A 127,048-nucleotide genomic window follows, 5' to 3' on the forward strand; every position below is an offset into this window, starting at 1 on the left:
CACTTTTTGTTGGATCTGATAAAACGTTTTAATGATTCATCTACCACTAACCACTTAAAGGGATACACTTTTTGTTGGATCAGATAAAACGTTTTAATGATTCATCTGCCACTAACCACTTAAAGGGATACACTTTTTGTTGGATCGGATAAAACGTTTTAATGATCCATCTGCCACTAACCACTTAAAGAGATACACTTTTTGTTGGATCAGATAAAACGTTTTAATGATTCATCTACCACTAACCACTTAAAGGGATACACTTTTTGTTGGACCAGATGAAACGTTTTAATGATTTATTTACCACCAACTACTTAAAGGGATACACTTTTTGTTGGACCAGATAAAAGATTTTATGATTTATCTACAACTAACTACTTAAAGGGATACACTTTTTGTTGGACTAGATGAAACGTTTTAATGATTTATTTACCACTAACTACTTAAAGGGATACAGTTTTTGTTGGATCCGATAAAACGTTTTAATGATTCATCTACCACTAACCACTTAAAGGGATACACTTTTTGTTGGATCAGATAAAACGTTTTAATGATTCATCTACCACTAACTACTTAAAGGGATACACTTTTTGTTGGATCGGATAAAACGTTTTAATGATCCATCTGCCACTAACCACTTAAAGGGATACACTTTTTGTTGGATCGGATAAAACGTTTTAATGATCCATCTGCCACTAACCACTTAAAGGGATACACTTTTTGTTGGATCAAATAAAACGTTTTAATGATTCATCTGCCACTAACCACTTAAAGGGATACACTTTTTGTTGGATCTGATAAAACGTTTTAATGATTCATCTGCCACTAACCACTTAAAGGGATACACTTTTTGTTGGATCAGGTAAAACGTTTTAATGATTCATCTACCACTAACCACTTAAAGGGATACACTTTTTGTTGGATCAAATAAAACGTTTTAATGATTCATCTGCCACTAACCACTTAAAGGGATACACTTTTTGTTGGATCTGATAAAACGTTTTAATGATTCATCTGCCACTAACCACTTAAAGGGATACACTTTTTGTTGGATCAGGTAAAACGTTTTAATGATTCATCTACCACTAACCACTTAAAGGGATACACTTTTTGTTGGATCAGATAAAACGTTTTAATGATTCATCTGCCACTAACCACTTAAAGGGATACACTTTTTGTTGGATCTGATAAAACGTTTTAATGATTCATCTACCAGTAACTCCTTAATATAGTAACTTGTTGGACCAGATTATAAGGTTTTACTGATTTATGTACCACTAACTACTTAAATTGATACACTTTTTGTTGGACTGAAGTGAAACATTATGAAGATTCAACAACCAGTAACTACTTATAATGGCACAATTGGTTTATGGGAAGTATAGCGATTCACATCAAACAACCGACAAGTTAAAAGGCTGAAGTGTTGAGATAAATATTAAGTAATAGTTGAGGTAAATATTAAGTAATAGTTGAGGTAAATATTGAGTAATACTCTCGTATGTGAGTTTGGTTTTTAAAAATATGTACTTGCTGACTCATTTATTTCATTCCTTCTCCCAAATAAGATTTCAGACAGACAAACGTCAGTGAATCCAAAAGTAGTCCTATTACAAACAAAATCACTTTATATAGATATAAAATAAGTGAATTCCTTTTTACAAGGTTTACTAGATGCAACGCAAATGAGTTTTGTGAACGTGAATGAAAGATGTCTGTCAACACCGGAATTTTATTAGTATTTAAACAACAGTGGAAAAATATATCTGCAAATATTACACACATATATATTATATTACAAAAGAAACACATTTCTTCCCAACTTACGTTTCTAACTTGAAAATATCGTGTTAAACTTCTGTTCGTAACTGGAGAATAGTTTGCTAACTTCCGTAATTGTGAATTTAAGAGAATATATTAATCTTATGGTTTTAACGCTATTATAAGCTCCTGTGATTGAATTTGGGACATAATTTAAAACTTCTAGAATGTTTTGGTAAATAGAAATGATTATACTGAAGACGTTATTGCATTGATAAACTCTACGGTCAAGTGATAAATATTGTTAATACGTGATGTATAATACTGTGTCTAGTAAACTTTGTAACGTATCATAATTTTTTTCGGGCGAGTCTTCGACTTATTATATTATCTACGTTAACGTATTACTATTTAAAATAACTGGAAATTTTACTTTTACTTTTACTTTTAATTTATAAGTTAATTAAATGTTAACATGTATCAAATTTATGATATCAACCAACAAGATTTATACACAGAATTTTTATTTTTAACACAAATATATTTCAATATACAAACAAAATGCAATTTATAATAATGATTATTACTAATAATTGTTACAAATGATGATTTATATACAACAGTTTTACAAACTTACAGATAATACTGATTTTTATATTCGGTCTAGGACTGAATATTTTATTGACGATTCATGACCACGACGAGTAATTTAATTCTGAGTTGATTTGTTACGTCTCGTCTAAGTTAATGCTGTCTTTTCTTAGCTGGCTTCACATTGGTTACTAATTCACTTCTTACCAAAAAAGATATTTAATGCTCTCGTAAAAATAATAACGTCCGAAGTAATTAACTTGAGTGGTAATTAATTTTCGAAATCTCTAAGCGTTCCTGGTCCATATCTGTAGTTTGCCGATTAATAAGCGTTACCCTATTGCAACACACTAACTGTAGCTGACCCATAATGATCCTCTTTTGTCTCTTGGCTAGTCGCTTTTATACAAATCACGTGAGTTTTTCGTAGTCTCAACAGTATTTTAAAATGCTGGCGCGTTTTCGTAAAACAAATATTATTGATTCTTACTCTCAAGAATCTTCTACAAATTTCGAAAATAGGCGGAATTTGCGCAATACACAGTTGAGAATATATGCCGCATGCAGAAAAAGAAAACTATACTAAAACAAGGTAGGTATTAAAATAAACGTATAACGGTAAATTCAGTACAGCTTATTTTATTGTCAGCACAGAAACATAACATACAACGTATAATATGAGTCACTTTCTATTAAAACATTATAAGTGAATGTTAAACATTTTTTTAACTGGATAACTGCCATATGGCTTCAATCATTGATATCAGATAAACTCTATCAGTTGACAGCCATCATTATTAGCGGGGAAACACCACTTGCTGAGTACCATTAATATTTGACAGACGTTACTGCTAGAAAATAATTATTACCAGCTGACAGCTATTATTTTTAGCGACTAAGCATCAGCAGCAGAAAGCCGTATTTATAAACAGGTAAAAAGATTACCATGTGATAATCATCATTGTTGAAAGATAAACAGTATCAGCAGACAGGCATTATTATTAGCACATAAACATTATCAACTGAAGGCCACTGTTGTCAGAAGATAAACGTTACCTGATAATAATATTATTGTGAGTAGATCAACATTGTCGAGTGATTTACGTTATTATTAGCATATTCACATCACCAGTTAACAAGCATTAATAACACCAGGTAATAAAAATCATTATTAGCATATTAATATAGACGACTGGGGTAAAACCCATTATTGTTAACAGATAAGAGCTACTAGCTGATAGACATAACTGTCAGAAGTAGTATCTTAATGCTAGTACAGGCAGATTGCTATTATTATAAGCATATGCAATTCTAGAAAGCTGTTGGCGATAAAATAATCTAATTAACAATGTGCATTTGAAATTAAAATACTACCAGGTATTTTAGAATAATAACAAAATTACATTTCATTTAATATAGTGACGTTACATTTCAGACCTTTTGAATTTAAATAAGATTACATCCATAGCGTTTCTGTGTATATATAAATTTTCTATATATTTTTCAGCTAATTAAAAGATAATGTTAATACCTATAACAATTTCAGTGTGGACGAAAAATATCATGTTTGATTATTAGAACTAGGGGTAAGTACCTTATTTATAGCTTCCAATGAAAAGGAAACTAATTACATGAATAGAAATAGAAAGCAGGTTATAACGTAACGACGTCTTATAGGATATTGGAATGAAGTATATAATGTCAAAAACCAATAAACAAGAAAATGAAAAGATATTCTATGTACAAATTTTATAAAATTATTACGAGGTTCAACGCTTAAAAATGCACGATGATTTGTTATATAAAACTAAAAGCAAAATATATAATTAAAACTCTATGCATTTCATTGGAAAATATTCCACTATGTTTAAGAGACCAGAACAAATAGAAGACATTTCATTTTCATACAAGCACGTTTACGTGCATATCAGCTGTTTTTTCTAGGATCTACATAGCTTACTTATAAGAAAAATCTAAGTATACTTATAAACATCGGTGTATTTGCATTGAAAGTAGAAGAACGCGAGCCTTGGCCGATGCTACATCCCTCTGGCGTGTGAATAAATAAATAATTATAAATAGTATTTGAAGTAGCTCACGCCAGCAAAAAAAACAAAAAAAAACTGGTTATAGATGCATAAACAAATATCATAAATAAAAACAACACTCACCGCCTATACAGAGAAATGCATTGATGCTTTGATTTTGACTCCCTTGGCAACGTATATGCATAGAAAATTTATAGTTTCTATACGTGGGTTACTTTAGCACGGAGACTGAAACTTTGAAGTTATGACCGAAAATATTCACCAAAAACTCCAAGTCTACCAAGCAACAGCCGTGTTTACGGTTGTGTTGACAACAATAAAATCACAGACTAAGTTCTATTCTGCTGAAAATTGGCGTTCGATACTTGAGGTAGGCACAAAATGAATATCCCATTCAGTAGAGTTGCGCTCAAAAACAAACAAATATACATAAAGATTTTACACTGTCCACCGTTAGACACTTTCTTTAAATCTTCAGAAAAATGTACAATAAATATAGAGATACATGGATTCGCGAATAGCCTAATATTTTTAATGTTCTACTTATAATAAACGTTATAATTAATTAATTGGTATAACAGATATCTTTCTTGATATAATGTGTCGCTGATACATTATATACTTAATTTTTTTTTAGATTCATAGAAATGTGATGAAGCCAATTCTAGTGAAACTTAAACTGAGAAACTGCTATAAAACCATAAAGATTCAAACTTAGATTACAATAACTTTCAAAGGAAAAAATAGTTTATTATATAATTGATAAAATGCAGTGGGTTGTATTTCAATTTAACTATAAACCAATGTTTACAATGTCATTGAGAATACTGATTTATTTTCCGTCAATTTAAATAAAATAAGATGACCAAAGTTTATCCTGTATTTTTCTACGGTTTCAGAATGAAAGAGATCAAAATTATCTGTACAGTTGATCCTTTCAAATTGCATCCGAGCAATACAAAATAAGAATATCACCCTGACAACTCTGTCCCTTGAGGGCCTGGCATGGCCGAGTGCGTAAGGCGTGCGACTCGTAATCCGAGGGTCGCGGGTTCGCGCCCGCGTCGCGCTAAACATGCTCGCCCTCCCAGCCGTGGGGGCGTTATAATGTGACGGTCAATCCCACTATTCGTTGGTAAAAGAGTAGCCCAAGAGTTGGCGGTGGGTGGTGATGACTAGCTGCCTTTCCTCTAGACTTACACTGCTAAATTAGGGACGGCTAGCACAGATAGCCCTCGAGTAGCTTTGTGCGAAATTCCAAAAACAAACAAACAAACAAAACTGTCCCTTGAACAGGTGCTTGTCGCTTAGTGACCCGCAGAAAGTAAATCTACCAGGCATTGCTGACCAACGAACTGAAGATGAAAAAGTAATAGCCGTAGGTGGTTAGGAACCATAGGTGTGAAATTGAATATTCTGCTTTGACGAATATCCAAGAACATTTATGTGAACAGTATTAGACTGTAAGCGTTATATTTACGTAGATGTCTTAACCTGTATTTAAAATTGCTTTAGATATCTTGTACATGTGTATGTGAATATACAATACTTTAATTTAGTAAGGTCTTTCTCCCTGTGACGTTTAATTTAATATTTGTTTACTGTTAAAGCTATAATTTATTGTTCTTATCTCCAAGGCTTCTCATGTCTTACGATATTATAGTTAGCCTTTATAAACCTAACATAAAGTTAATTTGTAACTACGCAGTTTTGCTTACTATGCAACCAAAACATAAGTTATTACCTCAGAACTATTTGTTTATGGATAACCAAAACCATACACAATGGGCTATTTTTACTCACTGCCCAGCGTTGATATCGAAACCTATTCTTAGTTTTATAAATCTTTGGACTGAAAGTTGACACACAGTGGGAGGAATCTCAGAACTAAATGTTCAGTGTATTTTAAAACGTCATATATATAAAAGTTACAAAATAACTAAAAAGTGAAGCCTAGTTTCAAAGATCCCCATAGGACAATCGGTATGTTACGAAATTATACACTGCTGGCCAATATCTTAAGGCCAATGAACATAAAGAAAAAATATGCATTTTGCGTTGTTAGGCTCAACCACTTATTCAAGAAGAGCTTCGAAAGATGAAAAATCTTTAGCTTTTAATAGGGAAAATGTGAACACTATGAAATTAGCATAAATACTACCTAGTCAAAAGTTTAAGACCATGCCAAAAAGAAGTCCTAAACAGGGTACTAAATGTCCAACAAACGGTCTCAGTAGTGAATTGCACGGCTGTCATTGCGAATAACTGCAAAATTTCACTTTGGCATGGTCGATATAAACGTTTGCAGAAGGCTGACTGGAGTGTTATTCCAAGTGGTGAAGATGGCTTCACGAAGATCATGCACTGTTTGGTATTGACGTCCATTTCTACAGACTTCCCTTGCCATCCACCCCCAAACATTTTCTATGGGGTTCAGTTCGGGCGAACACGCTGGATAGTCCAAAAAAACCACGTTATTCGCCATGAAAAAGTCCTTTGTCCTACGAACATTGTGAATTGCAGCGTTGTCCTGCTGATAGATCCAGTCATTTACACACAAGCGAGGGCTTTCAGTCTATAAGAATGCTCTCTGCAACATGCCAATGTAGCCAGCTGCTGTTTGACGCCCCTGTATAATGTGAAGCTCCATTTTCCATGGAAGGATAAAGCACCCCAGATCATGATTGGACCTCCTCCACTGTGTCGTGTAGAAAATGTCTACGGTTGGATATCCCTATCGTGCCAGCAACGTTGGAAGCCATTTGGACCATCCAGGATATTTTTTTTTTCTCATCAGAGAACAAAATTTTCGTACACTTTTCTACGTCCCATGTTTGGTGTTTCTCAGCAAAGTTTAACCGATCTGTTTCGTGGTGTGGAAGGAGGCGTGGCCTTTGAAAGAGTTTACGGTTTCTAAAGCCTTTCTCTCGTATATGCCGTCTTATTGTTCTTGAGCTGCATTCTGTGTCCGTAAGGGCCTTAATCTGGTTCGACGATCGGCTGGTGTTTTGCCGGACAACCCGTCGAATCCTCTTGCTCAACACCAGCGAAATTTTCTTGGTCCGACCACTTGAAATTCTCGTTCCGTATCCTTCAGGGTCTTTTAAGAAATTTGCAACAGCAGTTTTACTACATCCAATCTCACCAGTGATGGCACGTTGAGAGAGACCTTACTTTTGCAGCTCGACAATTTTGCCACGTTCAAACTCTGTCACCTTTTTAGCTTTTGCAATCTTTTTTTCCAATGTAGCACAGATGTTAGTGGGAGATGTTGACAACGCTAATGCTTGAACACAGATGACTAAATTTCGTTACGTGTTTACTGATTAACGCTTTGTTTTAGTATGGTCTTAAACTTTTGACCAGCTAGTATTTAGGCTAATTTCATAGTGTTCACATTTTCCCTATTAAATGTTAAAAAAAGTTTTTTTCTTATTTTCTTATTTTCATTTTTCGAAGCTCTACTCAAATAAGTGGTTGAGTCTAACAACACAAAATGCATATTTTTTTCTTTATATTCATTGGCCTTAAGATTTTGGCCAGCAGTGTATATTAATATCTCATCTCTTAAAGCTCATCTGTATTTTAAGCCCATGTTACCCTCTCCTTCAATACCAGGGTCGTAGCCAGAAATGGTTAGTTTCAGTGCTTGATGCAAGCCATGCTAGGAAGGCCCGGGGTCATGCCCCCCCCGGGAAATTTTTTAATAAAAACATAAAAGAAAAGTCTGAATTATGCATGCTAAGACCATCTTTTTGGCAAATTTCAGAATGGCACACTGAGGTGTTTGTCTTATTTTTAATCATAAGTAAATATATAGGCTTATATATATAATATATAACTTAAAGTTATCAGGCCCAGCAAAGTAGGCCTACATTCCTGTCATCAACATATAAAATATAGAATCACTCAGGAGAATAATCTGTATTCAAATATCATGGAGAGTGTGTGTTCAGATTCCCTGGATTTCAAGAATTAACTTCACAAATAAACACTGGGTGGCACCGTGGCAGCCTGGCAGCACCATGGCACTAATCTAGTACCATTGGCGCCATCTATAGTGAATCATTCACTATAAATGGCGCCAATGATACTGTGAATGTGACGTTGACAAACAGAAGTTGCGATAAACAGTCATTCACTACGTCAAGCTTAAAAAACTAAAGGCCTCGCATGGGTTCTTTGAACCCATTCATGAAGCTGAACCTGATCAATCTGCTACAGCCAATCAGGTTGAATGAGAATTGTCAGAGTCATCATCGTGGACTTCTACCAGTGCTGCCACTACCACCTCAGGTCCAGTCTGAGACATTGGAAATTAAATTTCTGATGATGTCAGCATTGATAAACAGGTAAATCGACTCCTCGTTATATTAATTTTGTATTAAAAATCATGCAAACACTCTGATGAGTTTTAGACTGAATATTCATTGTTACTAGTGATTGTAGGCTTACAGCCACAGGTTGTTAGGCCTGCTCTGTAAAGTACAGCTCTAAGCCTTTCTCTTCGAGGTTATTGTACCCTCATAACAAACTTTCCTATGTGCAAAATAACTTAATTAGAACTATGTCTTTCTGTCTCTTTTCGATAAATGCTGAAACCAAAAAATACCTCCTTGAGAATGCCTGGAAGCCAGGGAGTGATTATGTTTTCTCCAAGTGTGGTCCAAGAAAGCTGCGTTTTCAGCATCGTTGGCTTTCACAGTGGAGTTGGCTACTCTACAGTCAACATGCAAAGGGTGCTTTCTGCAAGTACTGCTGTCTTTTTGCTCCTGATGGTGCTGGTGTTGGAAGCCAGAAATTGAGACAACTAGTGAAATTTCCTTATACAAACTGGAAGAAGACTGTTGAAGACTTCAAGGCACATAAATTGAAACAGTACCACCAAGACAGCAAAGAAAAATCTAACAATTTTCTACAGTTCATCTGTGCACTTGCAGCTTGATGCAACTTACAAGCAAGAAATTAAACAGAACCGGCAATATTTAATGCCTATTATTGATACTGTATTGCTGTGTGGGAGACAGGGTTTAGCTTTGAGGGGAAAATATGATTCTGGTCCAATGTTTGTTGGTGAAACTGATGAGGAGCCCATCAATAATGATGGGAATTTTCGAGCAATTTTGCGCTACAAGGCAAAGGGTGATGTCAAGCTTTCAGCAAGCCTTAAGAGTACAAAGAGGAATACTACGTATCTGAGTCCTCAAATTCAACATGAAATTATCAATGCCTGTAATACTCATGTTCTTGATGCTTTGGTCAACAGGGTTAATGCTGCAAAGTATTTCTCAATATTAGCTGATAAAACAACAGATATTTCAGGCATTGAACAGTTTTCTCTGTATGTTAGATATTTGCATGCCAATGACAACTCTGTTGCAATGAGAGAAGATTTTTTTGCAATTTATACCTGTTTATGATGTGTCAGACAGAAACTTGGCTGATGTTATTATAACCAATCTGACAAAATATGGTATTGACATAGCTTACCTGCGAGGACAAGGGTACGACGGTGCCACCTCTATGAGTGGGGAATGCAATGGTGTCCAGAGACACATAACTGATAAATTTCCACTTGCACCCTATGTACACTGCAGTGCCCATCCCCTAAACTTGGCAATTTTTGATGCTTGTAAAGAAGTTCCTGTGCGAAATTGCATGGAAGTAAGTTGTAGCATTGAAAACTTTCTCAATACACCCAAACGAAAGCACGTTTTGGCTCTTTCGGTGGAGAATAAAGCACCTTAATCGAAATTTAAAAAAAGTTTGAAAGGTCTCTGCCCCACCCTGTGGGTTGAGAGGCATGACTGAGTCATTGTCTTTCTAGAATTAATCCATGCAGTTGCAGATGCCCTTGAAACCATATCAGGTTGGCAAAACAGAGATTCTGCCACGCAAGCCAATCAATTGTTGTGTTCTATAACACAGCCAGAATTCATCATCACTCTACTTACCATTGCTAAATTGTTTTCCTTTAGTTTACATCTGTGCAACTTACTGCAACAACAGAACATTGATTTAGGTGTTGCGATGCATCACGCAGAAATAGTGGAAGATTTAATCCGTTCACTCAGAAATAATACTGTGAATGAATTTAACAACATTTTCTGTGAGGTTCAAACTCTGTCTAGTGAGCTTTAAATTGATATCATAATGCCAAGGCAGGCTAAAAGACAGATGTACCGTGCTAACCCACAAACCACTAGCCCTGAGGAGTACTTTCGTATTGTTGTATTTGTACTATTTGTTGATCACTTTCTTTCTCAAATATGTGACCGTCTGTCCAGTCACAAAACTCTCCTTACAAACTTTATGTGTCTACTACCATCAGGATCTACCACAAAAAGGTCAAAACCTACAGCACAACAATGTGACCAAATTAAAGAGTTGGTCAATATATACAAGGCTGACACTGACAGCACTTCACTAGCTGCAGTAGATAAACTTAGGGTTTGGTACAAATCACTTGCGAACAACATACCAAAAAATATCATGGAGAGATATGCAATGTGTAATGTAGAAATGTTCCCAGTCATTTCTAGACTGTTGAAAGTATTTGCCACACTGCCAGTGTCAACGAGCTTAGTGGAGCGTTCGTTTTCAACTCTCAGAAGACTCAAAACGTATTTGAGAAATACCACCACTGAAGATCGATTGAATGGTCTGGCTTCATTATACATTCACCGTGATATTAAATTTGAACCAAACTGTATTGTAGATGTCCTGGCAAAAACAAACAGGCGTTTGAGACTTTCATAGATATTCGATTGTATTTCTCTAGTTCTGACAAAACTTGCTGTATTAAAAGAGTGTTCAATCAGAAATTTGCATTTGACCATTTGTTGTGTGTGAAATTAGCTGTCATGCAATCACGGATCTTTATGAAACTTCACAGGTGGCAACTGAACTTGCCAAAAAAGTTTGGGTCCAGGGGGTTAACCCCAACCCCCCCCCCTTGGCTACGCTCATGTTCAATACATATTGTTTTAATAGGATTACTTTATACCTATGCATTACTACCGAGAGACACTCGCAGTAGACCACACTTATATATAACGTATAACAATGTCTATACTTCTCGGTCAGATAAAACTCTTACATCACAACAACGCCTGGAAACTAATACCATACCATTTCAAAATTAAAAAGTTTCAGTATATAAGGATATACATAATACAGTGGAAGCTGCAAATCGATGAATTGTTTGACTCACACCCTTTCATTGCCCCACTAACACTTTCGAAATTATCCGTTTTAAATATTATGTTAAAATGATACTATAATAGTAATGGTAAGACTATAGCGATCCTATCAGGGTAAGAGTAAAGCGATCCTATCAGGCTCAGACTAAAGTAATTCTTTCACAATAAGACTAAAGTGATCATGTCATGGCAAGACTAAAGTGAACCTGTCACGGTAAGATATTTTAAAAGTCTGAGCATTCGAATGTCTACTCACTCAGTTGTAAGTATATGAATATTGCATTGAAACTGTCATCGTTAACTCCAGGTTAAAAACAAGTTTACACTTAAAATATTTATTTATTAAAGTTGACAAAGGGATTTGAGAATAAAATATCAAATAACAACTTTTATTAGGAGAAAAACCAGCAGTTATCTTATGTAGAAAAAGAAAAGGAAATTCTTATTAAAATATAATAGTTGTAAGAGAACATTTGTATCAATGTCATTGGAATATATGAACATAATTGTTCTTTGAAGGAAGTTTTCCACAGTGAAATGAAAGATTGCCAAATGATCGATCAGAGCAAAGCATTATAAATAAATTAGTGAATAAACAGAGATAAATTAATGCCCTTTCTATCAGGGACCACGGAGAGTTTGATCCAATTAGCCGGATATTTATTGTGATTGCATTTTCAATAGTTTGTTACTATAGGTAGGAGTTTTCATTATAATTATTGTGTACTGCTTTGTCCAACAATCTTGTCAATGTAGATGTTACCTAATTATGTTTACAGAAAGTTTGACAAGCATGAGCAAAATTGGTAGCAGATATTTTACCGAAACAGAACACGTTTTTAAAATTCGTAACTTGTTAATATTTCAACTCGGAGGATCTAACAATGCTTTTATTAGAGCAATTTAAGAACATTTTCTTGAAAAATAAAACTCAATGGAGTTAGTATTAGATAAATACCGAATAATTGTAATGTTTCCAAAGCCTCGAAAGTTCAGCTGTAAATCTAATTTTCTTTGGATTTTACTCTTACATTTATTATCATACCAATCGACCAAAATACACCTTAGACTACAGACCACCTTCTCTTCTGATTTATCCAGTTCTCCTAGTTGGCTCAGTAAAAGGCTTGAGAGCAACAACATTACAATTCTACAAGTTGAGATCCAATCGCCGCAATGAACAAAGTACAATACAGGTAACTAATTATGAAGTTTTTGTTTTTAAGAACCAAAGCCCCCTAGCGGTATGTCTGCGGACTTACAATGCTAAAAACCGGGTTTCGATAGTCGTGGTGGGCAGAGCACAGATAACCCATTGTGTAGCTTTGTGCATATTTCAAAACAACAACAAGAACAAAAAACGTGGTTTTGAAATTATTATCAAATCGTGCGACTTACAGACTACTCCGGCAGTATTTACTTTTTTGTATGAAATACAAGTCATGTTAGAATGATATATTCTTTTACATAAGTAATTTTGTCATATTATGATTTCCATTGGTTTTTCTCGATAAGCAATGGACTAAAAACCTAAAATGGTGGAAAATAGTATAAAATATTGTGACTAAATTACTGTACTGTTTAAAGAAATATATGCAACAAGAGGTGAAGGAAACGTATGAACGCAATATTATTGTTAGTGACTTTTAACCAAAACCAAGCTAATTATGTAGATCAGAACTAAAAAGTTGATGAAGCCAATTCTATGTGACAAACTGAAAATAACTACATAATAACATAAACAATGCACAATGAAACTAAAACCTATAACGCCTAGAATGCACCGAACCATCAGCTGTGATACAGTAACTTAGGTGTTTGGTGTTTTTAACATGAACATTGTACAACATCTTGGCAAAATGGCCAGGTCAGACACCTCAAGTTTCAAGCAAAGCGATCCTTGATAAGGCCTGCTGCTCAAAGGGAGGAACAATCATTGTTTACCCAACAGTTGGCTTGATTTTAATGTTCTTACAGTTAGTAATGCGGAGCCTTTTCAGTGGTATAATGAGACTCGAACCTTGGCCTTCCAATACGTAACCTTTACGATAACCACTAGCCACTACATGTCCATCAGTTTGAAAGACTTAGGATCATCCCAAATCCATATATTAGGTTAGTACTGTAAAGTATTCCATGCAAGCGTAAAAGACAACAATATTTAAACTTGTCTTAAATAATTTACCCTGTAATATTAATGAAACTAACTTTTAAAGGAAACGCATACGATACCGAATATTGTTAACAAAACATCCAGTTGAATGAAAGTTTTGGTTTTATGCAAGCGCACTCAAGGGTCGGTATGATTTGAAATACTATATATAAACTAGTCACTGCTTGCTTCATCTATTTAAATGGTTTGATACGAGTCTCAAACGACGATCTTGGACTTGAGATTACTCAAACAGCAATGATGGAACTACGTGGCACACAACAATAAAGACATATTTCAATCCGTTAGATCCTACTGACATATTTCAGACTGTTGGTTTTAACTCCGGCAACTCGTTCCTCTTGCATAGCGAGTCCGGCGAAGCGTGATCATTCTTCGTAATCTCTTACTGTTTATGCATGCCAGCCGAAACTGGAGCATGGCGCCTTGTCGCCGCTGTAATCAAGCAGATTAGATTATCCATTTCCAGGACACGGTTCAGTTCCAAATGCAGATGAAGCACGCAGAACGTACTCATTTTTGCAACTATGAACACTTAACACTTCAATCAACTCCTTCCCTCTCACGTGGTGACACTAATAAACGAGGTACGATGATTTTCGAGACCCCCCCCCGCCATTCTTGTCGACCTAAAAAAGCGTAAAGATTAATCTACAATAAGCTGTTGACTTTCAATATGACAAACACTTCTCGCATTAAGAGCAGATTGACAAAACTAGGAAAACCCCCATCGGCTGAGTGCTCATCTTCTTCGATATTTTTGTTTAGTGCTTAAACGATTGCCACGGTGACTTGTATTTGCATACTTTCTTCTTGTCGGCCATTTATCACGAAACAACCACTCTAAAGACGCGTAAAAAACAAATTTTCCTATTTTACAAAATCAAACTAGTATATTAACAAAATGCAAATGTATTAAACCAAAGCATTGTCGATAACATATAGACTTGACGTACCAGACTTAGAAAAATAATATAGTACGCTACACATCTGTTCATCTGCAGTTCTTCGGATATTTTAAGTTGACCTGGAACACTTTACAAAATGTTTAATGTTGTGGTTTCTGTAAGTACGTAATCAAGTAATGGGAAAAATAAGTACGAAAGACACAAGTATTGTATTTGTTTGTTTTGAATTTCGCGCAAAGCTACATGAGGGCTATCTGCGCTAGTCGTCCCTAATTTAGCAGCATAAGACTAGAGGGCAAATAACTAATCATCACCACTCACCACTAACTCTTGGGCTACTCTTTTACTAACGAAAAGTGGGATTAACCGTAATATTATAACGCTTCTACGGCCCTATGTGTGTATGTGTTTTCTTATAGCAAAGCCACATCGGACTATCTGCTGAGTTCATCGAGGGGAATCGAACCCCTGATTTTAGCATGTAAATCCGTAGACTTTCCGCTGTACCAGGAGAGAAAGCTTGCTTTGTGAAGTGGCTCACACATTCGGTAATCAACTTAGGTGGCTTCTAAAGTCTGTCAGTTTTTATACTTCGTACGGAAATTTAAAAAGAGTACAAAAGATGCTCTTAAAAGAGTGAATAATAAAAGTTGGTTTGGTTGATGTTCAGCACAAAATACAAAAATTGATTATTTTTACTGTGGCAACCACTGGTATTGTACCAGGAGATAAAGCTTGTTTTGTGAAGTGGCTCACACATTCGGTAATCAACTTAGGTGGCTTCTAAAGTCTGTCAGTTTTTATACTTCGTACGGAAATTTAAAAAGAGTACAAAAGATGCTCTTAAAAGAGTGAATAATAAAAGTTGGTTTGGTTGATGTTCAGCACAAAATACAAATATTGATTATTTTTACTGTGGCAACCACTGGTATTGAAACCCAGCTTTTAGTGTTATAAGCTGAAACACTGGAGACACTAATGAGAGTTATGTCAGTTTTGTTGGAGTAAGTTAAGGTAAGTCATAGTGTTCGTTAAACAAAGTTACAGTAGTCGTGGGCCCAGCATGGCCAGGTAGCAAGAGAGCTCACCTCGTAATCTGAGGGGCGTAAGTTTGAATCCCCATCCCATCAAATATGCTCACCTTTTCAGCCGTGGGAACGCTATAATGTGATGGTCAATCCCACTTATCGTTGGTAAAAGAGTAGCCCAAGAGTTGGCGGTGGGTGGTGATGACTAGTTGCCTGCTCTCTACTCTTACACTGCTAAATTAGGGACGGGTAGCTCAGATAACCCTGGTGCAGCTTTGCGCGATATTAAAAAACAAACAAAACAAACTGTTAGCTCTTCTAATAATCAAGTGATTTTCAAAACTTGCTCGCAGGTAGTTACAAATAACGAACCATCCTAAAATTGTTAATTGTTTTAACTTTACAAAATACATTGCACATATTACCTTGAAATATCTGATTCCTCAAGTCAGTTAATATCTTATATTGAAAAAGATATAATCTAAGACCGTACGAAAACTTCTATCATATCATTAAATCCACTAAACTAATCAAAGTCGATCAAGGCGGGTCTTCAAAAATGAGGCATATACTTCGTCACATGACGAAGTAAAGTAGTACATTGGAAAATTATCTTCCTATCAGAACTTTTTCATTTGTATAAACTTATCTAGCGACTAACCCAGTAAGAACCCAGATGATTTATTTTAGTACGTTTATTGTATTCTTATCTTTTTTCCCCTTTATGAGCACAATCTTCTGTTTATCTGGTAACTAACGAGTTAAAATCCACTGAGAATCATGCTCCCTGTAGGATATTTACTTGGGTTAGTGTAACGTATTCCAACTAACTTATGAGCACAATCGTCTATTTATCTGGTAATTAACAAATAAAAATCTACTTAGGACCCTGCTCCTTGTAGGATTTTTATTTAGATTAGTGTAAAATATTTCAACTAACTTATGAGCACAACCGTCTGTGTATCTGGTAACTAAAAAATAAAAATTTATTTTTTATATTATATTCTAATAAGTCTTCGTGTTTAGTAAAATACAATGTTTAATTAAAATTCATAATTTTGGTGGGTTTATATATATCCATAATAATAATATTTTCAAGCATATTTTTAAGAAAATAAACAACCTCTACTTAAAAAACAAAAAAACTTGCTAGTTTGGTTCATATCCTTTCTACTCCGATAAATCAAGATTCTTCCAAAACTGCAGGTGTTAATGTGGTTGAAATGGTCTTGGTAGGACGTAGCGTATAAAGTTCGAATATAAACTAATAGCTGCTTAATTTTGCGCAAAGCTACACAAGGGCTATCTGCGCTAGCCATCTCTAATTTAGCAGTGTAGGAAAAAGAGAAGGCAGCTAGTCATCACCATCCACCACCAGCTCTTGGGCTACTATTTTACCAATGAATAGTGGGATTGATCGTCACATTGTAACGCCTCCACAGCTTAAAGGGCGAGCACGTTTGGTATGATGGGGATTCGAACCCGCGACCTCCGGAATACGAATTTAATGCCTTAACCAACTGGCGATGCCGGGCCGTTAAAAGAAATAAATGTTTGTGTAAGGTAATACGTCTGAGATTATAAAAAGTACGTTTTCTTCTCCAGATGTGTCCGTTTTAATTCTTTTCTCCTTCTATGACATCTACCAAAGCTACATGATTTAATCAGTTACTAATGCAAAACATTTGGATTAAATGACACACTTAGGATAATTTCTTTACTTACAAAAAAGCATACTTTGAAAAACCATTGTATTTAGATTATTTTATCCAGATTTTTCACATAATAGAAAACTTATATTACACGTCTCCCATTGAGTTAGGCCTGGCATGGCCTAGCGCATTAAGGCGTGCGCTTCGTAATCTGAGGATCGCGGGTTCGTGCCCGAATCGCGCCAAACATGCTCGCCCTCCCAGCCGTGGGGGTGTTATAATGTGACGGTCAATCCCACTTTTCGTTGGTAAAAGAGTAGCCCAAGAGTTGGCGGTGGGTGGTGATGACTAGCTGCCTTCCCTCTAGTCTTACACTGCTAAATTAGGGATGGCTAGCGCAGATAGCCCTCGTGTAGCTTTGCGCGAAATTAAAAAACAAACAAACAAACAAGCTAAGAAGGTCTTTTATACGATAACAAATCTCTTCAACTGATCTGTGTTTAAGCCATCCAAGCGTACATCTAACAAAAAAGCTATTTGTATGGTTACAATTTATTTAATGCTGTATTATGAATTGTATTTTTTGACTTATATTTATAGAATATTCTCGACTTTTGAATAACTGTTACATAAAATATTATTAATACACATCGTTTACGGTGTTGCATGTGCTCTAATGTTGTTTGTGATTAAGCACAAGAATATATAAAGGGTTGTTTGTTTTCTCTCCACCAGGGGTATCGAAACCCAGTTTCTAGTAGTATAAGTCCGTAGCCGTACCAGTATGCCACTGGGGGGCGTGCTTTAATGAAACATTTAAATCCAATTATGGACAGACTTCTGAGATTTAAACATCAGCATAAGTTACAATAAACATAGTAACAGCACCTAAATAATCTCTCTCTGTTTTTTGTTTTTTTTTGTTTTTTCTAAGGCCTGGCATGGCCGAGCGCGTTAGGCGTGCGACTCGTAATCCGAGGGTCGTGGGTTCGCGCCCGCGTCGCGCTAAACATGCTCGCCCTCCCAGCCGTGGGGGTGTATAATGTGACGGTCAATCCCACTATTCGTTGGTAAAAGAGTAGCCCAAGAGTTGGCGGTGGGTGGTGATAACTAGCTGCCTTCCCTCTAGTCTTACACTGCTAAATTAGGGACGGCTAGCACAGATAGCCCTCGAGTAGCTTTGTGCGAAATTCCAAAAAACAAACAAACAAACAGTTTTTTCTTTCAGATATCGTTGTCTACACGTAACGTGACTGCTACAAATATGGACTCACTTGAGTTGAAAGCTAAGATGTCATTATCGTGGGTGCAAATATTGTTATCCAGCGAACTAGAACGCCTTGGTGCAAAAACACACTGACATACGGCTATAAAAGGTACTTCAAAGACACGTTCATGTAAAAGTAAACACACGAAAAACTCCTTAAAGTTCCTAAAAGTACGTATAGTCAATATAACAAAAAATAATAACAGTGGTTCATAAATTGTAGGGAAGTAATTGAGGTCTTATGATGTATAGTCAACCAAGCTTAAAATTAGAAGGCTTCTGTTATCAAAATAGCATCACTCTCTTCTCAGGTATGAGTGGAAATCTCACAAAACCGCGAGTGTTTTTTTTTCAGATTATCGGGATCTTCAAAGGAAAGTATTTGCTCATTAAAAGTCGCCGAACTCGACAGAGTTTCATTAGAAGTATTCTGCTCAGACAAGATTACCATATTTACTCAGACTCAAATTCATTAACTTGCCACGGTAAACACGATTTGGGACAATTGGGACGTTCTTGCAAGACTCCGAGGATAATTATTACAGTGAAAACAAAACAAGGAAAAACAGACGCAAGCAGAAGTGCTATGGGTTTCGACCAACGAACGCAAGATTGTAACCACGTGACTTGCACTACTGACGCGTGTTTGATGATTTATTGTTGAGTTACTGATACATTTACAACTAACAATGAAGTTTTTCTTTATGACATACTTTAAAGAAGTGTATCATATAAACAATTCATATGCAACAAACGGGATTATCAAAGAAAAGAAATTTTACTGACTTCATATGAATCCTTTTTTACATCTTATTTTACAGTAAAAACTTTTTTCCTTTTCATGACTCAGAACAGAAACCTTTGCTTGGAATCATAACTCATAACTTTGCATTTAGCTACATTAAAACTTATAAGATATGCATGAAACGTCTTGGGAATCACACATGAAATTCGAAAATAAACAAGAAGGAGTCTTCAGTAGCCGCAGTATTTGAAATTACTTGGAGCAGGATTAAGGTTTATCAATTTATTATAATACCTTTTTTTCTTTCTATTAGTTAAATTTTTATGCGCCAGAAATTCCAAGCGGGAGGAGGTACTTATACCCGATTCAGTTTTATTATTCATCAGGATCTCCACCAGTCTACCTTCAAATTGAAATTATTTAAGGCAGGATTTGAGTAAATTAATCTGTTATGAGATAATTAACGTGGTTAAGTACGCCAGCCGAAAGCATTTGACCTCCTGAGTCCAAGGCTGTAATTAGTTCTCAAATCGATCAAAAGATGACGGAGCTAGGAGTTAAACGTTTGTACTTAAAGAAAAAAAAAGAAACGCAAAATAACTCAAAGTCGTTTTATGAGCCACTATGCCGCGGCTAAAATCGTGAACTTGTTATAATTATAATAATAAATCATACGCTCGCCTAAGCTTGATTTACACACTACATATTTTACAGTTTTATAATAGATTAAAAATATATTTAAATGTTACGTTTTTTTTTCTGTTCGGTTTTCACCTGATTCTAAGACGACGGTTCTCAATTTTTGGAATAATTGCATAATTACAGAAAGGAAGTGGCACCATAGCGTATAGATCCCGTTGTGGTCTAGGAACAAAATAGTTTGAGAGCTACTGATCCATGTAGTTCATATACCACACTTCCTTTCGAAATTACAGCAGTAACACTGTATTACTTACATAACGCAAGAAAATATTAAGGTTAAATAACGTACAATATTAAAAACTATTAAAAATTGATAATTCATTCAGTGTAAAACTACTATTATAAACCACTTTCATAATTGAATACTTTCTTCAGAATATTTTGATTATTTGTAAAATGTGTTTCCGAAACAAAAACTTGAGGCCCCTCCAACCTTACTAGAGACTTTTGGTGAGAATCAGTTTTAGCATTAGGATTTTATGATTAAACACTGAAGGTGGTTGTTTTAACCTCTACTTACTCGTGAGACTCCTGCTGTACAAATTAGATTTTCCGAATACAAAATACAATAACATAGTATACTAGCACGTTTAAATATAACTTGTGAGAGAAGACACACAAATAATTAATAAAAATGTAGGTATAAACTAAACCTTTAATTTTTTTTACTATTTTGTTAGTAAATTTCATTTAGCGTCATTTTATTTTTGTAACGTATAAAGCTGCTCTTTTTGCTGTTGTTTTTGATTTTATATCTCATGTCTTTCAAATGTTGATAACTGTATAGTGGGTTTGCGTATTTGTTTGTTTTGAGATTTTGAGCAAAGCTATATAAGAAGTTATTTGCAATAGTCGTCCCTAACTAAGAGCTGATAAACTGTTCGTTTGATTGTTGAATTTCGCGCAAAGATACGTGAGAGCTATCTGCGCTAGCTGGCCCTAAGTTTGATGTGACAGACTAGAAGGATGGTATTTAGTCGACATGAGCTACCGCCAATTCTTGGGCTGCTCTTTACCAACGAATAGAGAGAATATCTCATGTCACCATCATGGCTGAAAGGGTGAGCATGTTCGGTGACAGGATTGGATTTCGCGACCTGTAGGTTAGAAGTTGAATGGTCATATTTCCAGGCCGTGCTAGCCGGAATCATTAGGCTGCCATATTTTGCGAGACAACAGGTCAGATATAGAAATAATTACAAGATACACAACACATCTTGCAGTTACTTCACTTTATTCAGAAACGTTTTTCTATTATTGATATTTCCAACCACAGTAAAGGAAGGAAAACTTTACTTTTTGCTAATAAATGTCCTTTGGTGGGTCTGCGATAAACTTATGGAGCTGCAGTGCTGAAATCTGAGGGTTCGATTACCTCGTCTTGAGTAGATCAGATAACTCGATTTAGCTTTACTCTAAAGCACAGTAATTATATATTTATATATACAGACACATATTATTATTATTATTAGTTTAATAAAACTAGAAGAGTTATTTAGCAGTAACTTTCTATCTTTAGTTTTCCTTTCTTTTAAATAATTTATAAAAGTTTTTTTTAATCTCATTAGAAAAGTGGAAAGTCATTCTGATGTACCAACAACTAATACAGTAATCCCAATCCAACAACTAATACAGTAATCCCAATCCAACAACTAATACAGTGATCCCAATAAAACTGTTCCTTGAAAACTGCCTTTTCTAATTAATCCTATTACTAACCTGCAATTATTGATTATTCGTAACATTTCAAAATAGTTTATTTTCTGCAATATAACGGAGTGTAAAATTTACTCCATTTAAAAATTGCTTGAATTCTAGATTGTAATTAAATAAGTAATTCAGCTTTACTAGGTATCATACCTAAAGATAATTTTATAGATGTAGTTTTACTGTGTCCTCCTGTACTAAGGAATCATGTATACTTGTGTAACTTTACTATGGTCGTGTGTACACACTATTTTGGTGATTATATTGTCAAATCAGGAACGTTTTTATATAACAATAAAATTATTGGGTTGTCGACACTTCATAATGTCACACCAAACATTCTCGCCCTTTCAGCCGTGAGGGCATTGTAATGTACGATCAATCCCACTATTCGTTGGTAAAAGAATAGCCCAAGAGCTGGCGGTGGGTGGTGATGACTAGCTGCCTTCCATCTATTCTTACACTGATAACTTAGGGACGGCTAGTGCAGATAGCTCTTATGTAGCTTTGCGCGAAATTGAAAAACAAATAAACAATCGAGTCGATGAAATCAGATAAATCAAACGAATCTTTGAAAGTAAATATCATTCTTAGTAAATGGAAGTAAAAAGCTTACTTAAAAAACTAGTTAGTTCATAGCCGTGTATTTCTGTGTTAGTTACATGAGTGATATATTAGTGTCGTTTGTAGCAACTACTCGTGTTTTACTGACATTAATTAACAATTATTCATAAAAGATCGAATATAACTTAGTTCTTCAAACTTCGGTAACATATTATTACAATAAAACATAATTGAAAGTTGTTTGATACATGTGTGAAAAGATAGGTATTAAAGTCAAAATTAAATAGCTTAAATTTTATTTTATTTCTTTAATTTCGATAACTGAGCGTTATGAATGAACATTAACTTATTGTTTTTAAGTTCTATTGAGATATATGTGTCTGTGTGTTACTTTTAATTTCAGAATTTCTTCACTCCCCGAAAATATAATTATTTTGAGCAGGTCAAAACTATCATAAACCAAAATCAAATTTTACTTCTATGTTTGAGCGAACTGTTCTTGAAGGAGTTTCTGAACCGCAGTCTGTTTCACTTTTCCATGTTTCGTTCTTTTCTTATTTGGTATTCTAAGTTTCACAATATGAAAAAATAAAATTGCACAAACACTAAATTAAAATTTCATTGCACACTTTGATAATTCAGTTCAAACCGCGAAACGTTAATTTATTTCAGTCATTAACCGAAATACGAATTCAAGCGTGAAAGATAAATACATATATTTCAGAAGCCTCGCGAATTAGAAAAATTGTGTTTCTTTGGCTTAGCATTTTCTTGCAAAGCTATATACTGTGCTCTCATCGTCATAGGTATCGAACCCTATTATTAGCCACCAGATTTACTACTTAGCCACTTAGACTTAATACATATAGCCATTCATAATTTTGAAAAGATATCCGAAATAGAATACAGCTACTTAACAACACCCACCGCCAACTCTTTAAATACTCTTGTCTGTCCGAGTGACAGAATTTAACAGCCACTCTTATAGTTTTCGAAATGCGGAGCACGTTTTATTTTTTCAAAAAAAAAGTGGAATGGAATCATTAACATTCCAATTCACAGCCAAGAGCATTCTAACCATTAACCATGCCTGGAGCTAACGAAGTGACCTTCAGATATGAAATAGAGTTTACTGTATTATATTAGTGTACGTAAAAAGGTATGCGTGTTATTACAAGCCACTCAGGTTTTTCGAACTAGTACGGCATTGCTTATGTTCTTATATCGAGTTTATTTTGTTAACATAAGTGACTAAAGTGTCATTATATGTTATGTTTCCTTTGTGTTTTGTGGCATAACTTCAAGTCGTACAACGTTAAATATTTTTCACTTCTTATGGTATGTAAGAACACAGTCTACAAACAAACAAGAAGAAACTATTTCAGGATACCATAGACATTGGCTCGGATATAAAAACAGTTAGATAAACAGACATGCGTACGATCAGGTAAATATAATGTTAAACATATGTATATATATAGAGAAAAATAGACTTATTTGGGTTTGGCTGTTGCTAAGAGTAAAGTTACTCAATAGGTTATCTGTGTTCTTCCCACCATGGATATCGAAACCAGATTTTTAACATCTTAAGCCTGCAGATTGATCACTAAGACAATGAAAGAGACAGTTAACTTTTCAAATATCTGAAGGAACAACTTTTAGCAAAGTATGTTTAGAGATGCAAAAGTAATGTGGCTATTTTTCTCCATGTTTATTACCTCTACGAAATAGACCTTGTGATTGACTTCTGATTTTACAACTGGTTTTTTTTTCTGATCCGTATCTCCCCAGCGAGTCAGTAGTAAGTTAGAATTAACAACGCAAAACGTATGGTTCGATTCCTCACATTTCACAGATTGTACTTAGCCCATGGTGTAGCTTTGCGTTAAAAACAACCAAGCAGTGCTGACCTCCAGTGGGTAACTCTTCAGGTTTATAACGCTAAAATCAGCGGTTCGATTCCCTTCGGTGGACACAGCAGATAGTCCGATATGGCTTTGCTATAAGAAAGCAAACAAACTGACCTATAAACTTTCTTGCGTGCGTCTGCATCACTTGGTGCGTGAGAGCTTTTTGTGTATTCAATCTAATTTGTCACGCGGTCCTCACAGAGACACGAGAAAAGTTGCAAAAATTGAGTAGAGAATTAATTATTTAAACGATCTCGAACACAAAATGTTAACTCTATACTTTTAAATATATCGGTAAAGAAGAAAGATACTTTCCATTGTTTTAATATAGAGGAAAATATTTAATAACATTTAATATTGAAGTAAGCACAAAGCTACTACACAATGGGCTATCTGTGCTCTGCCCACCACGTGTATCGAGTGGTGTGGTCTAGTAGCTAGCATGTCAAAATGATGATCGAAGAATTTGGTGTTCGAGATAGATCGGATATCGATGAGTACACTTAAAGTAAATCTCATTATTCCTTCAAGAGATTGGACAGAAATCTTATTCCAGAGAGTACTGTTGACAAGCTGCTTTCCCATTGATCAGTAGTTTCAACGACGTTAAAGTCAGGGGTTCGATTCCTCTCGGTGGGCTCAGCAGGTAGACCGATGTGGCTTTGCTAAAATAAAACACACACACAGTAGTTTCAAATTAAAACCAATTAGTTCTAGTGGGTTTATGATCTGTCCATTTATTCCATGTGCATATAAAGTCCCTTTGACGTTGAAGATTTTAGTTCTTTTCAATGTTTATTCCCTCTTCGATGGACTCAGCAGATATCCCAATATGGCTTTGCTATAAGAAAACACACACATACTCAGTATTTATTCATGTCACACGATCGACTTTAAAAAAAACAACAACTCATCAACCATCTCATTCAAACATATTTAATTTTGTATCCATTCTGTTATATTTTGGAGAACAAAAAATAATAATTTTGAAAATGGGTTAATGGGTAAGAAGTTGTGATTAAAGAATATTATTTAGATAAAGTCTTTTCTTGTACATGGTTACATACATTATTATACTATTTGAAAACCTAGCAGAGCGGCAGTTTGATTTGTTGACGTAAATGTTCTGACTGCGAGAATTCATTTGTTGTGGATTCTTTGAAATACGCTTTACTCATGTCAACCTGGTCGACAGAAAAATATAGGTTTCTTTCTTCGAACGCGGTCGGAACCCCGATGTGGTTCAGTGGAAAGTTTAAGTACTTATAACGCAAAAAATCGAGTTTCCATATCCACGGTGGGCAGATCAGTGATAGGTCATTGTGTAACTTTGGACTTAGCAACAAACCTATATGGTTACTAAACTTGGTCGTGTGCAGCAGTACCGCCACCTAGTGAATGAAATATGATGAAGTTACTTTGAGAAATTCCTGCTCATACCTCGTGATATAGGAAAATTGGACAAACGTTTTGTGAATATCTTTGTTTGATAATCTACACAAATAATAAAGAATTAAGGCTTCCTTACTGTATGTTTTTATGCGTCCCTTTAATTGTCTTTTTGACCATTGTTTTATACTTGATTTAATGCATCTTTCTATATATGTGTGGATGAAAATCAGTCTACAGTTACTGCAGGTTTAAAAGTTACCAGGAATGTAGCATAATTATGATCAAGCCAAAGCATTTAAAAATATATCACTACCAAAAAAAAAGGCACATCACACTAGATGGTGTAATTGATTTGTTTCGCCCTGTTTACAAGGGAAGTTGACTGAAATGTAAAATTTTCTTTCTATTTCGTTTTTAATGGAATATTAGAAAAACGAAGAAGCTTAGTTACTTCTGTTCTTCTGGTCTTCAGTTGGTATGTAGGAAAGAGAACAAAATTTTATCTTTCTTCTCCAAGAAGCTAGTACATAGACTACATGAAAGCGCAGAAAGATTGATATTCCTTCTTCATGTCTTCAGGAAAAAATATATACAACTGAGTAACAGCAAAAAATCTTACCTTTCTTTAAATCTTCAGGAAAATACTGTATAGAACCGTGGACACTGACATGGAGTGGACGACAGATTGAACATCTTATTGAAATCCATGTTAAAAGAAGTAAATCGTAGATGTGTAGTTTCGTTTCTCAACAGGTTTTAATACCACATAGGCTGTGGAGTGGCTGATTTGAGTGACTGGAACATATTTCCATATTTGCGTATTATGTGGCCAGCCATTTCCTCTGTACATTATTCGTAGAGTTTTGGTTGGATGAAATGTCTCGAACACTAAACAAAACAATAGTGGATCTATAAATATTTTCTTTTAAGCATCTATAAGTTATATTTTTGTCGTAACTGAGTGTATTTGGCACTTTCTGACCTTTATAAGACCTTCATAGTATACACTGGGGTTCACATTTAAATTCATAAGAGATAGGCCAATTTTTAGCTGGTTTTTTTTCTCTCGGTATATTTATTCTTTTGTTTGTTTGTTTCACAATTTCTCCCAGAGCACTTACTTCCAACGGTTGCTTGAGCTACCATTGTGATCAAATAGTTGGATTTGACCACTACTTTTGTAGCGCATCCACTGTCCATAAACATAAAGGAATTTTGCAGAAACTGGGCATAAATTGTGAGTCCTCAAAGTTCAGGCACACCAACCACTAACCACACCCAATCCAGTACGTTTTGGTTAACAGTTCTAAAATCATTCACTAGACTGATTTTCGTAATTATATTTTGTGTAACATTCTCCAGAACTTCCGTTTCGTTCAGAACTGTTTACTTGTGAGTCTTACGCTTTATGAACTCATGAAATGTACAACATATTCATTAGCATTTTTCTCTAATTTTATGTTAGAGGCGTAGTGTGAACTTTACTACGATATCAGGTTGACAACGTAATTCCAGTCCTACCATATAATTAACACTCTTCTATGATCTTAACGAAGCCAAACGCAATGCTTACGATGTCTATTGATTTTATAAATACTCCACTTATGGATACATTGGAAAATTAGCACAGGTTTCTGGCACTATAAAGTTTCAATAGTATAATTAGTGTTGTTGTAGCTAGATTTAAAAACTAGACAGATTATGAAGCTCAGTAACTTCGTTATTGTTTAATTAAACAAAATCAATTTGTCCTCATACGACTCTGTATCTTAATTAACTACTTAAAAGGAATAAAAAATATATTTTTGGAAATCATATTTTGATTGTTATTTAAATTACTGAGGACTAGTAGAAAAATTGTGGAAGAAAACGGGAAATGAAAACTTAGTTAAATGTGTTTATTTCTAATTATGCACAAAGCTACACAATGAGATGTTTATGCTCTGCTCACCACGGGTACAAGAAAACCCGGTTTCTAACGCTATAAGTCTGAAGACATACCACTGTGCCACTGGCGGCGTTCGTTAAGTTATATCGTCGCGTTTAATCTGTAATATTTATTTTAAAGCAAAGCCACACTGGGCTTTCTGCTTTGTTCACTGCGTGGAATCGAATCTCGAAAATTAGTGTTGCAAATCTGTAAAATGGCCGCTGCCCACTGGGGGAATAAACCTTAATAAACTAAATGTATAGGAATCCAACATAAAGTGAACCACAATGTAGCAACGATCGTTTAACTATAATACACAGAAGGTTAATTGCACTGTATAAGAACGATCTGCAGTAGTGGCGTGACGCCATAAATGCAAGCTATGGGCGACTTATTTGGTTCAAGGTGAATTCTAGACCATCTCACAGCACACCGCCTCTCAGACCAAACTTATGAATATTGAACATGTTATGACTCTTTCAGAGGAACGATTCGTGTTTAGCGAGAAATTGTGAAATAATGTAGACTCACAAAACACAACATTTCAAAGAAATGTACTTTTAAAGATATCCAAATAAGTAGAAACACATGCACGCAATCACTTTATAAAGCTCATGTGAAACAAGGCCCTCATCAGTAAAGTTCAGGTTATGATTACGAAAAAACAATCTCCAACACCAAACACACTAAGATGGAGCTTGGCATATCTCCTATTACCTTTAAGATAATAATAAAAAATTATTTGAAGCTGACAAAGCCACAAAATTCCATATATACCTCGAAATTTAAAGCTGTTTTCTCTTACTGGTGATCGAACAAATTGAAATTACCTTAATTCTATTCAATTTGGTGCATGGTACTTTCTCTAAAGTAGCTCTAATAATCTAATTAGTTCCCTAAGTTTGCTAAAAAAAAAAAGGACTTGGGAGTCGAAGTTCACGTACGGTGAAGGGTCTATGAGAAGATTTCACAAACTGTGTGGTCTACGACTGATATTCTAAACTTTCTCCCAAAACTTATTAGGCTGGTTGTCTGACAAAAGTGGATAATTATGACCCCTGGATAATGCATAACTTATAATAAAGGAAATAGATAGTTCCCAGGACAGTAAGGGATCTGGAACACTTTTAACGTTCGGCATGGCTAGATGGTTTGGACGCTCGACTTGCAATGTGAGAGTCGCAAGCTCAAAATCTCCATCACGTTAAACATACTCGCTCTTTTAGCCGTGGGGACGTTATAATGTAGCGTTCAAGTCCACTACTCGTTGGTAATGGAGTAGCACAAGAGTTGACAGTGGGTGGTGATGGCTAATTGTTTTCACACTAGTCTTACAATGCTAAATTAGGGGTGGGTAGTGCACATAGCCCTCGTGCAGCTTTGCGCAAAGTGCAAACCAAACCAAACTGTTCTTAGCAAAGCGCGATTAACCCTCAATGTATACTGTAATGAAGAAACGTAAATATTATTTCAATGCATTGTAGCTGTGTAAATCAAACTGTAATTCTTGAACACGTTTAGTCAACGAAGGTTAGTTACCTTTCACAATGTACATTCAATTTATTCTCATTGTCTTATAGCCATAACAGTTTTAAAGTTTCCACAGTTAAATAAATATTACGTAACGAACGTAATTTTACCTTTACTTTTCAGTGTGTAGAAACGACCCACACGATTGGCTCTGTAGAGTGGTTGTTTTCTCTACGTCTATTTTAATTTTGAGATTATTTTATGCTAATTAGTTTGGTTTGGCAAGCATGTTTGGTGCGATGGGGATTCAAACCCGCCACTCTCAGATTACGAGTCGAACGCCTTAACCCACTTGGCCATGCCGAGCCATTTAGTAGTATAAGACTAGAGGGAAGGCAGCTAGTCATTACCACCCACCGCCAACTCTTGGGCTACTCTTTTACTAACGAATAGTGGGATTGACCATCACATAATAACGCCCCCATGGCTGAAAGGGAAAGCATGTTTGGTGTGACGGGGATTCGAACCCACAACCCTCGGATTACGAGTCGAACGCCTTAATACGCTTGGCCATGCCGGGCCATATTAATTAGTATACATACAAAGAGAATATAGATAATAGCATAGGACACGAAACACCTGCATGCTGAGTGAATCGATTTCCGTTGATAATGTGTTCGTTGTCATAAATCTGTCTCACCTCTCTACTAGCAATCTTTAAAATTGTTACTTACTATTTTTAATGTTTATTACGAGAAGTAGAATTGATTAACTCGTGGATAAAACACATAAATAAGATCTTTGACGTGTATATTTTAACTAACAAATGCACCCATCAACGCTGAGCTTAAAACGTAATGCTGTAACTTGGATCCTAGACCGCCGTTCTATCATCACACAATCCATCATAATCCATTGTCCGATGAAAATGTAACTGCGCTATGTGGAGAATTAAACGTCATTTTCACGAACCAGTAAGATGTCTCGTATTTTGCTATCGATCTTTCCGTTCAATCCAGCGAAGCGACATGTAGCTGATATAATTGAAATGGTTGTCAAACGCGGGTCATTTCGTTGGAAAGTCCAGCTGACCTCTTGTTCGAGGGTGGTACAACGGTACGTTTTTAGATTTCCAATGTTACAATTGGGGGTTCGGATCTCCGCAGGAATGCACAGAAAATAGCCCAATGTTGTTGTTTTGTGTAAAATAAATGAACCACCAAAATTCTAAATTTTCATCAACTGATTTAAACGGGTTCTTACAAGTTGTAACAAAACACAGGTTGATAACTCCGTTTCATATATATATAGAGTCGTGATTTTTAAAGGAAGGTTATTGTATTAGTTTTCATATTTTTTATCTGTTCAAGCATAATTCATCTATTTCTCTAAAGAAAATGTTGATATAGACATTCTTTATGACAGGTTTTTATGTTATCTGTATTCACAAATACAGTAATACAGTATGCTATATTTAGTATTTTATCTCTTATATCAAATATTCCTTTTTTTTTTAATGTAGCTGGTTAAGATAACGTGATTTGTACTACAACGTCATGGAGTTTTCTGTAGTTCCACAGCAGTTTTGGAGATGAAATACATACTGGTTTATGTGAACCTGCTTGTAAATTGTTCAAAGATTTTTGAAGAAATTTTGTCTTTTCAGAATGCTTCAACAAAGCTAGGTTATATGTGCATAGTTAACTCCAATTTTGAACTGATAGACTAGGGAGAAAAATAGGTAGTTAACAACACCCACCGACATTTTATGGACTGCTGTTGTCTGATCAAACAGTGGAACTCGACCATCTACCTCTATTATAGCGAATATATAATCTCCAATACGTGAAGAGCTTTTTTAGCAGCAAATCAGCCGCGAATTATGAATCCTTGAATATCCACAAACCAGGTGTATAGTGTATTTGTGCTTTGCCCATCATGGGTGTCGAAACTCGGTTTTTATTAGACTGTGCCACTGAGGGGATAAAGTGTTTCTCTAGAATAGGTTGACTTGTCATAGTTAAGCACAATTTTACATAATAGGATATTTGTACTCTGTCTACCACAGGTATTGAAAACCAATATTTAGCGACGTAAGGCTGAAGATTTACCTCTAAACCATAAGAGGGATTTTAAAACTGAGTTTAGGCTAACCCTTCCCTAGTGTTATATGATTTCACTTGCTCGCAATCAACCACTAGAAGACAGCTTGTGTGGAATGAAAGCACCGTGGAATGTTTAAACTTGCATCACCAATAGTGTTACTGATCACCATCTAAAGTACCGTTTGCGCTTCTTCCCGTTTCTTCCGCAGTTCCCTCAATTAATAAGGATAATTCCAACAAGGAATGCTAAAATCTCCTGCTCTTAACCAAAAAACGATGTATATATTTTCAGTTGTTAAAATGCAAAGAAAAAATCGAAGATGAAATTCTATCGTTTAATCTAAGATGGACTTTAGCGTTGATACGTCGAAGCTAGTTTTTATGCTTTGGTGTGGTTATAATGTTTGCTTTTATGTGAGTACATTTAACCTGTTAATAATGTTGTTATATCAACCACACTTCTAGCTAAGGGGTGGGTGATAAATTTAATTATGGGAAGGAGAGTATAGCCTTGCTTGTGAATTTTAGAAAGGCTATGGACGTGTAGGATGGTGCTAAGGTGTAGTGTTAATTATTCGACTGTTTCATTTCCAAGTCCTTTCAGATATTTCTTTAAGAAGGTGGTTAATTTATTTCTCCATATTAACGTTGGAGTTAGCCTTGATATATGTGTATAGTCACCTTCAATTAAAGTTGAGAGATTGGTGGAATATTCGCTTTTACTCTTGATTTGAGTGATGTTTCGTTTGTATGATGGCACAATTACCATGGTGTTGTGTTTCTTCATGTTTCTAAGGGCAGCTTCTTGACTTTAGTCTGATTATTAATTATGAATTGTTCTACTTGTTGAGGCAAAGTTTAGTCCTTCATTTATTCAATTCTTCACCTATTTCAATGATTGTTTAATTAAAAGTGTACTTAGGCGTATCTATTTACTTAATGTATTTCGCCTTTTTGAGAATTAATTAGTTTTGTTTCTTTATATGGAGTTCTTTCTTAAGTTTACGTGTTGGTTTGATACCTGAATAGTTGTGCGTATCTTGATAGAACTTAGTTTGCCCCTGAAGACAAAAGTTCCACATTTCGAAAGCGTTCGGGTTATAAAATCTCATATATTTGTGTTAAATTGATTTCTTGAACCTACGTGTTTTTCTAGCATCATGAACTGGCGTTGTGTCATCTTTTCTGACACAGATTTTTTTTAATGTTTGTTTATATGATAATATTTGATCCTATACTTGTTCGTGACTTGAATAAGTTTCTAATTAACTATTTCGTATCGAATTCTCTAGTGGTTCAGAGGCAAGAATGTAAGCTGGTAACTCTAAAAAACTGGGTTTCGATACTTGTGATGGGTACATCAAGATAACCTTTTGTGTTTAACAACAAACATACTCTGAAGCTCTGGGGTCTCGATAAATAATTGCATGTTGGTTCCGTTAGGAATTACGTTTTGTTGTTCATGGAAGAGTGTAGGTTGACTATTTCTTTTAACTAATTTACACTTAAGTGTCTTTCTAAATCCTCTTACAAAGACCGTAAATTGTACGTTCATGTTTACTGACACGCGCTAAGCAATGTTGAGCGAGGCGAAGAAAGACTCTTAAATAATATCGAGAGACTGGATTCAATTTAGCACCATGAAGGCGAAGTAAACGTGATTTAAGCCTGATTTTAATATGCACGCAAGTTTTTTTTTTTCAGGATATAAAGCCACAACGACATAAAGCGATTAAGATAATCTTATGTCACGAGCTGTACTGACACAATTCAGGGAACTAGTTATTATCCTGCTAAAAAAGTTAGATGGTAATCGACCGGAGTCGTCCACCTTCTGCCGGCAAATGATGTCTCTAAGCCAGAAGCTAACCATTTCCTCCAACGGAAGAAATTATATTCGAAAGGAAGTCTAACTTTTCAGTAAAAGTTAGAGGAAATACATGACAGATAAGAAAAGGTAAGCGTGCCGTCATTTAAATATTACGGACTTCCTTACTAGAAATAGTCCTTGGCTAGTAAATGATTGCTTCCTTTTTATGACTTTGTTTTAATATATCTTAAACTACACAGAGCGCTTGTACCATACAGCTATTGATCATGTCAACCAAGATAATTTGTCATAGTAAATTAAATCAGTTGAGACGATACCTGTTTCATTGAGGCTGTGCATTTAATAAACTTGAGACGATAACTGTTTTATTGAGGTTGTGCATTTAATAAATTTGAGATGATAACTGTTTTATAGAGGTTGTGCAGTTAATAAATTTGAGATACCTGCTTTATTGAGGTTGTGCAGTTAATAAATTTGAGATGATACTTGCTTTATTTAAGTAATGCAGTAAATAAGTTTGAATCTTTATATATAGTATTTCTTAGCAGGTAAAGACTATTAAAGTTGGTGGATCGGTGGTAAGTATCAAGGCTTATAACGTCAAAACCGAGTTTCGATACATGTGGTGTTCACAGCACTGATAGTCCCTTTTGTAGTTTGCGCTTAACAACAAACAAACAAGTTAAAGTTTGTGCGGTCGGGCGTCGCTACAAGATTAGTGTGCCCTATTGCTAATACGAAGGTTCGCGATTCACGATCCACTTGTCGCACAAATAGAAAAACGTGCTCTACACCTTGAAGCCTTGAAAGGTCCAATCCTATTGTATTCTATTTTAGAAGCGTATACCAAAAATTGATAATAGGTGCTCTTGACTAACGGCCTTACTCCCTAGTCTGTCAGTTCGAACTCAGATTGAAAGCCCTTTTTGATACTTCGCGCAGTATTTTATAACAATCAGTTAATGTTAGTCATAGTTTGTGATACAGTTAGTATGTTTAATACTTATAGCATTTCATCTTTCATATCAAAGATGTTAAGTAGTAAATGTATGTCCCGAAATATCTCATTGCTATCATTTCTAGAATAGTAGGTATATGTCTTGAACCATTTTATCACTATAATTTTACAATAATCGATGTATGTCCTGAACCATTTTATCACTATGATTTTACAATAATCGATGTATGTCCTGAACCATTTTATCACTATGATTTTACAATAATAGATGCATGTCCTGAACCATTTTATCACTATAATTTTACAATAATAGATGCATGTCCGGAACCATTTTATCACTATAATTTTACAATAACAGATGTATGTCCTGAACCATTTTATCACTATGATTTTACAATAATCGATGTATGTCCTGAACCATTTTATCACTATGAATTTACAATAATAGATGCATGTTCTGAACCATTTTATCACTATGATTTTACAATAATAGATGCATGTCCTGAACCATTTTATCACTATAATTTTACAATAATAGATGCATGTCCGGAACCATTTTATCACTATAATTTTAAAATAACAGATGTATGTCCTGAACCATTTTATCGCTGTCATTTTTATAATAGTAAATGTACGTCTCGAACTATCTTGTTACTGTTATTGTTCAAGAAATATATCTTATCAATGTAATTTTTACAGTAGTATGTGTATTTCATGAAAAGAGAAGACGTTAGAAAGCTTAGATCTTATAATATTATGGATTTTTCAATGTTATTTGGTTTTATTATTTTTATCCTTTGAAATTAAATATGAATAACAGAACACTAGATTTAGTATGACTGGGGACTAAAATAGTAGATATAAGCTTTTAATTTACATTTCAGTAGTGTAAGGTATAGTATAACGTGAGATTAGACTTATTACGTGTAACAGTACTGGCCCGGCATGGCCAAGCGCGTAAGGCGTGCGACTCGTAATCCGAGGGTCGCGGTTTCGCGCCCGCGTCGCGCTAAACATGCTCGCCCTCCCAGCCGTGAAGGCGTATAATGTGACGGTCAATCCCACTATTCGTTGGTAAAAGAGTAGCCCAAGAGTTGGCAGTGGGTGGTGATGACTAGCTGCCTTCCCTCTAGTCTTACACTCCAAAATTAGGGACGGCTAGCACAGATAGCCCTCGAGTAACTTTGTGCGAAATTCCAAAACAAACAAAGTAACAGTACTTCAGGCTTAGTTGTTATCCAACTTGCATTGCGATTGTAAGACAAATTAAATACGTTGTTTTATTTAATAAATACGGTATAAAAGACAAGCTTGACAATGTTAACAACAGGTTACTATTATTTATTCATAGTATCGAGTTTTAATTTTAATTCTACAAATTATGCAATGGTTAATACTAGTTCGGGCGTTAAGCATTCCTATTTTAAGTGCGATAGGACCAAACAATGGAATTTATTTGGAAACTCTGGACTTCTAAAGAAGTTACAATTTCGTTGCATACATTACTGGTTAGGCCACATTTGGAAAATTATCTTCAGTCTTGGACTCCTTACCTTAGGAAAGACACTGAAGTGTTGGTAAGTGTTCAGAGGAGGGTTACTAAAATGGTATGTGGAATGAATGGGACCACAAGAGGATAGGTTATAATCCTTAAAATTATTTTCTGTTGAAACTAAAAGAGTTAAAGTGAATCTGATTGAAGAGTTTAAGATTGTAAAAGGAACTGACAGTGTTGATGCATCTAATTGTTTTACATTTAGCAGCGAGAATCACAGAACTAGGGTACACAAATATAGATTTCAGCAAAGTATAAGCTGTCTTCAGTTAAAACATTACACATTTTGTAATAGAGTGGTTAGCTATGGAATAGGTTGCTTTCGGATGTTGTGAAGACAGTAAATTTGAGTGAGTTTGAAAGAGTGTGTTTGTGTGTGTGTGTTTTCTTATAGCAAAGCCACATCGGGCTATCTGCTGAGCCCACCGAGGGGAAGAGAATCCCTGGAGTTTGAAAGAAACCTTGATAAATATATAAAGACAAAGCTTGGATTATTTTTTATTTATTTATTAAGTAATTTTAGTTTGGCTAAGAGGATGGAACAGCCGAAATGGAATAACATGCTTCTTGTTGTCTCTGCATATTATGTAATGCAATGTTAAACATCTTATGACTGTAATTCTTAAAACAGCATTTATATGTCTTTAAACATCTCATCACTGTTCTTATTACAGTAGTAAATGTATGTCTTGAAACATCTTATCATTGTTCTTATTACAGTAGTAAATGTATGTCTTGAAACATCTTATCATTGTTCTTATTACAGTAGTAAATGTATGTCTTGAAACATGTTTTCACTGTTCTTATTACAGTAGTAAATGTATGTCTTGAAACATCTTATCATTGTTCTTATTACAGTAATAAATGTATGTCTTGAAACATCTTATCACTGTTCTTATTCCAGTGGTAAATGTATGTCTTGAAACATCTTATCACTGTTCTTATTACAGTAGTAAATGTATGTCTTGAAACATCTTATCACTGTTCTTATTACAGTAGTAAATGTATGTCTTGAAACATCTTATCACTGTTCTTATTACAGTAGTAAATGTATATCTTGAAACATCTTATCACTGTTCTTATTACAGTAGTAAATGTATGTCTTGAAACATCTTATCACTGTTCTTATTACAGTAGTAAATGTATGTCTTGAAACATCTTTTCACTGTTCTTATTACAGTAGTAAATGTATGTCTTGAAACATCTTATCACTGTTCTTATTACAGTAGTAAATGTATGTCTTGAAACATGTTTTCACTGTTCTTATTACAGTAGTAAATGTATGTCTTGAAACATCTTATCATTGTTCTTATTACAGTAATAAATGTATGTCTTGAAACATCTTATCACTGTTCTTATTCCAGTGGTAAATGTATGTCTTGAAACATCTTATCACTGTTCTTATTACAGTAGCAAACGTATGTCTTGAAACATCTTATCACTGTTCTTATTACAGTAGTAAATGTATGTCTTGAAACATCTTCTCATTGTCATTGTTACAGTAGTAAATGTATGTCTTGAAACATCTTATCACTGTTCTTATTATAGTAATAAATGTATGTCTTGAAACATCTTATTACAGTAGTAAATGTATGTCTTGAAACATCTTTTCACTGTTCTTATTACAGTAGTAAATGTATGTCTTGAAACATCTTATCATTGTTCTTATTACAGTAGTAAATGTATGTCTTGAAACATCTTATCACTGTTCTTATTACAGTAGTAAATGTATGTCTTGAAACATCTTTTCACTGTTCTTATTACAGTAGTAAATGTATGTCTTGAAACATCTTATCATTGTTCTTATTACAGTAGTAAATGTATGTATTGAAACATCTTTTCACTGTTCTTATTACAGTAGTAAATGTATGTCTTGAAACATGTTTTCACTGTTCTTATTCCAGTGGTAAATGTATGTCTTGAAACATCTTATCACTGTTCTTATTACAGTAGTAAATGTATGTCTTGAAACATCTTATCACTGTTCTTATTACAGTAGTAAATGTATATCTTGAAACATCTTATCACTGTTCTTATTACAGTAGTAAACGTATGTCTTGAAACATCTTCTCATTGTCATTGTTACAGTAGTAAATGTATGTCTTGAAACATCTTATCACTGTTCTTATTATAGTAATAAATGTATGTCTTGAAACATCTTATCACTGTTCTTATTACAGTAGTAAATGTATGTCTTGAAACATCTTTTCACTGTTCTTATTATAGTAGTAAATGTATGTCTTGAAACATCTTATCATTGTTCTTATTACAGTAGTAAATGTATGTCTTGAAACATCTTATCACTGTTCTTATTACAGTAGTAAATGTATGTCTTGAAACATCTTTTCACTGTTCTTATTACAGTAGTAAATGTATGTCTTGAAACATCTTATCACTGTTCTTATTATAGTAATAAATGTATGTCTTGAAACATCTTATCACTGTTCTTATTACAGTAGTAAATGTATGTCTTGAAACATCTTTTCACTGTTCTTATTACAGTAGTAAATGTATGTCTTGAAACATCTTATCACTGTTCTTATTATAGTAATAAATGTATGTCTTGAAACATCTTATCACTGTTCTTATTACAGTAGTAAATGTATGTCTTGAAACATCTTTTCACTGTTCTTATTATAGTAGTAAATGTATGTCTTGAAACATCTTTTCACTGTTCTTATTACAGTAGTAAATGTATGTCTTGAAACATCTTATCATTGTTCTTATTACAGTAGTAAATGTATGTCTTGAAACATCTTATCATTGTTCTTATTACAGTAGTAAATGTATGTCTTGAAACATCTTATCACTGTTCTTATTCCAGTGGTAAATGTATGTCTTGAAACATCTTATCACTGTTCTTATTACAGTAGTAAATGTATGTCTTGAAACATCTTATCACTGTTCTTATTACAGTAATAAATGTATGTCTTGAAACATCTTATCACTGTTCTTATTACAGTAGTAAATGTATGTCTTGAAACATCTTATCACTGCTCTTATTACAGTAATAAATGTATGTCTTGAAACATCTTATCACTGTTCTTATTACAGTAGTAAATGTATGTCTTGAAACATCTTATCACTGTTCTTATTACAGTAGTAAATGTATGTCTTGAAACATCTTATCACTGTTCTTATTACAGTAGTAAATGTATGTCTTGAAACATCTTATCACTGTTCTTATTACAGTAGTAAATGTATATCTTGAAACATCTTATCACTGTTCTTATTACAGTAGTAAACGTATGTCTTGAAACATCTTATCACTGTTCTTATTACAGTAGTAAATGTATGTCTTGAAACATCTTCTCATTGTCATTGTTACAGTAGTAAATGTGCGCTTGCAAACATCTTATCACTGTCATTGTTACAGTAGTAAATGTGCGCTTGCAAACATCTTATCACTGTTCTTATTACAGTAGTAAATGTATATCTTGAAACATCTTACCACTGTCATTGTTACAGTAGTAAATGTATGACTGGAAGCATTTTATCTTTGTCATAGTTACACATATTTGTTCTATCTTGTTCTCCTGAATTGAGAATGGAATTGTTGACACCGTAACCTTCAGAGTGACGATAATTATACGTTAGTCATCGTGTTTGTACCTGTGTCACCCAAAAAAGAAGTGTAAAAACAAAAATAAAAATGCGCGCTAATACCGCAGGGAAAGTTGGTGGTAAATTACTCGAGAACGACTAGTTGGCGGTGAATGTGCGGCGTCACTAAAGATATTGTAGGGCGTGAGAGAATTCCAAATTTTATTCACAACTATAAACTACTGTATAAAAACCATTACAAGGTACGAAGCCTATATTAAAGCAACTGACTAAAATAATGACTAGAGATTTACAAGGTTCGTATGGTTGTGTATGATGAGAAAATTGGGTAGGGGGGGGGGTTGGCACAGCAGTAGAAATAATAAAAATGTTATTTGGATTCCAGTCCAAATTGCTGTACCTAAGTCAAATTAAACCTTGTCCAGAAAGATATCACATACCTGTTTACAGCCGTAAACGTACTTTTTTCTCGAACTACTTTGGTGACGTTTTTTGTTTTTTATATATAAATTATTTCAATATTTTTAGAACTTCGTGGCAAGATACTGGGCATAAAGCACGTGCTTTCCAGACTGTGATTTTATTTGTGTTTTTATTATTTTTCGTCACTCGAATTTCATGTTAATCAGATTGTTATATATAACTGAAACTGATTAAAAACACTTATGGCATCTCTCATACGTTTACCCTCATATTATTTGTTTCAACGCAAGCAAACATTACAAACACGTTTCTTGCTATGTTTGTTTGTTTAGAATTTCGCGTAAAGCTACACAAGGACTATCTGCGCTAGCCGTCCCTAATTTAACAGTATACAATTAGAAAGAAGGTAGGCTAGTCATCACCACTTACCGCCATCTCTTGAGCTACTCTTTTACCAACGAATAGTGGGAATGGTCGTCACATTATAACGCCCCTAAAGGTGAAAGGGCGGTCACGTTTAGTGTGACGGTGATCCGAGCCCGCGACCCTCCAGATTACCAGTTGAGGGCCCTAACCACTTGGTCTATTCATGCTATGAAACTTCGAACCTTTCTTGAGGATCAGGAAATTAATGTAGATACATGAGATAGTTACGTACTTACTGTACATGTGATATGATTCTCAGTGTAGTGATAGTGTTTTGCAGCACACGTTCTTTCACTGACTTTTTATAAATTCTCTCTCACCTTCTTAACGAGATGATACAAACAACTATTGATTCTAGTGTCGGCTCATATATAGATTCAAAATATTACCCATGATAATTTATTGGAATTGGAATTTAAAACATGAAAGGCGTCTTAATCACTCATGGGTCGAACAGCCACGTGAAATTCAGACACAGTCACCTCTAATTTTGATCTACCTGACCAGAGAGAATACAAATAGCTGAAGCCAGTACTAGTACTTTTTACTGCTTCTTAGATCAAATAATAAAATTTAATGTCACTTTTATAATTCGCCATGTAAGTACGAACTCATGTCTATGCATCACGCCTCGAACTTGAGATCCCAACCCGCAGTCCGACGCAATAAACGTTAGGCAAAGATCCGGTCTTCATAATTTATTAATAATATTCTTTGATGATGTATCATGTTTTTTAACTAAATTTTGTATGCGTAATTTGTTGTGGCAAATAAGTCTCACATTTATTTCTAACGACGCAAAAATAGCAAATACAATTAAAATTTGATTTTGAGAAAAGACTAATATACCAACCACAATTCCAAAATATGTATTAAAAAGAGAATAGACAGCGTATACAAGCATGAAAAACAGATATTAAATAAAGGCTGGTGGGTAACTTTGAAACTAAGAATTAAAAGTGTTAAAAAAAGAGTATATAGATGACTATATGTTCGCCCTTTCAGCCGTGGGGGCGTTATAATGTAACGGTCTAATTCACTATTCGTTAGTAAAAAAGTAAGCCAAAAGTCGGCGGTGGGTGGTGATGACTAGCTGCGTTCCTTCTAGTCTAACATTTCTAAATTAGGGACGGTAGCGCAGGTAGCCCTCGTGTAGCTTTGCGCGAAATTCAAACCAAATGAAACCAATTATTATGAACGCCACCGCTAGTTTTAAGGTTGGGAACAACTAGTAAAGATTACACACATTAAGAAAACTTAAAATTTAATGAAACTTGAGAAATTCTGATAAAACTTTAAACCATCGAATTTTGTTTTTCAAATAATAAAATAATTTACAATACTATTGTGGAATACAATGTAAGAGAGAAGCACTATAAGACAGAGCACTTTAAGAATACTTGACTATTTCACATTCCATTTACTTTTTGGATTTAACGAATAAATAGTATTCATAATACTAGCTCTTCATACCAACGATATTCGAGTGTAGCAGCATATGCTTTTAAATAGAAATTGTTTTTGATAACGGTTTGCATTCAGTATTGTCTTCATGAATTTATATACTACTTTTTGTTCTGATCTGCCTCACCTAGTGGCACAGCTGTATGTATGCGGACTTTCAACGCTGGAAACCAGATTTTTGATACCCGTGGTGGGCAAAGCAGAGATAGCCCACTGAGTAGCTTTGCACAACATACAAACAAGCCTTTCCTTTTCATGTATATATCTTTTCCGTCTTTAATAATTTCATTGAACCAGTTTGTACTATTATTTTTAATTAACCGGTAAATACTTACTATTGTAATTTTTAACTTTAATATTACTAATAATGTTGGCGTATATTTTTATTTATAGTTGCTACAAGTTTAAGTAAAACATTTTCTCGCATTACATCTCTTACTTTAATAAGAAATATTACATTTTATCTAGAGTGAACCAGAAACTAATGTAAACGAATGAATATTAAAGTTGCGTGTGAGATATGGTAACAATTATTAACAAGCTTTTAAACTTGTGCCGGCTATTTTTACAATGTTACTTCCAACTCAAGTTGTAACGAACAATATTATTTTAATACTTCGACATTCGTTTTGGTAGACCTGTACGTCTATATTAACATTTGGTTTGGTCATTATTTTGCCAGCTTCCTATTTTACTGCTCATTAACGTGCTAATTGTATATAATTTTCTTTTTTATATACATAAACTAAATAAACTTAGAACAATTAAAAACATGCTATTTTATATACAGCATATGTAATGAGACTATACATCAGCATGAGTGATAGTCTGCAGACAATACCCTATTCTACATAAATTCAATGTATTCTACACGCAGATTAAAGGCGCAGTTGGTTTAAATATCAATAGCTATAACTCATTAATGAAATATCATGATGAATTTTATCTCGAAAATATTGATTAGTACATGTGACAACTATTAGCACGAAAGTTACTTTTGAGAGAATTGTTTGTTCACACCGATCAAACTGCACAAAACTCTGAAACCTAAACGAATCCATGACCGCTTCAAAATACAAACTTCTTACGTATTGGGAAACGACTTTTTAAAATATATTTCCTTCGGTACATGCCACCCTAGGCATAGTGATATGTCTGCGGAGTTTCAATGCTAGAAACAGGGTTTCGATACCCGTGATGGGCAGAGCACAGATAGATCATTATATAGCTTTAATTACAAACAAACAAATTTCGGTGCCGTGGACCTTGGATAGTAGCGAATAAAAGCTGTTAGTGAACCACATATTGATCACGTCTCTGTTCAATGTGCTCTTACTACCAGTACTTTTACCACCAGTACTCGTATTACCAGTACTTTTACTATCAGTTCTCTTCCTGCCAGTACTTTTACTACCAGTTCTCTTGCTGCCAGTACTTTTACTACCAGTTCTCTTGCTGCCAGTACTCGTACTACCAGCACTTTTACCACCAGTACTCGTATTACCAGTACTTTTACTACCAGTACTCTCACTGCCAGTACTTTTACTACCAGTTCTCTTGCTGCCAGTACTTTTACTACCAGTTCTCTTGCTGCCAGTACTCGTACTACCAGCACTTTTACCACCAGTACTCGTATTACCAGTACTTTTACTATCAGTTCTCTTCCTGCCAGTACTTTTACTACCAGTTCTCTTGCTGCCAGTACTTTTACTCACCAGTTCTCTTGCTGCCAGTGCTCTTGCTGCTACCAGCACTTTTACCACCAGTACTCGTATTACCAGTACTTTTACTACCAGTACTCTCTCACTGCCAGTAGCTTTTACTGCCAGTTCTCTTTGCTGCCAGTACTTTTGCTTTTACCAGTTCTCTTGTTGCCAGTGCTCGTGCCACCAGCACTTTTACCACCAGTACTCATATTACCAGTGCTTTTTTGCTATCAGTTCTCTTCCTGCCAGTACTTTTGCTACCAGTTCTCTTGCTGCCAGTACTTTACTACCAGTTCTCTTGCTGCCAGTAACTCGTACTACCAGCACTTTTACCACCAGTGCTCGTGTATTACCAGTACTTTTACTATCAGTTCTCTTCCTGCCAGTGCTTTTACTCACTAGTTCTCTTGTTGCCAGTAACTTGTACTCACCAGTTCTCTTTGCCACTCACCAGTTGCTACTTTTACCACCAGTACTCGTTTACCAGTTGCACTGCCGGTGCTCTCACTGCCAGTACTTTTTTACTGCCAGTAATCTTGCTGCCAGTACTTTACTCACCAGTTCTCTTGTTGCCAGTACTTTTACTACCAGTTCTCTTGCTGCCAGTAATTGTACTCACCAGCACTTTTACCACCAGTACTGTATTACCAGTACTTTACTCACCAGTGCTCTTGCCCACTGCCAGTACTTTTACTTTTACTCACCAGTTCTCTTGCTGCCAGTACTTTTTTTTCACCAGTTCTCTTGCGCCAGTGCTCGTACTACCAGCACTTTTACCACCAGTACTCGTATTACCAGTACTTTTTACTATCAGTTCTCTTCCCGCCCAGTACTTTTACTCACCAGTTCTCTTGCTGCCAGTGCTTTTACTACCAGTTCTCTTGCTGCCAGTGCTCGTACTACCAGCACTTTTTACCACCAGTACTCGTATTACCAGTACTTTTACTCATCAGTTCTCTTCCCTGCCAGTATTGCTTTACTCACCAGTTCTCTTTGCTGCCAGTACTTTTACTACCAGTTCTCTTGCTGCCAGTAACTCGTTGCTACCAGCACTTTTACCACCAGTACTCGTATTACCAGTGCTTTTACTTTGTACAGTAGTCTCTCACTGCCAGTGCTTTACTCTGCCAGTAATCTTGCTGCCAGTGCTTTTACTCACCAGTTCTCTTGCTGCCAGTGCTCGTACTACCTACCAGCACTTTTACCACCAGTGCTCATTATTACCAGTGCTTTTACTACCAGTTCTCTTGCCAGTGCCAGTGCTTTTTACTCACTTTGTTCTCTTGCTGCCAGTACTCATGTACTACCAGCACTTTTACCACCAGTACTCGTATTACCAGTGCTTTTACTACCAGTGCTCTCCACTGCCAGTGCTTTTACTCACCAGTTCTCTTGCTGCCAGTACTTTTGCTACCAGTTCTCTTGCTGCCAGTGCTCGTTGCTACCAGCGCTTTTACCACCAGTGCTCGTATTACCAGTGCTTTACTCACCAGTGCTCTCACTGCCAGTACTTTTACTCACCAGTTCTCTTGCTGCCAGTGCTTTTACTCAGGTTCTCTTGTTGCCAGTACTCGTACTACCAGCACTTTTACCACCAGTACTCTGTATTACCAGTGCTTTTGCTATCAGGTTCTCTTCCTGCCAGTACTTTACTGCCTAGTTCTCTTTGTTGCCAGTGCTTTTCTTATTGCCGGTACTCACTAGTTCTCTTGCCGCCAGTGCTCGTGCTACCAGCACTTTTACCACCAGTACTCGTGTACTCTTTACTTACCAGTACTTTTACTATCAGTTCTCTTCCTGCCAGTGCTTTTACTACCAGTTCTCTTGTTGCCAGTACTTTATTACTGCCTAGTTCTCTTTGCTGCCAGTAATCCTCTGCTTCCAGCCAGCATTTTACCACCAGTGCTCAGTATTACCAGTGCTTTTACTTTTACTACCAGTACTCTCCACCGCCAGTGCCGGTGCTTTTGCTGCCAGTGATCTTGCTTGCCAGTGCTTTTTTTACTACCAGTTCTCTTGTTGCCAGTGCTCGTGCTACCAGCGCTTTTACCACCGGTGCTCGTATTACCAGTACTTTTGCTATCAGTTCTCTTCCTGCCAGTGCTTTTACTGCCAGTTCTCTTGTTGCCAGTGCTTTTACTACCAGTTCTCTTGCTGCCAGTGCTCTGTGCTCGGTGCTACTCTGTATTACCAGTACTTTTACTATCAGTTCTCTTCCTGCCAGTGCTTTTACTCACCAGTTCTCTTGCTGCCAGTAATCTTTTACTTTTACACCAGTTCTCTTGTTGCCAGTACTCATTGCTACCACCAGCACTTTACCACCAGTACTCGTATTGCCAGTACTTTTGCTATCAGTTCTCTTCCTGCCAGTACTTTTTCCCGCCAGTACTTTACTCAGTTCTCTTGCTGCCAGTGCTTTTACTCACCAGTTCTCTTGCGCCAGTGCTCTGTGCTACCAGTACTTTTACTCACCAGTACTCGTATTACTAGTACTTTTACTACCAGTACTCTCACTCGCCAGTACTTTACTTTACTACCAGTACTCTCACTGCCAGTACTTTTACTACTTTTGCTCCAGTACTGTAACTGCTTTTACAGTACTTTTACTACCAGTAATCTTACTGCCAGTACTTTTATAACCAGTATTTTACTACCAGTACTTTTACTACCAGTACTCTCACTGCCAGTACTTTTACTACCAGTACTCTCACTGCCAGTACTTTTACTACCAGTACTCTTACTGCCAGTACTTTTATAACCAGTACTTTTACTACCAGTAATCTTACTGCCAGTACTTTTATAACCAGTACTTTTACTACCAGTACTCTCACTGCCAGTACTTTTACTACCAGTACTTTTACTACCAGTAATCTTACTGCCAGTACTTTTACTACCAGTACTCATACTACCAGTAATCTTACTGCCAGTACTTTTATAACCAGTACTTTTACTACCAGTACTTTTTTCACTCTTCTCAAAACTTTGATTTCAAGCAGTTTTAAAGCACAGTTGCTGACTTGAACCTGAAAGTAATGGACTTATATGGTGTTGTTGATTTATTAGCGACACATGCAACTCGATACAGATCAACCAGTAATGACTAATTATACTCTAATATCGACCCTCGAAGTCTGAATTTCAACACGAAGGTTGCAAAATGTTTGTAAAGTTTTCCTGGTTGGTTTGTTCTATCTCTCGGAAAATCCGCTTCACCTGTTCTCCTACCCAAGAAGTGTACAGACTCATTTCAAACCATAATTTCGGACTGCAACAAATATTTTGTTATTGATCAAAATGCTCTCGTAACCATAAATAATCAAGAATTTTCTATGGTGTGGATTATTTTATATATATTTTTACGTTGTACATATTTTAATATAGTTATTCACATTATGGTTAAAAAGAGAGAGAATAATATGCCACCCAGTGGAACAACGATAAAAATCTGGTTTCGACACATGAGATGGGAAATGCACAGATAACCACTTGTGCAACGTTTTGCTGAAATTAAAAAAAAACAAAGAAGAAAAATAGTTTATAACATTTTGTTATCACAATCTTAAGAAAAGAATTATATTTTTCCCCCAAAATTTTAAAAATAAGAACTTAATTAGTTAATATTCATGCGACAAAGAATAAATTGGAAATAACAATCGTTTATTTGCTTGTGTGAGTCAGTACTTTTCTTGCTGGAAGTTACGTATTTGTTTGTTGTTAAACACAAAGCTACACGAGAGGTTGTTATCTATTATCTGTGTCTTGCTGCCCGGTTTTATAAACCTTAAGGTTTGCTGATGAGTTACTTTGGAAGGGGAGAGGGAATGAAAACTAAGTGAATTGTGAAGAAACCGGAAATCACGTATTTGTGGAATGGAACGAGTGTGAAAATTATGATTGGAATATTGTGACATTCGTTTTCCTGTTACTGTTAGTGCTTCGCTTTAGAATTTTGTTCTTATAGTTTTATAATATGATAGTTTATAATAATTTAGGTATCTCACACAAGAAAACTCGTGCGTGTGGTTTGATACAGTGGCGCCACCTTCACACCTGCGAATAGTAGCATCCCGGGCGACATGTTTAGAATCTGTATTTTGGTTCGCAGCAAATCCTCCACCAGTGCAATGTCCGGAAGCAGAACCAAAGAACAGAACATTTTGGGAGAACAGAGAACTCTTCATATTTCTTTTGGAAGTGGAAATTTGTAAGCATAGCAGAAAGCTTAGAGTGGCAACGGAAGATGAATCGCCACCTCACTCTCTCTAGAAACCAATTCAAAGCAACGACCTAATTCGAAAAGCAAAAAGTTGTAGCTGTAATATGAGGGCTTTCCAACCCAAAACATTTTAACAAGATGACGGTACATTTTTATTTTATTTATTGATTTATTAAGTGCTGTGTGTGTTTGTGGTTTCTTATAGCAAAGCCACATCGGGCCATCTGCTGTGTCTATCGAGGGGTTTGGTTTGTTTTGAATTTCTCGCAAAGCTGCTCGAGGGCTATCTGCGCTAACCGTCCCTAATTTAGCAGTGTAAGACTAGAGAAAAGGCAGCTAGTAGTGACCACCCACCGCCACCCCTTGGGATATTCTTCTAACAACGAATTGATCGTTACATTATCACGCCCCCACGACTGAAATGGCGAGCATGTTTGATATGACGGAGATTCAAACCCGCAATCCTCGGCTTACGAGTCAAGTGCCTTAACCACTTGGCTATGCCGGGCCATACCGAGGGAAATAGAACCTCTGATTTTAGCGTTGTAAGTTCGTAGACTGACCACTGTCCCAGCGGGAGTTTTATATGGTGCCATTGGAAAGAGAACGAACAAGATTTAAAGTTAATAAGATTTCCTGATATTCTGCAAGGCAGATGACCAAAAACAAAACCGAATCATAAGAAACTCCAGTCGGTGTGGTTCTGACGTGAGATAAATTTCTGACGTAAGGTGAAATGTCTCTGGAAATGTGCCAAGATGTGTGATATAGGAGAGATTTCACCGTCTTTTTCACAAGTTTGTTACCATGAAAACAGCGATGTTGACTACTAGTGCTTAATCATGGTCATTATACTTAGCATACTAATTAATTTCAAGGTATTACATTTAGCTGTTAAAACAATACGTGAAGTTCTAATTATAAATATAAATAATTAGTCAAAAATACCAATATAAAATGTTATATTTAAAAAAAAAATATTAAACAGGGTATAACTTTAATTTTTTGAGTATTCTATAAACTTTAAAATAGTTTCTTTAATGTAAAGGCAAAAAATACAAAAGCTTCGAACAAAAATACAATAAAAATAAGAGGAAAATTTCCTAAAATCAACATTGTACACCTAAACGAAGTTATAAACACTTCGCATGCAGCATTGACTTTAAAACTGATTTAGTAGAATGGCTCGTTTTTGCTATTGGAAAGCACGTGTTTATTCCACGTGCATTATTGTGACCACGAAAAGAAGTAATAGTCGAATAACATATACGATTTAAGTATAAATATCGATTAGAGGATGAAAACTGGAACATAAAAGATTAATATAGGTTTATATTCTCTAATAGATCATAAAATAAGGGAAATAAAAAATTAAAAACAAGTATGAGTCGAGTATAAACTCAAAAGTTGTTTTATTGAGTTTCTAATGAACTATTTTGCTAGTCGAAGTAATACCACCGTGTGACTCCTCGTACGTGGCACGCGATATCATCATCACCATGATTGTATAGAACGCTGTCTGGTAAACAACTTGCTTTGTCAGTTAACAAACCATCTATAGATTGAATTCTGTTTAAACATGAAATATGGGATCGATTAAAAATACACGAATGAGCTGTGATTAATGTTCCTTATGTTTCAGATATTCATATCAAAATAAATATTCTAAGATATGAATATCTATTTGTTGTTTTCGATGGAATTGTTGACAAAGAAATTAAAATAAAAAAGGTGGTTATATACTTATCAACTAACTTTTAAAAGAACAATTTATTCAACATTTTGGCTGTCAATCAAATAAAGAACATTTGGCCAATGACCAGTTCAATCGCAAGTTTAAATATTTAGAAATTTTCTTCAATCATCTACTATATTTCCCCTATTTATTTAAATTCTGTAGATGTCTTAGTTTTTATATTCATTAGAATAATCTTTAGTGTTTTGTTTAATGAATTCCCAATTTCCTTTTTCTAATAAAGTTTTTAGAAAAAATTGGAATACAACAAATTTTAAACACGTTTAAAAAACAAATAATTATATACACATAATATTATAAAGGAATTTGAAATTTAAATTTCTTTTAAATTCTCAACGTTGATAATGGATGATACCAAAGAAATGCGTAAAACTTAGATATTAAGGAAGAAAAGAAAAACAGATATCAGAATCATGCTTTCAAGTTGCACTAATCCTCCTAAGTCAGTTTGCACTAATCCTCCTAAGTCAGTTCTGTATTCCTGAATGAATGAATATTGGGACGTGCAAACTTATACAGATAATTTTCTTGACCATTGACGCCAAAGCAGGTTGAAGAGAAAACAGGAACAGGCAGCAATCAAAAGGTGTCATATTAAAAGGTGCCATACTTCTGGATATATTTATTTAGAAATACAGTTGTGAAATGGTAAATTTGCCATTACGAATATTGTTTTCTCAATATAAAACTAATGAAACAAATATATGGGCAAATCTTTTTCTCTTGGTTTAAGAAAATATTTTTCTATAGTTCTATGGATATAATACAATATTTTAGGAAAGCGTTCAAGTCATGATTATTTCATATTATGATCCTTTTTAGATCTTTGGACAGAATAATACGCTATAGGCAATTACTTTTCATGGAGCCTATGCAGAGAATACATATGTTTATTGGAATAATACAAAACAGTACTGAGCCTATAATTTCAACTGGGAGTAAGTAATACAGTGATAAGTAGATCACATAACGCTATGATATTTAGAATGTAACATACGTCATTTTCACTTTATATCACGATGCGTTAAAAAACGACTTGCAACTTTCAATTCCACGTGCAGTGCACTCTACAACGTGCTGAGAAAGAAACTGTACAGTAAAATGCGATCATTGCATGAAAGCTATTTCTTATCGAACCAATAAAGCAATGCTACATCAGTAAAAAAAACAATAAAAAACATATCGCAGCCAGTCTTACTGTTCCTAGTGGTAAAGAAATGCAAAGTGTCACATGACGAATGTTCAAATGTTTTTACTGATGAAGGCTATTTCATGAGAAAGATTGAAACGAAATTTCGTATTTCAGTAGGAGCTGTATTGAAACTTTAGAAGGATACGTGAAACCAGTACTGTTGGTAACAGAAGTAGTCGAGGTAGAAAAAACTATTATAAGTGATGTTAAATAATTGGAGATACGCTTTTTGGGGGATACACGACAGCTCAGTAGAGAACTGGCCAATAACATAGCTGTAAGTATGATATGAATGTTATTTTCAGAACAGTAAGATACAAATCAGCAGGAAGCGGCCTTATTAGAGAGACAGTAAATCCACAAATCTGATACAGGCATATCAGACTTCAAACAATGAGATGAAAATAGTCTGCAAAATTTGTCTTTAAGGATGAATCCAAATTGACATTCATGGGCAACAATAACCTAAGAAATGTTTAAAACAAAGGCAATTCCCTCTCGGTTATACTTATATTTACCATTTATTAAACAATAAAAAGAGTTCTACACTGACAGTTACATCAAATTCTTTTTTGCCATTTCATTCCCTCGGTTTAGTTGGTTTTGAATTTCGTATGTAAAGTTACATGAGGACTATCTAGGCTAGCCGTCCCTACTTTAACAGTATAAGACTAGAGGGAAGGCAGCTAGTCATCACGACCCATCACCAACTCTTGGGCTACTATTTTACCAAGGAATAGTAGGACTGACCGCACATTATAACCCCTCCTTCACGGTCGAAAGGGCGAGCATATTTTTTGTGACGGAGATTCGAACCTGCGATCCTTAGATTGCGAGTTGAGCGTCTTAACCACCTAGCCATTCCGGGTCGTCATTCTCTCAGAATCAAAATCCGTTGGGAATGGATACATATGTATACAATATCCTAAGCATACAACGAAAGTGATGACACGCTCATTGGTGACAAGAGGCTAATAGAACGTACTTAAAGTTTCAGTGTGAATGAAGACTGTATGGATTTATATGGAACCACGAATTTCATGTATAAATTATTGTGAAAAATATTATAGATCATTGGAAAACGTACGCCACATTTATAAACTCACAGGCTGAGGTGTCCGTTCTTTGTCAACTTCACGAACTTAAAAAGGAAATGTGGAAGTGGATGCTATGATAAATAATACGAAAATCCGAACTTTCACACAATATGTTTATAATAGATAATAAAGATTGAGGATTTAAAAATATCCAAATAAGATTCGTTAAAATTGAGCAAACAGGATTGTAGGTATCGTAGATGTTATTAACGCAAACTACAAGCCCTTATTTTGGTCCTTGTTACCTAGAATTACAATTGATGGATTAAAAATGGTTTCTAGTTTGAGTACATAATGTCCACATTATCTCCAGCCCTGGTTCCTTATTTTCTTTTACCCTATCTAGAGGATTTTAAATTCACTATTTTTATTTAACTTGTTTGGGGGCTTTTCATGCTCATTTACAGTCAAAAGATTACTTGTTGTGATAACTAACTTTATACATTGTAATGATAATAAACATAACTAGTGGTTAGCTGATATGGTTCATGATGATTTACTTTAGCTATTGACTACTTGATCGCATTAGTTTAAGATGTAAAATGTGAAGCTGCAACTAGAGTTTGTTTGTATAATATGCATCGTAATGAGCAAATATATACTTGGACTAAGACACAACACACAATAAGCTAGTGTATAATTTTAGAAGTAGAAAGAAAAAGCCTTTCAAACGAAAACATATACGTAAAAAACATCACCTTAAATAAACTTTCGTGCCATTTAACATAGTTACAAGTGTGTGTAATAAAATTCAATATTATGTGTATTTATGTTTTCATTCCTCGCTTCATACATAACGTATTGATTAACTCCTTATAAGTATCGGTTGTATAGTGTAAAAAGCGTTGTGGCTTTTGCATATAACAGCCATCTAATTGTTCATCACTTATTGAATAGTAATTCCTGTCTCATCCTGTATTAAAGCTTTTTCTCGGAATAACAAATATGTGTTAGAAAACTGCTTTAAAGGGGTAATGACCATATCGTTTTCACCAAAATTATGATGTTTGACTTGTGTAAAATACAGAAGAAACAAATCGGCCTTTGAATACCCCTATGACCTTTTTAGATGCTTATTCGGTGTTCTACGAGAGACTTTAGTACAATATATTGAGTCGTTTTTGTGATAGGATAGCAAGAAAATAATAATTAATAGAAGAATTACGAATGAACCGTTATGAGTGGATTTTGCTTTCCTTGTAAGTTTAACATGCGTGTTGTTTGTGCAGTTTATGTGTGTACAGCCTTAGCAATCAATGTTAAAGTTTTAAAATGTTGTTTAAATTGAATCTTTACTGTTTAATGTGTTGTATTTTGCCGCCTGGACGTTCTGTTGAGATTTTGTGTAATTTCTTGCAATCCCTATTATGAACCGCTATTATGGTTCATGATAACATATTATTATAGTATGCATTATTATTTTGCCCAAAGTTTTCGAAAAGTTAAGAATTCACCGCGTATATACTTCAAAAAATGGTATACACTGAGCGATGATCAGAGTGACCTTAGAGGAAGAGATAGCGGGCAAACTAGTGGCGACATGTGTTACCTGCTTTCAACATCTACCTTATGTGTCTTTCAACATTCTTTCATTTTATTAATTGACTGACGGCCGAAGTTGTAACGTGACAGGTCAAAGAAGAAAGTGGACATAGTCCAAGAAATGGTTCTCATATCAGCGTTATGGTTGCTGTCGAAATAGAAAGTTCATCTGAATTTATGTATTGTTACAATAGTGGCGACTATTTCATCTCATCGAGTTCCTCCATAGAGAATTTTAGTGCGCTCTCTCAGATATTTCAGACGTCTGTGTGCCTTCCCCCACATTGAGTGCACGTTATCTCATAGAAAATTCAATAGTTTTCGTGTTTTGTTTTTGGTGTAAAGACGTGACGTCATCTATGAATGTGGTTAACTTATTTCAAAGATAATAAATGCTCAATAACAACAATAAACGGGGTTGGAATAGAGGTGAAGCCAATTAGCATGCCTCTTATTCCAAACTATCATCAAACACACTTTGGTTGAGATTGGTCCAGCGACCGAGAAGTAGCTAGATAATGGACAGACAAACACACAGATTTATGTGCATATCTTATAAGCATAAATTTTTAAGCTAAAACAAAATACATTAAAATTTAAACAAAATGCACTACATTAAAAAAAAAAGATCCTAAGGTACAAGCTACAACGTAGGCTTATAAAATGTTATCTAGATTTTGGAGGTGACTAAGTATAGGACCCACATTGTGGTGGGCATACACCGTCTATCAGTCTTAACCTCCAGTTCGCTAGTATCACGTAAGAAGATTAGAAATCAGGATAGCAAGATGTGAGCGCTCAAACCCACAACATCCCACATTTGTATCACCCTTCACTGCCTGCAGACAGTTGTGGGAAGGTGACTACTCTTCCAAGTTAAAATAATAATAAGAAAAAGATAACCATAAAGAGATGAAAAATAAAAAATAAGGAACATAAGGTACAACCATTTGGGGGTAAGTAAGATGAAACTTACCTCTTCAAGTTACCATTCCTGCCCCTAGTATGTTAGAGGCACTAATTAGCACGACATCTGTCGTGCTTTTGTAAGCGGCTCAAGGTGTACATCTGCATAAAGTAATGTCACGTTCTTAAATGATATAGATAATAACATAGAAGTAAGGTATCGCGATCAATATAAGGCAAACACACCATCTTACAACTTATTCGCTTTTCTTTTCTGTGCTCTGTAATAATGTGTTATAACTCTGTTGGAATTACCAATTATTTACAATTACTCTTTTTTGTGACTTCTTTATTCATATAATCTTACGATTCCCTAATCATTTCCACTACTCTAGCCTCAGAGCAATTACATTGCATGATATCAAAAGCTACAATGAAATTTGTAAGACACATCAACCTTCCCCCAATTATACTGCCCATTTATTAATCAATGAAATTTGTAAAACACACTTAATTTCTCCCAAGTTATACTCCCTATTTAATAAACAACGAAATTCGTAATACACATCAACCTTTCCCCAGTTATACTCCTCCTTTATTAAACAATGAAATTTGTAAAACACACCCAACCTTTCCCAACGTATACTCCCCATTTATTAAACAATAAAATTTCTAAGACACACTCAACCTGTCTCAAGTCATATACTCCCTATTTATTAAACAGTGAAATTTGTAAGACATATAAGCCTTTCCCAAGTAATACTCTCAATTTATTAATCACTGAAATTTGTAAGACACACTCAACCTCTCTCAAGTTATACTACCTATTTATTAAACAATGAAATTTGTAAGACACATAAGCCTCTCCCAAGTTATACTACCTATTTATTAAACAATGAAATTTGTAAGACACACCCAACCTCTCTCAAGTTATACTACCTATTTATTAAACAATGAAATTTGTAAGACACACCCAACCTCTCTCAAGTTATACTACCTATTTATTAAACAATGAAATTTGTAAGACACATAAGCCTCTCCCAAGTTATATTCCCCATTTATTAATCACTGAAATATTTCGTGTGTGTATATATATATATATGTATGTATGTATACAACTGGTGGGTAAGTTATAAATTATTCTTGACTTGAACACTCCAGTCTCTTGTACTTATACAGAAGTTGAGTACGAGACTCTCCATGCTATTACAGTTCGAATATCAAAATTTTTGGTTTGGGTATTCAAACCCTAGTGAACTAGTAACTATTTGAATATATTTTCTCATAAAGTATGACTATTATTAATCAACCGAAGCATAACTGAAGAGAGATGACTAATAAAGCCTAAAATAAGATGTTATCATCGTATACGGAGTACGTTACGTCAAAATGAAGTTGGAGTTTTATCAGAATGTTACAGTCCATGTCACCATCTCCAGTCATTTTCTATCTGACAACCATCAATCTCGACAATAGCTCTGAAACAAAGTTTCCGTTACATGAAAGCCCCGTCGTAAAGGTATAAAAAAAAACACACTACTTCATGATTGTTTTCAATAGTTCATTTATCGTAGAAGGAAAATGTTTCCCCTAACTCGTTTGAATAGTCCGGTCATAAAGATATCAATAGATGCTCCATCTGACAACTTCACTAGTAGGTCTTCATATCAAAAGCATGAATATTCATTTCAGTCTCTAAATGCTTTATATATGCAAAGGTCCAGTGGATGTATCATGGAAATAGCTTTTGTTCACGTCACATTGCATACCGTTGTCTGGGTCACGCGAACGACTCTTGCTATTGACCTTTATGTTAGTGAATTACGCCTGTTACAAGACACTATATTTTTCTTACTACGGTTGGGAAACGACTTATTGCAAGTCTTTTTCTGGATGTTCTGGGTTTCCCAAAATCATTCATACTCCTCTGTTTATCAATGCTGTTATGTACAAGGGATATCAATTCTAAATCTCCAATCTAAACAAATATATATGATCTATTTTATATTCGAAAGAAATAATGCATAACTTCCACAAATGAGTCAGTTTTAAGCAACATTAAGCTATCTATAAAATACCGACCAATTACAAAAGGTAGTTCTTATACATGCATTTCCACCGATACTTTATATCGACCGTGGTTATCGCATAACTTGCTGATTTACATATTCAAACTTGTTTTGATACAATGCATTGAACTCTCTGTAATCTATAAAATTGAAAACGCCGGTTATTCAGCAAAATACTAACTCTTAAAGTTGACTGGAAATCACTATGTTGTTTTATTTGGGCCTCGAACTTGAAGGAAACGCACCTATAAGCAGTTCACTCAAGTACAGAAATAAGAATTATTTAGGAGTTTAGTCTTACTGAAAGATCATCTAAACCCTAACCCGTCATGACCAGGTGGTCGAGGCATTCGACTTATAATCTTAGGGCTCGAATTCCCGTCGCATCAAACATGCTCGCCCTTTCAACCGTGAGGGTGTTATAATGTATCATCAATCCCACTATTCGTTGGTTAAAGAGTAGTCCAAGTGTTGGTGGTAGGTGGTGATGACTACCTGCCTTCCCTCTAATCTTGTCCCCAGCTGGTACAGTGGTAAGTCTACGCGTTTACAACGCTAAAAGTGGTTCTATTCCCCTCGGTGAACTCAACAGATAGCCTGATGTGGCCTTGCTATAAGAAAACATACACACACTCTCTAGTCTTACACTGTTAAATTAGGGACGGCTAGATCAGATAGCCCTCGTGTAACTTTCCGCGAAAAACAAACAAACCCTAAAGGTCTGAGTTTCAGTTTGTCGACGAAACTGAGCTGTATTCTTTGTTATTTCTATGTTTGTTTTTGTATTTTTTTCATTTCTCGTTAATGGGCTTATAATGTACGTGTATTCGTTTAACAAATGGCAACATCAATATGCTATATCACAAAGTTAATGTTGACCAACGTAATAACGTGGATCTCAGATGGAAATTTGCTGTCGTTAATGAAAAAATAAATAAATAGTTGCACGAAAATGACGTTTTGTGTTTGGTATTGCGTGTTAGAGAATGGTACCAAAGCTCTTGTTTATTCAATGGTTAAGTTGTATTTGTAAACTATATAAGTTACGGCGTGTCTTACGTATAGAACAATTAGGATTAAGCCATGCTACGAAAAAATGTGCAGACGAAACAAAATGTGCTGTTTCTTTCTCCCAGTTTTACTGGAACACGATAAAATACAGATATTGAGTATAGCCTACATTATCTATATATATTCATTGTATACGTGTCATTAAACTCCAGACAACACTGGTACCACTCAGGCGGCACATAAATATTTCATTCGCCAGTGTAACTTCATTATAATTTGGTCCTACCCACCTGTGTATAGCATGTCACGTGCTTGCCACGCGTGGTTTAATCTCTCGCGGTGTGGTCGAAACTAACATTAAAATTGAATGCGAATATAAAAATTCGCCATGGAGTACGATACGTTTGTTACAGAACCATGTAGGAACACAAACACTGGTATATATGTATGTGTGTGCGTACCTATAATTATGTTTCTCGTGCATGAAATGCTGTTCTTCATTACGTTTTAGCTTCTATGTGATGACGAACGTTTATTGGAAATCAAAGTTACACCAAGTTATTTTCATTATGTTATTAGTCATGCCAAGTTTACGGTACGTTATGTGATAAAAACAGCTGACAGAGAGAATAATATTAGTTACGGGAGAGGCGAGGGTATGCATTTGGGTCCGTGAGTCCGCTCGTGTATCTCAACAAACGATAAATCGATTAATATGAAATTGTTACACGATATAAAGTGTTCCCATATGGCAATCATCTCTACCTCTGGTCATTTTGGAGGATTCTTTTAACACTGAGAGATAAGGCATTTTCCAGTTTTGTTTTCATGAATAACCAAATCACAAATGATTATCTTCATAGCGAACATACGCTATTTATGTGCAACTGGGAAACTTGTTTTTCTAAACATACACACTAGGATAAATAGAATATCGATTTATTTCTGTAGTAGCTTTATACAAATGATACTGTGATACGAGTTCTGTTTTATTATTGCTTTCTTTTTTGAATTATTTGTTAAGGATTATAAAATAATAACACTAAATACCTTGTACAATCCATAGGAAATGCCTTTAGAAGAATGTAATAATTACCATATTCCAGGATTTCTGTGTTTTCTGGTTTAAAAATCTTTCCGTTTTCGCTCTAAATCCATCACTTTGATCAAAGAGCAGTCTATACCTATTGGATATGTCGCAACATAAGGTTTTTCCTTTTGATAGTAGTTATTGTTATGAACGTACGATAAAAAAATAGTTTAGTGTTCTCGTGCGACCACGATTAACCTTCCTCACCTGTTAGCCTTAGAACTTGTTTTCTGATTTCTTTCGATTATATACATGTGTTGTATTAATTCAAACACGACCTAACAGGCTTAGCGAATTAAAAAAAAAAAGTAAACAATTTGTATCAAACGTAAAATTATTCAGTATGAACCATTTTCCAAGCTATTTTACCATGTTTTGGCTCGCTACGTTTTAGTTGAACACGGGGATTCTGCAGTGACGGCGAACTGTGTTATAGAACTCGCTTCACAGTTACAGAATGATTTATGAGCCACAGATGTTTACAGTTAAACAGGGTGGAATTGTTCCTCGAGACAGTTGTTTGTTCTAGTTGGCTAACAGAGATATGTTGCAATAGAACAGTGGTGGTAGTTTTTAAAGTTAGCTCCGTTCAACATGTTATTCTAAAGATGTCCACAGTGTACGTTAGTTTTGTTTGTTTGTTTGGAAATTTCGCACAAAGCTACTCGAGGGCTATCTGTGCTAGCCGTCCCTAATTTAGCAGTGTAAGACTAGAGGAAAGGCAACTAGTCATCACCACCCACCGCCAACTCTGGGGCTACTCTTTACCAACGAATAGTGGGATTGACCGTCACATTATACACCCCCACGGCTGGGAGGGCGAGCATGTTTAGCGCGACGCGGGCGCGAAACCGCGACCCTCGGATTACGAGTCGCACGCCTTACGCGCTAGGCCATGCCGGGCCATGTACGTTAGATACAAAACAACGCTACAGTATAGTAAACCTATATGCCAGGTAATATATTTAATTCTGACAAATCACTTTGTATAGATTTTGTTTGAAGTAAAGCACAAAGCTACACAAAATGCTGTCAATGTTCCGCCCACCACAGGTATCTAAACCCAGTTTTTAGCGTTGTAAGGCCCTCTGACATACCGCTGTGTCAATGGAGTGCATGAACTAGTGTTTTGTCATCAATACGATAGTATTTACTGCAGTAAAAAGTTAATTCGACAGAGAAGAAAAACAATTACACACAGTTTATGCAGTTTTTTAAAAACATAAATATATAAATCAGTTGAACAATTTTCCTGGTCGGCATTTTTTACGAAATACCATTAAACATTATTGTGAAACCACTTTTATTATATTTTCAGAATGTGGCCGTATATTTATCATCTCAGATTTAATCTGTAAACGCAATTTTTCAGCAATCAACATCATTTTAACTGATCTTTGGTTTAGTACAGAGATCAATAGATATCCTATTCTGTATTTTACTAGGTATCCTGTTCTGTATTTTACTAAGTATCCTGTTCTGTATTTTATTATACATCTTGTTCTGTATTTTGATTGTATATATATTTCAATATGTATTTCACTAAGTTGATTGATCTGTAATTCACTGTTGATTGATTTGTATTTCACTATGTAATGTAACCTGGTCTGTGTTTCATTATATTGCGTGGTCTGTAATGTAATATTTGGTCTCATATGTATTTTGGTGAAGTAAAGAGTAAATCTCTACTCTCATAAGCAGTATGACTTGCCTTTAGCAGCTCGTTGATCTTGGTTTCGAAGTTGAATCTGATAAGTTATTTTATTTACTGAACCAAAAGTCTAAAACTTAGTTCAATATAAACAGAACTAAATGGGTTTTTACAGCATACTATAAACCATTACATTTTTGTTCGTTTGCTATTACTTACGATGGTCTTGGACACGTGCATTACAATATTCTGAGAATATATGCAAGTGGCTGAAAGCAAAACAAAAACCTTCTTAGAGATTGCGCTGAACAGCGTGCAACAAGAGAGAAATATGAAAAGACGGAAATGGCGGCGCGTGCGTAATACGGAAATAGAATTTAATGATAGAGTTGGCTTAAACCATATGTGTGAGTACATCTAGCCAGCTGCATATATTATGTAGGAGACATCAAGCAAGTCAAGCGTATCCATAAAAAAATGTATGACAACTCATTGTTCGAGACGTTAATAGCTATCTCTTTGTATTTATTTAATACTGTTATATGGTAACCAAGTGGTGCCGTGGTCAATTTTTACAAGCGGTTTATTTCTATTCATAAAAGTGTCACGAACTGGATTTTGTATCTTGAAAAACGCCATCTGTTCACGTGCTTTCCAAAATAACGGTACACCCACTAATTTTTGTATTTTCTTATAGTAAAGCCACATCGGGCTATCTGCTAAGCCCACCGAGGGGAATCGAACCGCTGATTTTAGCGTTGTAAATCCGAAGACATACCGCTGTACTAGCGGGTGGCACACCCACTAATACTCAACGAATTAATTACATGGACCACACTGAAACCATGATTTGCACTGGATTTACGCATACATTTCCGACGTTTAATTTTAACACTAAAAGCTGCAATTATTATACCTACAATAAATGAATTAACTTGAAAAATAATTCAAAACGCAGTTTTGAAGATCACAGTTATCGACAAACAATCACAAAAAGAATATTTTCTAGATTACTTCGTTACTACTTACAACCTGTAACACCACAATAATATATAGACGTTACTACTTACAGCCTGTAACACCACAATAATATATAGACGTTACTACTTACAACCAGTAACACCACAATAATATATAGACGTTACAACTTTCAAACAGTAACACCACAATAATATATAGACGTTACTACTTACAGCCTGTAACACCACAATAATATATAGACGTTACTACTTACAACCTGTAACACCACAATAATATATAGACGTTACTACTTTCAACCAGTAACACCACAATAATATATAGACGTTACTACTTACAGCCTGTAACACCACAATAATATATAGACGTTACTACTTACAGCCTGTAACACCACAATAATATATAGACGTTACTACTTACAACCAGTAACACCACAATAATATATAGACGTTACTACTTTCAACCAGTAACACCACAATAATATATAGACGTTACTACTTACAACCAGTAACACCACAATAATATATAGGAAGATATTAACCATTTCCTTTCCTTCCACCCCTTTTTTGTTCTTTCAGTCTGTCGATTTCAAGTAAACAATTTTCTATTTTATAATTGGTTGAGACGTTTCTTATTAAATCAGTTTTATAAACAAAACAATTTTCATCTTAGACACTGATATAACGAGTATAAATTCAGTTACTAAATTATAGTGTTGTAATAGTTTAGTAGACGGGTTACATTTAATGGGTCAGATTTATGAAAAATATGGTTATTTTCAGCAGCAATCGTAAGATTTAGTACGGAAAGATTTTAAGGTAAATATATTTCAAGCATTTAGGGAATCAAGTTGTTAAGACAAACGCTTCCACCAGGGGACTGGAGATTGTAAGGTTTATAGGTGTCATTTATATGTTAACTAATGTATTATTTCATTATCCTTCGAGATTTAAGACTAAAAAATGTAGTTTTTAACCATATATTATTGCATGTGCAACGAAAATAGTCTGATTTAGAGCAAGGGTCAGCAAACTTCAAAGAAAAAGTGTTTTTTGTTGTTCTTATATCTAGACCAAAAACATTTCGAGATCCACAGCAAAATCTAACGGTCTAACCTAGACTAAAGTAATGACAATCTGATACGAGAATAAGATTAAAAAGGAAGTTTAGTTACTCAACTAAGATGGTGAGAGCGCTCGACTCACATACAATCTGAAGGTCGCAGGTTCGAATCCTTCCATCCCACCAAAATGCTTTCCCTTTCAGCAGTGGGGACATTATATTGTGACGGTCAATCTCACTATTTGTTGGTAAAAGAGTAGTCCAAGAGTTGGCGGTGGGTGATGATAACTAACTGCCTTCCCTCTAGCCTTACACTGCTAAATTAGGGAAGGCTAGTGCAGATAACCCTCACGTAGCTTTGCACGAAATTCAAAACATAACAACCCAAACAAACTCCGGCCCGGCATGGCTAGGTGGTTAATGCACTCGACTCGTAAAATGAGGGTCGCGGCTCGAATCCCCGTCACACCAAACATGTTCGCCTTTTCGGTCGTATGTACGTTATAAGTAACAGCCAGTCCTACTATTCGTTGGTAACAGAGTAGCCCCAGAGTTGGCGGTAGGTGGTGATGACTAGCTGCCTTCCGTCTAGTCTTGTACTGATAAAATAGGGATTGCTAGCGCAGATAACCCTCGTGAAGCTTTGCACAAAATTCAAAATATAACAACCCAAATAAACTCAACTAAGAATACTTAGAGAAAATAAAAATCTTATAACCAATTAAAAAAATTGTATAACTAATTGAGCTAATTGTTTACTATTTTCTTTTCGCTGTTGTTCATGTTTTCGTATCTTTGAAGGGTGTATATAATTCAACTGAGGTTCAACTTTATGTAATAAATTATGTTTTCCTTTGCTAATGGTTAAATGAACCCTTTAAAACGGAAATTAACGATTTTTAAGTGGAATTTACACTTTCCTATTAGAATAAGAGAAAATCAGCTTATTAGACACACAGTGACACGATATAGGATTAAACACAGCTTATTAGCACGAATAACAATTAACAGTAGCTATTGTTTGAAGTAAATGTAACAGGCAGTGAGCACGTGATGAACGCGCAGATAAAACGACCCAAATGGAGTTTGTTTGGCTGAATAATTCCCAAATTTGTTGTCCGTTAAGACTGTTTTGACAACTGTATTTTTAAGTGACATTCTAACCCTAATGAACTTACGTTTCAAGTTTAACGTTTAAAAATAAATCTCTGTTTCAATTACTTTGTTTTTATCCTTAAAAATATTTCAGAGTAAGCGTGTCTGTATATATGCGTATATATGCATACGTGTCCCCTTTATGTGTTAGCAAACTCAATGACGTAATATTTAATACTCAATTAAAAACACATTTTCCGTATTAGCGATATATTAATTTTAAAGATAACTTATTTTCAAGACACCTAATATTTGTATCTCTAAAAATCATTTTTGTTGTTGTTTAAGTAGCAAGATTTGTTGTTTCTTAAATCATTCAACTTTGTTCTACATTAAATCTTTTATTTCTTGGGAATTTGTTACCCAATAACCGTTTCGGCATGCCACTATCCATTTATGTCTAGAACTGGCGAAATGTCTTATATTGTATTTTCCACCGAACTTTATTCAATGAACCACACGCGTTCACGTGAAATGTGACTATAGAAACACATACGAAACGTGCACATTCTCTACCTAAAACAAATCACAACCATCTGAAATTCATCCCTTAGTATTATACGACCACTTCAACTTTCGATTTTTTTAGACGTTTTAGTCACAACGTTAAAAGGTTTAGCAGAAACATCCTGTTTTCTAACATAACTTATATTACGTTTGTGGTGGTTGTTTTCAATTTCCCACTCTCCCTTCCTGATAGGTTTTGATGTCGCATCTCCATTTTTAGCAGTGCTACTTACTTAGTATAGCGTAATCCACTTGATTGATTTGGTTTGCTCTAGGGCTATCTCCACTAGTCGTCCCTAATTTAGCAGCGTAAGACTAGAGGGAAGGCAGCTAGTCATCACTACCCACCACCAACTCTTAGGCTACTATTTTACCAACGAATAGTGAGATTGACCGTCACATTACAACGCCCCCGCGGCTGAAAGAGCAAGCATGTTTGATATGACGGGAATTCGAACCCGCGACCCTCAGGTTACGAGTCGAGTGTCTTAACAACCTGGCCACGCCGGGCCTATGCCACGTGAAAAACTACAGATCATATTGAGCACAATATTTGCCCAAAAGTAATAGATAATGACGGGCACACAGATCATAAATTATGCCTAATCTTCTATTAATAATATCTGCGTTAATTAACAAAAAAAACTTCCACCCACCTGATGATGAGAACCTCTTGTTTCTGATGAAACATTCAAGTTAACTGGTGGACAAACAACATATATCCCTCTCACGTTCTTCTTATATGGTTAGAGATCCTAAAGTTCTGTCCCTTTAGCATCCAGTTAGACTTCCATTTGTATCTATTTGAGTTAGTGTGTGCATTTTGTATTTGCATTTAATCTCTTTTATGCTGTTTAAATTGTTAGTTGAAAACTAAAAAGAAATTTGATCAAAATAATACAATAATTAGCATTAAATGTGCCAAAGAAGAATCTTAATTTCACAAGGGAAAGGTTATAAAGAAATCCAAAAAAGCTTTAAAAATGTGTTATACACGCGAAAAGTGTCTGGAAAGAAAACGAATAATGGAAGCTATTTAGATAATTCTAATTTGTGTTCAATATTGAATCGTATTTTTATTAGAAAATATAAACATTTCAAAGAATTACAGATAAATTTCTAATTGGTCCCTTAATTTTGGCATTCTACGGTTAAATAAAATAAACATTTTTAGAAGAGTTATGCTAATGAAGATCAGAGCTGGATGCACTTAAAATGCACTTAAAAGTTTGGTATTACAATAAATAATACAATGCCACTAAAGCATTTAGACTTTACATTTAATGTTTTACAGACGTTAAAAAAGAAGACCAACACAAGTGCCATTTTTACCATTAATTACTTTGTTCATATGTAACGAGCAACTCGTATACTTTGAATGTTGATACACGAGCCATCCGCCACTGGACTTCAGAAAATACTAAAAAAAACTCTTTTTTTCTTTGTTTTCGTTTTTTTTCTCTAAGGCTGCAAAACTATCGATTCTTTCTCTCCCTTTTTAACACTTGTAAAGTATTAACTTTTACTAAACTACATATTGCAAAATGTATACATAAGTTCAAATACATCTCAAAACTGACGGTATTGGTTTAAATCTCTTCGAAGCAAGTTGAGTATTTGTTGTTTTTTTCAGAGTTTAATTTGTCAAAAATAACAATTATTTATAGACGTTACTTATTGAATATACTTTTGTTATATCTCTCAATGTATCACTCAGGAACCATTTCAAACGTTTCTTTTTTCAGCACCCCACTAGACTGTAGAAACAACCCATTATTGTCTTCTTCTCACATGGTCTTAAATTTTAAAAATTCTGTCCCATTAGCAGACGTTAAATTTCCCTACGTGTATGTGTGGAGTTTTAATCTACACTCAATCTTTTTTGTGCTGTTTAAATTTACAGTCAACAGTACCCACCATTTAATCTATGAGTTTGGCTATCATTCTTATAACACACCCAAATTTAACATTCGAATCGTATTTTCTGGTATCTCAACGAATCTAATCAGATCCACCAACAACGAAACGAAAAACTCTTCCATAGATCACCAGACAGATGTGATAAATAATAAATAATTTCTTAAGCACTTTAAACTTGAAAAGAATATAAGTAGAAAGGGGGAGAAGAGATACAGAACACGTCCTTCTAAATATATTTTTGTTTGAAGAGTGAAACATACAGGGTGTTCGCTGTGCAGTTTTGTAATCACATTTTATTCAGTCTATTTCAAGCCAGAAACTGATAGTGGTGTTTAGAAACAAAATAAGAAGGATCCAGACCTGTACTGATGCCAACGGGGGTCACTTTCAACATTGTTTATAATTGTCATTCATATTTACCTCCTGCATTCTATATTGAAACATGTCTGTTAATAAATATATAAGTGCACAGTGACTTTCGGAACACCCTGTACTATGAGGTGGAATACTGTGTTAAAAACTTATACAACCATGTTAGTCTTTGTATGTTTTGCGATCACGTGGAAACCGGAGAAGCCAGGTTACATTAGCATGCACACGAAGCACCTCTTTTGTTGAGAGGTATTTCTTCTTTAAAGAATTAATGAAAAAAACACTGTAAACATTTCTATGATCCATTAGGTTGATCTCATCTTGGTGGTCAGGTTTTGGTTTTGTTCAATATCGAGACTGAAATTATCTATGAACTGATAAATGTTGTGTTTTATCATATATTTTTGCTACAATAATAACATTAAAAATATGCCGACATCCACTATAAACTGTTTTTATCTGAAACAGAAAGGGCCCGGCATAGCCAGGTTGGTTAAGGCGTTCGACTCCCGGTTGCACCAAACATATTTGCCCTTTCAGCCGTGGGGTCGTTATAATGTGACGATCAATCCACTTATTCGTTAGTAAAATAGTAGTCCAAGAGTTGGTGACGTGTGCTGATGACTAGCTGCTTTTCCTCTAGTCTTAAACTGCAAAATTAGGGACGGCTAGCGCAGATAGCCCTCGAGTAGTTTTGCGCGAAATTCAAAAACGAAAGAGAAAGTCTTTATATATATAATTATAACCATTATAATTCATGTGTAAAAGACCTAAAGTTAGTGACACGAGGAGAAATGATACATTTAATGGTGACTTTTGTTGGCAAGTCTGAGGGTTAATAACGCTAAATATTTGTCTTTAAAACCTGCAATTGGAAAAGCACAGACAACCCACTATTTAACTTTGTGCTCAAATAAAAGGACCGTGAGGACCAGGTAGAAAATAATTTTGTTTTGTTTCTATGTTTGTGATTTAGAACTAATCCACACAATGGGCTATCTGTGTTCTGCCCACCACGCGTATCACATCCCAGTTTCTAACGTTGTAAGTCCGCAAACATACCGCTGCATAATGTAATATATAATTTGAACTCATAAATAGTGATAACGAAATAATTACAAGTAACCAAAGACAATATTTGTAAGAGACTAAATTTGGTGATCCAAAAATATTTTTGAAAGTATAAAAATATCAATACCCCCCAAAAATGAACAAGAATTATGATGCACTTGTTTGATGCTATAACGTCAAGTGTAAATATTGCCTGAAAGTGAAAAGAATGAAAGAAATATGCACTAAGCAGTCCTTGGCTTTCCTTCTTTTAAATACTTTCACTGTATTATTCTCAAAGGCACTGATAAAGTAATAACTTTTTTAGCAAAAGGTTTGGCAAAAAATATATTAAAGAGTTAAATTGGTCCTTTTTGTTCGGCTCAGCATGGTCAAGTGGTTGAGGCATTTGACTCGCAATCTGTGAGGATTGCGAGTTCGAATCTCCATCACACCAAACATGTTCGCCCTTTCAGTCATGTGGGCGTTATAATGTTACGGTCAATTCCAATATTCGTTGGTAAAAGAGTAGTCCAAGAGTTGGCGGTGGGTGGTGATGTCTAACTACCGTCCCTCTAGTCTTACACTACTAAATTAGAGACGATAGCGCAGATAGTCCTCGTGTAGCTTTGCGCGAAATTCGAAACAAACCAAACCAGTCTGAGCAATTACGTCTACTAAATAAGCATCTGAGGTACCGGAACTGCGTAATGTGAAACAAACACATTCATTTACATTCGTTCTGTCAAAGAAATTAGTTTCAACAGCTTTTAAAGAAGCAACAGAGTAAAACAAAAAAACTATATATAACTATTAGAAAAAAAAAAAACTTTACTAAACTGCAAAAGTGAAGAGTTAATGGTTAACAGGAAAATATGTGTAACATCTGGTAAAAACAAAACACTTGAACTTGTCAATATGATTCCATTAAACCCAGTTAACGTTAGCACCTTTTTTGTTCTTATATAATTTAATGAATGATTGGTAAGATATAATTTACTATTGATAAATCTGAGTTACTTAATAATGAATGCCACTTATATATACATAATAAGCTCAATAAAAACAGCACTGATAAAATGTGACAGCTTTTAAGAGTGAGAAATTGTCAATGTAAATCATGTTGATGAGGGCTTACCTTGTTTACAGCTGTGTACAAAACATGTTTTTCAGTGCAGAGTATGTCAGTTTAATATTGCTCTTAAAATGTCATACCCATGTAAAAGTTAGAATTTAAAGATCTAAATCTTGTTCGTAACATGAATATTTTTATTGAACGAAGAACAACACGGTTATTTAATAAGCATACATACATAAATGTGTATGGTTCACATAACCAACATATTATAATCAAATACCACTCAGTACTGTAACTGTTAATGGTGAGTTTGGCTTATAAAAAAAAGTATTCTAATAACAAATAACAAAAGCTGAACACTCAAATTTCTGATTATTGGTGTGTTGTTTTTTTATCAAACATTAAACAACGTTGTACGTCTTCTCTCGACCCAGAAGAATCAAACCTCCAATCATAGTGCTGTAACTCTGTAAAATTATCGTTCGTCTGTTCGTGTGTGTTGTTTAAAAAACCGAAATCTGAATCAAGTTACAAAATTCTGTTTAATAATCATTTATGCTATGTCTTGATGACGTAAAAACGTATTATAACATAGTACTGAAATATGCAAATAAAATCTATTACAACATAGTACTGAAAACTGATTCAGCAACAATTTCTGGTGTGTTTGGTTACATAAAAACATATTACAACATAGCACTGAAAACTGATTCAGTGACTATTTGTGGTGTGTATGGTTACATAAGAACATATTACAACATAGTATTGAAAACTGATTCAGTAGCTATTTCTGGTGTGTCCAGTTGCATAAAAAAATATTACAACATAGTACAGAAAACTGATTCAGCGAGTATTTCTGGTGTGTCTAGTTACATACAAAATATTACAACATAATACTGAAAACTGATTCAGTAGCTATTTCTGGTGTGTCCAGTTACATAAAAAATATTACAACATAGTACTGAAAACTGATTCAGTAGCTATTTCTGGTGTGTCCAGTTGCATAAAAAATATTACAACATGTACAGAAAACTGATTCAGCAAGTATTTCTGGTGTCTCTGGTTACATAAAAAACATATTACAACATAGTACTGAAAACTGATTCAGTAGCTATTTCTGGTGTCTCCAGTTACATAAAAAAATATTACAACATAGTACTGAAAACTGATTCAGTAGCTATTTCTGGTGTGTCCAGTTGCATAAAAAATATTACAACATAATACTGAAAACTGATTCAGTGAGTATTTCTGGTGTGTCTAGTTACATACAAAATATTACAACATAGTATTGAAAACTGATTCAGTAGCTATTTTTGGTGTGTCCAGTTGCATAAAAAATATTACAACATATTACTGAAAACTGATTCAGCGAGTATTTATGGTGTGTCTAGTTACATCAAAAACATATTACAACATAGTACTGAAAACTGATTCAGCGAGTATTTCTGGTGTGTCTAGTTACATAAAAAATATTACAACATAGAACAGAAAACTGATTCAGTGAGTATTTATGGTGTCTCTGGTTACATAAAAACATATTACAACATAGTATTAAAAACTGATTCAGTAGCTATTTCTGGTGTGTCTAGTTACATAAAAAATATCACAACATGATACTCAAAACTGATTCAGCAAAAATTTCTGGTGTCTCTGGTTACATAAAAAACATATTACAACATAGTACTGAAAACTGATTCAGCAAGTATTTCTGGTCTCTCTGGTTACATAAAAAACATATTACAACATAGTACAGAAAACTGATTCAGCGAGTATTTCTGGTGTGTCTAGTTACATAAAAAATATTACAACATAGAACAGAAAACTGATTCAGTGAGTATTTCTGGTGTGTCTAGTTACATAAAAAATATCACAACATGATACTCAAAACTGATTCAGCAAGAATTTCTGGTGTATCTGGTTACATAAAAAACATATTACAACATAGTACTGAAAACTGATTCAGCAAGTGTCTCTGGTGTCTCTGGTTACATAAAAACATATTACAACATAATACTGAAAACTGATTCAGCAAGTATTTCTGGTGTCTCTAGTTACATAAAAAATATTACAACATAATACTGAAAACTGATTCAGTGGCTATTTCTGATGTGTCTAGTTACATAAAAATATTACAACATAGTACCAAAAACTGATTCAGCGAGTGTTTCTGGTGTCTCTGGTTACATAAAAAACATATTACAACATAGTACTGAAAACTGATTCAGCAAGTATTTCTGGTGTCTCTGGTTACATAAAAACATATTACAACATAGTACAGAAAACTGATTCAGCGAGTATTTCTGGTGTGTCTAGTTACATAAAAAATATTACAACATAATACTGAAAACTGATTCAGTGGCTATTTCTGATGTGTCTAGTTACATAAAAAATATTACAACATAGTACTGAAAACTGATTCAGCGAGTGTTTCTGGTGTCTCTGGTTACATAAAAACATATTACAACATAATACTGAAAACTGATTCAGCGAGTATTTCTGGTGTGTCTGATCTGCAAGAAATCACCTTATTAGACAAGAATACTGAGAGCTGGTTCACTATCTATGACCACTATGTCTGGTTAAGTGAGTCTGGTTCACTATCTATGACCACCATGTCTGGTTAAGTGAGTCTGGTTCACTATCTATGACCACCATGTCTGGTTAAGTGAGTCTGGTTCACTATCTATGACCACCATGTCTGGTTAAGTGAGTCTGGTTCACTATCTATGACCGCCATGTCTGATTAAGTGAGTCTGGTTCACTATCTATGACCACCATGTCTGGTTAAGTGAGTCTAGTTCACTATCTATGACCACCATGTCTGGTTAAGTGAGTCTGGTTCACTATCTATGACCACTATGTCTGGTTAAGTGAGTCTGGTTCACTATCTATGACCACTATGTCTGGTTAAGTGAGTCTGGTTCACTATCTATGACCACTATGTCTGGTTAAGTGAGTAACAAATTTCCACGGACAGAAACAAACTTACTTTTTTGCCACATTCTTTCATCTTCTTCTTAACGATATTAAAAAAAAAAAAATAGTTTCTCTTTATCATAAATCTTGTCTCCAAGTTCGTACATTATTATTTATGTACAACATTTATAAACATATAATGATAGGTGCCTGTCAAGGATATAAAAATCTAAGAAACAAATATTATATATTTCGTATTGTGACAAAGCAAAAGTGTTTTATTTTTGCTTATATCTCGACATTATGATTGTAATAAGTGATTTATATCTACAACTATCATTCGTTTCGAGGAGAGGCTAAGTAATGCTGAATGTGTGTATTATAAATTATGGGATCTCATACTGATTTGGCGGGTTTTTCTACACGAAAACCTTAGAACAAAGAACAGTTTTTTTTTGTTAAACACAAAGGTACAGAATGGGCTATCCGTATTCTGGTTTGTATTTTGAATTTCGCGCAAAGCTACTCAAGGCCTATCTGCGCTAGTCGTCCCTAATTTAGCAGTGTAATACTAGATGGAAAGCAGCTATTCATCACCACCCACCGCCAACTCTTGAGCTACTCTTTTACCAACGTGTTCTGGCTACTACAGATATCTAAACTCGATTTTCTAACGTTATAAATATACTGACTTACATCTGAGTTACTGGGAGAGGAGCAACAAACAACAGAGTCGCATGAAAAATTAAACAGATATTCGTATATTTACAAATATATAAATAATTTTAGTGATATTTTTACCTGCCAATTTTACTGTAGTGGCGTGTTGTGCGAGCCAATTTTCGCGATTTTAATGCATTGTTTTCCGACTGTTACATATTTCATTGAGAAGTACCTGAAGAAACTCTTAGAAATCGTATTACTACAACCAACCCTTGTTAGTTATCACCATTAGATTTCATCAAGGAACATAGGGCCGCAATCGCTTGCGGATTCTGCAACAGGTATTTAAGTGAGTAGGTTGTTAGCCCACTGCACCGAGCCGTCCATAATTTAGTAGTGTAAGACTAAAGGGAAGGCAGCTAGTCATCACCACCCACCGCCAACTCTTGGGCTACTCTTTTACCAACGAATAGTGGGATTGACCGTCACATTATAACGCCCCCACGGCTGAAAGGGCGAGCATGTTTGGCGCGACCGGGATGCGAACCATCGACCCTCGGATTACGAGTCGCACGCCTTAACACACTTGGCCACGCCGGGCCGACCCTTGTTAAGCTCAAGCAAATTATCTTAAATTATTTCATTGAACCTATTATCGGTGCAAATCTACCAGTAAGAAAGATTTTAAATAAGAGTAAGTAATTTTAACAATTAAAAAGTCCATAACCTAGGGCAAGCCTTGAAAGTAAACTAAATACTTAATGGAGTTTCATCACAGTTGGATTATTAAACACAATCAACCGAATAATTATTTACTTAGACGAAATTTGAAATACAATAAGAATTCTTTGATTATTACAAAGATTAGTGCCTCGAAAATTCCAGTTAGATAAAACTGACATTCTTGGTTTTCCTTTGGGCTGTTCACTGCCGTAGGTGAAATAACTCGTCCAAGCCGATCGGTAACACAGTGCCACGGACGAGTTAATTCGTTCACAATAATACCTAATTTCAACGCTAGATGTCAGCGCTATACATGCATTTGACCAACTTACAAATTATTTCACTTTCGATCCAAAATGGCATCACGAAAAAAGTTACAAAATGAAGAAGCATTAGAGCTGTATTGTAACAGCTGAAATACTTGGCAGTCAACAGTTTAAATCGTGTAATATTTTCTTCACCTTTAATTATTTCTATTCGCTATTATAGAAACTTTAATTTGCATCTAACTAGCTTACTAATTATTTTTATTCTCATCTATTTAAATTTATTTCATTCACATCTGGTTATGTTGGTGGTTTGTATTGTTTTGCTGAATTTCGAGCAAAGCCACTTGAGGAATTTCTGTTCAACCTGCCCTTAATTTTACCAGCGTATAGGGATTTGCCTTTACGTTATGACTCCTCGCAGCTAATAAGGTGAACATGTTTAGTGACAGGATTTGAGACCGCAATCACAAATTATGTGGAAAACTTAAGTTGTGTCTTTTTCAGACGCAAGGCTACAAAAGAAAAACTACCTGCGTCAAAATTATCCTAGTTTTGAGCTAACAAGCTACAGGAAAAGCAACCAGTCAACAGCCCCACAGTCAACTCTTGTCTGGCTGAATTGTGAGATTTAACTGTGACTCGCTTATGGACCTTACAACTCCATAATGTGGAATGTGTTTTTTAAGGCAACAGGACGTGAACCATGCAATCTCAGATTCAAATTAAGAAACATTAGGACCTGCCCAGCCCAGTTACGCAAGAAACTGTTATAGGAGAACTTATCTATTACTTTTCCCAAGGTAATTAACTACGAGTTTTGATCAATATAATTTTAACTATGGTTAACTATAAGCTTTGATCAATATAATTTTAACTATGGTTAATTATGAGTTTTGATCAATATAATTTTAACTATGGTTAATTATGAGTTTTGATCAATATAATTTTAAGTATGGTACCTTAAGAATAAATAATAACAAAAAGTAGTTTGGTTTACTAATTATCATCTCACATTCACTATCATAGATATTTTTTTCATAGAATTAGATATTTCGATGAACCAGATTTGGAATTTTGGCTAATGCAAAAAAAAAGCTTGTTATATTTTAATATCATATAATTACTTATACATAATCATTATTTTTTTGCTTAGACCAAGCAAGGTCAGGTGGTTAGGACGCTCAACTCGTAACCTAAGGGTTCCAGGTTCGAATCCCTGTCACGCCGAACACGCTTGCCCTTTTAGCCATGTGTAGTTATAATGTGCGGTCAATCTCACTATTCATTGGTAAAGGAGTAGCCCAAGAGTTGAAGGTGAGTGGTGGTGACTAGCTGCCTTCCCTTTAGTTTGACACTGTTAAATTAGAGACGGTTAGCGCCGATAGTCCTCGTGTAGCTTTGCGCGAAATTTAAAGTAAACAACTTCTTTGCTTAACGTTAAGTACAATGTTACACAATGGGCTATTTGTGCTCTGCCCACCATGGGTACTGAAAGCCGGATGCTAGCTCTGCCAGTGGGGGACTTTGGTTTCTCCTTTTATTTGGGTGTGCCGTCTAACTGGACCTTCTCAAGAACACTTCTGTACGTTTGTTAAAAAATTATATTTACAAAACCTTGATAGTATTCTTAAACCTGTTTAACGACAGACTATCCGCTTCAATAATAACCTCATGTAACAACGTGTTGAACAATTTTTGTTCGTTCCTTGATGCGATAATAACCTGTATTCGGCATCACATAAGCCCAATAGATGTGTGTGAAGATGATATAACTTGGTTCTAACTCATTGATCAAAGAGTTTGATTTACAGATGGTTCGCATGTATTGACAAAGGATTGAAGAGCAAATGCGATGTTGAAATTTACTCCTAAGTTGTTCTGTCAGACTGAGATGGAAGATTACGCTGACCTAGAAAAACAAACTGAAGCAGCACTTTCAAATCAATTTTGAATAATATACATAATCATAGCTGATTATTATACTATGATATTACAAACGATCTTACCACAAACGTAAAACTGCAGCGTTTTTAGGTGGATATAACAGCCAAAAAGGTTCAAATATGCTCTCAATGTCACGTACCCTTTTAAAAGAATCGAAAGAACACCCACATTATTACACCCCCTCTAGCGGTTTGCAATCTCGGAACTACAAAAGTTAAATGAAGCATCTGTGTTGTTGTTTTCCTCCTATCTTTACATTACTGTCAGTACTAAACAGGTTGTAAGTTCATCTAATAATGTTTCCAGTTTTACCCCAAGCCCCTTTTACCTACTCATATCGACGATAAATAATTTTCGGTTTGTTTTTAATTCTGCGCAAAGCTACACGAGACCTACCTGCGCCAGCCGTCCCTAATTTAGCAGTGAAAGACTAGAAGGAAGGGAGCTAGTTATCACCACCCGCCACCGATTTTTCTTTTAAAAAATGGGTGAATTATGGTACATTCTTATTACACTTCCCTTTACATGATTGTCTACAAGTGTTTTATTAATTTTTCTGTTACCAGCACGTGACGGACACAACTTCTTATAGTGACAGACATATCCCGTTTCATTTGCCATTGTTTAAATAATTGATAACTTTGAATTGTCAGTCAAATAAATTAATTGACACATCGGTATATCAGCCTACTTTTTAAATACAAGTAAAGTGTTTTACAAGCCTTATGATGTCCTGATAAATAAGTAATTTAGTGCATTATTTTATTTGTAATAATTCTATCGTCAAATGTTTTAATTTAATATTAATATTTGATTGCAAATAAAAAAAAAACCATATTGTTACTTGAAAACATGTGATATTAAATGAAGATCTGGTTTCATTACAAGATAATTTATCAATTGTTTTCTATATTCCAGTTTTTCCTCTCACTATACATTAAAAAATTCGAAATCATTATAATTTTTTGAGAGTGTGTGTGTTTTTCTCACAGCAAAGCCACATCGGGCTCCCTCCTGAGCCCACCGATGGGAATCGAACCACTGATTTTAGCGTTGTAAGTCTGTAGACCTACCGCTGTACTAGCGGAGGGCTTTTTTTTAAGAAAAAGTCAAAACATTTTGTCTGAATCCTGATAAAAGTCATGGGCTTAAAAATTTCTAATTTTCAGCTGAAACTGAACTTGAAGATTATGCATTTATATACAAATTATAATATGTATATATATATATAGTTACATGTTTATTGGTGAATTCTTGCACGTTGTTTTTTTTAACCAATCGTATAAATTTCGAAATAAGGTCATGTCATTAAACCTATAAACTACTTTGCTAATGATTCAAGTACACTTTTGTGTGTGAAATATTAAAAGACCCGGCATGGCCAAGCGTGTTAAGGCGTTCGACTCGTAATCCGAGGGTCACGGATTCGAATACCGGTCGCACCAAACATGCTCGCCCTTTCAGTCGTGGGGGCGTTATAATGTGACGGTCATTCCCACTATTCGTTGGTAAAAGAGTAGCCCACTAGTTGACGGTGGGTGGTGATGACTAGCTGCCTTCCCTCTAGTCTTAGACTGCTAAATTAGGAACGGCTAGCGCAGATAGCCCACGAATAGCTTTGCGTGAAATTCAAAACAAACAAACAAAATATTAGACTAAGAAATGTTAAACAAGTGGATACAGTACGTATATAAAAATATCACAGTATGCTTATGAAATATCAGTCACTTATATAAAACAGCTACTGTATTTACAGAACCCAAAAAAACATTTTTTTCCATATCGAAGTGATGCTTGACAAAATAAAATCATGATATTTGGACGCTGAGATAAATAAGTTGGGGCTCAGCATGGCCAAGTCGTTAAATCACTCGAATCGTAATCTGAGGGTCGCGGGTTCGAATTCCCATCACGCCAAACATGCTCTCCTTTCAGCCTTAGGGGCGTTATAATGTAATAATCAACCCCACTATTTGTTTAAATATATTTTCCCTTAGTTTTTTGACATGTTGAGATTCAAACATAAACTGAAACTTTTTAAAGTATATGAATATATATTTCTCTTACAAAACGTAGATTTCATTTTTGAACATATAAAAGTCACACAAATCTCTTCGGATGTAAATATTACAAGTTATTGTGGTTTGGTATTTATGCTCTACCCTAACCCATCACAGCATTTATGTCGCCCTCTAGTGACTTCGTTTGTGCATGGACAGAAAGGATTTATTTTAGATCACAACAACAAAAGAAATGAAGGTTTTCAGCTGTCTGGACAAAATACCCAACATATAATATAAACCATAGTGTTTCATCGTCTTTTCGTGATTACTTTAGTAATTAACACCCTAATACATGTTTTTTTTTCCCCAATCTTCCAAAATCAAATTAGAATTCGGATAAAAACAATGCACATCTGAAGGTTCACATCGCTAAAACCCGAGTTTCGATACTCGTGATGGGCAAAGCACAAATTGCCCCTTCTGTAGCTTAGTGCTTTCAACCCAAATGTCATATCATTTAAAGTGCCTAAAGTAATTGCGTGGATAAATGTATAACATCAGGAACCAAGGTCAGTCCAGATGTTGCACATTGGTGAACTCATTACAACTTGTTCTCATGCGCCAGGTGGCATACCTAAACCCTGGTATGTTACGTTTAACAGCCATCTGCATAATACAAGAACAAGTATAATGATTGCGAAAAGAAAGACTAGAGAATGATTAACATGTAATTCATTTGTTTCTTACGCAGCCTTTGTTTATTATTTTATTGAACGCGACATGAAAAACATGGATTTTTTTACTGCTTTGCATTTAACTTTCAAAATACCTGCGGTAAATATTAGCATACAAACTTTGTCTCCTGATTAAGTTCCACACTCGTTTTGGTTTTTTACAACTACTTGAAAAATGCTAACATTTAAAACAAACAGTCACCACAAAGTCAATAGTTATCATTTTACACTCAAGGGTAAACGATATTAGTTTTAGTAAAAATGTCCTCATTAGGTTAAAATGATATAAATAAACTTTGAGAAAAGCCAACGAATGCACTTTATTTATAGCAACATAAATGTAGTGAAACAAGAATCTGTGAAAAGGAATTATTGTTCATTCCTATTGATGGAATAATTCCCAAATTGTACCATTGTATTGAAAGAAGTGGGAGTAAGAAGCTGCACTGTAAATATGCAACTGTTTCAACAGAGTAGAGTTAAGAAACCTTTGTTTTCTGAAACTCATGTTGTTAATAATCCATGGAACATCTTTGTGACACCAACACACACACGTACATAATAAAGAACTGACTAGCTGCGTTATAGAATATTTAGTTCTATACAAAACAAGGTTCTACACAGTACAGTTTGCTCAAATAAGTGACGAATTATCAAAGACAAGATTTCAATGACATTAGTGATTGTAATTTGATATAGGACCTAAAGTAAATTTAAATGGTTGACTGACTCCCTATAGAAAGTACTGGTATAACCCTATAGAGTCGAAAAGTTCAATCTGCGATTCTAACGATCTCTAAAAATGTTAACGTCTTGGAATATGAAGGGTAAAACAAAAACAAATTTGAAAATTCTTGCACACCGAAAGAACAGGCTTTCTTTCTATTATGTGTTCAAGCTGTCTGCTTGCGTGACAATGACTTGTAAAACACGTTTAATGGCTTTACAATGAGAAAGGCAACTTGGCGTCAAAGCTTGAAGCTCTCAAGTCTAAAGCAATGGTTTATATTGTGTCCTTTTCAACGCAGATAAAACATTAGAAAACAATATATATAAATGGAATTTTAGTTTGGACATTTACAACTTTCGTGATCAAACTCGCATCATCGAGCAGCAGAATATTTCATCTGATAGTTTTTATGTTTAGACTAAATCTATTCGAATAACCATAATGTAACGATGACGTCACATTTTAAAGTCCCTGATGGAAACGGTTATTAATATTCACGTAATGATCTTACTGGGCATTTTAGACTGATGTTGCATTGGAAATGTATGTAAAATATGGTGATACTAGTATTTCGTTTTTCAATAAATAGAGTTTTATCTGTTTTCACAACTATAACTTAAATCGATCTTTTAAGAATTTTATCAACAATAAAAAATATAAAACATGTTTTAAAGGAAAGTACTTGAACTTTAGAGATATTTCAGCCTGATGTTCTCTTACCGTATGAACTATAACGATGCATTTGACAGAAATCCTTTTTTTACTCAATCTTTAAAAGTTACCCATCAGGTGAAGTGCACTTCTAAAGGAGTAAAAATGATACCCACACTATTACGCCAGTTCCAGCAGTTTCTAATGTCGTAAAAACAGAATTATGAGATCTTTTAGATCTTATGATCTATATCTAAATTTGTTACAAGCTGTGACAGTTTCTGTCAAAGTTAGATCAACACATTTGTTACCAGCTGTAAAAGGTTCTGTCAAAGTAAAGTCAACACCACTTCTTGTCTCCAGAGAAGGAAGAAAAACTTGAGTTATGAGCACACTGCAAGACTATTTGAAAAAAAATAAAATAAACTTGACCAAGGGGATTACGTTTCATAGTCAGCGTATCGTCCAAGCAGATAATCAACTTTCACTTGATCTGAAACACCTGTTGGCCTCATACCACGCTTTCCTTAGCATGCATATCCGAAAGCTATGATTTTTCATGCTATGAATTTAATACATAAAGCCAATTAGCTTTTAAACAAAGATTAGATACCTTTCATGACTCTAACTAGCCATTATTTACCACAAAAAAGCAAATCTAGTGGACCTGGCCTGAGACATATGGAGAAGACAAATGTATTATAACAATGAATAAATTACATAAAATTACTTGAAAACTGACTGAACGGAAACAGATGGTCCGATGACTAGTACATCCTGATATTATCACTTCTGGTGGAAGTGATACTATTACGAAAACTTGCAACTCGCCAAAACAAAGTATACACGTCAAGTGGTACTTCATCTGCTCTAATTCATCCGATATATACGTAAACGTAAACAGGTATTGGTACTTGACGTGTATACTTTGTTTTGGCGAGTTGCAAGTTTTCGTAATAGTATCACTTCTTGAGATTAACTGACCAATGCATTGCCCACAGACATGGAAGAAAGAATATACAATATGCTCAATTATAAAATTATGAAGATTGGTCAGTTAATCTCAAGAGTGTTGTTATTTAAATCTCACAAATTATATCAGGTGGCTTTCTAGTCTCAAGAAAGATACAGTCCTGCTGATTGGTAGAAACCCTTCAACCCATGAATACTTTATTAAAGGTTAATACTTTTCCCAGAAAGTCTATGCTTTTAGTACCACGGCCTTGGATCAATTTCATGAAAAGATGAACGAGAAAACTAAACAGGAGGACAATTGGTCAATTTGACTGAAACCCCCACTGCACTCCCCTGGTGGATAATTGATTGTCCAGAAGCGGTTAGAAGCATTTAAGAGTTTGGAGTCAACTTCACAACTACGAATCAGAAAACAGATACCTTCATGAATCAATTTATAAAGATAAAAAAGACTGACATGAACGCAATTGTCTTCTGTGTACAATAAATCCATTTACTGAGAAACTGGAGATGTAATGAAATAATAAAAACTTTATTAAGTTTGAGCTTTCATCCTAATTACAGCCCTTCGTCAAAAGCATAAATCCATTTAAGCTTCTGAAGAAGTGATATAATTAGCCTGAATACTTAAATCTAATAAAGGTTCATTTATTTTGTCATCGCTATTTTATTTGGGTTATTTCATTCAAACGTTATTTACTTTGTTTAATTTTTAATTTGATAATGCTAACACAAAGTAGGCCATGAAAACAAACTTCGTCATAACTATCCACACTGTTAAAGAACGTATTGAGGAAAGACTGGTCGTGTGATAAAGTACCATTAGAGACATCTTTCACAAAAACGAAATGCTCGTCACAGAAGAAGCAGCCAAGAATATCATGCCCAATCATCTTCTGCTGGATAAATTTATTGTTGTTAGTAGGTAGACGAAATGAAACCTTCTGTCCGAACTTGAAACTTTGATCCTTTGATGTTATTATAGAAGCTTTTCTGAATGGCTTGGGGTTTGGCTTCATCTGTAAAACTGTTTTGATATGGTCGGTTTAATATTCCTTTCCGATTACCAGTTTTTCAATTTATTTCCATTTTGTATTGTGCTTGACTTTATCTCGGGCACTGCCCTGAAGTTTCTGGATTGAAGGGCCTTTCTTCTATACTTCCTTCAATTTCTGCAAACCTACATTCGGGATGTCGTCTTTTGACACTTGAAGAGGCTTAATGTCTTGCGTGCTCTTCTTTTATTTGAGCTCTAGTGGTGACAGTAGATGCTTCATCAATCTTCTTTCTGACTAGTTTTTCCAAATTTCTAATATTTGGTATGTTTTCTGTCACAAAGTCATGTATTGATTTCTTAATGCACGTGGTTTCAAGGTCTTCTACATAATTAAGTACTCACCTTTATTTTTATTATGGGAAATATTTTTCAGTGTTCCATAAATTAGTACACACAGGGATATCTTGCCTACCATCTGATCTTCAGAAACTAGATGGTTCTCACCACTGCATTAGTACACCCAGTGTCTCTTTACTTTCTTGTCTACAAAACATTATTCACATGTTAGCATATTATGGTTCCTTAGCACCTCTTGAGATTGGTCGCATGCTTCCATCACTAATGTTGATTCATTTGCTAACTTGATACAGCCATTAGTCGTGCACCGATCAATAATGCTCTATTGTATTGAATTTAATGAGCTGTCTTGATTCTCTATCTTCTGGCAGCTGAATCCATAGTGTCAGTCACTCTTTCTTGGTACGAGACCAAATACGCTGAAGATGGTTTTAAGACAATTATAAAATACCTGGCTCCATTTCGAACTACTTTCTCAGAAGAGGCTGCGTCTAGCAAATCATTGGTAAAATGTGGTTGCGAAACAATCTAAATACCACCATAAAAATGGCGTATTGCTTCACTTGCATGTACTGGTTTGATCTCTGGATACAAGTGGGATCATACTATAAAGGTTTCGAGATTGAAGATGGTGAGTAACATTGTGTCTCCCGCTGGTACAGCGGTAAGTCTACAGATTTACAACATTAAAATCAGGGATTCGATTCCCCTCGGTGGACTCCGCAGAGAGCTTAATGTGGCTTTGCTATAAGAAAATACACACAAATATTGTGTATTATAACATCTAATTTTGATTGTTTTGTCATATATAATCATAACATTTTTATGTTACGAATTATTCTGCCAATAGATGAATATTACCATAGACTTGCGTTAATGTCTGGTATTTCATCACGTTACTTTCCAACATTGATGTCAATGTCAAGTGTTCTTTCTTATTACCAAACATTGATCATAGTGTCCTCTACATAAACAATTTTCTCAACCCAAACAAGCCGTTTTTCCTTTTTATTTTTCTACAAGTGGGTTTTTTCGTCATCACTGATTAGTGTCTGGTATTCTATCACGTTTTATTCCAGTACAATGCTGGACATTTTTATGAAATTCTTTTTTCCATAGAGGTGACTGACGCCATGTTTTTTCCGTAGATATTTGAATAAAAGTCTCTTACTGCAGTTTCTGAATCCTTCCCAGAATAATTTTGTTTAAACTTTAGGCTTAGCCCTTGTCTTCATGGACTATCGTTTTTAGTTTAGAGATTGTCATATATGTTTGTAAAATGATACTTATGTATGGATTATTGAAAAACGAAAACTCGTTTTAACCGAATTATAATCATTATAACCAACAATATATGACTTAAACATTTCATGTTGATGCTCTCTACAGAGTTTTTCTATTGGAGTGTATCTGAACCAAAAAAGTAGAAAATCCGGGCAGAGGGTTATAGGATTGATTTAAACATTTAGGACCCCAAAACGATTATAAAAAACAAATTTTGATTTTATAATGCTAATTATTTAAAAATACCGAAAATAATCCTTTGTTCATGGAATAGAATACAAAAACTCACCGTCTCTTTAGATAAAGTGGCATCAAACTTCGCCTTTGCCAACCACCACCACTTCACCCTATTCAAAATTGGCATAAAATCAAATACAAGAAATGAGTTCCCTGCTGGTGCAGCTGTGAATTTACGGATTTACGACGCTAAAATAAGAGGTCCGATTCTCCTCGGTGGACACAACAGATAGCCAAATGTGGCTTTGCTATGCAAATCATACAAGATATGAAAAAAAGCTTACTGTCTTCTCGCTCAACCAGCTAAACTTTAACCTAATTTGGAATACTTAAAATACAAGATCAAAAGTAACTGATCTAAATTTACGTGAACATTTTGGAGCGTACCACAGCATTTTTACTATTCATATATAGAAAATAACTATATTACTACCATACTTTAAAATTAACAGTAATTTTAGCCCTTATTTGTATAAAATCACGTGAAGCTATGAATTATATAGGAAGGTTTCAACTATCTCTTTGAGCACCATCCGCATCCGTTAGTGGAGCTATCACAAACTATACGTACTTTCTGATCTTATATATACGTATGCGTAGTTACATAATATGTACTAGTTTAGCACAAGTTTAAAGATACAAGGTTTAGGAAAGATTGCGAGTTTTGGTTTATAGTGTTTTATCGATAGCTAAGACTCTAAACATTTCTCTTTCTAGATCTTATTTACAAGCACGACTTATTCAGAGGCTGACAATAATAAAACATTAATAGATCAGCAATATTTAAACATTCTAACATTTATCACAAATGTGACAGATATTTTTGTTCGTACATTCAGTAAATGTTTTGCATATGTATTAATATACTAAGTCAAAGTTTCCAGAAACAAAAACCTTTGCAAAATTGTAAAATTAGATGTTATCTACGTGACTGCAAGAAAGCCTATTGGTAAATGATCAACAACAACAAAAATATTCGGTTTCTTATAACTCACAGCATAAATTTAGAACTAAATTATATTGTGTGTGTGTGTATGTGTGTTGCCAGTACGTGCAGCTATAATAACGCTACGCAGGAGATACGGTAGCACGTCTCGTGCATTCACGAGCTAACACGCCTTCTTGCCCACACACCAAAAGCTTCATGGAGATATTATGTCTCTCTTTACAAATGTGGTTATTGCATGTTGCTTGGAGAAAAGTTGGGTTTAATAAATGACTCCGAGAGAGGGTTTTGCGTGACAAACGATATTTCAGGACTTGATAGAGCAGGAACAAACGAACTACAACTGACAGATATATTCAAGAAACATGGAAAAGTGGCGTCTTTCGCGCTAGATCCATACATTCGTTTTGTTATGAATCAGATTAAGGCAAGAGAGTTATTTATCTATAAAAAGTTAGTTTATCTTCATCGTATTAATAATCTTGTAATTCCGTACAACTGATTGTGTTACAAATTATTATATGATTCCGTACAACTGATTGTGTTACAAATTATTATATGATTCTGCACAACAAGCTGTGTTACAAATTATTATATGATTCCGCATAACTGACTGTGTTACAAATTATTATATGATTCTGTACAACAAGCTGTGTTACAAATTATTATATGATTCAGTATAACTGACTGTGTTACAAATTATTATATGATTCCGTACAACTGACTGTGTTACAAATTATTATATGATTCCATACAATTGAGTATGTTACAAATTATTTTGTGATTCTGTATTATTGAATGTGTTACATACTAGAAAAATAAACACCGTAAGTCTAATGACTCATAATACTAAAAATCAGGTTTCAATATCTACTGTAAACACAGCACAGATAACCAATTATCTAGCTTTATGTTTAACAACAAACAAAGCTTTCTGTTTGTGGGGAGTTTATTATAAATCTAAGTTTCATTTGAGTATGTGGGTGTTGATTCTAAATTTAAATTGAGTAGCTTTCTGGTTATAGTTATAAATCCACCCAACAACTTGTTGTTGAGGTAAACCACAGCCCCCTGCTAGTACAGCGGTAAGTCTACGGATTTAAAACGTTAAAATCAGGGGTTCGATTACTCTAGCTGGGATCATCACATAGCCAGTGTGGCTTTGCTATAAGAAAAGCACATATAGATAAACCCCAAAAATCAAATTCATTTCAAAACATGGTTTTATGTCTCATCCAGTTATATGACTGATCGCAAAAAAAGTGGGCGGTGTTTATTGAACTATACGCAAAGCTACGCGAGAGACATCTCGACTAACTGTCCTTAATTTTGATGCGATATGCTGATACTAGTCGATGACACCCACTGCCAGTTGCCCTCCAGTGGCAAGTTGATCAAAATTTAAGTTGACTGAAATTTGCCCTCTAGTGGAACAACAGTACGTCAGCGTACTCACCGCTAGAAACCGGGTTTCGATACCCGTGGTGGACAGAACACAGATTTTGTAGCTTTGTGCTTAATTCCAAACAATCAATAAACCATTGCCAGTTCTCGAGCTACTCTTACTACACTTGTCGGATCAAACAATAGTACTTGCTGTCACTCTTATAATGCACTCTTGGTCCCAAAGTCTAGAGTGTGATTTTACAGGATTGGTTTGATTTGTTTTGAATTTCACGCAAAGCTACTCGAGGACTATCTGCGCTAGTCGTCCCTAATTTAGCAGTGTAAGACTAGAGGGAAGGCAACTAGTCATCACCGCCCACCGCCAACTCTTGGGATACTGTTTTACCAACGAATAGTGTGATTTACCGTAACATTATAACGCCCCCACGGCTGAAAGGGCGAGCATGTTTGATGTGAGGGGAATTCGAACCCGACTTTACAGGAAGGGAACTGTCAGAACCTAAAATATGGTTGTTTGTTGTTAATTTGTTATTGAAATATGAATGTTTAAAAATAAATTTTAAAATCCTATTGAATAATACAACTGGCTTAAAACAATATTCCGTGATTTAAAACAATATTCCGTGATTTAGCTGACTGTAAAGAAAATTATTTCACGTCGAAAAATGTAAAATTATTTTAAGAAAAACTGAGTTTCAAATATTTATTCAAGAAACGGCATGATTTAATTTTCGTTTAAATTTCATTTTAAAAATATCTTGGCTTTGTATATATTTATATTATCAAAGTTGCACAAATTGTTGATAATCTGTAAATAATGGCCACGAATCTTCAATATAAAATGATTAAGTTATTTAATGTGATCACATAGCGGGTTTCGTAACAACTGGCAAATGTTCTTCTGTTTAGAAGGCCTGGCATGGCCAAGCGCGTAAGGCGTGCGACTCGTAATCTGAGGGTCGCGGGTTCGCGCCCGCGTCGCGCAAAACATGCCCGCCTTCCCAGCGGTGGGGGCGTATAATGTGACGGTCAATCCCACTATTCGTTGGTAAAAGAGTAGCCCAAGAGTTGGCGGTGGGTGGTGAAGACTAGCTGCCTTCCCTCTAGTCTTACACTGCTAAATTAGGGACGGCTAGCACAGATAGCCCTCGAGTAGCTTTGTGCGAAATTCCAAAACAAACAAACAAATCTTCTGTTTATAGTTCGTATCTTCTCTTAAAATTTGATTTCTTCAATAATCAACGGACTATATCACAAACAAGTTATTTTAGAGGCGATACTAACTTGTACCATTGTTTTGTGTTTCCTATTAAATTATAAATATTAAATATAATATTCTAGTACATGTTGTCACAGTTTTTCCTATACTAATAAATTATAAAACAACTTGAAGAACAACAGGTGTACTCTAAGTTCTCGCATGCAATTTAACAAATATTTTCCCCTGGTCATAAATCACATTATCTCTCTCACACGACATATAAATCTGGCCTACTAAGTTCTTAGGAATAATGGTAGTTCTTATTAGTGGCTTAGCATCGAGTTTAAAAACTTATTACTTTAAAATTCAGGTTTCGATACCCGTGGTGGGCAGAGCACATTTAATAGCTTGGCGCTTAACAACAACCAAACCGAAATATCTTGGGTTTGAGTAGTGATAAAAACTATATACTTAAAATCTATAGTTGAGTTTTTAGCAACTTTTTCTGTTAAGCCTAACATGGTCAACGATCGAAGTCACAATGCTAATTAATGAAATTTGTTATGATTTTAATACATGCTTAAGTTAGTCCTTTAACATATTAGTGAAATAACTCCGGTAGCAACTAAGTGAATCGATAATGCGAACAATGTGTTTTTTAAACTTCTACGTAATGTGAGGTTTACGTCGTAGGCACATTGTTTGGTAATTTATATTCATATTTGTTTGTTTGTTTGTTTGTTTGTTTGTTTGTTTTCGAATTTCGCACAAATCTACACGAGGGTTATCTGTGCTAGCCGTCCGTAATTGAGCAGTGTAAGACTAGAGGGAAGGCAACTAGTCATCACCACCCACCGCCCACTCTTGGGCTACTCTTTTACCAACAAATAGTGAGATTGACCGTCACATTATAACGCCCCCACGGCTGGAGGGCGAGCATATTTCGCGCGACGCGGGCGCGAACCCGCGACCCTCGGATTACGAGCTAGGCCATGCCAGGCCCTGAAATAAAAGTAAACGAAAACAGTTTAGTCGTGTATATAATAACCTCCACTAGTACAATGGTAAATCTACGGATTCACAACGTTAAAATCAGCGGTTCGATTCCCCTCGGTGGGCTCAGCAGATAGTCCGATGTGGCTTTTCTGTAGGAAAACACATGGGTGTATATGATTTTAAATAATAGTACTATTAGGTACTATAATCTTAACATTTACGTGTTATGGATGTAATTTTGTTTACATTAAGACAAAAATAAAAAATAAAAATTCCAGTACCTAAGTTTGTATTTCGTTATTTTTCCAACGTAAACGGGGTGCGTTAAGTTTATTGTTAAACTAATAACGCACGCCCTCCCTCATGGCATCCGTGTTAGTCAAACTATCGAAATGCTCTCGATTTGCTTGGCTTACAAATGGGATACATGGATAACACTTATTCTCCCTCTATCTTTAAATGGACTGATCTAATGACGTATATGAACTGGTATTCTGGAAAGTCCTCTCAGATATCATGCTCAGTACAATTACACTCAAAATTAGTTTGTGTTCAGAATAAGCCTAACTTTCATAATTTATTTGGTGAAAATATCCGTTTTAGATCGTCTGGTGAACTTTATCAAAACTGTGAGGTATTGCTGGGAATATAAAGAAGCTAGTTAATATTCTGAAATATATATATATTTTGTAATCTTTATTAACCATTGTTTCATTTGTGAATTCTCTGAGTTCCAAGAAAAACAGCTGTGTATGATCTCCGTTCTTTAAATGAATTTTTATTTATATACACATTCTGAAAAGCTACTATTATTAAGTGCTTATTAACTTGTTTATCAGTCAAGTCAGAGAGACATTATGGAGACAATAGCTCTCTCTAGGTTTATTAAAACCTATTGCATGGGCTTCAAGCAACTAAATAAGAACAACCATTACATTATTCTCCATGTTGAAAAAGTATTGTTATTTTAAATTAAACTCTAAAATAATTGTAGCGAATGTGTCACATCAGTTTATGAAAGAATGACTGGCGATTTCTGTGTACCTTATTTTTGGTTTAAAATTGTAACTGATAAAAAAGGAAAGAGGATAAGAAGCGTACGTCAGCTTCTAAACATCGTCAGCTTATATCAAGTTCTAAACATCGTCAGTTTACATCAAGTTCTAAACATCGTCAGTTTGTTTGTTTGTTTGTTTTTTAATTTCGCGCAAAGCTACTCGAGAGCTATCTGCGCTAGCCGTCCCTAATTTAGGTGTGTAAGACTAGAGGGAAGGCAGCTAGTCATCACCACCCACCGCCAACTCTTGGACTACTCTTTTACCAACGAATAGTGGGATTGACCGTCACATTATAACGCCCCCACGGCTGAAAGGGCGAGCATGTTTGGCGCAACGGGGACGCGAACCCGCGACCCTCGGATTACGAGTCGCACGCCTTACAAAGAAACTGTAACACGGCTTTCGGTCGATAAAGGAAAACATTATTATACACAGAGTGAAGTAATGTTAAAATGATTGCAAACCCTAATTTATTTATATTCGAAACTAAACATAATATCTTTTCGCAATAGCGATGATTTATTTAATATCCCTATTAATATGACTTCACAGTTTAATAGCTTTCATTAAAGCTTGTTTGTTTTTGAATTTTGCACAAAACTACTCGAGGGCTATCTGTGCTATAGCTGTCCCTAATTTAGTAGTGTAAGACTAGAGGAAAGGGAACTAGTCATCACTCAGGCTACTCTTTTATCAACGAATAGTGGGATTGGGCGTCACTTTATAATCCCCACGGCTGAAAGGGCAAGCATGTTTGGTGCGACAGGGATACGAATCCGCGACCCTCAGATTGCGAGTCGAACGTCTTAACCCACCGGGCCATGTCGGGCCGCTTTTATTAAAGACTTTTTAGACTGTTTTTTTTTATTATATAATAATTTAGAGGAATTAAGGAAATATTTAGAACGCCCCCTACTACACCTTTTTGTAGTAACTCCATATTGTCGCTTTTAGCGCACTTGTATTCCTCCTTGTTAATTTTAAAGAAATTCAAGTAATTAAGCCATCTTAGGCTCATCCAAGAGAGGACGGGTTATTGTTATGTATCTCAGAACGGCTGGTATGGGTATTAACACTTTTATTCACGAGCAGCCCTCGATGTTTCCAAGTAAAAAGAGAAGTTAACTAAATATTAAATTATACATATAATTCAAGAAGTGATCTAAGGCCAACTTACATAACATTTTCAACGTCAAAGTTTAAATTTCAAACAATATTTTGAGTCGTGAAATTCTGTTCTTATGACAGAACATTCATAGCCAATCAAAGCTTAAAGTTCTAACAAATATTGCATATGAAAAAGAGCATTCTTATGAGAGAACAAACATTACTTTTAAAATTTGACTTCATACCATAACTGATGTCTGGTAAAAGAAACGTATTACAGTTGGTTTGTGATTCTCTTGTCGACTTTTTACTATTTTTACTCGATTTACTTGCTAACAATAAAGCACCATATACTGAGACTTAACAAAAACAGTCTAATGTCAGGTTAATTAAGTTTAAGCACTAGTACACCAACAGAGAAACCATTATTTGCTGGTGATAAAGTCTTTAATATCAATCTGGATAGCCACTGAAAGGAAATCCGGTAAGAATGGTATGTCAAAGCAAGCTGCTCATCCATACATTAGTTATCTTATGCTACAGCCTATGAAACTTTATACCCACTACCAGACCAGCGATAATCGGGCCTGTTGGGTTATAATATTGAAAGACTTACAAGGAACGTTATGTATATTTGTCTTTTATGAGACATCAAGTGTCGTGGCAAAGCATGATAGGTGGGATATTACATTCTAATAACATCGATAATAGACAAGATAAATTATATTTATTATGATTGTGTTCTAGAAAGAACAATAAGATTCTTACTTCGCGATTGGTCTAGAGAAATCTATAACTAATGGTTGTAAACACTTTAAGCATAACAAAATATGACCTGCTTTCAATGAAAATGATTCATTTATGTAGAAGTAAATATACGTGTGTAAAAAAATTGTAGACAATACAGAAAATTGCATATTATTTTCAGATTCAACGTGTACGAATTACTGCAAAACACGTAAAATTGTAAAATTATAAAGACAATAAAACCGTCGTAGGCCTGTGTTTTTAGACGTTCCTCTGGCATTTGAAAGGCAAAAACAAATTAATATTCAAGTATTGACCAAGCTATTAACCCTCAGACTACTGACTTGTTTTTATATAATTCATTGCCAGTAGAATGCATGTATAGGATCACGTTGGCTAGTTTTGTATTTGTTCCTGTTTCAGCTTTGAATGTAAACAACTGATCTAACAATAACTTGTATTATTAATTGCAGTATTGTGGTGTCTTTATCTAATGTTCATATGTTTTGTTTGTTTGCTTTTTAGAGCAAAACTTTTAATAAGTTATGTGTTCTGTCGAACTCGTAGAATCGAACCACAAATTTTAGCGTTATAACAGTGTAATCTTACTTTTAACTTTCTGTGGCACTTTCTTGCGAGTGACTGCGTAAGGTCCTATAACCAACAAAGACATAGACGTACAAATAATGTAGTATATAAATAATTTACAGAATGTATTTTAAAAAACAGATAAAATATCAACCATCATCAGTAGGCCTAAGGTTAATAGTAATAATTTTATCGACAGGTTTATAGTAAGAAGAGGTAAATGTGGATATAGTGCTAACATACAAAGTCAAAAGCGTTTCTTTTTGAGACTACAGCCACACTAAAATACTTCCTGTATGGACCACGGGGAATCAAACCTTGAATTTTAGAGTTGTAAGTCCGTAGACTTGTGGCTGTTTCCCCAGGGAACACATTAAAAGTCCGGCCAGGCTGACAATAGAGTATTGTAATTAGATGTAATTCAGCAAATACACTATTTTAAAAGATATGCGTGGTATATCAAAGCTTTTGAATGTATTATTATGGTAGTCCTAACACAATAGTATTGGGCTTACTGAAATTTAACATTACATTTTCATTCGGTCCCTTATAGTAGCATTATAACAATGCTTCAACAAGGAGAAACTTTCACACCATAAAAAATTTTTATTTTTTTAACATCTCTGAAATGAATATACTTAACTACTTTCACTACTTGAAAAACAAAATGTATTATTTCATAGGATCGGTATATTTTATTTTTGTGAATATTAGTTAAACTTTAAGTACGAAATTTATATATAGTCTTGATTTAGAACTGCATTCAAGCTGAAGTAGAAAGAAATAGGCTCAGTGAAGTTAATTTCCTTTTATTAAAACGTCCAAGCTATTTTTTGTCAACTATTATGACAATGTGCTGAGAGGTTCCTGATTGAGATTTCCGTAGTATAGGTGACGTACAAGAAGGCAACCCGACAACATTGAACTTGTACGAGCACATCCTGTGCACGCCATCTACCGGATTTCCTATCGTATCGTGTCACTCACATTAAAAGTGTACAGAACCAAAAAAAGAAAAAGAAATTAAGCCACTGTCTTATGATCCATTATAAACGAATGGCCTCGTCGGCATTGGTTGACATATTATTATACACTTATCTCTGTGATTATTATGTGGAATAATTGATTTACACTACACAAAAGAAGGATTAAAATGGCAAATTATTACTTTTTTTTTATCAAATTAACAGCGCAACTGCAGTTAAACAACGTTTCTTCTTAAACAGTCTTAACAAACAAAATACCACATTAATAAAACTGATATAGAAGCCGGTAAAAAGTGTCTTGCACAAATTCATGTGTAAAGCCAAGGATATATAAGATGGCAACGAGGTAGTAAGTTGCGTTAAAAATGTCAAATTATTAAAAATATGTGTTTGTAGTTTGTGAATGAAGAAATACGGAAATTAAATGTTCTCACCAATAATAGTAATAATGATATATAGGTATTTGATATTTTCAAGTTTAACGACACCTTATGTGGCACAGTAGCTAGACGACCAGATCAGACCACAATGTTGAGACATAGCCATATTTAATTTAGAGCTGTTGACCAGAAAAAGAGAAAAAACACAGTAACACGCACAGCCAATAAGACTAATCTTAACTAAATGGAGAAATTAACCGTCACTTTTTAAAGTTTGAGGTATGTGTTTAGCGACACCTAGCTTCCAGTATTTTATTTGGAAGAGATGGGTAACTTTCCATTCATAAAAATTTTTGTATGTTGTATTACAGCGCTATCTAGCGTTAGTATTCTAAACATCAAGTCGATGTCATCAAGACTGCGAAATTATAAACAACTGTAAAAATGGTGATATGGTTCGTAAACAAGTTTGAGATTTATAATATGTGCTTCTTAAATTAAGTTGTAGTCAAATTTCAGTAATAATTAATTCAAAGTATTTTACTCGTAATTTCAAAATTATTAAACATAAATAAATTCAAAAGAGTATATAGGTGAGCCTAGTAAAATATTACGTTATCTTTACAAAGAAGCAAAAACAAATATTGATGCTGTACCAAAAATTGTTAACCCAACAGTAAAGAAGAGAAACTTAAATTCCTTAGAAGTTGTCATGTCTTTAGCTTTTAAATATATGTTTAATTGCTGCTCAGCTATTAAAGAATTATTATTTCTAAATAAGGTTAAACTGTTTATCCTAATAATTTTTGTATGTTGATCATATGACAACGAAATTGTTTACGTCGAATGACATGACTTCAGGTAACTGATTAAATTAGGGAGACGAATTTATGTTACAAAGACCGCCATCAAGCCAAAGGTAGTTCCATTTTTGCTCAAGCAAGTAATATCTTAGAATTATCTTTGAGTATGGAATTGATATTAGGAAGTGTAGAGGAGTCTCAAGAAAATTTGTTCTTCAAATTAAATTCGAGGAATGAATTGAATAATGTTTATACATATCACCATGAATAAGCTCTTTCCAACTTTAATGCTCATATCATACTCGGTGAAGGCAGCTTTTAGATTTTGTTCTATTTCTTAAATACACTAATAGATGGCGCTACAATATGACATTCTTACATAATTCTCTACTTTTTTTTTCACATGCGTTGAGATACCTATGTTCTGTTTCGTTAGGTTTATCTTTATTTTAGAGATTAGCGTACCGGAATGTGCATCTGGAGGTTTGTGTTTTGCGTCTCGTTGTTTGAAAATCGCACAACATAATTTGGAACTATGGGTGCGATATAAGAGCGTCAGACAAATTACATATGTAAAAACGGCTTGTATAGGTAGATAATTTTCTCTTTTAGTGGGTTTTCTCGTCATCACAGATTAGTATCAGGCAAATATCAATGTTCGCATATTTAATTTTCAGAGCTTTTTTTCATTGATAACCAGCATAATTAATTTAATTTGTTGTTTTAATTTACAAGATAAATATTTGTAATAAATATTGTGAATGAAAGCTGATTATGATAATTAAAAAAGTTTAACTTTAACAGATTTTATTTTGGAAGGAAGAAGAGTAAGTGTAGCCAGTAGTTGATGTTCTGTACTGAGGATCAGAAGGTCAAAGGTTATATACAGTTTTACTTGTTCTACATTTCCAGTTGTGAACATACTTTAGAAACAACAGTCAGTTCGGCTGTTTATTTAAAGGTAGATATGTAGGCGACAGATGAATCTGGTTAATCGTACTCTCTTTGTTGGTTGCTATAGGTTAGAGATAGTTGTGCTCGAAGCTTGAAGTCTCTAACATGGCTTGTTAAGCTTAATCCATACACCACAGAAAGTACCATTAAAGCAGAAAATATAGACTTTTGTAGATTACTTTATATAAGTTAACGGCCTCCTACAGGCACAGCGGCATGTCTGCGGACTTGTAAGGTTAGAAATTGTTTTATTTTACCAATGGTGAGCAGAGCACAGATAGTCCATTGTGCAGCTAATGCTTAACTTCAAACAAACTAGGTTACCGTAAGTAGAAAATCAAGAAATAGTACGATTTTTTATCTCTCTCTCTTTTCGTTCTTTCGGTGTCTTATTGATAGCAGCAGATTTAAGGGCGAGTAAGACAAAAGTCAACTTAAGAGTTCGTTTATTTGGAAGCCCCTACTGGCAAGTTTAAATTAAATTTTAATACTAAATTATAAGAATATGTTTTATCTCTCACAAAAGTGCACAAAAGCTGATGTCTAACCTTTAAAATAGGAGTTAAAAGATTAATTTGAGCTTTAATTTTACACAGTTTCTCTGTGGGTGGGGGCAAATCCCCCGACGTTTCGCCATTGCGCAACCTATGAATTGCTTGACCAGATTATCCTTCTGCTTGGAGCTTTGTCCTTGCTTCAAGCTGGCGCTGCTTATTGCTCGTTACCACAGTATATTTTCTGTACAGTTCAACGTGAATTTTATGTTGTGATTTTTATGTTACACGAGCGAAACGAATTATGAAAACTCATTCTAACAGGTAATGTTGCCAGTTCGTAAACCTGTAGAATGTTTGCCTATTTCACGATGATCTGTCTTATGAAACAATTTACTTGATAAACTGAACGGTGATTTTATTTCGTAATGTAAAAAAAATGCCCGAAAGTGAGCTTATGTCACGATTTTTCTTCAGTTGTTTTTATTTTGTTTTAAACTTCATAACGTTCAATGTACATTGAAGTTTAAAGTTCATGCTTTGTGAAGCATTTACGTGGAACTTAATTTTATGCTCGGAAAAATATCTCGAGTGTGTTGTTCTTTATTTATTTGTAACTTACGCAGTTCTTAAATTACAAACTACCGTTTTATTTGTTGTACGAAAAATAAATTTTAAATAAAATATCGTACTTCATGAATTTTATAACATCCGAAATGGCTTTCATATTTCTTTCTTTGTTCGATTCTAACCGGTGTATATGTATTTACTTTTAGTTGTAATAATCTATTTCCTGAATTTACCATATTCATTTCTTTGTTCGATTTTAGCCTGTTTATAGTATTTAATTTTAGTTGTGATTACCTTGTTTTTCTTAATATAGAGTACACAGCCCGGCATGGCAAGGTGAGTTAAAGCGTTCGATTCGTAATTCGCGGGTTCGAATCCCGGTCGCACCAAACATGCGAACCCTTTCAGCCGTGAAGGTGTTATAATGTGACGGTGAATCCCACTATTTTTTGATAAAAGAGTAACCTTAGAGTTGGCGGTGGGTGGTAATGACTAGCTGCCTTTCCTCTAGTTTTACACTGCTAAATTAGGAACGGCTAGCGCAAATAGCCCCCGAGTAGCTTTGCGCGAAATTCAAAACAAACAAAAATATATGGTATTTAATTTTAGTTGTGATTAACTTTTTCTTTAATTTACCATATATATTTCTTTATGCGATTCTAACTTGTGTATTATGTACTTACTTTTAGAAATGACTGCCTCCAGAAATGCACTTCATACTTTAAGGCGCAGGTGTCCTACAACAGAGGCAATAATTCTGATTATTCTGTAATATAAGAGTATTGGAGAATTGAAAATGGGTTTTCCTTAAAATATATCAGTTTAAAATTAGAGGCGGCTCCGTATATATCTCATGTGTAGAGCTTCGTACGAAAATCCCAAAATATGTGTTCGAAAGTGCATAACTATATAATAATAAAACAATAAAGTGCACACAAAAAGACATGCTCTAGTAAAAATATATTTATGTGAAACTGTCATATTTGTTAATGAATATTAATGAAATTATTGTGTTCAAGAGATCAACTTATATTTTCCATTACTGCAAGTACTTCTGTAATTATCAGATAAATTTAAACGAGATTGTTGGTAAGTGCAGAAAATTTCATCACAACTAAAAGCAAATACATACACAGACTAAAATCTAGCAAAGAAATAAATATGGTAAATTCACGAAAAAAGGTAATCATAACTAAAAGCAAATACTATAAACAAGATAGAATCGAACAAAGAAAGAAATCAATATGGTAAATTCAGAAACAAAGACAACTACCTCTTTAATGGATTTAATATAATCTTAATATTTATGTTTGTTTCAGTCGCTCTAGTGTCTCTCTACTATCCAATCAGAATTGAGTGATAAAGATAAATTAGTAATACAATTAAAACTGAAACAAATCGAGCTTGGACAAACCCGTATCGAAGCTAAAAAAGAAAATAAACTTCAGGAAACCAAACAAGCCCGCACCGAAGCTGAGAAAGAACAACCCCGTATCGAAGCGGAAAGAAAAAGTGAACGTTTCAAGGCCGAGAGAAGATTAGGCTGAAAGAAATTGAAATTAGACTCAACTCTGATAGACCGAAGCAAAACAACAATTTTGAATTCAATCGACATATTAAAGCACCAACATTTAATGAAATGAAGCTGATAAACGTTGAGAAGATTACCCACACTATAGGATGGTCCACCGAAAAATGGTCATTATTATTATTGAGTGTTTTAACTAGTAGAGCACAAGAAGTTTACGCTTCTCTGTCTCTAGAAGATTCCACCAATTATAGTAAGGTTAAAATAGTTATTCTCAGATCATACGAGTTAGTATCTGAGGCTTATCACCAAAAGTTTCGAGGTTATCTCTAAAAAAATAGTCAAACGTATATAAAATCGGGCCCCAAAAAAGAGGTTTATTTTGATCGATGGTGTAATTCTATGCATATTGGTAACAGTTTCGACAAATTAAGACAATTATGCCTAGTTGAGGAATTTAAACGCTGTACAAGTAACGACCTCAAGACTTACTTTGATGAAAAGAAAGTTGAAACACACAGGAAGCAGCTTCTCTTTATGTTGATTACACTTTAACTCTTAAAACAACTTTTCATTAAAATAAATTCTTACAACTCAGCAAAAGCAAGTATCTGTCCAATCCACTAAAGCGGAGAATTATTCTAAAAATCTAGCTTCTATGGCTCGAAATCTTCTGAAAGTCAGCATAAAACTTTATCAAAACTATCAAAACCTGTCTGCTATTTCTGTAATGAACCTGGCCATGTTATGTTTGATAATTTGAAAAGAAAATGAGGCAACGCTCAGTGCGTTCACGTCCACATTTGGACGTAGTTTCACCAGATCATCCGTTGTTGTTCTTCTGACCACTGATGAAAAGGCTGATGTAGTTAGGGAGGAATTTAGCCTTTTTATGTCTGCTGGTTCTGTGTCTTTGACAAATGATACTGCTAATACCATGCCTATACATATTTTATGTGACCCTGGGGCAACTCAATTATTGTTGTTAGAGGGTATACGGCGCTTAGATTCGAGTTCTGCCACTGTTAAGTCTGTTATTACTCGGGGTATTGAGGGTGGCTTTGTTAATTTTCCTCTTCATGACATTTATTTAATATCAGACCTAGTTTTGGGGCCAATTGTGGTTGGAGTAAGACCCTCTGTCACTTTAGGGTGTGTCATTATTACTGAGAAATGGTTTGGCTAAGGGAAAAGTTGCTGTCGAAACCAAGATGGTAAGCAAAGCGGTCACTGTTGTAACGGATTTACCACCACTTATTAAAATACCTACGCTTGTTTCTATATAGTTTTATTTTTTGCCTGTGATGTACACCCTTGTGCAAATTAATTGAAAAAAGACGGAAAATTACGATTTTTTTCAATTTTTTGCGTTTTATTTATCAGAATCCAAAAATTACTCACAAATTAATAATGATATGACCGCCTTTATTTTTCAGAAGATCATTAATCCGCTTTGGCATCGAGTCCACGAGTTGACTGCAATCTTTACTAATTTTTGGATCGCGGTACCACACCGCAATTATGGCCTCAGTTAGTTTATCTTTCGTAGTACAGTCTTTTCCCCGAAGTCTTTCTTTACAAATCGCCCAAAGATTTTTCAATAGGATTTAAGTCCGGGGAGTTTCCAGACCAGTCCAGCACCTTTATTCGCGTTGTAGTCATAAAATTCTTCAGAAGTTTCGATGTGTAGCACGGAGCCAGATCTTGCTGAAAAATGCCAGATCCATCTGGAAATCTCTTTTTCAAATCTGGAACGACTCTTCTCTTCTAAACTTCGATGTACTGCGGTCCTCGCATTATACCTTCTACAATATGTAAACCTCCGACGCCATAGTAGCTGAAAAAGCCCCAAAACATCTTCTTCAAGGGATGTTTTACGAACTGATTGATGTGAGATTCTCGAAGTTTCTCACCTGGAGATCTGCGAACATGCAGACTTCTTTGACCCTGTACGAAGAAATGAGTCTCGTCACTGAATAACATCTTCCTCCGTTGTTCTTGCGTCCAGTTCTTGTATTTCAAATCCCACTGATACCGTGTTTTCTTCATTGAATTGGTAAGAAGTTGTTTTTTGACTTCTAACGCAATTTTGAATGGCGTAATATTCCTCAAAATTTCGTCATGTATCCCAAAAATAGATCGACCATACTGCAAAACACAGCTAATGACGCCGTCTGTGTGAAAAAATGACTATTAAAGGAAATCAGTGGGTCCAGCGAGCCTACACCGGCCACCCTGCTGAAAATATTGTAAAAATGACCATTTGTTTCAATTAATTTGCACAAGGGTGTATGTTCTTAACTGTATACTGCGCAAGTCTCGCCTATTCTCAAAACTTGTAAAGAATTGTTGAAAGTGAAAAATCATCAATTCTTGTTTGTGCGATAATTTTGTCGAAATTATTACAAACTCGCGCGATTCTTATAAAAAGCAGTCAGAGACAGTGAAGGATAATATTATTGGACAGTTACAATCAGTATGATATAGGCCTAAGAAGATATAATTGTCATTAACGTCTATTAATTGGGAAACTACAGAACTGGACCAGGAACGTTTATAGATTTCTAGCATTACAAATCGTTCAACTTCAGTGATGACTTTGGATGTTATTATTTATACGAGGTTATTAAATATCTTCGCTTGAAGGAGTCATCTTGTTTTTGACGTGAGACCAATCAAGAAGAAGACATACATCGTTAGCTTAAGCGTGGTGTAACAATGTCAACTCAGAATTAATCTGCTCTTTGTGGACCTCAATCGTCGGTAAAATATACAGTTGTAGACTGGATATAAGAATCAGTATTGTCTGTAAGTTTGCAAAAAACTGTTGTATATAAAGCATAATTTATAGTAACTATTAGTAGTAACCGTTATTCTGAATTCTATTATGTTTATGTTTGTATATTAAAATATATTTGTGTTAAAAAGGGGACGTTTGTGTATGAATCTTGTTGGCAAATAACATATATCTGACATACATTAATTGTTAATTGACTACTAAATTCAAATTCAAATTTCCGGTTACTTGAAATAGAGCCCGGCATGGCTAGGTGAATAAGACACTCCACTCGTAATCTGAGGGTCGCGAACTCGAATCCCTGTCACACCAAACATGCTCGCCCTGTGAGCCGTGAGGACGTTATAATGTAACGGTCAATCCCACTTTTCGTTATTAAAAGAGTAGCCCAAGAGTTGGCGGTGGGTGGTAATGACTAGCTGCTTTCCCTCTAGCCTTAGGCTGCTAAATTAGGGACGGCTAGCGTAAATAGTCCTTATGTAGTTTTGCGCGAAATTCAAAACAAGCCAAGACTTGAAACAGCAAAACGTTAACGTACATAGTATAATAAATCGGATATTCGATTTTCAGACGGAAATAAATTATAATTATGATATTTTATCGACAATCCAAGTCCACAAAGAGCGAATTAATTTTATGTTAATTTACAGATACACTTTACTTGACAGAAATGCTAGCTAGCTCTATTCTCGTTTGGCCTAACACGCTTTACAAGCTTACTTTCCACAGAAGAAGATGTATATCTGATGTCCCTATAAAAATACTAAAGTCTGAAGTTAATTTTCTGAAATTCAACGATTCTTGATGTTTCGAGACTTATAAACGTTTCTGGTCAAATATCTGCTGTTTTCTGATTAATAAGTGTTTATCACAATCATAGTTTCCGAAGTTTATTTTATAGTATACTGACTGTAGCAGACTAACAATATTAAACTGTCACTTAGCGAGTCGTTTTATGATCTTTAGGCGAAATTCTAGAAAGTTCAGTAGGCAAGAAAGTAAAACATATATTCTTGGTTTTTACATTCAAGAATCTTCTACAAATTTATATATAGAGAATATTTGGGACTTGCACAATAAACATTTAACAATATAAGTTACGTACATTTCTAAATATATGTTAAATAGAAACAAACATATATATTAAAATAAATATTAAATCCGTTACACGTGCCTCTTTAGAAAATTAAAAATTGGAATTAGACAATTTTGAACAAAGATATTATATATATAAATATATATATATACACACACACATTGATAGCAATGCATTGCCAAAACATTATACAATATCAGAGATCATGACAGTATATAACACAGTCAATACAAATAACATTATGATCATGAAATTATACAGCAAGTGAAAGTGCTTAAATACAAATGTTATCTTTTCGGCTTAACACGATCAATAATCACATGACTGAGATGTTCTTCGAAAGGTGAGATAGATTTTAAAGGAGTAACATAAATTTTGGTTAGGTTTTCCAACCAATTGACATGTGTGACAAGTTTAACAAAATTGAGGCACAACCTGTCTAATTTTTTGGTTAACCGAAATGTATCTTTTTTTTTTTTTGTAAGGAAAGTTCGCGGATTGTTTTCAATATTTCAGAACGATAAACTTTTGGAACAACAATTTGATAATCCAGTCCTCTGAAGTTCGTACATTTGGTAGTCTTCATTTTATCATGGGTACACCATTTCTGATAAAGTAGTCATTTGGATATTTCTCCATTTAATTATTTGAGAACGCATATTTGGACAGTGAAGAGATCTGAGTATCATTTTCCTGCTCAGTGATCAATTTATCTAAAACAGAAAGAGCTCCATCAGATGATACACCAGATCACTCACGTTCATCACCCATCAATGAATTGTCAGTAGGACAATTATACACAAGGTCCAAAAATTGTATGCCACAAATCTATGACATCTTCCTTTGAACATGTTTCTATCACCTGTTTTTAGTTTAATTTCTTACCTTTACCTCGAGTCACAACACATGAAGGAAACATATCTGGACTGTCCTCAACAACAACGTAACACAATAAATCGGTGACTAGTCCGAGATACTTTGTAACACGTAACACCTCTAAAATTAAATACATATAAACAGGATAGAATCAAACAAAGAAATAAATACGGTTAATCCAAGTTCTTAGCTCGGATATGATAACCTCTAGGTCACGTACGCCCAATTATCGATGGTATATAAATGGATGTATAAAAACTTATTCATAACTTCATATATCAAGCGTGTTTAAAAAAAACTGACTAAATAAATATTTGAAGATGAAATAAATCTCTGTCTTTTCTCTAATGTATTATTTTATATTTCTTTGTTCCGGACTGTCAGATATTTTCATTCACGTTTTAGAAACAAAAGAAGAGATGATAAATAATATTAATTAGAAACATAAATCCTCGAATAATAAGATAGTTTTAATGGGCGAAGTTTATGATCATATGCTATATGTAGCTATACTTCGAAAACAGTCTTAGCTGTTATATAACTGTTTCAAGTTCAGTAGATCCTCTTGTACTTTAACTACATATTATATGTTGTCATTATATTAAAAAACAAACAGTAATAGTAGCGTAAGGCATAAGTTCGTGCTGCAGTTTATTCTTCATATAATTATAGGCCCCAGCATGGCCACGTGGTTAAGGCACTCGACTCGTAATCCAAGGGTCGCGGGTTCGAATCCTTATGGAAACAAACATGCTCGCGCTTTCAGCTGTGGGGGTGTTATAATGTGACGGTCAATCCAACTATTTTTTGATAAAAGAGTAACCTTAGAGTTGACGGTGGGTGGTGCTGACTAGCTGCCTTCCCTCTAGTTTTACACCGCCAAATTAGGGACGGCTAACGCAGATAGCTTTCGAGTAGATTTGAGCAAAATTCAAAACAAATCAAATGATATAATTATTTTAATTGTTCCAACTTTGATTCGTGGATACGATTTCGACGTTTCAATGAACCATTCTATACTAATCTGTCGACATAAATTTAAAGTTCCTACAATCAAACAAAACTCAGCACCTGCTCATCCCAGATCGCGATAAAGATCTTGTTTGTTTGTTTTGACTTTCGCGCAATGCTACACGACGGCTATCTGCGCTAACCGTCTCTAATTTAGCAGTATAAGACAAGAGGGAAAGCAGTTTACCATCACCACCCGCAGCCAACTCTAAGGTTATTCTTTTATCAAAAAATAGTGAGATTGACCATCACATTATACGCTCCACGCCTAACAGGGCGAGCACGTTTCGTGTGACGAGGATTCGAACTCATTGACCCTCAGATTACGAGTCGACTGTTCTAATCGGCCATTCGATCAAGATAAAGAACCTTTCGTGATGACGAGAAGTCCACTTAAGGGTCATCTTCAGGTGACCTTAAGAAGATGGAAACGTTGTTCTCTGTTTTATTAGTAAAAGTGTTAACACCTATACCAGCCGCTCTGAGATACAAGATAAACAACCATTTCGATTACATCAAATCAGATTTCTAAAATATGTGGATTTCTGTTTTTAATAAATAAAGACAGAACCTAAAATTCTTGTGTTTAGCGTAATAACCTTCAATCGTAATATAAAGGTCGCGGGTTCGAATTCCTGTCGCACCAAACATGCTCGCTCTTTCAGCCGTGGGGGTATTATAATGTACGGTCAATCCCACTATTGTTTGGTAAAAGAGTAGCTCAAGAGTTGGTGGTGGGTGGTGATGACTAGTTGCCTTCCCTCTAGTCTTACACTGCTAACGTAGGGACGGCTAGCGCAGATAGCTCTCGTGTAGCTTTGCGCGAAATTAAAAAACAAACAAACTACAAGTAGTCAAGGACTGAAGAGAATGCTATCTTTTCGCCTGATCCGTGATATAATTACACGACCTTCAAGTGTACAGAGAGTTAGGAATTTTGAAATTTACGAAATGTAACTTTTTGTTTGTTAGGTCAACGTTACATCTTGTCGAATTATCTTCGTATCGAAGTCTCTTTTCCTTCTCTTTAGTCCAACAAGATTGCATTTTCGCTTCAGTGATTCGTTACATAAAAAGAAAGAAAACGCTGAAAGCATGGTTATTGTCATTATGCACAAGGCTGCACAATGGGTTATCTGTGCTTTAGCCACCACGAATATCAAAGCAAGCCAGTTTCTAGCGGCGTAAGTCCACAGACATACTGCTGGGCCACTGGGGTCAATTGCTCCCTGAGAATGAAATGGAAAACAAAAAACGAATCTTCAAGCAAATATCTAAGTAACATGGCTATGAAGAGTCTTGACAACATCAGCTTTCCAATGTTAGAAATTCATTTGTTCATTGATTTTTGTTTGATTTTAATGAGAAATACGAAACCTTTTCATCGTGAATGGGTCTGTCACACATCCTCCGTTTGTATTAGATCTTTTTTTTTATTTGTTGTGATGTTTTCACTCAGTGGCATAAATCTAAAACCTTTGTTAGAATTTATTGTACGATCGTTATTTTGTGAGTGGAACTGAGTGTAATATGTTTATAATAACAAAATATGTATTCTAAAGATTAGAATTATATCTTCGAGATTATACATATTTAAAGCAAAGAATAAATTGTAAAGTTGATAAAAATCAAACGGTGGCGTCCATTTTATTACTTTTGTTTTAAAAGCCTCCCAGTGGCTCAGCGGTAGGTCTGATGGCTTATAACGTTAAAAATCGGATTTCGATACCAGTGGTGTGCACAATAATGATAGCTTTTTTGTAAAGCTTTGCGCTTTAAAACAAAATGTTTTGTGGTTTATGTTTTTCGTTTTGTTTTTTCTACCTTTTGTTAAAAAACAACTGATCATATTCCACGAACCTCAGCTAATATTATATATTTTTTTTTACTGGTAATGAAGTAGTAATCCAAATTTGTTTATATAATATATATATATATACACACATAACAATTTTGCTTCTGAATTTCACTCAAAACTACACGAGGGCTATCTGCGCCAGCCGTCCCTAATTTAGTAGTGTAAGACTAGAGAGAAGGCAGCAAGTCATCACCAACCACAGCTAACTCTTGGGCTCCTCTTTTACCAACGAACAGTGGGATTGACCGTCACATTATAACGCCTCCACGACTGAGAGGGCGAGCATGTTTTGTGTGACGGGGATTCGAACCCACTACCCTCAGATTACGAGTCGAACGTCTTAACCCACCTGGTCATGCCAGGCCGTATACATAACACTAATTGAAATAATTATGGTATACATATACAAGAGTCACAGAAATGGCGCAGTGACAACTGGTTAAGGAAATTGGCAATGGTGCAAAACATTATCATAGTAAGTAGTTGTAAATTAGTATTTTGTATGAAAATATTTAGCTTTAAACACAAAATTACATCTTGTTTCCATGCTGTCGTACGTGTTAACAGTATACAATTATGGAATATTGTCCATAATATCATTCCTTTTTCTCATAATATTTCAGTCTGTTTGTTTGTTTACCGTTTACCTTCTTGTTTTTTACATAAGTATATGCAGTCTCAAGAACGTGCATATCAGAAAGCCGAGTAGGTCAAGCCATGGTTGTGAGTATTTCATCCACGTTTTTTTACCGTCAAGACACCGTTTCGCTACATTTGTAGCATGTTTGGAAGTTGAATAATTTCCAGATGTGTTCCTGAGAAAGTGGCATGATGGATCAGAAATATGCTTGTACCTGCCAGCAGTCAGAGTACCATCCATTTTGTCTAAATCGCTGACACCGTTAGTTGAGATGCAGCGACACTATAAATGTTGTACTTTTACTACGATACCGTTCTTCTCTCTGCTGCTAAACACACTGTTATTAATTGCTGACGGACAATATGAATTTGGATTCATCTATAAAGAGCACACGTCTTTAACTATGTTCATTCTACTTGTATTTTCAAGTCACTGATTTTACTTAAAAGTAATAGAAAATGATCCACAAAAAAACAGGAAGTTCAGTCAGAAAGGGTGAGACAAAATGACTTTAGATTCAATTATTTGAAAAAAGTCTACTTAAAAAAAATACTGAACACAGTATAAAACAATTTTATTGAATATCGAACACAACAAAAATAAATGTATTAAATCATAGAGGACAGCACGTTTACTAGAGTGAAAATATATATTTACGCCCCCATAACACAGCAGTAAGTCTGCAGACTTATAACGCTAGAACCCAGGTTTCGATACCCGTGGTGGGCAAAGCACAGATAGCCCATTGAGCAGTTTTGCTCTTAACCACAAACAAACAGAATGATCTACTAAAATGAGTTACTGCCCTTCACTCTGTTAACCTCCGAAGAAAATCTGTTCTAGATTGAGAAAACAAACACATAATATGATATACAAGAAATAATAATGTTATTCTTTTCAAATACGTGTGCTATCAACATTACTGTTGGTCATTTTCACTTCATCTACCAGTAGGAAACATCGCTATTACTTTTATATAGCATGTTCAATTTTACGGAGATCTTTCTTGTGAGAAGGCGCATGTAATACAACAAGTGAATAACCCCAAACAACAGATAACTAGAGCGAAAGGAACTAAACATTTTTCTTGACAACATTCTATTATTAAAACCTACATATAACTGCATACTTGAAAGTTTTGAAAAAAATAGGTGAACCATAGAATTAAATAGAAGAAAGGAGATAGAAAACACCTAGTATGCCTACATATTTCACTATTTAGACGTCGAATTCTCTATTCGAATATTGCCTTAGCTGAAAACAAATATATATATATATGGGTTAAATCACTAAGGGGTTATGAAATTATCACAACTTGTATCATTATTGTGGTCGAGTGTTTATTGTGTTAATTAGATTCAGGGAAGACATATGTGCTAGCCATGTGTGTGTGGTGGTTGAAATACTTGTGAATTCTTGAGTTAGTGAGTTTCTACTAACAAGTTTTTTGTAGAAATGTGTGACCAGTTGCATTATTCTGTCCTAAATCTTTGGGATGTCGTCATCGTGGGCAAGATTTGAAAGAGGGGTGTATATTGGAAGTCTGTATGCTATTTTTAATGTTGTGTTTTGTTGTACTTGGAGTTTACTGTATAAATTATCTGACATGTTACAGAGGATCATCTTGCCATATTTCACGATAGGTCGTATGTACATTTTGTATATGTGTAGAATAGTGGCTATGGAACAACCTTTTTCAAAAACCCCGATTCTTCTAAGATAACATAATCTTTGGCTTATTATAGTGCTGACATTTTGAATGTGTTGTCCATGTTAGATTTCGGTTGAAGGCAGTGGTGGGATTCAAAAATTTTAAGAAGGGGTTCTCTCAAGGAGATGTTTCCACGACATCAACAATTCGACGGTATAATTGAAGCCATCAACGGGTTCGCTAAGCTCAAAAATTTTTAAGAACGGGTTCGCGCGAACCCCTGCGAACCCCCTGAATCCCATCACTGGTTGAAGGTGACACCTAGGAACTTTATATGTTTTGTGATGATTATTTCCGTTTTGCGTAGACATGATCGGACATGGGATTTTTTTGTTGTTGTTTGAAGCATCTATAAAATGTTATGGTCCTCGTTTTTGTTTTGTTTATCGAGTGCAACATGCCACACGTCGCACCAGCCAGTGATTGCAGTAAGAACCGTCTGTTGTTTACGTGTCGCTGCTGTTGGGTGGCTTGACGTGCTGTGTAACGCTACATCTTTGGCTTATTGTGATGCATGTGTTCCATTCAACTTGGGGAACGGTATGTCATTTACAAAAAATTATGTAAAGTAGCGGATTGATGGCCGACACTTGTGGTACACCTGCTTTCAAATGAAATTGTTTCGAGGAATTATTATTAATTCTAACTTTGGCTACCCTGTTTCGAAGAAATCAACTATTCAATGTGTGAACGTTGTTGGAATATTAATCTGTGATAACATATACAGAAGAGCATCACGCCAAACAGGACAGAAAGCACGCTTACACAACATCTAGAAATGTCGCTACTGTAACGTGTTTTCGGTTGTAGGTTTGAAATATAGATTCGGTTAGTCTTACTAGTTGGTCAGCTGTTTGCCTGCTGCATCTAGTAGCGTTTTGTATATTTGCTGTCTTCTTCATCTATATAGAGCAACAGTGCAGTTGCGATCGTTTTATCTAGCTCCCCGCTGGTTCAATGGAAAGTCTACGGACTTACAACGCTAAAATCAACGGTTCGATTCCCCTCGGTGAACTCAGCAGATACTCCGATGTGGCTTTGCTATAAGAAAACACACACACAAACACATTTTTTCTAATAGTTTGCCTAAATTGTTTAGAAGACTGATTGTCCGATAGTTAGAACGACCTTGGAGGTTATTGTTGGATTTGGCTATTACCGTAATTACTGCGGTTTTCCAATCTCCTGGTAGTGTCCGGGAGGAATAGCATAGGATCACAAGATATCTTAGAAAGTTGTCAGGTAGTTTTTAATTACACACTTAATAATTTTATCTTCACCAGTAGCGCGGTTATTTTTTAGACCCTTCATGCGCAATTTGACTTCAGTTAGTGTTATAGGAGGAATGAGTAATTTGTGTGAGTCGGGAAGTTGTGTGTCGCAGGAGGGTGTCAGGTTTGGCGTTAAACATACGTGAGTTTTCCCGAATGTAGTTATTTATTAGTTGTTCGTGGCTTTTGTTAAATGTTGGTGAATTCTGTGCAGTGAATGATTTCTCCAGATATTTAGCAAAGAGGTTACTCTTTTCCTTCTCGATTGTTTTCATATTTGATGTTATGTACGTCGTGTGGGGTGACATATTGATCTACAATTTTTTCCAGAATCTGTCCGGTCTATTTTTGATTGGCCTAACGAATGGCAGAAGTTTTCTCAGTTAATTTACCTTTGTTCTTGGATTAGGTTTTTGATTTCTTTTTTTTTCGTGAGTAATTAATATTTTAATTTGGATGTTGTGAGAAATGGCAAATAATCTTATCAAGGGGTGTATTTCGATAATATGTTGGTGAGTTTCCACAGTTTTAAGTTGTGTGAGTTTTGCTGCAAGGGTGTGGTTATGTTTATTGCTCTTTGAATGTCAGTTGTAATTAATCGCGTGAAGTTGTGTATGGTTTCTGTGCTGTTGATATTCTGTGGTATGGAAGTTTCATTAAGAATTTGTAAGAATTTTTCCCAGTCAGTTTTAGTCTAATCATATGCCTGATGGAGAGAATAACGACCAATCACAGTGTAAATTATCAACACGTAACTTGCTGCGGGTGTAGTTTATTTTCGCACGAAAAATAGGTGGCGTTAGTGTAGTATTTGCACTTTTCATTTTTTTTATTTCATATCCTCCGTAACTATTTCTTACAGGATAAGAAAAATAGAAGGAGACTCGTAGGTATCGATTACCCATTTGAAACACTTTAAACAGGTAGAAAACTGTGGTTGTTGTTTTGATTTTATACTCTAAAGACTCGCACTACTCAGAACAAATATCTTCGAAGTTTGAATAAAGTAAAAATATTTTAAACTTTACAGAGAAATAGCAATAAACGTTACTTGTGATAACTTGTAGATGCAGTTTATCTGGCACCTAGAAATCAAATATTTAAACAAATTACTAGTTGCAGAAGAATGCGGTTAATGATTAGATATCGTTTCATATTGGTTCCCAAGTAGATCAGTTGGTATTTTTTATGTTAACGACAATTCCAACCGTTATTTCAGAAGGTTAAGCAAGCTTAGGATACTATGGTTAGTGCTAAGATCATACACTAATACGGCAAAGGAAGACAATCGGCATGTTTAAAAAAATGTGTCAACAAAAAAAAAAAAATTACTGATTAAAAACAAATTCCGCACCGTTTTGAAGTGTGTGCGTGTTTATATAATTTAGAGTACGAAATTTAATTATTCATTCTGTATTTTAGATATTCAAAGTTATTAGGTTAATTTAATACGTATAGCATTAAATTCCTTCAAAAGTAATAACTACATTGGTCAAACGTAATAAGCAAGTTATACACGAAGTTTAACATGTGACAATCCTACTTCTGTACTTAGTAATTTGTTAATCTCTCACTGGGTAAAGAGCAAGTTTACGCACTCACAACGCTAAAATCTGGGGTTCGACTCCTCGCAGTGGATAGGGAGCAGATGGTTCATTGTAAAGATTTGCGCTAATTAAAAACAAACAAACCTGGCACGTAATTCATTGAGCAGGTCCAAACTTATAAAGTATTTTTTGAGTTAAGGGCCAAAAGCTAACAGCGAAGATGCCCAAATGATGACCTAATATGAAATGGTCGTAAAGGATATTTGTAGTTTACCTGTTACTGCTAGTTAGCACTAATTATTATTAACTGATCAACTTTCAGTATGTTTATAAAACAGCACTTTAGTTTGAAGTTACCCATATACAATAACAAGTTGTTGTTGTTGTTTTGAATTAAGCACAAAGCTACACGATGGGCTATCTGTGCTCTGCCCACCACGGGTATCGAAACTCGGTTTTTAGCGTTGTAAGTCCGCAGACGTACCGCTGAGCCACTAGGGGTCTATACAATAAGACAGATAACAGTTAGTTAGTTCATTTTAATCTACATATCAGTCTGATTTACGGATTTCAAAACATTATCTTGACAGGTAAGAAAAAAGTCAAAGGTAGAGAGAAACAATCGCTATCTGAATGTAAATCTGAGTTTTTGCTTAGTCATAACAAGTGTAATAATGCTATACGGTGTTTGATTTTGTGATAACGAAAAAGTAAGACTAGCTCGTTCTGCTCTTCCAAGCAAGAACAACTCACAGGAGAGAACCACGTCAACGAACAAAATAAAAGTGGAATTTTAAATAAACTTTAATTAAGATAACTTCTTTGGGTTCGTTAAAATTCGTGCTGGCAAAAAATGACCGCCACAAGCGCACAATAAATATATAACGAAGAGTAGACTCTACCACAGTCTTGGCCAAAATGTTTGAACATTTCTGTAATCTGATGATAAACATTGTACAAAATATCCACTTTGCAATATAATGTTAAAAACTACACAGAATATCCTCCTTTTTGTAATCTAATAATTAACATTGCAAAAAAAATATCCTTCCAATTTTCATTTAATTATATACGTTGCTTGTGAATATAATTCTAACAAACTAGTACAGTCTTGGTCAATATGTTTTGTAACAAATAAGATAATTATTACTAAGGTTTAATAATAACGGTGCTATAAAACTGAGAAATGTGTTTGCATTAAACATCTACATATGTAATTTATATAATGTCACAGGTTCTGCGGACATCATAAATGACTTATGAGAACAGCAAACAATTTTATTAGACACCTGTAGAAAAATATGTAACTCAGCACTTCACCTATTACAATAAACCCTAACCAAAACACATTTAATGACAAAATATAACATTAAAAAAATAAATATCGTCTGTAGCCTAAAATTAGTTCATATTAAACATCAATTGCTTGGTTGGCCCTCGTAGTATTCTGCATAACCTCCGCAAGGCGACTTAGCGTACTATCGATGTGGTTGTTGATGTAATCCATCATGATTTCTTGCAATTCGTCGCTGGAAAGCATTGCAACACAGCTACATTAATTGGTTTAGGGTCGTAGTTCGCAATTTCCTGGCTTAGTTCTATCCAACAATTCTCAAAGGAATTATAATTTGAAGACTTTGTTGGTCATAGTAATCTTATAATTGTATATAGGAGAGAAAGAGGGTAATTGTGGGTTGTACCTGGCCAGTGCAAAGTAGTGTCCCTTGTTTTGTTCTTCTGTCAACATTAACAATACTGTAATCTATAAAGCGTTTGATAAAGATTTCGCCAACTTTGTATTTCTGTTAGAACAAGTTTCTTCTTTCATTTAGCCACTTTACAACAGATTCCCTATTTACAATGCCTAGAATGTCTGTACGTATATAGGCCTAACATGGCCAGGTGGTTAGGGCACTGGACTCGTAATCTGAGAGTCTTGGGTTCGAATTCTCTTCACACTAAACATGCTCGCCCTTTCAGCCATAGAGGCGTTATTATATTACAATCAATCCCACTATTGGTTGATAAAAGAGTAGCTCAAGATGGCGGTGGGTGGTGATGACTATCTGCCTTCCCTCTAGTCTTACACTGTTAACTTAGGGACCACTAGCGCAGATAGTACTCGTGTAGCTAAATAATATACAGAATTTTGTCACTAAGATTTAGAATATTGATATACACATTTGCCAGAATTATAATTAATTTGACGTGGGTAAAATTTTTCGAAATGAAAAAATCACTTAACCGTTGAAAAAAAAAATCCACCCGAAGACAGGATAACAAAATGCTGAACAAACCTATTAAATTATTGAAATTGTAAAAATAAGACATTGAAATGAACAACCTTTCAAACGATGTCAACAATAATGAAGTGAACGAAATGAATGAGCCTTTCGAATAACACCAACAATTTAGCCCGAAAAACAGAAATAACTAGATGTACAATCATTAAATGGCGTCAACAGCCACATCCGATGGCAAGACAACGAAATAAATATTTATTTCGACGGATAACAACTTCAATATTTGGTAGAATTAATAAATCTATTACAAAATAATAATATTTGCTAGGAAACTTCCAAAATAATAAACTTTTTACCATTAATAGCATTAATCAACTGATGGTACCACAGTAGATATCAGTAACACACTGCAAATGATTTAATATTATACGGATACAAGATACAATAATTTGTTATTTCTCGTTATAAATTACACTAATTTAAATTATTTCAACCTAATGTTTTTGGCAGATGGTTCAACGATTTCTTTTAATTATTTTAACCTAACGTTTTTGGCAGATGGTTCAACGATTTCTTTTAATTATTTCAACCTAACGTTTTTGGCAGATGGTTAAATGATTTCTTTTAATTATTTCAACCTAACGTTTTTGGCAGATGGTTCAACGATTTCTTTTAATTATTTCAACCTAACGTTTTTGGCAGATGGTTCAGCAATTTCTTTTAATTATTTCAACCTAACCTTTATAGCAAATTGCTCAGCGACTTCTTTAAATTATTTCAACCTAACGTTTTTGGCAGATGGTTCAGCGATTTCTTTTAATTATTTTATTTCACTTTGTCATTATCATAAAAGTTAACAGTTTTTTTTAACAAAAGAGCGACAAAATCAACGTTGAAAATTTTAACAGTAAAATGCTTTGTGTATTTAATCTATTAAATCAAACATGGAAATTTAAAAATCAAATGGAATTTCCTGTCTATTCATCTTTTTCCGCAACCAACTGTCTACAAATGAAAGGGTTTTTTTTCATCCCTGTTAAAACGTTTGAAAACACTTATAGCTTCGAATTATTACACTCAGTTCTAACTTAAGTTCTACCTCAAGTAATTCCTTGCAATTCAGTGCTCTACTGGCATTTTAGCCCTCTATCGACAAAACTAAAAATGAGTTCCTTGCGTAACAACAGGATTACTTACTGTCAGGCAGACGGTAGCACTGCCTATGTAAGGGTGGCTCGGGTCCAACATGACAGAAACAGAAAATACGTTACGGTTAAAATTCGTCAAGGGCTGTTATTTAAGTTCCAAATGGTGTTTTCTTCATATAACAGTGTACGATAATACAGTTTAGTGTGGTAATAATGTAAGTTGGGGAAAATGGCATTTCATGTTACACTGGTAATTACGTTAAGTGCGTAAAATTACACATGTTACACGAGTAATCATCTAAACTGAGAAAAATTACACATTATAAGTTACACTAGTAGTAATATCAATAGTACAAGTAACAACAATCATAATATTTATTGTAATTATTACAGACTCTTCGGTGGATCAGCATTAAGTGTACTGATTGCAACGCTACAATATGCAGTTCAATTCCACGAGGTGAATAGAATGCAAATGGTATATTGTATAACCTGACACTGATAAAGAACTAGTATAAAAATTACAGGCTAAAAGGTGCCAAAATATTGATATTTTAGGTCGGGGATAAAACAAGAGAAAAAAATTGTTCATATGTAATGTATACATGTAACTCGAAACACTCATAATGGGATATCTGTGCTCTCCGTGATGACGAGAAAACCCATTTTATAATATCTGTGCTCTGTCCATCGCAGGGAAGCTAATCTGAATTTTAGCGATCTAGGTCCTGAAACTTACTGTTGACAAAACCAGCAGACTAAATGTCTTTGTGTGTGTGTTGTTCTAGAGAGTCGTGTTTTACAAAAACCTCACTCCTAGTGTATGTTTTGTTTTAGAAAGTCGAGTTTTATAAAAATCCTTACCCCTAGTGTGTTTTGTTTTAAAAGGTATTATTTTACAAAAACCTTACCCCTTGTGTGTGTTTTGTTTTAAAAAAAGTCGAGTTTTATAAAAATCGTTACTCTATTGGGCAGCATCAATCATCTTCCTGATTATTGTTATCCTATTGGACAGCATCGGTCATATTCCTGATTGTCGATACCCTATTGGACAGCATTGGTCATATTCCTGATTGTTGTTCTTTAAATATAAACGGTGTAACTTCTTCTTCGTATACACAATTATGTACTTAACAGTAAAACTAAAAACAGATCGAATTAATAAAAAAACTGTTTCCTTACAAATGGATTGCTGCCAGTTGACAATCCCATGAATCAGTTGCAGATTGATGATGTAATAATCACGCGCTATATAAGGCACCATTTATGATGTGTCTCACGAGATAATAGCAGCAGTAAACATAATAAAAACAACGACACAACGAAGTGTAACGCTTAGTAATTCCGGAGAATAAGGAAACGAGTTTATGGTTATTATACACGAAACCACAAGGATGTGTAACTACATTCTCTGGTAAAACAAATTCAAGTAATGATGCAAAACGATTACGTGTAAACACTGAGATGTCAAGGGGTACTTCAGGCGCCACAACTTCCTGATTGATATTAGTATTATCCTGCCCCTCGTGAAAGAGATATGTAGGTTTACGTGAAATTAATAAAGGGTATGTGTGTATACATATATTGTATTTTGTTATTTAGCACAAAGCTACACGATGGACTATATATAGGTTTGTTTGTTTGTTTTTTATTTCGGGCAAAGCTACACGAGGGCTATCTGCGCCAGCCGTCCCTAATTTAGCAGTGTCATACTAGAGGAAAGGCAGCTAGTCATCACCACCCACCGCTAACTTTTGGGTTACTCTTTTACCAAAGAATAGTGGGATTTACCGTCACATTATACGCCCCCACGGCTGAAAGGGCGAGCATATTTGGTGCGACAGGGATTCGAATTCACGACCCTCAGATCACGAATTAAAGTGTCTTAACCACCTGGCCATGCTGGGTCTTGGTGGTATGAAAAGAGGTATGCATAAATTTATGTTGAATCTGTTCGAGACTTTAGTTTGTAAATCATATAGGTATAACACATAACAACATTTAGACTTAAATGATATTACGTAATTTCATCTGTAGCAACAGCGTAAATCTTCTTCTCGCTAATTTATTTATGTTAGTGTTTTTAATTTGAATTCTTACTAATCAGTTATTTCAAGAGAAAATGTCGGTTTAGTCTTTAATTTGTTTTTATTTTGTATTTAATTTCGCGCAAAGCTACTCGAGGGCTATCTGCGCTAGCTGTCCCTAATTTAGCAGTGTAAGACTTGGGCTACTCTTTTACCAACGAATAGTGGGATTGACCGTCACATTATAACGCCCCCACGGCTGAAAGGGCGAGCATGTTTGGTGCGACCGGGATTCAAACCCCCGACCCTCGGATTACGAGTTGAACGCCTTAACACACTTGGCCATGCCGGGCTCTTAGTCTTTAAAGTTTTACTGTTTTAAAAATAAATTCAGAAATATTGTTCTCGTGGGAAGAGTTAGAACTTCGTTTTTTGTATTTAAAAATATATGCAATACGGGAATTTACATTAAAATCTATATTTTCATGAATTGTCACGGAAATTTATTTTTCGCGTATTCTATGTAAGATTGTCTACCTAGATAGATCTACACAAAATATAGCTGAGTATGGCTCAATATTTAGCGTGCTGGACAGTGACCCTAATATTCCATAATTCTTGCTCCGCTACTGCTCCCTCCACCCAAATCACACTTGTAATTTGAAACCATGGGTACGTTTTAAGAGTAACAGTAATATCCACTATTTCATGGGAATATCTCACGAGTTGGCGTGGGGTGATGTTGAGTAGCTGTCTGCTCTATTACTCGAAAATTAGAGACAACTATCTCAGATATAAGAACAACAAATTGATGTGCACGGTCATCGCAAGGGGGAAGTGTATGAACTTTCAAGGAATGATATAAAAGTTCAAACCTGAGCACCGATTCCATATGTCCCTCCCTGAACTTTTATACACCTATAGACTTTGTGCCCTTAACCTCCTTTAAAGTAATTTTGGGAAACTACGTACACTTAAGAGAGTCACTTCAAAGACTTTAGAAACCTATGGTGTAAGATTAACCTCATCATTCCCTGCAGAACTTTGATACTGATGAAACAGCCATCTAGGACAACAATATGTAATAAAATTCTCCAGACTGAACACGGCTGAAGGTAAAAGAAATGGTTTGCAGAGGGCCTGAAAACATTTTTTTTTTCATATAAAATGCAGTTAATCTAGCTATAAATTTATAATTACAAAAAAAAGACAGTAACGTTAACAAAATCGGACCAAAGTTTATGAATCTTTTTGTGTGTACTACACTTTGGTTAATGTTTTAAAATGATAGAAAAGTCAGAACTAAGTGATACATTATTACTCTATATGCTTGAGAATATTGGTCTCAGATTATTCTAATTTAAAGAGCGAGTCATGTGTGGTTGGCAAAGTGTTGTGTTTGATTCTTTTCCCACATATATCATTGCTAAAGGTTTTAACCTTTCATTTCCCATTTCAAATGTTACAATAGCATCTAGATTTAAATATTCCGAAATTCCAGCGCCCTCTTAGAGTCAAGTTTGTTGTTCGAAATCCACATCCACAAAGAAAATATATTAGAACTGTTGAGTAATAAATGATTATTCATTACACTCACTACAAAATACCTCATCCTCCAGAATAATAAATTATTTACTAATGAGAAATGATTATTCAATTAGGCCAACCTTGTGGCGTTGGGACACTTTTTGTAAAGGTGTTAATTTAAATATTTCAACAAAAGTTGAAACCCTGCATATATCGCTTCTGATTATAAAATTAAAATGTCTTAATAAAACCAACAGGTACGCAGCAACCCTAACCTACAATCTAGAAGATGCTGCCCTAGCCCTAGTTACAGAGGCTTTTCACCCACCACGAAAATCCTCCAACTAAAAACTATATTTCTATGGATGTAAGTTATTGTTTCATACCTATGAAAGTTATAAAATGGTAAGCTCGATGTTCGCGATAGGACTGGTTTTGAAAGTATGTTATTTTGCGCTTTGTTATTGCTATTACTTAGACTTCTACTGCCATGTCAATTCATCTTCTCTGGGCAAATTGACATTATATCCTCTAAACCTGTTGATTTGTGTTTGTTTGATTTTTGAGTTACGATTAGGAACGATCGATTGTTTACATTCCCTTCTCTGTGGCTGAGCGGTAAGCTTCAGCGCTTATAACGCTAAAATTCGGATGTCTATACCAGCGGTTGACAGAGCACAGATGGCCCATTGTGTAGCTTTATGGTGAATTTCAACCAAACTAAACTAAAACCCTGTTTATATAAGCAAAATAAGACCAACAGTTCAAGACTGGTGGTGTCTCTAATCCTGAGGTCTGCCGCTATGCTATCATTACAGACCAAACTAAGTTCTCTTGACGTCTCTGTGGTCGAGGAAAAGTTTTATGTGTATATTTAAGACTGATAGATGTATTACATGTAGATATAAGTAGTTTTCGCAAATAATTAGAGCGCTAATTAATACACAAAGTGGACTAATTATAAACGTTATTAATCTTTTTCTTAATAAAATAAATTTTAGTTATCTTAAGCCTAATATTCGAAATATTATTGAATTGGTTTCTTTGTTTGTTTTCGAATTTCGCGCAAAGCTGTACTAGGTTTGGTTTGGTTTGAATTTCGCGCAAAGCTACACGAAGGCTATCTGCGTTAGCGGTTCCTAATTTAGCAGTGTAAGACTAGAGGGAAGGCAGCTAGTCATTACCACCCACCGCCAACTCTTGGGCTACTCTTTTACTAACGAATAGTGGGATTGACCGTCACATTATAACGCCCTCATGGCTGAAAGGGCGAGCATGTGTGGCGCGACAGGGATGCGAACCCGCGACCCTCAGATTACGAGTCGAGCTTCTTAACCACTTGGACATGCCGGGCCTTATTGAAATGGAAAACGTCACGAAAAGAGAGCTCATTCATCAGTTAATTCATTTTTATCGAAGTATTGTGAGCTGGTGGGTTCCTTTACCCAAAGCATATATATTTGTTTTGTTTATTTTTAATTTTCTACTCTTTCTTGAGTTTCCGTATTTTAATATCTGAGACAATTATCTTAAAATGTTGCTCTAAGGTTGCGTGTTTGTTGTAAAGCACAAGGCTATACAATGGAATATTTGTGCTCTGCCCACTGCGGGTCTAGAAACCCGATTTTTAGTGTTGTGAGTCAACTGACTTTCCAGCGGATTGGTGTTCTTGAAAACGATATTTAATAAACAAAGTGCGCGTAAATATTCAAAATGGAACATGATTTTTCGATGTTACAGGACATCAGTAACTATAGCAACTGTATCGTTGCATACCTGTATACACTGTTTACAAGTACGTCCCTTAGTTGAATATACTGTTCATATATTATTAAAGCTAGAACAGTTATTTTACTTAGCTAAATGCAGTGCTTGCATTTTGCTTTGTTTATTTATTTGTTTATAAGTTTAATTATCATAAAAGAAAAAAAATAAAGCTATAACAAAATAGTTTGCTGCTTTCTACTACAGCCAATGAATTTATTAGATTGCTTTGAATTTTCAAACTTTTCTAAAAAAGACAGATGATATTTATATACAATTTCTCCTTGTTGAATTGTGCTTGTAAATATGTGCTTCTCAACAACAGCGGTATCCATTAAATGATGACTTAGAAAAGTCCGAGAAAAATAACTCATTACGACGTAAAGAACCGCAAACGTAATATGTATTTGCGCAACAAGCCACCCACGTATCAATCACAACAGCCAAATAGTTTTGCAGTGTCTTGGTATTTTTCTCCAAAAGATGGCGCGCAAATCTATAAGATGGTTTCAGTTTTGTGTGGGTAGTTGTAGGGAAATTTGACAACGCGTCCACCCTACGCAGCGTGTTATGTAAGCCACATGTTAGGTTGGCTTACCACTCACGTAGCGCATACGAACAGAAATAATTGTCGCTCACTCACATCCCCACTGTTATGCATTTACCCGGAGAGCGTGGTACTTCGGAAAGAAATGCCAGCTACGAAATGACGGACAAAGGAGTACTACCAGGAGAACTTGCCTTGAATGACGCCTTAAGTGAACACCCAGGTGAGCTCGTGCGTACCGATAGTCCTAACTTGCTCTGTTCCATTTTACCGTCACATTGGCGTTCCAATAAAACTTTACCCGAAGCTTTCAAGGTTGTCACCCTAGCGGATGTTTCCGATGGGACTATTGTGACAGTGCGAGCAGGAAACGATGAAAATTTCTGTGCCGAATTACGAAACGCCACTGCTGTCATGAAAAACCAAATAGCCAAGTTTAATGATCTAAGATTTGTAGGAAGAAGTGGTAGAGGTAAGTAAATCTGTGAAATATGTAAGAAAATTGTTTGTGTTGATTTAAAAGTGACACAAAAGGTGAGATGAAATAACCAGTTAGCTATTTATCTATCCTTTATTCCGTAATGTATGTAAACTAAAATAACGGGCCCGGCATAGCCAGGTGGTTAAGGTTAAGGTGACCCTCAGTAATCTGAGGGTCGCGGGTTCGAATCACCGTTACACCAAACATGCTCGCCCATTCAGCCGTGGGGCGTTAGTTAGAATGTGACGGTCGGTTTTACTGTTCATTGGTAAAAGAGTAGCCAAAGAGTTGACAGTGGGTGGTGCTAAATTATGGACTGCTAGAGTAGATTACCCTCGTGTGGCTTTGCGCAAAATTAAAAAACAAACAAACAAACTAAAATAACGGTACTTTTTGAAAGTTTGACGGGATGTTACATATACGATCAGTGGCGACATAATAGATAATAAATATTAAATGCACTGAGTTTAACATCAGTTTATAAACTTAAAATCGTTTTATGTGAAGATGGTTTAAACTCTTTTTCTCAACAACAGAGTACAAATTGAAAATGAAGAAATATCAAATAATTTTCAGTTGATTGTTTAATTATTTATTAACTTAAAATAGTTTGATCGATTTAATCTGAGCATTGATATTCGAGGCCCGACATGACCAAATGGTAGGGCGCTCGACCAGTAATCTGAGAGCAGCGGGTTCGAATCCCCGTCACACCAAATATGCTCTTCCTTTCAGCCGTTGGGGTGCTATAAGTTACAATCAGTCCCACTATTCGTTGGTAAAAGATTAGCCCAAGAGTTGGCGGTGGGTGGTGATGGCTAGCTGCCTTCTCTCTAGTCTTACACCGCTAAATTAGGGACGGTTAGCGAAGATAGCCCTCGTGTAGCTTTGCGCAAAATTCACGAACAAATAAACAGTTGATATCTTAGAAGATCGAGAAAGGTATCATTAGAATTTTCCTTTTTTTCGAATAACAATAGGAAAATAAGAACAGTCTGTGTGTCCGCTTGTAACTGACAAACCGCTGGAGCGATTGTTAGTCACCAAACCTTGTATGTGCCCTCAGGGATTCTTGTGGAGGGCAAAGGTGATTGTTTTTTGTTAAGCTGTTTACCTGTACTATTCCCACCACGGGTTCGAAATCCGATGTTTAGCGTAATAAACCTTCAAACTCTTTGCTGAGCCACTGGGCGTTTGGTCTCTTCCCTGAAAACCGCTTTCTTTCCTTGGCATTGAACGGGTACATGAGCTAGTAATCATTATACGGATATAATGGCAACTTGAGGGTACATGTTTTAAATATCCCTACAGTATTTGGAAAAAGAATTAAACATAACACTTTGCCAACCACACATGACTCGTTCTTTAAATTAGAATAATCTGAGACTAATATTCTCAAGCATATACAGTAATAATGTAGAGAAGACGAATTGACATGGCAGTAGAAGTCTAAGTAATAGCAATAACAAAGCGTTAACATACTTTCAAAACCAGTCCTATCGCGAACTTCGAGCTTACCATTTTATAACTTTCATAGGTGTGAAACAATAACTTATATCCATAGTGTATGTTAAGTGTGTTAAGGCGTTCGACTCGTAATCCGAGGGTCGGGGGTTTGAATCCCGGTCGCACCAAACATGCTCGCCCTTTCAGCCGTGGGGGCGTTATAAAGTGACGGTCAATCCCACTATTCGTTGGTAAAAGAGTAGCCCAAGTCTTACACTGCTAAATTAGGGACGGCTAGCGCAGATAGCCCTCGAGTAGCTTTGCCGAAATTAAAAACAAAATAAAAACAAATTAAGGACTAAACCGACATTTTCTCTTGAAATAACTGATTAGTAAGAATTCAAATTAAAAACCGCCTATGTTAATAAATTAGCGAGAAGAAGATTTACGCTGTTGCTACAGATGAAATTACGTAATATCATTTAAGTCTAAATGTTGTTATGTGTTATACGTATATGATTTACAAACTAAAGTCTCGAACAGATTCAACGAAAATTTATACATATCTCTTTTCATACCAGCATGGCCAGGTGGTTAAGGCGCTTAACTCGTAATCTGAGGGTCGTGAATTTGAATCCCGGTCTCACCAAACATGCTCGCCGCTTCAGCCGTGGGGGCGTTATAATGTGACGGTCAATACCACTATTCATTTGTAAAAGAGTAACCCAAGAGTTAACGGTGGGTGGTGATGACTAGCTGCCTTTCCTCTAGTATGACACTGCTAAATTAGGGACGGATAGCGCAGATAGCCTTCGTGTAGCTTTGCGGAAAAATAAAAAAAACGCATAAATAAACATACACGTAATTATAAACACAATCAATCTCTACTCGATTAGAATGTTTTATGAACTGCTTTGCTTACCTACATTATAAATTTGACATCTTTACTGGACTTGAGTGTTTTATGGATTGCTTTGCCTACCTACATTATAACTCTGAAATCTTTACTGGATTTGAATATTTTGTGAATAGCATTAATTAGCCACATTGTACGATTGATTTTAGTAGATTTAAGTTGTTTTTTTTTGGCCTGCTTTTGTTTGAAATTTGCACAAATATAACCCACGTTGATTTTTGCATTAATGACGGCGCTCCCCGTTTGTACAGCAGTATGTCTCCGGATTTACAACGCTAAAATCATGGGTTCGATTCCCCTCGGTGAGCTGAGCAGATAGCCCGATGTGGGTTTGTTATAAGAAAAACACACACACACATTAATGACGGATTCAATATGGAGACGAAAAAATGATCCGCTTTGAAATACTTCATTCAAGCTGGTATGTTAAATTCTTCAGATCTGTTGCAGATCGAATTGATATAGCTTTCTCAACTCTTCTGAAACATATTTTATTAAAACTAGTAAAGGTTTACTAATTATTGTATCTGAATTAATCGTATATAAATTAACAAAGTTGCCCAACGAACACGTTAATCTGTGTTCCAATATCATGCAAATTTATTCAATTATTTCGTTTCATATAAACAGGTAAAATTGTTCAACTATTGTTTGTCAGATAAAGAGCTACAGTTGTCGAAATATTTTGTGTCATTTAGACAGTTAATTTTTTTCAACTAACGTTTGACAACATAAATAGATAAAACTAACCAATTGTTACGTATCACATAAAGAGATACGCGTTTCCAACTGTCTTGGCAACATAAACAAATAAAACTAAACAACTATTACGTGTCACGTAAATAACTACGCATCTCCAACTATCTTGACGGAAGTAAACAAGTAAAACTGTCCAATTGTTGTGTGTCTTATAATAGGCTGCAGATGTCCAACTATTTTGAGTCATGTAATGAGCTGCAGACGTTGAACTATCTCGAATCATATAATCATTTAAAAAAGTAAAATTGTATAACTGTTGTGTGTCATACAAAGAGCTAGAGTTGTATGGCTCTCTTGTGTCATATAGACAACAAACATTGTAAAAATCTTTTGTGTTATATAAACGATTAAAAGTTGTCCACTTTTTTGTGTGTCATATACAGAGCTACGAATGTCCAACGATTGTTTATCATATAAAGAGCTACAGTTGATGAACTATTTTGAATCATTTCAACAGATAAGATTGTCCAACTAATGTGTGCCACATAAATAGAGTTTTTTTGTTTGTAATTAAGCACAAAACAGGCTCTTTGTGCTCTACCTCCCACGGGGATCGAAACCCGGATTCTAGTGTTGTAAGTCTGCAGACATACCGCTGTGCCACTGAGGGAAGGTAGCTAAACTCAGGAAGTTGCCTTACTAAGTTGTGTCATGTAAACGGAAGATTGCCGAACTAAGTTATGTCATACAAACAGAGAAAGTTGCCTCACAATCTTATGCTATATAAACAGAGAAGATTGCAGAAATAACTTATGCCGTATAGGTAAAACATTCTACTTTATGATAGTAAGAGTTTATAAAAGTGCTTTACTAACAATAGTTTGTGAGTTATCTCCTTAGATTAGTGGTAGAGCACTCATGGTCGGTATTTGACAATCAGTAAGTCCATTCGAAATACACAGTTTTCACAAAGAATATACATCTGTTAATTTACATGCGTTTAACACCTTATCCATTTATTTTTACTGTATTTAAATATGATTTATTGTGGTCGTCCTGTCTCAGCTTGGAAGCTCCAGTTGTACTCGTAGCACTTTTGTGAGTTGAAGCCAGATTTTTATCGTCCGTGTTTTATTAGTTGGTTAACATGTTTTGCAAGTTAAATCAGTGAACATAGGAATCAACTTAAACGTTTAACGGAATTCAATTTGTTTCTAAGCTAGAAAATGGTGACAATTATTGGGCAAGAAGCCACTGAATTGCCAGGTTAATGAATTAAAAATAATTTGAGAAGGTTATTCCAATAATATTAGTGTTATTCTATTGTGTCTATACACATGAAAAACAGAATTTTTTTCATCGTCCAGAGAATACGTACGTCAACTTTCTCAAACTGGAAAAATCGTCACATCAGTGCAATATATATTTTCAGTACATTTTCAAAGTACATTTTCAGTATACTACACATTTATTAGCTTATCCTTTATTTCCCTTCTTATCTGCCAGATAAATGTCTTTATATCTGTATATTCCTAGTATATTGCACTTGTTATTGGATTAATCTGGGTTTTATAGAAACAAGCGTTTTCGGTTTATGTGGATCTGAAATAACCCGTTTACCACCAAGAGGTTCCGGTTATATGGGTAACAAAAGGGATTAATCCAGAATTTTATTTAGGTAGGTAGAGCTGTCTGATGGTTTTTGGTAAGTGCCCTCCCGAAAAACATTTTTGGTCATACGAACCGATTGGTTTCAAAAATGATTCACATGATATGGGATTAGTGTTGGTAGCGTATTTGAGACTCTCTCTGTTCTGTGTGATTATTCAACAGCTGATTACTATACCCGACTACGCACAAAAATCAAATAACAAAGTGTATCCAGGTTAACAATTAAGCTAGTATGAAAACAAATCAATAGGCTAAGAGTTATACACTGTTATACACTTACGCTTCAAGAACTGTAACATGCTTACAGTAGCTTATGCGTTATCACATTACAGTTTGGCCAATAGGGGGGAAAAACCTGACTGGTAATTTTAGTAAATATATGTAGTAAGAGAAATTACACTGTACCTTCGTCAACACATAAAACGAAATAACTCTACAGAACCACAGCTCGGTTTGTAAGAGTTGCTCGGATCTCTTGTTCCTGGCTGGTCATAAGTTGGGTTTTGTCACCTAAAACGAGTTTGTATTTTTTTTCATTGTACAATTCATCCTCATCAAGTTATAAAACTGAATTGTCTCAGAATCTATTTCTAGATGAAAACGTGTAACTGCAAATGTGTGTTTTGAATAAAATCGTCTAAAACATTGTAGGTTTTCCTTTGATGAATAAAATTACTGAACGACAAACGACTTTAATATTCTAAAGACCTCAGACAACATTAAAATGCTTGATTCGAAATGGTAGCTAATTTCTTTCCCTGTTATGGGATTGAGGTCAAGTAAAATTATTGGCGATTAGCAGGTAAAAGTTCCAGTACAGTACCATCCGATGGAAATAAGTTATGTAACGGATTTAATATTATTTTAATATCTATGTTTGTTTCAGTAGTATATATTTAGAAATATATGTAACGTATGTTGTTTCAATACTCTCGAAGTTTACAAGAACGCTTTTACAATTTAGAGCAATTGAACTGAACAAACAAACAAAGATTTTTAAATTATATTATAATTATAAAAAAATATATATATTTATTCATACAAAAAAAAACCTCCGAAGGGTGAGCCCCAAATATATTTTTCAAGAGGAAGAAATTATAATTATAAAAGTAAAATAAAGTTTTTTCACAGATCTATTCTGGTAATGATACAAGCACATTTGTGCACACATACATTCACAGATATGTATATCATAGCTAAGTGATATACACGAGTTGTTTCCATGTGTGCCCAGATGTCCAGAAATGCAACAAGTGCTACCCTGAAGTTTCGGAACAAGTATTTCAACTTACTCAGTCTAGTAGGCGTTATGCTGTATATTTTATACAGTGTGGACACTTAATTAATAGCTAAATATCAAAGTCTAACCACGATGGTTTCTGGTGGTAACCAAGAAGGCAGAATAATCTAAATCATACCGTTTACGTGTGTTGAGGAAATTTTGGACTATAAACGGAAACATAAAGATAATAATTTGTGAAATTAACAAATTCGACAAGAGGAACCGATTATTTCTATAAACTTCTGAAAAAGAAAACTTTACTTACTCAGGATTTATTTTTATATATCCTAGAGAAATTGAAATTTTTTTCAGAAGTTTGTTTGACACTATTTGTAAGGTAGATTAAATTACATGACGAGATATAAATTATTTACCTTCGAAGCCAATTTTAAGTTCAATACTACCTCCCAGATTTTTTTTTCTGAATTTCGCGCAAAGCTACTCGAGGGCTATCTGCGCTAGTCGTCCCTAATTTAGCAGTGTAAGACTAGAGGGAAGGCAGCTTGTCACCACCACCCACCGCCAACTCTTGGGATACTCTTTTACCAACTAATAGTGGGATTGACCGTCACATTATAACACACCAACGGCTGAAATGGCGAGCATGTTTTGTGTGACAGGGATTCGAATCTGCGACCCTCGGATTACGAGTCGAGTACCTTAACCACCTTGCCATGCCGGGCCAGAGGAGAGTGAAGACAGCTACTCAATAACTAACCGGTGGGCTACGATAATTAACTTGTGGAATTTAACAGTTACTTATCATAAAATATTCCCATAGCCCCATATTCCATGGCAGGTCTTTGTTGCTCAATAAAACATTGTTCATCGTGGAGTATGTAGTTTCTTCGCAAAGAGACGTATTGTTTTTCTACAGTTTCTTCTTTGCTTCTTCTTCCAAACACTTTTTAATCGACAGCCATTCTGCCATTTCTCGATCGATTGACTTGAAACTTGGTACGATTATATTTTCGTCCAATATACCTGAAAATCTCTTTTTCATTTTTTTTTTAAATTTGGAGCTTTTTAAATGCTTTATGGGATCAAAGGTCAAACAGCCCAAAAATGTATACTTTGGACTCCTGTGCGGTTATATTTACAGCGATCAAAATGAAAATTGGTAGAAATATAAATTTCCATGCACCAGACACTATCAATTAAAATTGCTACATTTGCCTATTTCGAGTCTTTTTTAGGAAGTCAGAGCTCAGAGAGAAAAAGCAGAATTTTGGAGTTTTTTGTTCAATCACTCGGTCATATTTTCGCCAGCCTACGTAGAATTTGTTATAATTGTTCCTTTCTATATGTCCCACACATTAACGAACACAATTGGTAGATTTTCCCATTTTAGAAATTGTAGGGGGTTCAAAATACCACAAAAATCATACTTTTAGAATTTTTTAAAAGTTACTCTGATGAATTTACGTGGGCGTTTATAGATTTTCGCAAAGCTGCACGATGGCTATCTGGGCTTGCTGTTCCTAATTTATCAGTGTAAGACCAGAGGAAAGACAGCTAGTCATCACCATCAATCGCCAACTCTTGGGCTACTCTTTCACCAACGCATAATGGGATTGACCAAAATATTACAATGCTTCTATGGACGAAAGAGTGAGTATGTTTGGTGTAACGGAGATTCGAATCCGTGATCCTCGGATTACGAGTATAGCTCCCTAACCACCTGGCCATGCCGGGCTTGTATATGAAGAGATATTAAGAAAATAATCTGTTAAATGAGTATTTCATCTGGCGTTTCTTTTAATTTAATTTTTAAAAGGCTTAAACTAATATTATACCAATATCTTTAATTTTAAAAGTAATAAAATAATAAACAAACAAGATAAGAAAAGAAGAAGAAAAAAGAAAAGCATACCAAACGCCCCCTAGTGTCACAGTCTTACAAGGTTAGAAACCGGGTTTCCATAATGGTGACTGCTGTAGCACAGATCGCATTTTATGAAGCAAAATTCTTACGTACAAACAAAGAAGCCATACTAAACACAACGATAGTAGTTAATTGTAAATGATTAATATCACAATGATAAAACTAATTACTACTACCATTAACTGCAAAGTGTAATTATTACCATTACCATTAGCAACGTCCCCTGCTGGTACAGCGGTAAGGCTATGAATTTAAACGCTAAAATCAGGGGTTCGATTCCCCTCGGTAGACTCGGTAGATAGTCCGATGTGGCTTTGCTACAAGAAAAAAAACACACCCACACCATTAGCAACAAACTGTAATTATTACTATTACCATTAGCGGCAACGTGTAATTACTACTAAACCAATTAGCAGTAAACTGTAATTTACTAATACACCCATTGATAATACGTCAGTTTTCATTAAAATATTAATATTTAGGACTTTTACATTTCGGAAAACAAATTGCTTTTATAAACTGAGAACATTCCTTAATCTCCTAGAATGCACACCTTCCTTACTCAATAAGAAAACAATTACAAAATCAAAATACTCATCGAAACATTGTGGGAAATACGCTTT

At 35.0% G+C, this 127,048-nt stretch overlaps 1 protein-coding gene and 2 long non-coding RNA genes across 8 annotated transcripts in view; 2 read left to right on the plus strand and 1 right to left on the minus strand.

Annotated features, from left to right (window-relative positions):
* The first annotated feature begins 23,494 nt into the window (after nucleotides 1-23,494).
* Nucleotides 23,495-75,053, plus strand: LOC143223506 (uncharacterized). The gene is made up of 4 exons (XR_013012941.1): nucleotides 23,495-23,795; nucleotides 32,860-33,112; nucleotides 72,810-73,105; nucleotides 73,459-75,053. It is a non-coding gene; the product is annotated as an uncharacterized LOC143223506 (long non-coding RNA).
* A 33,587-nt stretch (nucleotides 75,054-108,640) lies between these two features.
* Nucleotides 108,641-127,048, minus strand: part of LOC143223508 (uncharacterized) — a 33,737-nt gene continuing 15,329 nt past the window's right edge. The window contains exons 2-4 of the long non-coding RNA XR_013012943.1: nucleotides 126,634-126,742; nucleotides 123,664-123,768; nucleotides 108,641-110,318 (exon numbers count right to left, since the gene is read on the minus strand). This is a non-coding gene — a long non-coding RNA (uncharacterized LOC143223508). The remainder of the gene's footprint in view (nucleotides 110,319-123,663; nucleotides 123,769-126,633; nucleotides 126,743-127,048) is intronic.
* LOC143223507 (uncharacterized) overlaps nucleotides 117,959-127,048 on the plus strand; it is a 33,023-nt gene continuing 23,933 nt past the window's right edge. For 2 of the 6 annotated variants that reach the window (XM_076451579.1, XM_076451577.1), the window contains exon 1: nucleotides 117,965-118,517. In XM_076451579.1, coding sequence (XP_076307694.1) covers nucleotides 118,154-118,517 — 364 coding nt within the window. In that variant the 5' untranslated portion in view covers nucleotides 117,965-118,153. Of the gene's footprint in view, nucleotides 118,518-127,048 lie in introns of all 6 variants that reach the window. The other 4 variants (XM_076451581.1, XM_076451578.1, XM_076451580.1 and 1 more) reach the window with 4 other exon arrangements.

This window comes from Tachypleus tridentatus, chromosome 8, assembly GCF_004210375.1.
Source record: "Tachypleus tridentatus isolate NWPU-2018 chromosome 8, ASM421037v1, whole genome shotgun sequence".
NCBI lineage: Eukaryota > Metazoa > Arthropoda > Merostomata > Xiphosura > Limulidae > Tachypleus > Tachypleus tridentatus.